Source organism: Watersipora subatra, chromosome 8 (genome assembly GCF_963576615.1).
Source record: "Watersipora subatra chromosome 8, tzWatSuba1.1, whole genome shotgun sequence".
Classification (NCBI taxonomy): Eukaryota; Metazoa; Bryozoa; class Gymnolaemata; order Cheilostomatida; family Watersiporidae; genus Watersipora; species Watersipora subatra.
The window spans coordinates 56814312-56958490 of NC_088715.1; the positions used below are offsets into that span (position 1 = coordinate 56814312).

The window sequence follows — 144179 nt, forward strand, 5'->3', positions numbered from 1 at the left end:
AGCCATTTTACTTGAACTGATCCTTAACGCTTGACGGAGAATACTTGTTTTGTGTTAGTAGCCGCCATATGAACATTGAAGATTCACTGGTAAAAAGAGATTCAGAGAATTGGTCCGTAACCACTCTCAGGATGTAATGCTGAGAATATTTAGCTTACAGATTTAATAATCCGTAACACTGGCCTCGCTGGTTGGATTATTTGCTATTGTTTGCGCATCGTATTATACAATTACATTGTCATGATATCCAATTACATTCATTGCCTAAGTGTGCAGTGGCTGGATAAGAGATAGTAGTAGAAATTATGGCAACATTACAAGCAGTTGAGACACTAGCACCAAATATTACTATTTACTCCGTTTCTTCAATGATATACAGCCCACCAAGGATAGCCAACGGCTCTCATATGGGCGGGGTTTAATGATGGAGCTCTGTTGGGATGAACGCGAACACGGCCTTCGTGATATTAATAGTCACAATCGTAAATAGCCCAAATTCGGTTTTATATTTAGATTTTGAGTATGAAAACTACACTGCACAGCTTTGCCTGCTGTCCCATCTTATTGGCCAGGTAAAACAATGTGACAACGATGAAAGACTTTGTCATTTTATATTAGGGGTGGCAAAATATTAATCAAAAACTAGGGAAAAAAGGCCGTTGTTTGGGTAATTTTGGGTAAATTATATTCAACTTTAAGCATATACCACGACCTTTACCAATTTCAAAATTAGTAAAAGTAGGTAATTTGAAATGTTTTATTTTGCATGGATCCATTATTTTGATTAGGTATTACCCCTACATTGTAGAAATTCAAGGTTTGCTATTGTGAACCGCGGGGTCTACTAACTGAATGAGCTGATGAAATGATAACAGCGAGTCGTGTTTTCCAAAACCTAACAAGGCAATGCGACCGCCCTGCGAGAGTTGTGTTAGCTCCGAAACCCAGGCTAGCACAATCCTAACATAGCTCCATCATTAAACTCCGCCCATATGAGAGCTGTCGGCTATCCTTGGGGGCTGTATATTATTAGTTTCTTTAAGCAGACGGACACCGCTCTCATTATAAAGAACACGTGAACAACTCTACAGCACGTTCAACAGCACAGTTTAATTATAAGGACAGAAAGATTGAACTCTGGGTCAATGCTAGAAAAACCAAAGTTATTCTTTAACTTCCAAATTTGAACTCAAGTCTTATGTAAATTCTTCGAAGAGTCAATCTGCATGTCTATGGTTGCATAGACAAAACAATGTTAAGATGTCAAAGGAGTGTGCTTAACAGCTATCAGAGTGAGAGTGTTGGCAACAAATTGTTATTTGATCATGCATTCAATCGTCAAAAGTAATGGAGATAATGTTTCCCCGGACATAATAGTAGCCTTGCAGAGCATCAATTTGTATGTCTCTTATGGAAGAAAAGGCATAATCTGTGAATCTATGAATAACTTGGAACATTTCAGATAATTGTGGTGGCTCAGTCCGCATGCTATAGTTCTTTTGGAAGAAGAAAATATTTGAACAGCACTCTTAACAAAATCATATTTTATAGGGTTTTGCGATCGTGAAGCAGAAATGTTTGGAAAAGTATACAGGAAAGCAAACTTGTAGGCTGTGTGTTCTATTGACTGATTGGCTAGCGAGCTACTGATGTTAGCATATGTTAACTGATGTTACATAATCAAGATGCTAATGCATCATGCATTAAAGAATGAAAAACCTCAAATAAAGATTCTGCAAATTGCTGGATTTTATTCCTAATAGCTAGAAGTTATCTTCTTTCGTAATGAGCTTCGTTCAGACTTGGAAATTCCAATTGTTTACTTCATTTACTCCCCACATGACCAAAGTAGCTCATTCAAACATTGAAACAAAAATGGCTGTGCGCAGAAAGGATTCTCATTTGATATTGACCAGCCAACACAATAAATACTGGTTCACGCTGTATGACCGTATGTAGGAGTTGTCCTCTCAACGATTATTCGTGGACTGTGTGTACTGTAAACTGATGACATCACCGAGGCAATGCGGGTACGTAGGGAAACATTGCAGCTGTCAAACTCTCCCGACATTTTGCCGAGCATCACTGAAGTCTGTGCAATATGTACAGACTTCAGTGATGTTGATTGGCAGGGATACATCGCTCAAGCGATTTCCCTTCATGTTATTTCCTGCAGGACTAGTACTTCATCGTTTTAGCCACCGCATTGTGTAATGAGATAGTTTGAATAGGGTTTGTGATAGTGTGAACAATGTTATCATAGATGATCATCAACGTATATTTGGGTTAATACTAACATACTAAGAGATAGTGTGAACCAGCCTTAAGACAACTCTTCACCTACGCTGACTTCACCTACGCTGACTCATGTTGAACTAATTTACGGTAACTGCTTCAACTAATGCCTATTTAGCTGATTTGTTTTGCTTGCTTGACATTATAAATGTCAGGCTAGTCTATTTCCAGTATTTTCAGATAACGTAAACCATACATTCTAAATCGTTGGTAAACCTCCAACAACAACATCAGATTCATTGGAAATTTAATAAAAAGAAGTTCAAGCGATCCGTTTGATACTCATGCCAAACAATGTCCAGCAAAAAAATGTTAAAAGCTATTAACTGTGTCATTATATGATTATAGTAATATGTTAGGTGAGAGTTATATGATTAGAATAGTACTGCTGCCTCGCCATGCCAACTCCAAACATAAAACAATATATATATATATATATATATATATATATATATACATATATATGTATATATATACATATATATGTATATATATACATATATATATATATATATATATGTATATATATATATGTATATATATATATCGCAAACAGTTGACTAAATTGACATACATGCAATATCTGCCATACTGCTGAAGTTGGACAAAACATTAGACAATCATGATCGATTTATATTTTCCATGTGTTCCCCAGTTCGGTTCCTTTCATTCTCGCCATCATATGTAAAACACTTAGTTGTCTCGCTAAACTGTTGAAAAACATCAATGGTTTGTTGAGGCGCCGTGTGCACTTGTTCACATAAGTCACACGGCCAGTGTCTATTTATGGTGAAAGTTAGGTAGTCAGCATCATACAGCTTTCTCCATTTGTGGTATTCATGAAATTGCTCTGAGTCTGAAGAAATCTCTCTCAAATAGTCGGCTAAATGCTCTGGAGTGAGGAAGGAGTCAGCGTGGATGTAGGAGTGTGGAGGAGCAAACTTTTTATAGTCTGCTCGAAGACCTCTAACAATCGGGATCATTCCAAGATGGAGGCTTCTCCAGAATTTTTCAGTAATATAATCTTCACAATCAGAATTCTCAAATGCAATGTAGAATTTGTAATGTTTAGCTATGTTTTTCATATATTGGTTGTAACCTAAGGCTACCTTTTTCCCGCAATCTCCAAAGACATCCACTTGGATGTATTTTTGTAATTGCTCAACATATTTCTCTCGTCTGCTGCTCGTTATACAATTACTAACCAACCAAATCACCATTTTGTTTCTACCTTTCATATAGTTTATTGACGGTCTCCGCTTATGATCTTTCGTTAGATTCCAATAGCCACCATAAGGAATAGAGATGTCTGCAGTAGATTGAAAGGTCATGGTCAAGTTGAACATATCGTTAAGGAGTTTTAACTGAGCAGGGTAGTAGAACGCAGGGGGCTCTCTTATCATCAGAATCCATTTCTGGTTGACATTCCTCCGAGCCGGTAACTCGCTGAGCACAAAATCTTTATTATCTAAGTTGTTATACAGATGAAACACTACGGCATCACTTTTGCTGTAGTCATTTTTGTTACTTGTCCATTTGCATTTGTACTTGCAGTTGCTGAAAGCTGATGGCACTTTGTGTCGCCGGCTAACTGATTGTCCAAATGTTATAAGAGAACCTCCATAAAACTTAGTGTATGCTAAAACTAATTTAGTGCTCTGGTTTCTTTGGTGTAGCTCTGGTATAGATTTCACGTCAAGTCTGTACTGGTGTATATTAGTCTCTGTTTCAGCAATCTGGCTGTATGGTAGGTCATTCGGTGTTGTTGGTGAGCTAAGTATGCTTTCCGCATTGGTTAGACTTTCATTCTTCGGCTGCATCTTTAGGTGCTGAACTTCAGGTATATATATCTTTGTAGTCCATGATTGATATTTGTTACTTTGGAACATTCTACTCAGAAATAGAAGCATCGTTAGTACTGCTACGATCGCGAGTGTTAAGTTTCTAGAGATAAAAGCCATAGTCGCTTCAGTTGTTTTAAATCTCTACTTTGAATGCAAGTCGATGAATGAACTAAAGAGCGTATACTAGTAACTATTAGCCTGCCCATTTCTCTGACGAGCCAATTGTTCATTCTAATCTATTGTTGTTAGTTATAAGCTACCATTGATTCTTGAAGGAACACTATTGCACAAATTGAATGATAGGTGGAGCCATTTTGGGTGTACATTAAACTAAATGATTAAAAGGCTCATTTACAAAAGACACTGTTTGCCATTAACAAACACCGCAATATCTCTCCCATTATGTTGAGTATTCCAGGCACCTGCTAGGCATTCAATCATTAATACAAATGGTTGCGGTTTACTTTGTTATTATTATTGTTATTATTGTTTATTGTTATCATCAAATCTCTGCAGAGATTTGACATTAGAGCTAATAAATATTTAATACTTTGGTTTTGTCTTCCCTTTTAGAATGCATTATCAACAGTTCAACACGCTGATCAGTACCATTTTCCGATAACATATTTTAGCCACTGGAAAAATTAGTCACCAAAATTAAAAGTTGATGTTTCTTGTGGTTGATCATCAGCTGGAGAAAAAACTTTGTACCACTCCAGGCCAAACCCTAAGAGTCTTTTCTATGTGGGTATCTCAATTATACTGTAGTTAATAGATCCGTAAAAGTCTTACATAACTCAGTTTAACTAGAGCTAGTCCACAATGCGCTTTGATGTATTTCTTTGACTTTTACCACATAACCGATAGCTGTTAGACCAAGATAAAAAGTTCCATACCTTGAACAGGTGCAGCGTGTATTTCTTGGTCATCAAAGCCAGAGATGTAAGCTATATTGTAGTACTATACATGCAACTACTGTTACCAGGAGGATATGTCATTGGGCTGTGGCTGAACATAATGTACACAACCCCCTAAAGAGTGGATAGCTTTAACTCTTAGCAAATAATTACTTCAGCAGTAAAATAGCAATATTGAAAAGGGCTAGGCATCATCCTGTCTAAATAAGAATAACATTTTAACCATTTTAAAGAAGTGAAAACGACGCGTAACACACTGATTGAGTTTGTGATATACATGTATATCTTTCTTCTGAATATATAAATCTGCGAGTTTTTGTGTCCGTCTTTCAGTATGTCCAGTTGTAGCTATCAAAATCTTAGAATGAAGAATCCGTATCGTGGAAGATTTGAATGTGGAACTTCCCATTTGCCAGGCCTATGCTTTACCGATTTAGCAACATACGACTGATGGATTCTTTGGGCGATATACGTCGCTATGTGGGTGAAACTGCGCCACTGCTCTCTGTTATGGTGCAACGTCATTCTATGTATTAGCAAGAGCCGTAGATAACTAGCTTACTTAAATTAGCCATTGGCAAGTGCGAGGCTAATGGCATTGTTTATACATGTAAACTGAGTTTATAACTGTGGCATTGCTATCACTGCTTATAAACTGATTTTTAATACCCTGGACATACCCCGTGCAACGTAGGACATTCCGCTAGTCTTACATTTAGAAGGATACCTTTTGTTTAAAGATCTTACCATACATGTATATGATAAATTTCATTTGTTACATCGAAAAGGTTCATTGTTTCATGAACATGTACATGTATGTGTTGTGATCTTGTTCCGCAGCTCCGTTGGGATTTGGAAGCGTTTAAAGCTGAATGCATGCTATTTATTGTGGGCTTGCAATGACAAGCCTATTATAAAGAGATATGCAGTTGTCACTAATACACCGCTGATGTGAACAGCTGAACACTAACCTTAGTAGCCATTTGGAATACTTCATAGTTGCAATATGATAACTTTTTATAGTTGCATGTTTGCAGAATGCATGAAAAAGGATATAAATCTCGCATCTGTGTGAAGAATATCAGTTTGACCCATGGGTGATTGCGCTATCATAAGGCTGTGAATAGATTTGGTTTTGAACTTCATGAAACTGCGTAGCTACTGATCAACAGGCACCAACAGACCGTGTTCAATAATAATATCATCAGTATTAGCAATATAGATAATTAATATTAATATATCAATATTAATACATATATATATTAATAATGAAAAATAATAAATTAGAATGATATACATATATTAATAATTAATTAATCACCTATTTTCTGAAGATTATACGACCTATTCATGAAAATAACTTTGTTCAAATAATTACTAGCAAAAGTTTGTTGATATTTAAAACTTTACAACGAGGTAATAAATAATCATTTAATACGGCCTTATTTCAATTGATTTCTAACAAACTTTTATTCATGAATGTGAACCCAATATTAATTCACTTATCATAAACCATTACTGTTGCAACAAAAACAAACTGTAATCCTGGCGTAATGCTATGCATTATAACCGAACGGTAGTAAAAGCCACAACAATGAAATGTAAAAGACTCCACCAGTCTGTACTTAATGATTTATTAAACATCTTTTTACTAAAGCCTGTCTATGTTCTCTATAGACTCTCCTGTTCTGTTTCTTCCAAACTGCTCATTATAAGTGAAACATTTCGTTGTTTCACTAAACTCTTGGAAAACATCAACAGTTTTTCTACTTGAAGTATGAACTTGTGTGCAAAGGTCACACATCCAATTCTTGTTGAAAGTAAACTGCTTGAAATCGGCATCATACAGCCTCCTCCATTCATGGTGCTTCTGAAACAGTTCTGGACTTTTGGAAACCTCCTTCAAGTACTCCGCTAAAGCTTTAGGAGTGATAAAGGAATCTGCATGAATGTATGAGTGCAGAGGAGCAAACATTTTGTAGTCAGCTCGATGTCCCCTTACAATTGGAATCATTCCAAGATGGAGGCTTTTCCAAAACTTCTCGGTTATGTAGTCTTCACAATCAGAGTTTTCAAATGCTATGTAGAACTTGTACTTTTTGGCGAATTCTGCCATCAAAGGCCTGTACTTACCGGTGATGGGCTTTCCACATGCGCCGAACACATCTATGTCTATATATTTCTGTAGATCTGTAACATACCTTTCTCGTCTGCTGCTAGTTATACAATTACTAACCAACCAAACCACCATTTTGTTTCTACCTTTTAAATAGTTCATTGGCGGTCTCCGCTTACGATCTTCGGTTAGATTCCAATAGCCACCGTAAGGAATAGAGATGTCTGCAGTAGATTGAAAGGTCATGGTCAAGTTGAACATATCGTTAAGGAGTTTCAACTGAGCAGGGTAGTAGAATGCAGGGGGCTCTCTTATCATCAGGACCCATTTCTGGTCGACATTCCTCCGAGTCGGTAACTCGCTGAGCACAAAATCTTTATTATCCAAGTTGTTATACAAATGAAACACTACGGCATCACTTTTGCTGTAGTCATTTTTGTTAGTAGTCCATTTGCATTTGTACTCGCAGTCGCGAAAACTTGCAGCAACTACTACTGATTTGTCATACTCACTTGAATATGTCGGAAGAACGCTTCCATAAAATTTTGTGTACGCCAAGAGCAACTTTACCTCAAGGTTGAGTTTTGTACTAGTTGGGAGAGCGTAAACTTCCTTGTCTTCCAGTCTTGAAACCTGGTTTGAGCTATCAGCTTTACTTTGTAGACTGCCTTGTGTTGTAGAACGATTGGTTAGATGATGGTCTGTTCGTATGTAAGAGACTAAACTGACTATCCTACTTTGGCCTGAGCCAGTGCTATAATGTGACATCTCCCAGATAAACAGAAAGATGGAAATCATCAAAACTAGTAATCCACTTCGATGCCTCATACTCATTGCGCCGTGTTGTATCTCAACGTCACTTTTCTTCTTATTCTTCTTCTTCTTCTTCTTCTTGCTCCAGTCACCAGCCTGGTAATCTTGTGTAAGAAACTTTGTCATGTAATACTCTTGAGGTCTGATCATTTACTTAGCTGCACGCATACTCATCCAGCATGAGTCGTTTGTCTTGTGTCATTCCACGAAACGAACGGCGACATCATGCACAATTAATCCATTGTTGTCTTTGTATTGGCTTTTGTCACCAGAATAGTCAGTTGTTGCCGAAAAGCAACCTTAGCTGATTTGCATGGCCACTTTACAACAGTGTAGATAAAGCTACTTATTCAAATTATGTGTGCTTTAAAAGTTAGTTAAACAAGAGGCTCACACATAAGGTAAAATCTAGAAAACTTTACCTACAGAGCCTGTAAAAAGCTGTTAGAAATGCCCAAACGAAGTTTTTCCCTTTTTGAAGGTTTTTATTAATAGAGTTGATGGCTGTATTGAAGAAACTTCGAACATTGAACATTTGAAGGAACATAGTTGACGTGAACACAGGTGGTCAGTGTCACAGATCGATGGGATCTCACTAGGGATTGAGTCCACAACTTGCAGAAGCATGTCATAAGTCTAGACCCTGAGATACCCATCATCTTACAGTCATGCTATTGTCATAAGATCTAAACTACATACATATGTACAAGCTGACCCAGAGCAGAAGGTAAGAGCCTACATTGACCTAAATTAAATGAATAAAACTAATTGTAATTATTATTTTCGGGTTTTAAATTTTTACTGTGTCGATCTGTTGTGAGATTTGTCAACAAATGGATAGCCAAGGTTTCTAAACCCTTACGAAGGAAACAGTTATACACTACTGATGGCTGATCACACTGTCTTATTAGCAAACTAGCTCTGCCACCCAGCGTTGCCCGGGTAATAAAACCGGGTCTTTGCACAGAAAATTGATTTTTATTTAAAATATAACAACATTTTCCATTCTAACTTTCTAACTACAGATCATGAGGAAAAGGTTTTGTGCAGGACAGCTAAATGAAAAATAAATAAAACAGCTGTAACGGTTTTCAAACAACTGTGCATTTAAATTTCATAACTTGAAAGAGGTGTTTCGTTGAAATAAATTAGAAAGAAGAATAAAAATATAAAGGTGTTTAAATGTAAATGTGAAATCGTTAGAGAGTAATTGCTAAATATATTCTATTTCACTATGATTACAATCAAAAATTATTTGATATAAGATTTTATGATTTCATTTAGTTTCAGTGATGGCATGCGAAAATTAGCATGCGAAAATATCATAGGCTATAGACGTACATAGAGTGGTAGAGATGCCCATAGTCATTATCTAATGCAATCACCTCCTGGTAAAAATCATCATCATTAAAAATAGTACCAAAATACTATGTTAACCTTAGTAACTATAGTACCTACAATGACTTTAGTGCATTTTGTGGTTATGATCTGCAAGATATAACATTACAATGTATTACCTGGAGAGTTCTTACCTTCGAGACAGATGTGTAACATAAACGCTGAATTTAACTTGAATGAATTTAGTTTACTAAACACGTACTTGAAGGAAGTTTTAGTATGTATTTTAGTAAACTTCAAACTTTTAACAGAAATTTTATCATTTACGTTAGCGAATGTGTTTATTATAACGGATACCGGATAACTCGCCATGGCGAGTTCAGTGACGCGTATCTTTTAATAACGTATATAATCGGTACACTAATTGCCAAATTTCAAGTTCGAGATAAATTATTGTTGATTTCGTGGGCTGAACAAATTTGCTCTCACGAGAAAAAACGAAAAAACATCGTGTTACATATACTTAAGTTCCAAAATATTTCAATATAATTGTCTATGCGAAAAGAATTGGCCTTGACCCCTGATATAGTAATTGACCCTTGAAAAAAAATTCTCAACAAGGGCATCGGTAAAACAATCAGCATGCGCTATAGCTATATCCATAGCCGGAATGCAGACTGACATACTATAAGAAATATATATATAGAAACAAAACTTCTGAAGAGAATTTTTACACACTAAATCGAGTCTACACATTTTTTCTGGGATTAATACTAAAGTTTAATGCTTACTTGCAATTTAGAGATTAATTAGGAATAAGCAGAGTAAGAGGACAACTCTTGACATACAGAGATTTCAGCAAAATACTCTAATGAAATACTTGTATGTCCTCCTCATTATACTCGCTTCAGGAGAAGTCAACTTGCTATATTCCTACATGTCTCACCTATCAAAATAATTAACATGGTGAAGCTGTTGAAGTTTGTTAAATTTCAAAAGAATTTTTGAACATAGCTAGCTCTAGATAACTAGTTCAAATTGTAAATCAGATGTTCCCAACCTTTTTCATTCAGTTCCCCCTTCGATGCCTTTTCATAAGTTTGATGTGAATGTTATGAGATTATTAGAATGGATTTGCTTTAAGTTATGTTAATTTCCTAGAACACTCTCTTATACAAAGTCATGTCTCATCAACATAGGTCTCACAGGCTTCAACACGCATCAACGGGTAGTACGCAAATAATCCGTTTTTGATTTTTAATGAAAATGTTGTACGCATTGCTTTATGATTTTGTACCGGTTAATGTATACAAAAGTGTATAAAATTACACTATGATACATGCAACAAATAATATATGTTTCAAACTGGCTAAGCGGTTAAGCGGTTCCCTCTGCCAGGTAGAAACATTCTTTATGATAATAACTGTAAATTTAATCCACCGAGTTTGTGTATGATACGCTAGACTTTGTCAATGATTTCAGTCCAATTTGTTCTCTCTTTGATATATGGCCAACTTTCAGCTCAGAATATCGCCTCTATCGGGTACTGAAACCAGCTGCTCAATATTATAAATCGGGCACTGCTTTTAAATAAAACTATATATATATATATATATTTATAAAACTATAGAGCATTTCTCAGGCTTCAATTATAAACCTGGATGCAACCTTGCAGGATGTCCCAGATTTCGCAGTTGTCATCGACCAACAACAGATTGGCCTATTTCAGGGTTCGATATAGTATTTATGTTGAAATAACAGTAATCCCTCCGACTCATCTAGTCATAATCTGATCACGTGAACCATATTTTCTTCCAAATGGCCCGAACAACTTCCGCAGCCTTTTTTGACCATCACAGATTACCAACAGCCTTCTCATGTTTATCAGAAGATGATATGCACCCCCTCGAGCAAAAATTAAAAATTAAACCAATTTTTTGGCTAGGTTTTGAGATATCAGTGTTCAGAGTGACATCATTACAATAATAATGAAATAGACGCGTAAGGACAATAGACATGGTTTTATTGAATGCGTGAAATTCATTTGTGAAAATATTTTGATGAATGAGGTTGCATGAATGTGTAAACAGAAGCACATTGTGTTCCACTACGTCGCATTTGAGCCGTTTTGGAGAGGGATTCCAACCTACATCGTTTTCGTGATGGCTGTGATTAACTGTTCGTTTTTGAACTTTTAAGAACTTGTAATCACATTTCCACATATTTTGTACCTACATGTACAACACAGCAGTGTAAGACATGTTGAACCTTTTGATACCAAATAACTGCAATGTGAATTTTGTTGCAAGTCAACTTTCAAGTGATGTAAATCTTGTTTATCTGAGGTACTCAATCGTTTGTTGTAGTTTGAAGATGTAAATATGGAAGCTCTTTTCTACTCTGCATGAGATGCTGTACTTCTCTCCTTCGGTTGTATACGCAATACTTTGATGTGTTGGATCAGAATAAGTATGTAAATACATGAATATACTATGGTGACATACAGTGATATGCAGCTTTCCTGTCCAATTAATATCTAACATGCTTTAGGTGGTCTAATATTTAGCGTTGAAAATAACTAATTAAATCTACTTTCTGCCAGCATTGTTATCATCCTAGGGCATAATAGGTCATAGATTCTTGCCAAATAGTCTAATAGGGCATGGTGTTCTATCAAAAACTGATATCCACCAATTATATACAGTTGCCATTAGTGGTTAGGGAGAAATCATGTTATACATACAATAATTAATCTTAATCCACACATATCAGTGTTTAATCTGCTCTGTCATTTTATTCTATTTTGACTATGTTTATAGTTTGTACACTTTTGCTTACATTCTGTGAACTAACTCGATTATTACTGGTTCAGCACTAGTGAGGTGTTAAGCCATTATGATCAGTACTGATATTTACCAGTAAAATATACTTCATTATTTTAAAAGTCCAACAATTAAAATAAACAACTAACAAAATTCGAAAGTAATAATACTAACTACAAAAGGTTAAAATAGCCGATGAATGTCACACTCATACACTTACACAAACCTTATGGCTGTGAGTCTCGACAACCAAACGCGAGTCTTGGCAGTCCATAGGTAAAGAAGATCAGCGGTTGAAGTACAAATAGCCTCAGCAGTTGGAAGAGAAAAAGGCTCAGGGGGTGGAGGAGAAAGAGCCTAAGCAAGAGGTGGAGAAAGAAGCCTAGTCATTGGAGCTGTTTCTGTTAGCCTGTGAGAATGTGTTTAGTTGCACAGGTTATGATATTTCTGTTGTAAAAGGATGGTATTTTAAAGAACTTGTCTTGGGTATGTCATAGAAGTAAACTGGTGGAAAATGATGACTAATTACTGTTATGTTGGTTGTGTCTGGTACAGGTCTAAGCTCATTTGATGGTTTTCAAGCAGGCGAATTGACACATATTCTCTGATGAACTACTTTCACTGAAGGTTTCTGATCTGCTTGGTGTAAAATGATTGCCTTTATTGAGGGCCCTTTGCTGGAACCGGTGACTTGGTTGTAATATTGCAGACATATCTCTTGTTGTTTAGGTGTTGTTTCCTTTATGCTAACTGCTTTTACCAATACTTCCAGACAAGAGCAATTACTGTGCTTGCAAAATAAGCATGTTTAAGATTTCTTGCTATAATTATGTAAACAAAATAACAGATAAATAATTGATTCTTATTTAGTTTAACCAGATCCTCATGCAGTGTAGTTTCCTAATTAAAAGGACAGCAAACTCGATTAATGATACTAAGAGTGAGACACAATTTGGTTATTTTTCGAAGTAACTAGAGTTGAGCATTCTAAATTTAAAACCATAACAATAAGTTTCTTTCAGCGTAAGCTAATGCACTATAAACCATATAAGACCATCGCAGTGTCGAAATTTGTAGAGAAGCTCGCAATACATGTGAGCGGAATAAAGTGTTCTGCAACTTTTTCTAACGAAAGCAAAATTCATGTATCTTTTGATTGGTCAAATTATTTCTTTGACCACATAAAAAACTTCAATTATTTGTTTATTTTGTTATAGACACTTTCAGACTAATGGTCCAACAAAAGAGAAATTTTTAAATAGGCAGAAAAAGGTTTTGCATTTGAAGGTGCCATAGACAATTGTGGCACCATGAGGACTCCTCGAACATTTTCATTTCCTGTCTGGTGCTTTATCTGAAAGATTACGCAACTCTGCATTGTCTATGCCATTAAATATGTGTTTTGTTTCTGATAATTTGCTGGAAGATTAATGATACACTACGTTTATTCAGGTAATACATTGTTTAAATCAATGTTCAGAAAATAATCAAACGCATAGTACAAATGTTTATGTTGGCAAAATATATCATTGCGATGTATCGTCTTCGTTTATATTGAAATATTTTCACCTGGTGTGTGAATTTACCAGAAGTGGATTAAATTCCCCATCGCATAATTTTACATAACATTAACTTATATTTTAGCTAACAATGGGTAAGTGTTTATCATCTAATCCCCAGATGCAATGCACTATAATCAATGAATAATCAAGCCTGTCTCTTCTCTTCCATAAACCTTATTTTCTCTCTTCGCTTGCCCTAACTAGTAATGGCAACACCATCACTCTGCGACATTGAGGATTATCTATAACCATTTAGACAACCTTTTAACCTTTCAAAACAATACATCTGATAGTAACACTCGCGGTACTCGCTCACATAACTAGCAATAAAATTTTAGGCAAATTGTGCAATATTACATATGGTTAAATGTGGAATTTCATTGGTAGGCAGATCTTTAAGCTCTTTATAATCCAAGATTAGTAGCTAGAAAAACGTGAAGTTATAGTAAGATAATGCAGAAGAGCCCCTTGTGTAGGCAGCAAAAGCTATTTGCTGCCAACTGCGATATTTGTTTAAGTTGCTTGTTCACACCCAGCCAATTGTTCAATGCCTCGAGCATTCTGATTTATAGCTCAAGATAAGGAGAAAATGCAGTGCTTGCTCAAGACAAGTGGGAGTAAAAGCAGAGGCTATATGAGTATCCATAGATGTGGGGAGCATCTACAAAACACCACAAAAGGCAGAATTATAGATGTAATTCAGACACCTGATGTTACTTTCATACCTGACAGTCCGGTGGGTGGTAATATTCAGTAACTCAGTTTTAAAATTAGAACCCCGTTGCACGATGCTTTCGGGCTACTTTAATCTAAGTGCTCAGGGTCTGAATTGGAGAGAGTTGTGCAAAGATGCTCCCAAATCTCTGATTCCAAATTTGTAAAGCATATCAAATCACTGGCATGCGATTTGCTCAAAATCAAATCACTTAAAAGAGTGACCGCTCAGCTTTCAAATAAAATGAAATTAAAACCATCATCCACGATGTAATTGATGGTTTTAATTTAATTTACAAGCTGGGTAGTCCATTTTCATGGTGCTTTGATGCCAATCTCATAATTGGTGATTTGATCTGATTTGCAAATCTCTAATCAGGATTTTGGAGCATCTCTGGAGTTGCTATCGATTCTTTGAGAAGTTGATAACAAGGTGCCACAACACCATCCGATTCGTAGACTGAGTACTTAGAATAATGTCGCTGTTGTCTTCTACAAGTCCATTCTTTAGGCTAAGTCGGTTGAGCAGTGTAGGATCAAAGAAGATATATGAAACCAGAATATAATCGTGAAATAATACTACTGTGAAAACAGTAATAAAGTCAGGAACTAGCTAGAGCAGACTTGCCCGGTACATTGACATCGCCAAATTGACTTCCTGCTAATGTAACTTTCCGATCTACTTCATAAAATTAACAAATAATATTCCTGTCAAAGTCAAAAATCGTCACAAATAATGCCACTTGGAAACTGCATTCACAGTACTTTACAAGTTCATGGAGATGTAAATACACGTGCTATGATTGTTTTTATTTTAGATCAAGGATCTCCAAAAGGAGTTTGCAGGGAGTAAAAAATGACAGAGCAAAAATGCTTCCTGAGGCTTTACAATACATGCAATATCTAGATAGCCATAGAACAAGCTTGTTCCTTAAAGCTGTGGGTGAACTGGCAATGATGGTAGGGCCCGCCAGAGGACACCTCTGGCGTGCCTTCCACCTCATTGCCAGTTTGTCTGCAGCCATGGAGAACAAACTTGTTCTAGATAGGAATACTTTTATATGCAAGTGTTCGCCATAAATATTAGCCAGAATCGAACTGTTGCAGCTTGGTGCTGTACTCAATTTTGAGTGAATTTATTGATCAAGTTAAAACATACCTGCATACATGCAAGATTCAGGATTTGCAACACTGATTTTTCTAAATGACCCAGACTAATATTCACATATTTTCACATATCTACATGTATACCTATATGTGGCCCTTTTCTACTGTGTTATTCTGTTCTCATTTGTGCTTGTTAAAGGCTCTTTATGGCTTTGGTGCTGACGTGGTACTAGTCAAGTTATGTGCAATATTTTCTTTTTATATCAAATAAAGCAAAATTATTCAACTTAACAATTTATCATGATAGATTCGTCTGATGACTGAAACAACCTACTTCCTATCATTGTTCCAGTGGTCTATCACCAGACATTTTGTCATTGCGCATCGACTTTTCAAACAATGCATGCTGTATAACGTTAGCGATGTCAATAGACATACATCCTGCTAAAGGTTTTGTGTGTGCTGCCATCTGATTTTCCAGAATTAGCTACACTGTGCTTGTGGATGTAGAGGGAGAACTGCTAACAATGATGCACAACAATTGCCACATGCATTATAACCACCTCGACAAAACAGCCTAGAAACTGATCGGGTTTTGAGCCACTGCCATTATACCTGACCTGGAAGGTCGAACTGAGAGACGTTGTGAAAATGTTTGTGGCGAATCGAATTTCGGCGTCTTTGCTATTTCGACATACGTAATAAGCACACCGACTGCCAAATTTGTATTCGGGCGAAAACTTTTTTGAAATCGTATGGTGAAATAAAAGTTCTATGGCGAGGTGAAAATCTCACCATGTTCAACTTTGTAAGGTAAAAAAATCGTATACCAAGGTAATTGTATCCTGAGGGTGCATTGTATAAATTTTATTTAAAACTTTACAATGAAGTAATAAAAATCATTTGGCACTGCTTGATTTCAATACTGATTTTTAACAAATCTTCATTCATTAATAAAAACACAATATTATTTCACAAACCATTAGCCATTAGTGTTACAATGAAAACAAACAGTAACCCTTTGACATATTGCTATACGTTATAACCAAACGGTAGTAAAAGCCACAACAATGAAATGTAATATACTCCACCAGTCTGTACTTAAACAGGGTTAAGTGAAAATATATTTATTAAATCATTATGTTCTCCAAACGTTCTCCTGTTCTGTTTCTTCCATACGGCTCATGATATGTGAAACATTTTGTTGTTTCACTAAACTCTTGAAAAACATCAACAGTCTTTCTACTTGAAGTATGAACTTGCGTGCAAAGGTCACACATCCAATTCTTGTTGAAAGTAAAGTGCTTGAAATCGGCATCATACAGCCTCCTCCATTCATGGTGCTTCTGAAACAGTTCTGGACTTTTGGAAACCGCCTTCAAGTACTCCGCTAAAGCTTTAGGAGTGATAAAGGAATCTGCATGAATGTATGAGTGCGGAGGAGCAAACTTTTTGTAGTCAACTCGATGTCCCCTTACAATTGGAATCATTCCATGATAGAGGCTTCTCCAAAACTTCTCGGTGATGTAGTCTTCACAGTCAGAGTTTTCAAATGCTATGTAGAACTTGTACTTGTTGGCGAATTCTGCCATCAAAGGACTGTACTTACCAGTGATGGGCTTTCCACATGCACCGAACACATCTATGTCTATATATTTCTGTAGATCTGTAACATACCTTTCTCGTCTGCTGCTCGTTATACAATTACTAACCAACCAAACCACCGTTTTGTTTTTACCTTTCAAATAATTTATTGGCGGTCTCCGCTTACGATCTTCGGTTAGATTCCAATAGCCACCATAAGGAATAAAGATGTCTGCAGTAGATTGAAAGGTCATGGTCAAGTTGAACATATCGTTAAGGAGTTTTAACTGAACAGGGTAGTAGAATGCAGGGGGCTCTCTTATTATTAAAACCCATTTCTGGTTGACATTCCTCCGAGTCGGTAACTCGCTGAGCACAAAATCTTTATTATCCAAGTTGTTATACAAATGAAACACTACGGCATCACTTTTGCTGTAGTCATTTTTGTTAGTAGTCCATTTGCATTTGTACTCGCAGTCGCTAAAACTTGCAGCAACTACTACTGATTTGTCATACTCACTTAAATATGTCGGGAGAACGCATCCGTAAAATTTTGTGTACGCCAAGAGCAACTTTACCTCAAGGTTGGGCTTTTTGCTAGTCGGGAGAGCGTAAACTTCCTTGTCTTCCAGTCTTGAAACCTGGTTTGAGCTATTAGCTTTACTTTGTAGACTGCCGTGTGTTGGAGAACTTTCATTGGTTAGATGATAGTCTTTTGGTATGTAAGAGACCAAACGATCTTCTGTAATTCGGCCTGAGCCAGTGCTATAATCTGACATCTCCCAGAACAAAACAGAAAAAAACAGAAGGGTGGAAATCATCAAAACTAGTAATCCACTTCGATGCCTCATACTCATAGCGCCGTGTTGTGCCTCAACGTTACTTTTCTTCTTAGCTTCAGTCACCAGCCTGGTAACCTTTAAACATTCTTTTGTAACACTGATATAACACAAATGTTCAGTTCTTATTTAACTAACGGTCGTACCTTTTCTATTATGTGCAGAACTGTGCGATATCCTGTGTCCTTGCGGTGAATATAGTTTGACAAATCTATGTCTCTCTTTGTGGCGAGTGTCTGTGTGGCTTGGAGGACCACTACTGCATATAGTTAATGTCCTTTTCTACAATAATAGTGGTTTCATGTGGCCAAGTGTCTGTCTTTCATAGAAGCTATCTTCTCCTAGCTCACCACTAGCTATCTCACTCTCCACTCCTTAACACTTCCCTCTATATAACTAGGGTAAATGCTAATATTAGATCAGTATACTATAGAATTACAAGTTTCTGGTTTTCGTTAACAGCAAGTAAAGGTATAATGTTATCTGATGTGTAGTCTGTTCAGTATCTCGGTATGACTGACTAAGAAAAATAAATGCACTTGCTATTATACTGTCTTTTCAAGTGTGAGTTGTCTGTCACTAGGCTAACTATATAATCATGTAACGACAACGCCAAATCTCAATAATTATGTGACAAGCAACCTGGCACCGATGGAAATAGTAACGGCTAAATGATATAAATTAGTCCACTCATATCATCTACCCCATAACTGAAAGATTCTACTCCTGGAGAACCACTATAAGAGGCTGGAAATCATACAATTGCTATTAACACTTAAATACAGTAATACGATTTTTTTTATACAAAATTTTGTAACATGGGCTGAGCAACAATAAGTAAAATATGAAAACTGTGTGCAGAATTCTAGGTTCTGCATGCCTAAGGATTTATAATGAAATTCTGTAGCCTGTGCCAGTGGGCTTTCTGCAACCTTTAAAAGTATGATTTATGCAATACTAGGAAGTGAGGACAAAGCCTTACTACTAATTAGATACATGTAATTAGAGATGCAGGTTGTTCTGGGCAGTCAGATAAACGCACTGCCTAGCAAGCAATTAATTATGTTAGAGTAAATAATTAATAGTTAGACATAGCTTAGAAATTTGCCTAGAACAGTCATCATAAATGCATGAGCACGGCAGTTCCAACAAACTGCATGCCCAGTGATAACATACATAAATCTGCAAAGAACATTTGTTATAAGGCAAAGGCGTGTTGTACAAGCTACGTAAGTGCCTACCATCTCCATGAAAGAGAATAAAAACTTGTTAGCATGCAAGTGTACTCAAAACAATACCCACTCCTTGTTGGCTTACGCTCATGCAACAGCGGTGCTGTGTTAAATGTCTGTGTGGCAAGTCTCAGCTCACGGTCATAAGTCCCTTCCACCACTCCTGAAATTATATTATCTCCTGAGAATTTCCATGAATACAACTATTGCCTGTATGACCAGTCAAAGCACTGGAAATGCTTAATGTACAAGCCTATTTAAAAAGACAAAAGTGGTGATTCGAAAAAGCTAAAATGAGTTGACAGTTATTTTGTTATGTCAGCGTTTATCATGAGATACTATCTTAATTTTCATTTCATTAAAAGGTCTACTTGTTTCACATTAAGGGGCAAGGCGGCTCATATCAATACGCTTGAGGTCTCGGTAATTTACTTAGACTTTAAGTGGTCTAATATTTAGCGTTGAAAATAACTAATTAAATCTACTTTCTGCGAGCATTGTTAAAATCATAGGGCATAATGGGTCATAGATTCTTGCCAAATAATCTAATAGGGCATGGTGTTCTATCAAAAACTGATATTCACCTATCATATCCAGTTGTCATGGGTGGTGAGAGAGAGAAAGAGAGGAGAGAGAAAAAAAGAGAGGGGAGAGAGAGGAAAAAGAGAGAAAGAGGGAGGAGAGAAAGGGAGGAGAGAGAGAAAGAGAGATGCTGAGTCGTTGGAGCTGATCTCTTTTATAGATGTCTCTGTTAGCCAATGAGAAGGTGTTTAGGTGCTCAGGTTCTGTTCTTTATGTTGCAGAGGATTAGCAATTGGGTGAACTTGTCCTAAGTCCGCCATGGGAGTGTAATGATTGAAAATGATGACTAACTCCAATTGTCTTGGTCATGGCTAGTACAGGTCTGATAGCTTTTAATAGTTTTTGGCATGTCATATGGTGTCTCTTTCCTCAAAGGGCTACTTTCACAGGAGGTTTCTGAGCTGCTTGTAGATGAGTATATGATGACTGTCTTTATTGCTGGTCTTCTAACGTATTAGGTGTCATGTTTATTGTAATATTGCGTATGTCTCCAGTCTTTAGGCGTTTCTCCATTAAACTATCTGCTTTGGCTAATACTTCGAGTACAACAATTGTTTTCGATTGCTGATATTTATGTTCAAAAACAAGTTGAAGTAGTAGCTACTTAATTTGTCACTGCATTCAACCTGAATAAAATTGCATGTATGGCAAAACTTTTATTGAATTGCCTGAATTGTATTTGGTTATGACTTATGAGAGAATTTTTAGGAATTTGCGTTTTAGGATTTGGAGAAATGAATCTTTTCTTTAAAGCATCTGGTATATACACTAATCACACGTACACTTTAGTAATAGTCATAATTTAATAACGCACAAAGCCATGCATTGTGATAAAATGGACATGCGCGCCAGTTTATAAACAAAAAGATAACCGGGGATAATCGGAAAGCGCGCGAACTTTTTTTCGATAGGAAATTTCCGCGATTTGTATATTGATAGAACTATGTTAAATGGAAGCATGATATTAGCGCAAGTACTTCACGTTTTCAAGGGGTGGGTGTTGTTCTGGAAGCAAAAGCTGAAAATGGCTCAAGCGTGCCTCCGGTCGCCAGTCGTACTTTCAGTTACATAACTTCGTAGAATGAAATCTTGTTAATACAAGTATTTTAGTGATGTGATTATTTGGCCACTGTTTTTTTATGAAACTATCGCGCTATGGGGGATCCTCGTAACAAAAAACGATTTGTTCGTGTACTGCCAGTCGTCTTGTTATTGACCGCTGGTGTTATATTATTAATTCTGGGCATCATTCTGATCCCCGTTTTCAACCTTATAGTTAAAGAGGAATTGAATACGGTAAGGATACGCTTAATTATGTGATAATAATTTATTTTAAACAGTCTAACATGTTTGTAGTGCGTGTTAGATGCTCTTGAATAGTTCAAAGTATGGAAAACATTACCTGTCAGTCCAAGAAACTGTTAAGTACGATCACTGTCTTTTGGACTATTAGTTACTGTTTTATGTCATATTATTGAACGCTTTTAATTTAACTAGCTTATGGGTTGTGTGAACAAAATTAGTTTTGCATAAGGTAATTTAGCGTACTTGAGAGTCTAATTTGCATGGAGGTGCTAGGAATATAGAATAGTAATCACTGTACCTAGACACTGTGGTCAACATTTTCTAAAGTATTTTCCAAGATCTAATCATCAGATCGTACATCAGTCTTACAGATACAATTATGACAAGCATTGTTAGCATTGAAAAAAGATATGAACAAGCCTGTCATGATTGGATCTGTAAGGCTGATTATATAGGCTAAATACGCTTTTGTTCCACAAAACTATTTGTGGAACTTTTTTCTTCATGATATATAAACTTTCTTTTCTTATGTTTCAGGCTTGCTAAAAATTTGCTCTCTTACTTATATTGCTACGATAGCCTCTTCACCTGATTTAATTAGTTTTGAGACATATTTTATATTTCAATTCTACCAGCAGAGTTGGGCTCATTTTCCACTTGTGTAGCTGATAGGCCTTGCATTAGCTGATCAAACTAGATTGCATTGCACACAGCTAATCCATTGCCAGAACTAGTTGCAGCTGGTGAGGCTGTCTCTTAGGCTCTGTCACCAACAACTGTTGATACCAACGCAATCGTCTCAAAGTTTTCTGTGGGTACAGCAATGCTTCAAAACAACTAAACTCTCACAAATGATCTTCAACTTGCTTGGCTTGCTGGAAAGTTATTTAGGAATTATGTACTTATGGAGCTCGGAATACAGCATCTCTGTAAACTTTTGGGTTATGCCCAAAAGTAGCATAGGTAATGGAATGCCAGAAAATGACAGCACTTAAATAACGAATTATACATAATGTACCAATTGTTTCTATTTGAATTCTTTACAAATTACAAATAAGAACAGATCAGTACAAAAAGAATCTGACATTTACAAATATTACTAGGATAATCAACACCTTATTCTATAACTTACCTTATTCTATAACTTACCTTATTCTATAACTTACCTTATTCTATAACTTACTTTATTCTATAACTTACCTTATTCTATAACTTACCTTATTCTATAACTCACCTGTGTAAATGTTTCTCGAAGGCTGGTGAGTTTTCAAGTAGTCTGAGAAAGATGCATGTAACCCTAATTAGTTGAGAAACACTGACTGTACATGGACACCTTGTGTTCAAGCGCTAATTGCTGAGGATCTGTTACCTTGATGGTAATCAATCAAGTTGTTTATAGGTTTTAGAGGAATCAATCCATTTTGATGTTATTTTTATTTCACCATTTGGTCATTGTTGATTTTTTACACCTTTATTTATACATCTCATTTTGTTATTGTGTACACTTGTTTGTGTCTGTGTTAGTCTGTGTAAATGCGATGTTTTCACATTTTTTGTGTAAATGCGATATGTTTTCACATTTTCTGTGTAAATGCGATATGTTATCACATTTTCTGTGTAAATGCGATATGTTTTCACATTTTCGGGGTAAATGCGATATGTTTTCACGTTTTTTGCCCATTTTCGTTCAGATTTCGCATTTATGTTCTCTATGCCTTCGTCCTGGTCAGCAAAATCTTTGGTTTCAAAACTGTTTGGTTCCTGAGAAACTTGCCTCTTAAACATCATTGTGATTAGAAATCCAAGAATGCCCCTTCCCTTGCCCCAAGAATGCCCCTTCCCATGCCCTTCCCCTTCCCATGCATTAAGGGAAACTCCCCTTAATGAACTCATTCATGGATTGTTGTCATGGAAAATTGTGCAACAGTTTACGTTAGCAATCTGAGCGTGTGCTGCGGGCTATCTGATTAAAAATAAATGAAATCCTTGGCAACACCCGACTAAATACTAGTAATATTATGAATTAAGATTGCGCAAGTTTCAAGTTCCATTATATTGAATTCGCCAATTGTAGTAAATCCTTCTAACTTGACCAATTCCAAAATCTATGTTTAAATGTGTCTGTACAAAGCGCAATTGTTGAAAGTCTACAAATACATAAACATGGAGTAATCTTTTATGTGACATTTTCATTGATGTAAGATCAACATACGGATTATTTTTATGATCACTCATAAACAGAGACACTACATTGAAAAGTTTTAGCATTCATTGAACATATTTCTTATATTGCAAGCGGCTAGTTGTTGTAATCATTTACCAAGTCTTGGCCCTCAGTTTTTAATGATGCTTCAAAAGTCTAGTGTTTATAGAGATGCATATGAGATCTTTCCAACATGGTCATCACATCCAATCATGTACACAAATCCTTGTAAAAATGTGTTAGTTATTCTACAATTGTGAGAGGGCAGCCATTTTGAATTCTCTTTCCACACGCGTAAAGATTCCAAAAGCCCCATCAATCAGGATGCCCAAGATTCTGTTTGAGACTCATATAGGCTAAATTACCTGCACAGCACCTGCTTTTCTAGATGATTCCAATGTCAAACACATCAAGCACTCTGTCGACATGGAAAGACCCTGGTGATAGTGTCAACATGAACATGAAGTTCTATTTCTTTGACTTGACTAATCCATCCGAAGTGGCCGAGGGAAAGAAGCCATATGTCATACAGAGAGGCCCATATACCTATAAGTAAGAACACAGAGCTTCTAGCGCACTCCTCGTGTTTTACTGCATCTAGAGCTTCAATTAGACTCTGTTAGCTTTTATATCTTCATTCTTATCTTCAGAAGCTTGCTTCTACATTCATTTTCTTACAAGGTGGATAATGTGTAATATTAGCTGAACGCCTGGCATTACACAAGCAATCAAATGAATGAATAAAATGAATACCTAATGAGTTTGAGTAACTTAAGCTAGTAACTTGAGTTAGTAACTCAAGCTAGTAATTTAAGCTAGTAACTTGAGTTAGTAACTTGAGTTAGTAACTTGAGCCAGTTTAAATCTTTACTATAATAAGAGCCGTGAAGCCAGCTTGACGTTACTAGTCAGTTATGCTAGTGTTTTGGCAAACGTTGCTTTAAGTATGTGCACATTTATAGGTTACTAGCGTCAATTGGACGCGTAGTGTAGTGGGCGGTACGCCTGTCTGGAGAAATAGAGGTTCCGGGGTTCAAATCCAATGTTAAGCGGATTTTCGTTCCTAAAACTTTATCACTTTAACTGGGCGACAAACACTGAGATTTATATATAAAATATTAGCTGATGTCACTCTAAAGCCTGGTTTCCATATGACAGCGCAATGATCGCGCGCGGCCCAGTGATTGTGCGCAATGCATTTCTTGGGCCGCGAGGCAGTGTTTCCATATCGCGCGTAAGCTTCATGCTTGCATTGGACAGGGTGGATATTTTCCTTACTTTTTTGTAGGAGAGACATATTTCTTCTGAAAAACAGACCTCCGTTGCGAAATTACGCTGTCATATAAAAATCAGGCTTATTCTTTCGTACGGGAGACCGATTTCTTCGGAACAAAGCCCTTTGCTGGAATTGTGGGATAGGTTGAAAAGGTCTAGCGGTGTATTGTGGGATACATAATCGCTCGCACCCATCGCAAGGATCCATTCTGTTGGATACTTGCGATCAGCGTACGCACGTCGCGCGACCGTCGTGCGTTGACGTTTCCATATCACAACTGGCCTACGCACGACGTCGTGCGCCTTGTTGCGCGCCTTGCGCTGTCATATGGAAACCAGGCTTAAAAGAAATATTTTATTGTACTTGCGACTCCCAACTCTTCAGTTATCCATCAGCCAATGCACTGACTAATAATAGCTCTAGTTGGACACATGCCCAACAACACTGTTGTTGACACCATTTGATAAGAAATATCAAAACAAAGAGTTGGGCTGGTACTGATGTCCCTTGGGATCATTTAGTGTTATCGTGCTAGCTGAGAGCAAAGTCTGATCAGCGAATGCTTAATGTCTCCAATGTTGAAATCTCAGGGCACTTTTGGATTCTCTACATGTACTCTAGATGGGTACTCGTGACTGCGTGTCAAAATAAAATCTATCATGGAATGGACCTACATCTAGGAAATCTGAAAGCTACCTTAGTTGGCTTGTCTCTCTAGTGTAGAGCAGATATCCAGTCCGAGTGCGTCGCTATCATTGTTTAGCAATTTATGAACTGGTCTTTAAAGGTTGACTTGCAGCAAAATTCATATTACAGTTATTTGATATCAAAAGATTCACCATGTCTTACTCTGCTGTGTGGTAGGTGCAAAATATGTGGAAATGTAATTACAAGCGCTTAAAAGCTCAAAAACGGACAGTTAATCGCCGCGATCACGAAACTTGTAGATTGGAATCAGTTTATTTCTCTGATGTAGACAATCCATTTGGTTATTGCTTTGACACGTGATGTTCTCACGCGAATTGAAAGGCCAATAAAAGGCTCAATGTAAAACTTCTCGTAACACTAGTTTATGACAAACACTTCGGGTTTTACCGAAGAGCCCGTATCAAATATAGATGTTCGCTACTTTACAGTTTTGTTTCGGTTTGGTCTAATCGGCTAGCCGTAATTTGATCATGTGACCCATACTTCCTGCCAAATGGCGCGAACAATTTCTGCAGCATTTTTTGACTATCACAGGTGACCAACAGGCTCGTCATGTTTATCAGAGGATGATATGCACTCCTTCGACATAAGGTTAAAAAATTAAACCGATTTTCACGGTAGGTTTTAAGCTATCAGCGCTCAAATTGACAGCATTACAATGATGAGGAAATAGACGCGTAAGGACAATAAACTGGGTTTTATTGAATGCGTGAAGTATATTTGTGAAAATATTTCGGCGAATGAGGTTGCATGAAAGTGTAAACAAAAGCCATCTTGTTCAATTATGTCCCATTGAAGCCGTTTTAGAATGGGATTCTAATCTACGCCAATTTCGTAATGGCAGCGATTAACTCTTTGTTTTTGAGCTTTGAAGAGCTTGTAATCACATTTCCACAAATTTTGCACTTACAACACAGCAGAGTAAGACATGGTGAATTTTTTGGTACCAAATAACTGTATGTGAATTTTGTTGCAAGTCAACCTTTAACCACGTTAACTGCTGAATTAGTTTACTTTTGTCTTTAGCACTTCATACCAAAAAGTGTTGATAATTTACTGCAGAAAGCACTAAACTCCTCAAAACTTTGGTTTATATGACTGTTTGGACAGTGAACGAATGTAGCTGATGTTGACAGAGTTTTAAAATTAATCGCAAGTACAACTGAACTATATTTAAACATCAAATTGGAAATTTTGAACAGTTAGTTGTTTGTTGCATTTATTCATCAGTAAAAGTTGAACATGTTCGTGACTTGCTCATGACTTTTATGCAAAATCAACTTTATCAATAAAACTTGTTACTTTAGCATCTGGATTGAACTCGGCAACTGATCATTTTAAAAACACTGTTGTCTTGCAAGACAGTTGGCAGCTCTGCAACACTTAGCTGGATAAATGCTAAGTGTCTAATGCCAATGCTTGCTCTGATAGATTTGTGATTTCTTTGAACTCCTGTGACATGTTAAGGCTTTTAATAGGCTTTGTCTTACGTAGGATTGCGGGTGGCTGAATGCATAGGATGTTGGAATCTCTAAGTAACTCTACACAGTTAAGTTAGACTTCCTGCGTTTATAGATTAATATAAATAAGCCTTTGAGATAAGAAAGTTATCAATAAGCAACTAACATCGTGTGGCTAATAGTTCAGATTTTCTCTTAGTTTACAGTGCTGTAAATGAAGCTTATACTAAATTCTCTAAATGATCATAATTGTTGTTTCAGTCTGCTCGCATACGTGGCCATGAAGGTTTGGGGTTGAACTTTTTCCAGCCACTTTTTCAGCCGCTGCATGTATTTTTTTGTCTCATGTTGGAAGAGATGAACAATTAGTTTCACATATGATCCTGAATCACTTTTAACTATCTACATACTGAGGAATATACTGTGCGAATGAATGTTATCACTGCGCTCTGCAAAGTATCTCACCAAACAAGTTACCTTATGAACCATTGTGTTATTTCTAGTTTATATTGCAGGTTTATAATACAGATTTATATTGCAGGTTTATATCGCAGGTTTATATTGCAGGTTTATATTGCAGGTACGGTAGTCCCTCCTACTTCACTGCTTTAACTACAGTGGCTTCGCTGTATCGTGGTTTGTCAGTGACCTTTATTTGTACAGTATATGTATATGCTCATACATGTCAGTCTTGTCTCTAAGGCATGAATGGAAGCATCCAGTCCATTTATTATATTATATTTATTACTGCTTTTTCGTGCTTCGAATGGGTTGGAAGTTGCTTCCACTCCGAATCGTAAAATCTGAATGTATATGATGCCATTTCGCTTCACTAAAATAATGCAGAAGGCATTTGCTATGAGAGTACTTTGACATCGTGAAAACACTTTCTGTTGGTAAATCCGAATCGATAATACTCAGCTGAGCTCTTCTTAGTGGATGTAAAAAAAATTCAGCCTACAACTAGCTCTGCTCTCTGCTACAAAAGCGTTCTACTGTTACTCAGTGCTGTTTCGCTTGACTTTTTGCCTTTACATGCCAAGGATGGGTCGGCCATAGGAGGATGACAAAATGATTACTTTTTAGTGCAACTATTTGACAACGCATTAATTGAAAAGTGACCATGACCTGAAAGCGAGCCTACTTTAAAAAGTTTGGTTTTTGAGGGATACATCGTGCATCTGGAAAAAATCTATAGTGTAACTGCCAATTATGACAACAGTAAGGTGCAAATTCATCGGTAGTAGGCAACTCCAAACCCATTAGAAGCATGGAAACGCATTGATTATGAAAGTCCACTAGCAATGATCTAGTCACCTAGTTCATGTCAATGATAAAAATAGAATATTTTACGAGAATAGCTCTTTTCAACTATTGAATAGATTTTGACAACTTGTCCTTCATCTACAGGGAATCATCATGAAGTACTTTCTACCTTTATGTTACCCTGATGCTGATTGGCTTAAGAATATTTAGCGATGAATTTACCTCTTTCATTCTTGCCCTGTCATGCCTCTCCGTTCACTTCTTGTTAATTTCTCAGGGATTTCAGTATCGTATATACAATATAAGCATGCCGCATGTAGAAGGACATATATGTGTACATACATACATAATACATGTACTTACCTGTATGTGTACTTACATGTATGTGTACTTACGTGTACTTACATGTACATGTACTTACATGTACGCATACTACACATGTGTGTGTACTTACATGTAGGCATACTTACATGTACATGTACTTACATTTACATGTACTTACATTTACATGTACTTACATGTACATGTACTTACATGTATAATAGTTGTGAAAGTTCAGAAAGCAATTTAAGTTTTTTGAATCATAAAAGGTTTGACTTGCAATAAAATTCACATTACAGTTATTTGACATCGAAAGATTCACCATGTCTTACTCTGCTCTGTTGTAGGTGCAAAATATGTGGAAATGTGATTACAAGCTCTTAAAAGCTCAAAAACGAACAGTTAATCGCAGCTATCACGAAATCTCTTTATTTTGATGACGTACTCAAACATTGTGGGTATTGTTTTACACGTGATGTTATCACTTAAAATGAAAGGCCAATAAAAAGGTTAATATAAAACGTCTCATAGCACTAGTTTATGACAAACACTTTCAGTTCAACCTGAAGCCTGTATCAAATATAGATGCTCGCTACTTTACAGTTTTGTTGCAGCTTGGTCTAATCATCTAGTCGTAATCTGATCATGTGGCCCATACTTCCTGCCAAATAACACACATTTTCTGCAGCATTGTTCGACTATCACAGATGACCAACGGGCTCGTCATGTTTATTTGCAGATGATATGTACTCCTTCGAGCTAAGGTTAGAAAATTGAAGGAATTTTTATGATAGGTTTTGAGATATCAGTGATCAAAGTGACAGCATTACAATGATGATGAAACAGACGCGTAAGGACAATAGGCATGGTTTTATTGATTGCGTTAAGTATATTTGTGAGAATATTTCGGCGAATGAGGTTGCATGAAAGTGTAAACAGAAGCCATCATGTTCAGCTACATCCCATTTGTGCTGTTTTGGAACGGGCTTCCAGTCTACAGTGTTTTCGTGATGGCTGCGATTAACTATTCGTTTTTGAGCTTTTAAGAGCTTGTAATCACATTTCCACATGTTTTGCACCTACAACACAGCAGAGTAAGACATGGTGAATCTTTTGATACCAATTAACCGTAATGTGAGTTTTGTTGCAAGTAAACCTTCAAAAATTTGGTTCATACTTCCAAAAAGTCTAGGTTTAAAAATTTTCAAAAAGTCTAGTTTCTGTTCCGTGTACGTTCCTATTTCATCGGTGGGACTGGGACATAACCCCCGGGAAGTAAGAAGGATTACTGTATAACTGATTTAATGTTTATGTTGTAGCTTTAGTTCTGGGCTACCCATTGTTGTCGAGGTGCTTGTGTAACTTCAGACTGTTGTTTGTTACGCTTAATTCAATGATCTCTTTTTTCAAGGGAAATAAAGGTTAAAAAGAATGTTACATTTGACACCGAGGCGCACACCGCTACTTACGTTGAGCCAAGAACTCTGGTATTTGATAGAAGTCTTTCAGTGGGTGATGAGAATGACACCTTCATAACAATTAACGTTCCTTTGGTGGTAGGTTATCATCTCAATTGTTTGATATTTGGTCAGCTTGTGTTAGGCAAAGACCTCAGTAGGTTGAATTCGCATTCATTTGTTGAGATTACCTAAAAGTTCTACAGTGATTCAAATTTGCAAAGATTGCTTGCATTGAACTACATATAATTTCATATTTGTGAAACGATATAGATAATTTTTTTGCCAAAAAATGAATATTTTTACATCGATATTAATGGAAATGTTATTCAGTCGTATATTGTTGCTTTAATATTAATGTAAATTCGATGAAATTATATTTTCTTATTCTCATGATTTCACGAATTTGTATATTGTTACCTTGATATTAATGTACATGCTATAAACTTACATACTATGATTTTGACATTAGCACAAATTCTGTGAAGTTACATAATATGACCTGTTTTTAAAGTACAAATATTGATATTATTGTAAATACTATAAAATTATATTTTGTTACTCCGATATTAACAAAAGATTTTGGGAAATTACATATTCTTATTTTCACACTAGCCAAATGCTCGGCGTTACACGGGTAATAGAATAGTTACATAATGAATTTGAGTAACTTACCCGGAAAGCTAGATCTTTACTAAAATCTATACTAAAACAATACTCGCATTTTGGGCCAGCTTAACAATCGTTACGTGTAACGGTCAACAGCGCTAATCATTAACTCTAAGCAAGTGCTTTAAGCATGAGTATCTTAACCAATGTAATGACTATTCGCCTAAAGATTCCATCGCATTTCGTGAAGCTTAATGGTTTAGTATGCCACCTCTAGATCTGGAGGTCCCGGGATCCAATCCAGTGCCGTGCAGATTTTTCATTGCTAGATTTTAATTGCTATAACTGGACACAGGATTGAACAAAAAACAAACACTAATATTTATATATATATATATCAGTGTAGATTAATGTAAATTCTATGAAATTATACTGCCATTATGCTGGAATAAAAGTCAATGCTATGAAATTGTATATTCTTATATTTAAGGTAAATACTATTTGATAAAGCAACATGCCGGTCTAACGCCATCAATTAATAAATAGGAATGTGTATTATTTAATCGGTATTACAGGCAGTGGTCACCATGATTCAGTCGATACCAGCCGCTGAGATGGTTCTCTCAGGATTGATAGATTTTGGCTTGATTAAGGATGAGCAGTTGTTTAAAAGACTCAGCGTCTATCAGCTCATCTGGGGTGCGTGCACAAAACCATTCATGTTTCTATTCACAAGTTTGGTTATGCTTTATTATTGCTACATTTGTATACGCTGTAGTAGATCCTAGCCAAACCTCTATTTCTGAATTATGTGATTTAGTGTCCTTCTTGTTTACCAGTTCTTTGTACCACTTTTAGTAACTTTACCACATCTTCATTTCATCACACGGTTTTTATTTCATTTACTGATCTCTAAAACTACACAAACCACAAATTACTTCAGTACTCTCACCAGGTTTGTAAAGGCCTACAGAAACATTTCTGACTAGGATGAGCTTCTCACCAACAGTAGCATTTCTGGGACACCACTAATGTTTGACAAATTGCTTTTCTGCCATCTCATAACTCCACATAAGCAGTCTTATCCCACCCATTTTTTCCCGCGATTTATTAAAGCTTTTTTACCGTTGTTCTTCCTTATTCACCGTTGTCTACTCTCATGTTGACTTAGTTTTCTCTCTCTTTCTCCTTGACCTAAAAACAAGTAGTGGCTGTGGTTTTACTTTCATCCATTTATCTCCTACTCTTTGGCCTTTTTCATGGCAGCAAACCCACACAGGAATCACTGATCAAGTAACTGTGCAAAATAGTGTGTTTCAGCTCCTTAAATTATTTGCAGATTCTGGCAAGATTAATTCAGGAATTCTTGACTAGTTTATGATCGACTAGCTTGTACTGCCAGGATAGATTGTACCAGCTCAGCAGTAACAAGAAGGTTTTTGTGGGACACATTCTTGTAATACCCTCTCTCACACTGTCAGCATATATACATGTATTTGCTCTGCATTGTTACCCTTTAGTCAACAGCATGGGCAAAACTTGCATTGGTTTAAATTGAGTGTCATGTGTCTCTTTCACACCGTTTCATCCTTGTTTGACCAAGGGATGAATGTGGATCACCATTCATATCATGAACAACAGTAAATAAGGAGAAGCTAATCTACAACCCGATGCAGTACTGATGACTCGACAAATTTTCTAATTCCTTCTAAAGCAAATCATCATCACATGTTTAAAAGGTTGACTGTTAGTCAGTGTTCAGTTCAGATCTCGTTATTCTAGCTAGGGCTACCTAATAGTGAGCTAGGGCTACCTAATAGTGAGCTAGGGCTACCTAAAAGTGAGGCTTTGTGCGTTTGCTTGCAGGCTACAAAGACCCTCTGATGGAACTTTTAGCTCCTTTGGTAAAGGCAGCTAATATTAGTCTTCCAGTGCCTATGGATGGTTACTTTGGCTTCCTCTACAAGGTACCTTTCTCTTACCTTGCGTGCCAATGTTACAGTTTGGCTAGTTAGTTTAGCTTGTATATAAGTATTTAGAGATTGCCATTATATATAAATACAGTCAAACATGAATTACTCAAACTTCGCGGGATCGAGTGAAAGTGTTCGAGTTATCAGAGCATTCAAATTATCAGAACACTGTCATAAGTTCATGTATTTATTAGTAGATACATTTACATATACAAACTATAATATAAATCAAAAGCAAAAATGGCTTGTTTCAAATTAAATGCTTCTAATGTAAAGTTTAAAAATGTTATCAGAAAGTATAGAGATTTTTCTATCACTTGAGATTTGTTTGTTGTTTTATTTGATGTGATTGCCAGGACGTGTTCAGATTAATATTGGCAAAACTTGATCGCTGTTGAAATGTTCCAAAGAAAAGACATCTTTTTCTTTTGAGTGTTTGAACCCTGTTTTAACCAATATCAATTTTGCCAACTTTTCTTGAACTTTCTGCGAAGGTTACATCGCTTTTTCTAGCCTTCGTAGGACCATCGCTAAGCGGATGCTTGGTAGAAATCAACTTTCACCAAACCTTTAGAAGTCGTTGACGAAAATATTTTGCCGATGATGGTAATAACGACGCCTACAAACTACTAAAAGTTGGGGTTTATCTCTATGGCTTGGAATAAAGTGATATTCTAAAGCGATAATAACCGTCTCGGTAGTCGTTGGGCAAAAAACTGTTCGAGTTAACGAAGTTGAGGTTGAGTTATCTGAAGCAATTTATCATTGCGTGGGAATGGACCAAACAGAACCGTTCGAGTTAACCATGTGTTTGAGCTATCCGAGGGCGAGCTATTCATGTTTGACTGTATATATATGGATACAGTCAAACATGGATAACTCGAACTTCACGGGACCGAGCGAAAGTGTTCGAATTATCAGAGTGTTCAAGTTATCAGAGCACTGTCACAAGTCCATGTATTTACTTATTTATTAGTAGATACATGTACATATACAAACTATAATATAAATCAAAAGCACAAATGGCTTGTTTCAAATTAAATGCTTTTAATGTAAAGTTTAAAACTTTTTTATCAAAAAGTGTAGAGATTTTTCTATCACTTGAGATTGTTTTGTTGTTTGAGGTGATGTTATGCCAGGACGTTTTTTAGATTAAAATTGGCAAAACTTGATCGTTGTTGAAATGCTCAGAAGAAAATACATCTTTTTTTGAGCGCTTTAATCAAGATCAATTTTGTCGATTTTTCTTGAAGTTTATGCGAAGGTCACCTCACTTTTCCTCACTTCCGAAGGGCCATCGCTAAGCGGATGTTTGGTTGAATCAAATTTCACCAAACCTTTAGAAAAGCCGTTGACAAAAATATTTTACCGATAGTAGTAATAATGACGCCTATGAATTACGAAAAGTTGAGGTTTTTCTCTATGGTTTGGAATAAAGTGATTTTCTAAAGCGATAACAACCGTCTCGGTTGGTGTTGGGCAAAAAACGGTTCGAGTTAACAGAGTTGAGGTCGAGTTATCTAAAGCAATTTATCATTACGTGGGAACGGACCGAAGAAACCGTTTGAGGTAACCATGTGTTCAAGCTATCCGAGGGCGAGTTATCCATGTTTCACTGTATATATATGGATATATATACATGTATATATCTGTAGTAGGCACTGCAGCCAGTACGGTATGAATTAAACAGAATAAACGCAGTAAACCTAAATAAACACAGTACACAGAAATAAGCAAAACACCTTCATTTAAAAGTTAGAATGCAAATGTTGTATATGGTGAGTAGAAATGAATTTTCTATGCAAAGAATTTTATCGCTAGTGTAATTCTGGTCATTCATTAGTATGAACTCATTTTGCTGTTGCGTAAAATGATGCAAGTAAAAAATACAGCCACTACTGAGCCATCATTCTGACTTTTTTTTTTGTCAAGGAGAAAGAGAGAAAACCATATTATATCCCAGAAAATTCATCCCATATATATATGAGACGAATTGTGTGTTCCCGGCACTTAGCCTCGTCTGGTACTCTCCGTAGGTGAACGTCTACCAAAGCATAATTTTGTAACTCATTCTATCGGCTCAGATAAAGCTGTCTGTCTCTCAGTGTCAAGAACCAGAGATTTCTATTAGTTTTAGTGGCAATCCATGTCCATGAATTGGCAGTGCGTGTTTTCAGAAAAATGAGACCGATGATGGAGTGTACACCGTAAACACAGGACAGGCTGGTCTAAACAGCTTCATGCAGGTGCAGGAGTGGAATCACAAGAGGTGAGGCTGCTCAAGATAACGCACCTAGGCATTGTTAGGAGTAGCAAATGTCTCAGATCACATGCTCACTAAGGCTACCAACTTTTCAATGCCACGTTGAAGGAATCGCTAATAAACATGTACATGCTATTTCTAAGGTTCAGGAGTTGTTCCACCTTGGAATGGGTTTGTGTCAGTATATAGGAGAGTAAGAAACTAATAGAGGTATTGTTATGCTCTCTTAGTTTGTTTGTTGTAAGCTTTTCATAAATTCTTACAAAGTGTTATTGGTTTGTAAATGCTTAAATATAGCTCATAGCTTTTTGTTGTACAGCGGAACCTTGGTTCTGGAACATAATCCGTTACAGAAAGCTGTTCGAAAACCGAGTTGTTCGAAATCTGAAACAATTATTCCCATTAGAATTAATGTATGCCAAGGTAACAACTTCGGTTAAGTAAGTTTTTAACATTTTACACCATAAACTGTACTGTATACTACACACTATAAATAAAAATGGGTAGATATAGATGGTGTTTATTTGTAATGAAAGATTTTCTATCTATGATGATGAAAACAGAAAACAAAATGTAAACATTTCTTATGTTTTGCTCTTAAAAAATCAAAAACATTCTAGGTTAAGATACAATACCAAAAACTGCAGAAATTGATAATGAAACAGCGAAAAATGCAACAGATCAGTTACATCAAAATCGTGTGAAAAAAGAAAATATAAACAGCAATGGCACGTTTACTTCACATCTTTGAAGGAGAATCCTCCTCCAAAACAATTTAGGATAACTCGACTAGATGAGTTATTTCCCTAGCAAATTTCTTTGGTAAAGGGACGTCATCCCAGATGGTTTCTTCTTGTAAAGAATTTATAAAGTGTAACTTGCTTCTTTCTTTGTTAACGAATGTATCCATGCTGTTTCCAGAGCTGTTCCGAATGTTTAATTCTAATGCGCATTCTCCAGTTTGGTCGAGAACCGAATTAGTTTTCGAGATCCAAGACGAACAAATCTCAATTCCTTTTGGTCGAAAACCGAATTGGTCGAGAACTGAAGCGTTCGAGAACCGAGGTTCCACTGTATATCGTAATACATCTACCCTTTATGATTTCTATTAATAATGCATAGCGGTAAACACTCTATGCGAATATGTAGTAATATTCTTTGTACTTTTCTGTTGAATATGAATTCTATTAAAGGCATTAAATCAAGTGACACGATAAGGCAGGTTCCCGCGTTGCTAGTCATTTGACTTGAAGAAGTATGTTTGCATGTGATCAAGGTCAAGTGTCATTGATATCCTTGATATGCGTATTACTAAGAATTATGGGTACTATATTGCAGTACACTGTCCTTCTGGAAGACCAAGTACTGCAACATGATCAATGGAACAGGTAGGGCAGTGAAACCACAGAACAGTATCATCATTTTTGTGAATTGCGGCTTACAGAATATCTTCTTTAGAGTTTTCTATTCTTGCAACTATGTGATTGTTGAGCGTTTAGTATATAATATTTAAATCTGTGAAATTACCATGAATGAAAAAAGTGTCTTTGTTTCAGACGGGACCATGTATCACCCTTTTATTGATGTCAAGGACAAATTATTCCTCTTTTCCTCTGATCTAGCAAGGTAAAGATCTCTCAGCTTATACTGCTCAACGTGTGATTATATACGAAATATTTTGGCATGATGGTTTGGTGAGACTCTTTACTGTCACACACTGTAGCACATTATATCTATATATACCGTATCGCAGTATGCCCGAGTTTTCTTCTCAGCGATTAATTGTACGATTATGTGCACCGTAGACCGATGGTAGCGCCCACGCAACGCAGGTGTGTTAGCAAACATTGCAGCTGTCACATTTAACCGATATTCCGCCAAGTATCCATGAAAGTCTGCGCAATGGGCACTACTTTGGGGATGGTGATTGGATGTCATGGATAACTTCATCTATATTTCCCTTCATGACAGTCGCTGCGGGACTAGTACGATATCATTTTAGTGACCGTATTGTATAACGAGAACTCTATGTCTATTCAGGGATCTAAAAGTGGACGTGTTGTGATAGCGTGAACATTGTTATCACAGACGATCACCTATGTAGTATGGGAGTACTTGACGAGAATCTAACAAAAAGCTACGAGCAATATGTAAGCATTTACCAACCGATGACACTTTGTAAGAATCTATGAAAAGCTTACAACAAACAAACTAAGAGAACATTAGCATAGCGATACCGCTATCCTTCGTTTTTTGACATTAATTCATCTGCACATGCGCTCGTTCACAGAAATGCCGCCATATTTGTAGACAAACAATCGTCATACTGCCTGTGATACAGCGTGTACCAGCCCTTACATTAAGCCTAAATAAGTCTTAGCTCACATCTATTCTGTTTGCTCACATAGTTGTACATTTATATCTACTTTGTGGACAGTAAATTCCTTCATTTTGTTAGATACATCCATGCGTGTTAAATCTATGACTTGATAGCTGAGCTTCAACTTCCTAGATGTGTTGCAGATCTATTGATGTTGTATTCTCGTCCAAGCACTACCTACACGATGTACCTCAGTATAGATTTAAACCACCTGCTGCACTGTTTGGTTATCCTCCAGATAACTATGACAACGCATGCTATTGTCTGGGCGATGAGTGTCCCCACAATGGTAGGTGCTCTTGCTGAAATATTTTGTTCCTATTTATGGTGCTATTGGATTCCCTACTCGTATCCTAGAGGAATACATAAAAAATGTCCAAAAAATATTTATCATTAAGCAATGTTTATGATAAGCATTAGTTTAGTCCTACGTATATCCATAAGTTTGGAGTTATCTTCTACGTGCTACAAAAGATGATATGCGACTGACCGAGTAAGTAAACACCATTGAAAACCTATGAACTAATTAAATGAAGACTTATTAGCATATACAAAATGTGTTTGTTACAAGGCAAGCATTTCTTATCGTAGTCTGAAAACATTAAAACAATTATATAGATTTTAGATTGTTTTAATGATGCATCTACTTATCTACTGTCAATAGACCTGACTCGGTTGTTGTCTACCATTGTGTATCCCGATATAGGCAAAAAATTACTGTATATCCCCTCAAATTCCGAAAGGTATTTAATTGGAATCCAAGCGTCTTACCTGTACCCAATTCTGTATCCCTACATGTAGTCGATACACAAAAGGAATACAAACACCTCACCTGTATCCAATCATGTATCCCCACATGTAGTCGATACACATAAGGAATACAAACACCTCACCTGTACCCAATCACGTATCCCCACATGTAGTCGATACACAAAAGGAATACAACCCCTCACCTGTATCCAATCACGTATCCCCACATGTAGTCGATACACATAAGGAATACAACCCCTCACCTGTATCTAATCCTGTATCCCTACATGTAGTTGATACACATAAGGAATACAACCCCTCACCTGTACCCAATCATGTATCCCCACATGTAGGCGATACACAAAAGGAATACAAACACCTCACCTGTACCCAATCATGTATCCCTACATGGAGTCGATACCCAAGGATCCCCAAAGTACCCTTACTAGCTTGTTAGGTTTGTAGAAAGGCATTAGTATATGCTACAATAACATGCATTGAGGATACATTGCATGGACTTGCACTGATAATAATCTACAGTTTCCAGCTAATATAGTATACAAAAGTTTGTATGCGTTTCATGTACTTTATTTTCTAATCACAGGTGTTCTGAACATCACAGCGGTACAAGGAGCCCCGGTATTTGTTTCACAACCCCATTTTTTGAATGGTAAGTACTATGAGGCGACTATTGGTGGCTTGCACCCTGATGAGGAACGCCACAACACCTTCATAGACGTAGAGCCGACTACTGGCATAGTTATGAAAGGGGCCAAGAGACTGCAGATGAATCTTTATGTCAAACAGAATGCTTTTGTCTGGTGAGCTATTCCTTTCCTGGTAGCCTAGCCTGTCTTGATAAACTGTTGTTTTTGCGGAGTTGTCCCCCGTCGAGCAGAGCGAGCAAACAACAGCTTGTCACAATAGGGGCCTATGCACTGCGCCTGATGCATCAGCTGCACTGAAAGGGAGTTGTTCTTTTCCGTCTATGCGGCTTGGCTGCGATGTTATGTCGGTCGCTCCATTGGTAATCATAACGGATTTAGCCCAAAAATTTATGTAGAAAAAATATATGATAAAAACATTTAACCAGAGACCAGTCTCTGCGGTAAACTTTAATAGAACTTAAGAATAAAATAAATTAAAAATGAAATCGATAAAAACAAATAAAACTGACTGATACAAAAATACAAATAAAACTGACTGAGCGCACAAATAACAACATGTTTAATTGCTGTTGTTGCCTAAGTTCTCAAGTCTTAATCTTTAGCCTTAATCTGGAGCTGACCCCTAGTCGGTTCTGTTGACCCTGTCTATACCTTGGGATTAGTTGTGAGCCTATGATGAGCCAAACCAATGCTGTGCCCCTTAGTATGTCACCCAGCTCTTACTAACTAATAAACTAACTTTTATTGGTTTACCACCCAGCTTTATTTAATTATGTTTTCCAGTCATGCATGTTATCAGATATTTTGTTTCTTTCGTACATTCTTGTCTCATTTTTTAGTCGATTTAGGTAACTTGTCTCATGAGATGACTCGTTTTAGGCGATTTGTCTCGTGAATGACTCGTCGTAGGCAATCTGTCTGATGAGATCAGTCGTTTTAGGCAATTTTTTTCTTGTGATAAGTCGATTTAGGCAATTGTCTCATGAGATGACTCATTTTAGGCGATTTGCCTCGTGAATGACTCGTTATAGGCAATCTGTCTGATGAGATGGGTCGTTTTATGCAATTTGTTTTGTGTGATAAGTCGATTTATGCAATTTGTTTTGTGTAATAAGTCGATTTAGGCAACTTGTCTCATGAGGTGACTCGTTTTAGCCAACTTGTTTCATGAGATGCGTTGTTTCATACAACTTGTCTCAAGGAATGAGTCCACTGCTTATCTCTGAGAATGCATTGTTTTCATGAGAATGTTTTGATAGCTCAAATTTTGATCTGATAAGACAAGTGAAGACCTCAACGGAAGAACGATCAATGTCACATTTTCTCCAAATTCTAGATTTATCTTCTCTTAATAGTTCTGGCCACAAAGTTTAGTCTCTGTGACAAAGTTTCAGCAAAAATGATCAAGGTCCAGAGATATTCCTGCTTAAAATAAACTAGCTCTTTGCAAAAACGATCAATGTCCAACGGCTACCCAGCAACAACAATCATTTTCCAGTCATGTGATTACTTTCAACCAATAGTAACGCATACATGTTTGAGAATTTCCAACTTATAACGATCGTCTTATAGAATTTCCAACCTGAAAACGAACATTTTTGTGTAAGTTTTTGTAAGTGCCGCCCGTGTTAGAAAACAGATAATTACGTATTTTGATGACATTCTTGTTAATTCAGATTCAGATTTTCGTGATTACACAAAAAATTCAAGTAGCAGCACTGACTTCATTGGTGGTGAAATTAATAGTTGTGTAGGAATAAAGAACATTGTTGAGTACTGCTTTAGCTTCGTAGCGATCGTAGCTTCACATAGCTTTAACAATGCACAAAGTGTGCACTAATTGTTAACAAGTGTGCAAAAATAAAATATACAATAAAAATGTTGTAGATATAGGTTCAAGTTGAAAAAAATTGTATACATATCATGAAGCAATCATGAATCCACAATTTTCGGCAAAATGGCTGGCAGTAGGACGATAGCTAAATTTGTACATGGATGGCAGTGAAAAGGTTAATAACTTGATACAATAGACAGAGGCAGTGGCAGTGAAGGGAAATATCTGAATAGTACCAAGAAGCAAAAAAGAAGTGTGTGCAAAAACGTGTAGTGTAATGCAAAACAAAATATTGCAGTTTTTCTAGGACACAGTAAAAACGTTGTTGTTGTAGTATTGTGACCTGTTTATTTTTGTTTGGTTGAAATTTGGATGTTAGAAATCTCTTATTTTACTGCAATATAGCGTTTAAAATAAGAATATTATAATATTGTAACATTATCCCCTAATAAAACATAATGCGTAGAGAGTTGTCAAGGATTTCCAAAGTAAATCGATCAATGTCCGCGTAGTCGTGTTAACTTAGGCCATGTTGTGCCACCACAAATTATGTCTACCGCTTCTTTGTTGATCACATTCCCAGGTAACATCTTTATTGATCCATAGCTAAAAAGTTTCTATGATAAAAGTTGTAATTCTCTCTAAAAGAGTTTGTAAACTTTAAAATGGCTATATCCCAATTTTGAACAATTGTGACATTGATCGTTCTTCCGTTGAGGTCTTCAAGTGTCTTTGAAGTTATGTTGCAATACAAATACGATAGCACTAAGGTTAGAATATATACATGTAGATAAATCAATGTTTGACCATCATGAGAAGGTTGCCTGCTTTCAAACAGAGGGTATGCTCTGCGAGATGACAGTTTACCTAGTCTAGTTATAGCGACAAATCTCTAGGCATGAAAAATCCACTGCGCACTTGGGATTTGAACTCAATACTTCCAGTTCTGTAGAGAGGTCATTTATCAAACACACAACGCTGTCCAGCTGACTACACTATGGAATAAATTGGGCACATACTTATTACTCATGCCAATCTTTCATGGCTTCACGCTTAATACTGCAGCTAGCGTTATTCGCAAAGCCAAACCAGAAGAAAAATGTGTGCCCTTACGTGAAGAAAAATACTTAAACTCACATGGTCATCGTGACTACTGCAATCAGTATAGATCTGTGGTAGATACTGCAGCCGGTACGGTATGAATTACACAGAAGTAAACACAGTTAACATAAATAGCACAGTACACAGAAATAAACAAATATCTTCATTTAAAAGTTAGAATGTAAATGTTGTATAAGTCTATGGCGAGTAAAAATGAATTTTCTATGCAAAAATTTTTTATCGCTAATGTAATTCCGGCATTCTTTTAGTATGAACTTTTTTTGCTGTTGTGTTGCTCGACGGTCTGTTCTCTGCTGGTGTTTTTTTCCAGGAGTTAATTTTTCAATATTAAGTCATATTGCCTTAGTGGACTTTGAAATTGTGATTTAGATCATGTGAGTAATCAACATTTATGTCACCCTCAGGGAGATGTCAAAGATGCGTACAATGCTGTACCCCCTCCTCTGGCTTGATGAGTCGGCTACTATAAATGACAAAGGTCTTTCCACCTTCAAAGACATGTTCTTCAACATTCAGCAGCTTATGTATACCATCAGTTACATACTGATTGCTGTCTCCGCTGCCATTATTCTGTTGACACTGCTTTTTATGCTCATCAAGTATCTTGGATACAGGAACAGTCAGGTGGGTTTGCTTCTACCACCCAATAGATTGCAAAAGCGTTGAGTGTATTACCACTGCCAGTATACAGATTCATAACTAGCGCAATACTCGGTAATGTGGTCAAAAAGTATCACCAATTTGTATTTGCTAGTACACGTGTGATCGTATATACATGTGTACATGCATATAGATTCTACCAGAAAGCAAAGAGACATGTACCATCATTGTTTAGCAACACTGCACCCACGATGGGCTGTCATACCCTGCAAATGCTTCGCTAAGATTTTTTGTGGGCCTTTTTCTATTGCTGCAATTTACTTTATCTGTTTCTCTTCGTCCCTGCTAATTTTCATATCTTTTTAATAACCTTAAGTACATAGGATTAATGTGGAATGCTGGCAAAAACGTAAAGAGAAAGTGCTATGCATAACAGCAGTTAAGGTATACATGTATAATTTTTCACTGCTTTAGTATGTACTATGAGTCAATTACATATTAGTTGGAACAGCCAATAAAATGTCTTCATTGAAAAAATTAAGTATGGTTGACTTTTTCAATACGCCTCAAGGTCGGTGTGTTTTGTATCAACTCCTTCTGTTTGCTTTGCACTAAACTTCCTTCACCTCAACTCCCTTTTCCTTTTTTGCCCTTCTTAGGTCTTATCTTTATCCCTACACTTTTTATCTTTTCTCTTCTCTAAGATTCTCTTTTTCTACTCCTCCACTAGCTTCTTTTAGACTCTACCATCCCCCAGTTGCTCCATACCATTCCTCATATTCTCTCAACCTACCATAGTTTTAACTATTGTGTTCAATCAGAAAGCTGAATTCAATTCAAATGTTCATATTGTAGAAAATTGACACGCCTTTTGTGGAAGACACAGCACCTCAGGTAATTGACAACATCAAGTCTGTCTCTTTCAACCCTCCTATCTTCCTATAATTCATAGCCTGGACAGACTGTCTGAAATGTGAACTTTAGTCATGTTCTGGTCACTGATTTATACTAGTCTAAACTTTCAACTGAAAAAACGAGGCAGTTGTTAAAAATGTTTCACTAATAGAACAGTTATATCATATTAAATATTTTTCATATACCGTAGTCATACCTCGACATACAAGTGTCTCAACATATGAGAAGTTTGAGATAATTATGAGGAAAATTTTGAGAGATTTTTTGCCTTGAGATACAAGCCAAATTTGTGATACGAGCATACGAGATGGTTTTTGATGCGGCTGCTAGGTGGCTGAGTATGCGACAGGTCACTTACGAGAACAGCCCGGTCTTTCTCGTTGGATCAGTTTGAAACTTTAAAAAAGCTTCAAAAACAGAATAAAATGATAAAAATAAAAATGAAGACGCAATTAAAATTAAGTCTAGTGTAAGATTAAAACTTTGTAGGCTTTGTAAGCTAAAGTCATTTCAGTTAAATTTATTAAAGTTATGTTAAATTTGTTGTTACGTAGCATCACAAAAATGTAGCGTACCAAATTTGTTGCCGTCAAGTCTCTCTCCCACATCGCCGTTAGCCGGCACCGTCTGACTAGAAGGTAAAAGCTTCAAACAGTATTATACATAATATTACATGTTATTGCCAATCATAATCGCTAGATATATATATATATATATATATATATATATATATATATATATATATATATGTGCTACTTTGTGAGTATAAGCAACGAATTAAAGCAATTAAAGAGACATTGTATATCTTGTTTTAAGGAGTTTTTTCAGAGGATAGGAACAGATTAATTTATATTTAGTTATCTTATATAAAAAAATTGATTTGAGACAAGAGAGAATTGACATGAAAGCTCGGTCCCAAAAAGCATTACGCTTGTATGTCGAGGTATGACTGTAATGAGCAGAAAAAAAGACAAGCGGTAAAACTAAGAAGCGCGCTAGAAAATGTCAATATATTTTATTGTTTTTTTAAAGATAAAAATAATGATAAGTTTTAAAACTAATGTCTCGTTTACTGGCTTGCGGTTCACACTGAATGCATATATTATATGATCCAATGTCTGTTTGTGAATCTAGATTATCTACCCTTTGTAACTCTCAGTTAGCCAAAAAGATATTGCAGCCATCATTACCAATACGTCTCTTCCTCAATCTGTACTAGTGCTGGGCACGGGTAGTAATACTCGTTGAACTCGCGGGTTTATCTTCTCTCGAGTATCGGGTAATAGAGATTTCGGGTATTCCGGTCCTTCGGGTTCGGGTTTTGACTTTCAAGTTCGGGTTTTGGTACACGGATCCGTCGGGTAGTGTTAACAAAAACTCGGTCTATTGCACCCTGTGCTTTTAGTCTGGGACCACAGGGCATTTCTGTGTCATTTTTGCTAAGGAGGCATGACAATGGGGTTTAACGAGTCTTTAATTTAATAGATGGAATAAAACATATCATACCTTATTTACTATACCTACTAGAAATATTGTAGTCAAGCAGTGATTACTTGTCATTAAAAGGTGAGAAGAAATACTTACGTCAAATTTTATTTGCGCAATTAGCCAAATCGGCTTCGTAAACAAGTCTATGCCTTTTTAATACGGCGCGTGTTCGCTATCACCGATAACACATATGTCCTTAGTCTGTTTCCGCTATCACCTTGTTAGAAACAGCCATCAGCGTTCGTAGTAGCAGTGAAAATCTAATAACTCTGTTTAAATTGATTACCACAGCTAGCTATTATGGATTACATAATTCATTATAACCAAGTTTTACTAAGCCAACAAGCCTTACTAACGGAAAATGCCGATAATGTAAAGTTTTTTATGAGATTTAGAGCGCCATCTACAGAAAGTCAGGGAGGTACATAGAACATGCTTAAGTATTAAGCTACCATAGACCCTATCTTCTGCCACCTGTTGACACGAAAATGCCCTGTAGCCCCAGACTATCTTGACTGTTTAACAATCCACCTGTTAACGCTGCGAGTACGAATGTCGGTCGATAAAAACTGTGAAAAATAATAAATTGAAAAGAAATCTAATTGCTTTGTAAATTTGAAGATATATCTGTTTAGAAAATTTAAATATAAAATCCATATCAACAAATCCGATACCCGAAAAATCCGTAGGCAAAGAAATACTCGAGCCTAGCACTACTAGCTACCCGATACTCGAAAAACCCGAACAGCAGGGGGCGGGTCTAAACCCGTTGACCAAGAAGTACTCGTGCCCAGCACTAATCTGTACCCATTTCCTTTCATGTTAGTAAAAGCTAAGATTATTGTGGCTGTCCATTTTCTAAGAAATCATTATTCATATTTACTTATTTAAAAAATATTTCTTTTGTTAATTAAAATTAAATGTCATAACTAATAAACTGAATTGTCTTTTTTTATTACAATTTTGTAATAAAAAAAGACTTACATGCTTGAAAGACTGGCCATGCTTGAAAAGTAAATGTTAAAGGTTAATTTATTGAAAGCAACCAGCTCTAATTTTTTACCACTACCTTTCTGATCTTCTCTCATTATGGTCATTGTCTATGAGTGCAAGCTCTGTACACTAGTCAGTAGTACAAGCTCTGTACACGAGTCGGTAATACAAGCTCTGTATACTAGTCAGTAGTACAAGCTCTGTACACGAGTCAGTAGTACAAGCTCTGTATACTAGTCAGTAGTACAAGCTCTGTGCACTAGTCAGTAGTACAAGCTCTCTACACTAGTCAGTAATACAAGCTCTGTATACTAGTCAGTAGTACAAGCTCTGTACACGAGTCAGTAGTACAAGCTCTGTACACTAGTCAGTAGTACAAGCTCTGTACACTAGTCAGTAATACAAGCTCTGTATACTAGTCAGTAGTACAAGCTCTGTACACGAGTCAGTAGTACAAGCTTTGTACACTAGTCAGTAGTACAAGCTCTGTACACTAGTCAGTAATACAAGCTCTGTACACTAGTCAGTAGTACAAGCTCTGTACACTAGTCAGTAATACAAGCTCTGTATACTAGTTAGTAGTACAAGCTCTGTACACTAGTCAGTAATACAAGCTCTGTATACTAGTCAGTAGTACAAGCTCTGTACACGAGTCAGTAATACAAGCTCTGTATACTAGTCAGTAGTACAAGCTCTGTACACTAGTCAGTAATACAAGCTCTGTACACTAGTCAGTGGTACAAGCTCTGTATACTAGTCAGTAGTACAAGCTCTGTGCACTAGTCAGTAGTACAAGCTCTGTACACTGGTCAGTAGTACAAGCTTTGTACACTGGTCAGTAGTACAAGCTCTGTACACTAGTCAGTAATACAAGCTCTGTATACTAGTCAGTAGTACAAGCTCTGTACACTAGTCAGTAGTACAAGCTCTGTGCAGTAGTCAGTAATACAAGCTCTGTATACTAGTCAGTAATACAAGCTCTGTATACTAGTCAGTAGTACAAGCTCTGTACACGAGTCCGTCGTACAAGCTCTGTATACTAGTCAGTAATACAAGCTTTGTACACTAGTCAGTAGTACAAGCTCTGTGCACTAGACAGTAGTACAAGCTTTGTACACTAGTCAGTAGTACAAGCTCTGTATACTAGTCAGTAGTACAAGCTCTGTATACTAGTCAGCAGTACAAGCTCTGTACACTAGTCAGTAGTACAAGCTCTGTACACTAGTCAGTAGTACAAGCTCTGTATACTAGTCAGCAGTACAAGCTCTGTACACTAGTCAGTAGTACAAGCTCTGTACACGAGTCAGTAGTACAAGCTCTGTACACGAGTTAGTAGTACAAGCTCTGTGCACTAGTCAGTAGTACAAGCTCTGTACACGAGTCAGTAGTACAAGCTCTGTATACTAGTCAGTAGTACAAGCTCTGTACACTAGTCAGTAGTACAAGCTCTGTGCACTAGTCAGTAGTACAAGCTCTGTACACGAGTCAGTAGTACAAGCTCTGTACACTAGTCAGTAGTACAAGCTCTGTATACGAGTCAGTAGTACAAGCTCTGTACACTAGTCAGTAGTACAAGCTCTGTGCACTAGTCAGTAGTACAAGCTCTGTACACGAGTCAGTAGTACAAGCTCTGTACACTAGTCAGTAGTACAAGCTCTGTATACTAGTCAGCAGTACAAGCTCTGTACACTAGTCAGTAATACAAGCTCTGTACACTAGTCAGTAGTACAAGCTCTGTACACTAGTCAGTAATACAAGCTCTGTATACTAGTCAGTAGTACAAGCTCTGTACACTAGTCAGTAATACAAGCTCTGTATACTAGTCAGTAGTACAAGCTCTGTACACGAGTCAGTAATACAAGCTCTGTATACTAGTCAGTAGTACAAGCTCTGTACACTAGTCAGTAATACAAGCTCTGTACACTAGTCAGTGGTACAAGCTCTGTATACTAGTCAGTAGTACAAGCTCTGTGCACTAGTCAGTAGTACAAGCTCTGTACACTGGTCAGTAGTACAAGCTTTGTACACTGGTCAGTAGTACAAGCTCTGTACACTAGTCAGTAATACAAGCTCTGTATACTAGTCAGTAGTACAAGCTCTGTACACTAGTCAGTAGTACAAGCTCTGTGCAGTAGTCAGTAATACAAGCTCTGTATACTAGTCAGTAATACAAGCTCTGTATACTAGTCAGTAGTACAAGCTCTGTACACGAGTCCGTCGTACAAGCTCTGTATACTAGTCAGTAATACAAGCTTTGTACACTAGTCAGTAGTACAAGCTCTGTGCACTAGTCAGTAGTACAAGCTCTGTACACGAGTTAGTAGTACAAGCTCTGTGCACTAGTCAGTAGTACAAGCTCTGTACACGAGTCAGTAGTACAAGCTCTGTATACTAGTCAGTAGTACAAGCTCTGTACACTAGTCAGTAGTACAAGCTCTGTGCACTAGTCAGTAGTACAAGCTCTGTACACGAGTCAGTAGTACAAGCTCTGTACACTAGTCAGTAGTACAAGCTCTGTATACGAGTCAGTAGTACAAGCTCTGTACACTAGTCAGTAGTACAAGCTCTGTGCACTAGTCAGTAGTACAAGCTCTGTACACGAGTCAGTAGTACAAGCTCTGTACACTAGTCAGTAGTACAAGCTCTGTATACTAGTCAGCAGTACAAGCTCTGTACACTAGTCAGTAGTACAAGCTCTGTACACGAGTCAGTAGTACAAGCTTTGTATACTAGTCAGTAGTACAAGCTCTGTATACTAGTCAGTAGTACAAGCTCTGTACACTAGTCAGTAGTACAAGCTCTGTACACGAGTCAGTAATACAAGCTCTGTATACTAGTCAGTAGTACAAGCTCTGTACACTAGTCAGTAGTACAAGCTCTGTACACGAGTCAGTAATACAAGCTCTGTATACTAGTCAGTAGTACAAGCTCTGTACACTAGTCAGTAGTACAAGCTCTGTACACGAGTCAGTAGTACAAGCTCTGTATACTAGTCAGTAGTACAAGCTCTGTACACTAGTCAGTAGTACAAGCTCTGTATACTAGTCAGTAGTACAAGCTTTGTACACTAGTCAGTAGTACAAGCTCTGTGCACTAGTCAGTAGTACAAGCTTTGTACACTAGTCAGTAGTACAAGCTCTGTATACTAGTCAGTAGTACAAGCTCTGTACACGAGTCCGTCGTACAAGCTCTGTGCACTAGTCAGTAGTACAAGCTCTGTACACGAGTCAGTAGTACAAGCTCTGTACACTAGTCAGTAGTACAAGCTCTGTACACTAGTCAGTAGTACAAGCTCTGTGCACTAGTCAGTAGTACAAGCTCTGTACACGAGTCAGTAGTACAAGCTCTGTACACTAGTCAGTAGTACAAGCTCTGTATACTAGTCAGCAGTACAAGCTCTGTACACTAGTCAGTAGTACAAGCTCTGTACACGAGTCAGTAGTACAAGCTTTGTATACTAGTCAGTAGTACAAGCTCTGTACACTAGTCAGTAGTACAAGCTCTGTATACTAGTCAGTAGTACAAGCTTTGTATACTAGTCAGTAGTACAAGCTCTGTACACTAGTCAGTAATACAAGCTCTGTATACTAGTCAGTAGTACAAGCTCTGTACACGAGTCAGTAGTACAAGCTCTGTGCACTAGTCAGTAGTACAAGCTCTGTATACTAGTCAGTAGTACAAGCTCTGTACACGAGTCAGTAGTACAAGCTCTGTGCACTAGTCAGTAGTACAAGCTCTGTACACGAGTCAGTAGTACAAGCTCTGTACACTAGTCAGTAGTACAAGCTCTGTATACTAGTCAGTAGTACAAGCTCTGTACACTAGTCAGTAGTACAAGCTCTGTACACTAGTCAGTAGTACAAGCTCTGTACACTAGTCATCTAATAGAAGTGTTAGCTCAGTTTGTATACCGACTGGGTTATTAAATTCAAATCACTCATATATGTTATACTGATTGCTGTATTTTTTAGACATCGGAAACAACCCCATTGCTGAACGGTGGACTTGAGCCACGTCGTGCCAGCAGCCCCATAAATACCTAAAGATATTTCTCATAGCCTTGAGTAAAGGTTATGAACAAAATGGTTTAAGTCAATAAGAGAGCATTATTGTTCCTATTTTTAGCCATATCTTTTCAAATGTACTATTTTATCCACAGTGAATATGGGAAGCCTAGTGTAATGCCAGCCTACCTCATGATTGACTCCTTGCTATACACAATGCTCAACAATCTGGTCAACAAATCCCAAAACAGATGCTTCTATGAAGATTTCCTATGTTATAGGTAATCCATGTTATCATTTTTATGCTAGAAACAAATCCAAATACAATCATTTAGTTGTACTCTATTGTTGGTGATTAACAATCAGGCATGTTGAGAATTTGACTGCATAATGTGAGGCAATTTGAATATTTTGTACAGAAGCATGGAATCAATAAAAAGATGTTGGATCACTTGTAAAAAACATTTTCTGTTTCATTGATGTTTTTTTCGGGTATTGTTATCGCATACCAAAAAGGCAGCTTTATGGAATGCATGTAGAGTGCTTCAGTTTAAGTCAGAAACTTGTTCTAGGAAGTGGATTATCGTAAGACTTGGAGTGACAGTTTCTTAGTTACAATGTCCATTTAATCCCCCAGAATTATTGGCTCCATGAAAGTCTGTTAAAGCATATAGTTCAGCATAGATTACATTTATTCTGTCTTACCATAGAAACTGGAAACCGATCATCTACATTATTATTGGCCACTTTTCTGTCATTAAGTACAGAGGATAAAGATAATGCTGAGGCTATGGAAGGCTGACAGAGGCAGCATTATTGGTCGGTGTCCGCCCATCTGTTTTCTTTTTTTGTCACTAAGCACAGAGGAGAAAGATAATGCCGAGGTTTGAAAGGAGGCTAACATCGCTGATTAGCTCAGCCTGGTCAAAGTGCAGTCTAATAAGCCGTATGTCACGGATTCGGTCCCACATTAGCCATCATCTTAGTCATTTCATTAATTGTTTGTGATTGTTTGAGAGTTGACACATTTATAACCCCTGCTACTGTAACAGCAAAATAAAGGCTTTCACGCCGCACTTCATAATTTCTGATTTTAAAGTCACATATTTATAATGACTGTGGGGCCTTTTAAAACAAGTATCAAGTCAAGTGTTTTCAGATAGCAAAAATTATAATGGAAACTTTAAACTGTTGGAGTTATGTCAGCCGATTTATTGCATCCAAAATGTTTAATTTTAATATCGCTCAATCGGAAAAAGGTGCAGAATATAGGCAACATTTACTTCGGCCGTAAAAGGGCTAAATTTTTCTTCTCAAAATTCTTACGAGCCATTTGAAAAATACAACGCCAGCTTTTATTTGAACATCACCTCCAATTGACCACCACTATTATAGAGGAAGGGTGAAAAAATAAAGCTCTGTGGCGTTCAATTAAGAAAGTTTACATAGATAAAACTACATAGAATAATCCATTCTATGAAATCCATTCTATATTCTTATAAACAAGCTGACTGGTAGAAGTGGCTGTCTGTCATCTTGTACATTATCACTTCTTATATCCACTGTGAAGATGATGGCCACTATTTGCTATAACACGCTACATATACATGAAGGGGAACACAACTTGTGAAATGGTTGGCCCTAAAAGGGTTGAGGGATGATACAGGAATTAATCATTTATACCAGAAAGCATGGAAGGAGCAACAGGCGTATTGATCGTGCTTAACTAAAAAGAAACTGCAGACGTACAGAGACTGTTTATTATATTCTATTTTAGCTGTAAATGTGTTACATCTAAGGTATCAAAGGTTTGTATAAATTTTGTAACTGTTATGAGTTTTTCTCCGTTTTGTAACATAGCATTTTACTATTTTGGTAAACATTTGGTTATAATATTATTTCGCAAACTTGCCATACGCATTAATAAGATTGCTAGAATTTGCGTACTAAAATTCGAACATATTAGCCTTTTATACCGATTAGTTAAAGTTGTATTCCCTCTTGTGGGCAAAAACTGTGAACTCGAAATCCTAAAACTGGTATGAGAACTGTGTATCAGCTCTCCCTCTTGTTTAGATTGGTGTGACTGCACAGCAAAAAACTTTGCGTACAGAAACACAAGAGAACATTACAAGTTCGACTAAATGTTGCTTAATGATGTATTTATGTTTAAAAGACTCAGTATTGTGAATACCGTTGTTACTTATATCTTAATGTTATAAACATTATAGATCGATCTCTGTAACCGCCTTGATCCGTGCTACCTCTGGATGTTTATTAACGATACAAACTATTAAACTCTCGGCATCACATTACACTCACTTGTTGGATATTACGGTGATAGTTGTTAATGTCCGTGTAGCAATGAATGTGTGACTTTTCATGTTTGAGCTATGTTTGTTAGACAGAATGTTACACATAAGCGTTAATATCTAGCAGGTTACATCAGCTGTTTGTTCATGTGATGAACTGGTCAGTGTTATTCTGACCAGATGACTTTTAAACCCACACAGAAGGCTTAATCCCAGCTCTACGTAGTAACTTGTTTACTTATGTATGTGTAGCTTTTATTGGCTTTGGTAAACATAAAAAAAATGATGCTTTTCATTACATGCAAAAAAAAAATGAACAGACCGATCTCAAGAAAAATTAAGTGAGTTGAAAAAGTGTGTTTTGAAAGTTGTTAATCTAATAGTATTGTGGAGGAGTCAGGATAGTGAAGAGCAGGTTGAAGTAACAGAAAGTTCATAAACTGAAACATACGATGGTGGATGTGATATTGTGGTGGACGCCGGGCCATGACGTTACATTTCTTATTTTATTGTATGTGTTGTCCTTTTTATTTTATCGTTGCTTTACTCGTTGTGCTGTCACTTGTCATAACTCATGTTGTTGTCTTACTTTATTGTATGTCATTTTTTTATTATATCGTTGTTTTACTCGTTATGCTATCACTTATCGTCACTTGTCATACCAACGCACTAGCGATCCTGTTTATTCACCTTGTTAGCCGGTATTCTTACCGTTTTCCATTAGCCGCAACGGGTGATGCTATTATATATAAAGGAGCGCGATCACTTAGCTGAGCAGAGCAAATGGCCGTACGCTCCTCGGCTAGTGAATTTCCTTCTCTAATAAAACATTGAACAAAATCACGCGCAACTTATTTCTGTATGAAATAGTCTAGATCGTGCCAAATAAAGGCAGGCAAATTCCTTTACAGTATGTTGTTTACTTGTTGTTTGTTGCCCAGTGAGCTAAAAATTGTTTCAAATGACTATGAATCAGCAAAAATCTTAAAACATTCTAGTGAATTCAATATACCCCAATGCATGCATAACAAATTAAATGCCATCTTTGCAGAGTGTAATGGGTACTGGCTTGGTTTCAGTGCCAAAATTGAACACATATTTACCTTAAAAAACTGAATACAAAACCTACAGGCTAGACTACAGACTGATATAAGGTGTCAAAATATAATATCATCCAGTCTAGAAGAAATATAGCATTGACTGAACTGAATACCAGATCTGCTGACCATTGGAAATGTTGTTAGTTTGAGAGATAATATATAGCAGCTGTTACAGGTAGATGATCTACATAAATTTTGTGATAACAAAAAAAAATGAATAGACTGATGGATTCCTGAGGTTGTGTGGTTTATAATGTGATCAGAGCGAGAAGTGAGCTGAAAGATAGGTGTATGTAAATAAAATTAGGAAAGGTCAGTAACTTATTACTAAAGAGCATAAACATAAATTTACTTTACAACAGTTATGTAGGCTAGCTCATTTAAAAAGGAGTTGCCTCTAAATAAAGAAACACAATCCATAGAGTGTGGAGCGAAATTGGTCACATGCTAGTCAGCTTAAATCCTATCAATCAATGCTACAGGTGTTATTTTATAAAGCAGAGCCAATGCACTACTACCGATGAACTGCATACTGGTTCTGTTAGACGTAGTTTACTATACGATGGCCAGTTTAATAATAAAAATATTATAAAAGTGTTAATCTCGTGTCCAACAAAATATTCAGAAAATGCTGTTCTGGTACAAAACTACTCTCAATTACTCTTACTCTCTAAATTACTCTCAACTAAACTACACATTCTGCTAAAAATATATATGATATTGTTGCTTAGAGAAATACGGTCTGAATTGGTCTTACGCTGATCACGGGTCTCATCAGTTTGAATGATTTTTGGTTTCTGAGACATTTTCATTGGCATATTTTAAATGTAACACAGATTAGCATTTATGTTTACACTCATATTTTTTGATAGTTTTAAACTGCTGATTCTGCATGAAATTTTTTCTTATGAGCATTTACTAGACTCTTTACTGGAAAACAATGGTACATTAGCAATTGCTGAGATTTATTTAGTCAACCCACTTTAAAATTAGGTATCGCATGAAAAATTGAGGTTGTTTTATTAGCTAACACAAAGTATTATTGTAAATGTACTTTTTATCAACTACATTCGATTTTGTAATTGTCCTAACATGCCTAGCTCAGTCGAGTAATCGGTTATCTAGGATATTACAGTTGTTGTTTTCTTTGTAGCGATGATTAGTTGACCTCGAATCTCGTGGCGCGCATGACTCATTATTTATTGCCTCAAATTTGGAAATTTTGATTAACAATAATATTTACGGGGAGTCAATAAGACTTTTCGCACAAAATTGTTTGCCCGTATACGTCTAGAAGCTATGAAAACCACGTGCGATGCCCTAGCCCGTTACTCGGACAACTAGCCCACATAAACGCAATTGGACAGATGGTTGCTTATACTTGTTTCTAATTGGTCAAATGTATGGGCACATCCAAAAGCGGATGTAAATCTAGGTCGATTAGTAGAAACAGAGTGCATACGACCAGTAAAAAAGCTCTGTAGTTACATAATTTGCACGGTTCGCATCATGAAGTTTAATGTAATAGCTGCTGGAGTATCTGGATTGATTATTCTTGCAGTTGGAATAGCTGTATTTCCTATTTTTAATGCAGTTCTGCACGTAGAACTAAAAAAGGTAAATATGAAAGATAAGTAGTAAATAAGATAAGAAAGATAAGATAAACAAATAAGAAAGTAAGTATGAAATTTTATTTTGAACCACACTTATTTTGAACCAATTTTTTCTATTAAGTCTTGTTTGCGTTGAGAAAAGACTAGGTTTGACTTTGCATATAGTTACAAACCTACCGCTCGCTCATCATCAGATGGTCGCAGTAGGACGACTTGCTTGTTGCAGACGATTCCTTTGGAAAATTCAACAAAAAAACTATCATCATGGGCTCATCCTATGAAGACTAGCGATGCTTGGATCAAGTTTTATATGTTTGATTTGGCCAACGCAGAGGAGGTGTTAAATGGAGGCACACCAGTTTTCTCAGAGAGAGGTCCATATGTTTATGAGTGAGTTTGTTAGTATATAATAGTTGTGAAATATTCTGTGAACAATGCATAATTTATATCAGAGGATTACTTTTGAGATATTGGCATCTATTGTAGTTTAGTTTTTGGCTTCAATATTTGATGACATAGAAGGCATAGTTTGCCAATAAGCATTCGAACAAGCTTTGCCTCTTGAGTGCAGAACTTGTGATAGGTTCAAAAGTAACTCTTTATTAAGATATCATTCACACTTTTTCTGTTTTTGTGATTATTGTAAAACCTTTCTTTGAATGCCATGACACTCTATTTTTGGCGTTCAAATAAAGGTGGCATTCAATTAGAGGTTTTAGGGTATGCTCATTTTACTATTACGACATCTGTTTTGTTGCTTCTCGTTTTTTAGATTGGCTAAGACATCGGATCCAGTAGCTTATATTATATGATTCGTAGTATACACTAAAAGCCAGTAAAAAAAGACATTAGTTATCAAACATATCACTATTTTGCAGGACTCTTTGGGTCCGCATTCTCTTTGTGCTTTTAATGTAAAGTTTTAACTTTTTCTCATGTGTGCTACAGCGCCGGAAAGGTAAAGGAGAATATAGTATTTCAGAAAAATGGAACCGTCTCATACCGGGCTCCTCGTACCATGATATTCAATGCTGCCATGTCAAGTGGCTCAGAGAATGATACATTTACCACCATCAATGTTCCACTCTATGTGAGTAACTCTCTTACACGATGTATGAGTAGTTCTATTGTGATGCGCGAGTAGCTCTCAAATATTGGTCTACAGCAGCAGTCATTAATTGTAATCAATAGTAACAGCTGTATGTTCTCTCTTTTCCTTATCATTCAAGTAACTTTATGACTGCACTCTAGGTAAGTCATTTATTATGAGCCTTCCATATGCTAGTAACGGTTCTTTTGTAGTTTGCTGTTTTGCTAGTGTATGAACAGTGTTCTTCTATCACCTTACCACAATGTAGGATTTAATATGAAAACAAAAGCGATGACATTTGGTATTCGTAGCCAGGCCTTGGTCGTACAATCACTGGCTGTGTGACTGTCTAGCCCGAAGTGCGTCTTTTCATCTCAGAATCTTTAATGCCTTTACTAACTCATCAGAACTTGTTACAATAACTATTACCAAGTCCGATTGCTCAGCAAATAATATAGCCTTTTACCTATAAGAGCAGATGAGGAAAGCATCGATTAATTAATGGATGTCTGATGAGTCAGTTCGACCCCTTGTTAGTTTGTCGCTTTATAATAACACTGAGAATAGATTTATCTCCCTCGTAAGGTTTTTTATTTGCTGTCCACTATGCACTTTTCTATCTGCCTACACATTCTTAAGATTTACTAAAAATCATATATTCTATGAGTTTTGTGTAGCATTTAAATAAAGTTAATTGAAAAATAATAAAACGCCATTTCGTTGTAAGTTTTGGTAGCTTTCCAAATACTCCGATATCAGTATGGAATGGCTCGCTGCAAAACCCAACCCTCCTGAATCATTTAACAATGGGCATCTAAAGAGTTCCAGGTTATTATGTTTTGTTTAGCATCGTACGTTCACAGCGTTACTATCAATAACAGCATTTTATAAATGTCAGCAAACTGGCACTCTCATTTCTGCCAAATTATTTAAAAAAGTTCTGCTGGTAAATTGTTTTAAAGGAAAAAATTTTCTTGTATTGTTTTTGCGAATGCAGAGGTGCGGCCGGCTGCTTTCATATTTCCTCTACAAAATTTAATTTAACTGCCAGCTGTCATATTGAGAGTGATGCCATAAGTTCAGTTCCCAGGTACCGCTATTCTTTTCCACAAATGGTGGATGTTCTGTCATGTTCTCTTATTAATCAGTTATTATTTTCTCAATTCTTTATACTCATGAAAAAAGGTTTCTCTGTTTCACCCAGGAAAGCGAGTAGTTCCTGTAGACCTGACAACTTGATTGTTCGCCCTGGCTCTAGAATATTATACAAACAAAGAGTAGGTTAACCTCGTTTATGACATGCCTTGTTCACAACTTATTTTCACTCTTCATTCTCAGACCATTTCATCATGAATGCTGTGTGTGTATGATTTCTATGAGGAATTTAATTTATAGGGTAGGCAGCGAATGAACCATTGATTTTTTTTCATGTTTTGGCATCTTCATTGCTGCAAAGGTTCCTCTTTGCTTGTTAGTATGCTACCTCAGTTACTGTAGTTGGTTGTATATTACCTCAGTGGTTGGTTGTATATTACCTCAGTGGTTGGTTGTATATTACCTCAGTGGTTGGTTGTATATTACCTCAGTGGTTGATTGTATATTACCTCAGTGGTTGGTTGTATATTACCTCAGTGGTTGGTTGTATATTACCTCAGTGGTTGATTGTATATTACCTCAGTGGTTGGTTGTATATTACCTCAGTGGTTGATTGTATATTACCTCAGTGGTTGGTTGTATATTACCTCAGTGGTTGATTGTATATTACCTCAGTGGTTGGTTGTATATTACCTCAGTGGTTGATTGTATATTACCTCAGTGGTTGATTGTATGTTACCTCAGTGGTATGGGTATATGTTACCCTATTGGTTTATTGGTTTGTTTATAAGCCTCCTATCTAGTTCACGGTTTTTGTCACTGAAGTAAAGTATCTCAAAGAGTCTTAAAACAACTGCAAGTGCCTCCCAACATTAGTTTACTTGTTTACAAATAACGTTTCTATCCATCGTTTTTTTTACGTCGTCAAGTCATTTGCACAGGCGCTCATTCACAAAAATACCGCCATATATGTAGAAAACGATCGTTATTCTTTTATTTATTAGCATTTTTTGTGTTGTTTTGATACTATAATAAAAGAATTGCAAACAAAAGCATCGTTTTCAAAAATTCGTTGCAAAAGCTTCGTGTTTTAACGATAAAAGTTGTCTATAAAGATGGCCGATAACGGTAAAATGACGTCACAAAAAAACGAAGGATTGCAAGAGTTGTGTGTGGAAGGTGTGGTTGTGTAATATCAGATGATATAGATTTGCCAGTTAATACATGTTAATACATCTATCTAAATGTTACATCACTGCATACTACTGTCCTTCTCAAGCAATCATCCTTCATTTGAACTGTTGGTATGAACTTGGAGTTTGTACAGGTCAGACCTGACTCAACAGGCAATCATGAGACAGAGTCATTTTGATGGTTTAACTCTGCTGTTTGATACAGTGAAGCATTTTCCACCATTGCAATTTGCGATGTTACAGCCACTAGCGGTGATCGTAAAGTGTGCATCTTGCCCGCTAACTAATTTACCGTCCACATATTTTAAGATGCATCCACTTGTGTCCTTAAAGCTTGGTTCCCATATACGCCGCAAGCATCGGCGACAGCACCGCAGTTCTATCATCGATGAAATGTGAGCCTACGCGCCGAGTACCACCGGTAGTTGGCGGCGGTCAAACCAAAAGTTCACCGCTGTTCAACTTTCTTGAAGAGCCGCAAGCAGAACTTTCCTGAAATGCACTGTACAGGTGATGGTCAGCATTTTCGAAACGGCATGGCGAGTGAAGATTTTTATGTAATTATTAGCGATGCAGCTTTATGTGAACAGAAGCCCCCCAGCTTAGCGTGCAAGTGTTGTGTTTTGCTACGCAAAACTAAACACTTGCACTTGGGGACTCGCAGCCGATATGGGAACCAGGCTTTAGCATTGAGTGTTGCATAAGCCATTTATGGCATGACAGGAATGCGGCTCTTGTACGGTATGACTCCGCTGGTTAGTAGGCCCTCTATAGCATATGCTTTGAGATCCAGAATGTTGATCATCCTGGTTTACACCATCTATTTAGTCCATAGATCAGTTTCTTGTCCCCATATTTTCTTCTGTCAACTTACAGTTCCTTTTTTAATCTTTTTGTCGCAACTTCTAGCTTGGTCTTAGCTTACTGTATATCTCCTCTTTTTTCGCACTGTTTCTATCAAGTTGCTGGAAAGGAGGTACATTACAGTAGGTCTAGTATAGCACTCTAGGTAGCAGTATTCTAAACCAAATGCTATGAACGTTGGTAATCTGCTGAACATTATATTAACACTACTAATGGGTACGTGTTCTCAGTGTCTTTTCTAACTAATAATATTTGATAGGTTGTTTGCAATTGCTGTCAATTTACAAGAATTGATTTGTTTAGTACTTGGGATATTGTAACATACCTTCTAGTTGCTTGCTTATTGGATTCAATTGGTTCTGCGATACGATTTGTGTTAATATTAGCCGTAAGCCTTTACATAATGGAATTTACATGCTTTTCATGTTTACATGTTCACTCGAGTCACACAACTGTGTGGAGGTTAGTTCATCATATCATGCTGATCTTGCCCGTCTCAGTATAAGAACAGCTCAGTGGTGAAATTCCTTGAACTATGCTCATGTATAAAGTTATTTCAATTGCCCATGCCTGCTTGAATACTTTGATTATGTTATTCCCTTTTTTATTTAGAGCTTTCTTAGAGATTATTTAAAAGGTTGATCAAACTTTAAAAGGTTTTAAAAGATTATTTAAACCTATTTAGAGATTTTTGTCTCTCAGCGATTATACTGTAAATGAAGCTATAAAGACAACGAAGATAATCTATAGGTCTCTTCTGAAAATTATTAAGCTGGTGTAGTAAGCTGAATTAGAATTGTGTCATGTACCTTCATTTCTCTCTTACAGACAATAATGAACATGCTCAAGACAAGTGCATTAGAAGCAAAAATTTTTAGTCTGTTGGTGCGGTTCATAAAAGATGCTACTATATTCAGACAGCTCACTGTGCATGAGATACTCTGGGGTGAGTAGAGTTCAGTTTATAAGTTGACTGTGTATGAGATACTCTGGGGCGAGTAGAGTTCAGTTTATAAGTTGACTGTGTATGAGATGCTCTGGGGTGAGTAGAGTTCAGTTTATAAGTTGACTGTGTATGAGATACTCTTGGGTGAGTAGAGTTGAGTTTATAAGTCGACTGTACATGAGATACTCTGGGGTGAGTAGAGTTCAGTTTATAAGTTGACTGTGTATGAGATACTCTGGGGTGAGTAGAGTTCAGTTTATAAGTTGACTGTGTATGAGATACTCTGGGGTGAGTAGAGTTCAGTTTATAAGTTGACTGTGCATGAGATACTCTGGGGTGAGTAGAGTTCAGTTTATAAGTTGACTGTGTATGAGATACTCTGGAGTGAGTAGAGTTGAGTTCTATAAGTTGACTGTGTATGAGATACTCTGGGGTGAGTAGAGTTCAGTTTATAAGTTGACTGTGTATGAGATACTCTGGAGTGAGTAGAGTTGAGTTTATAAGTTGACTGTGTATGAGATACTCTGGGGCGAGTAGAGTTCAGTTTATAAGTTGACTGTGTATGAGATACTCTGGAGTGAGTAGAGTTGAGTTTATAAGTTGACTGTGTATGAGATACTCTGGGGTGAGTAGAGTTCAGTTTATAAGTTGACTGTGTATGAGATGCTCTTGGGTGAGTAGAGTTGAGTTTATAAGTTGACTGTGCATGAGATACTCTGGGGTGAGTAGAGTTGAGTTTATAAGTTGACTGTGTATGAGATACTCTGGAGTGAGTAGAGTTGAGTTTATAAGTTGACTGTGTATGAGATACTCTGGGGCGAGTAGAGTTGAGTTTATAAGTCGACTGTACATGAGATACTCTGGGGTGAGTAGAGTTCAGTTTATAAGTTGACTGTGTATGAGATACTCTGGGGTGAGTAGAGTTCAGTTTATAAGTTGACTGTGTATGAGATACTCTGGGGTGAGTAGAGTTCAGTTTATAAGTTGACTGTGTATGAGATACTCTGGGGTGAGTAGAGTTCAGTTTATAAGTTGACTGTGCATGAGATACTCTGGGGTGAGTAGAGTTGAGTTTATAAGTTGACTGTGTATGAGATACTCTGGGGTGAGTAGAGTTCAGTTTATAAGTTGACTGTGTATGAGATACTCTGGGGTGAGTAGAGTTGAGTTTATAAGTTGACTGTGTATGAGATACTCTGGGGTGAGTAGAGTTCAGTTTATAAGTTGACTGTGTATGAGATACTCTTGGGCGAGTAGAGTTGAGTTTATAAGTTGACTGTGCATGAGATACTCTGGGGTGAGTAGAGTTGAGTTTATAAGTTGACTGTGCATGAGATACTCTGGGGTGAGTAGAGTTCAGTTTATAAGTTGACTGTGTATGAGATACTCTTGGGCGAGTAGAGTTGAGTTTATAAGTTGACTGTGCATGAGATACTCTGGGGTGAGTAGAGTTGAGTTTATAAGTTGACTGTGCATGAGATACTCTGGGGTGAGTAGAGTTGAGTTTATAAGTTGACTGTGCATGAGATACTCTGGGGTGAGTAGAGTTCAGTTTATAAGTTGACTGTGTATGAGATACTCTGGGGTGAGTAGAGTTGAGTTTATAAGTTGACTGTGTATGAGATACTCTGGGGTGAGTAGAGTTGAGTTTATAAGTTGACTGTGTATGAGATACTCTGGGGTGAGTAGAGTTGAGTTTATAAGTTGACTGTGTATGAGATACTCAGGGGTGAGTAGAGTTCAGTTTATAAGTTGACTGTGCATGAGATACTCTGGGGTGAGTAGAGTTGAGTTTATAAGTTGACTGTGTATGAGATACTCTGGGGTGAGTAGAGTTCAGTTTATAAGTTGACTGTGTATGAGATACTCTGGGGTGAGTAGAGTTCAGGTTTTTTGAGTTGACTGGTATAATGCATTGAACAACAATATAATACCCCCTGAAGTATGAAAGTCATTTTTTGAGGTTCATACATATTTTTATTTAATTCATTCATTTTTATCCATGATGGATAGGAGTATGGTTTGCTAGTGAAAAGGCCATTTCCCCTTTAGTTCAAAATTATCAAAATGATGAAATAAACCAAAAATCAAAAAGTTAATCAAAAAGATGAAATGGCTGACTATAAAATAGTTTGTCATGATGAATTTACCTTCACCCCTTTCTAGTAGTGGTCATAACATCAGACTTATTCATGACTTCTAAATCTATTTGCTCTCTTGACCCGTTTGCCACTGTTTTCTGTTCATTCGGTAAGAATTTATCTTTTTGTGGTTTCTCCTATCATAGATGTATGGTACAATGTCCACCTTATGCCTCCACTGTTTAACAATACTCCACGCTAATCCTACTTTTCATTCGCGCTCATGTCCTGATATTTGGCCGGCTGCCAACAACCATCCATTGCGCCAACTTTTTTTGACAGTGAGCCAAGTAGTTGCCTTAAAAGCTGCAGGTTTACACAATTTGACAATATAATGCCTTGCCTTGTATTTACTTTTACTCACTCGCATGAGTATGATCTGAGTAATATGATGAACAGCTGTGCCGGGTTTGTGTGCACCAAATCGACTTATAGCTTTATAGGGAGTGAAAGAGGAGAGAGAGAAATGGAAGTCTTCTCAGACTATGGCCTGTTGATTAGCGGCTAGAACTTGGTTTTTTTAGGGTTCCAGCAATTACTAAGCTAGCAATTGACTTACGGAATAATTTTAAATTTCTATCACACTTTGCCGTAAATTGTTTGTTGTGTTCGTTATCGGTCAGCCTACCTGTTGTGCATACCCAAAGCTTAAGGGAATCGTAGAAGTTAAATGAATAAGCTGAACTTAGTAATTACTAAATAACTTTGTTGTATGAGGTAATATCTGATCTTTTCTGTTCATAAGAGCAATTGTCTGTACACCTGTACAACTGATAAGACTGCATTTGGATCAAGGGATTTACCTGTTCAGGGAGCCACAAACTGCTCTCCTCTATTTCACATCGCATATTTTAGTGTATATACCTCTACACAATATTAGTAGAGTTTAGTGTTTGTACACTTTAGTGTATATTTCTCTACACATTTTATACTTCGGTGTATATATCTCTACACATTGTATATTTCAGTGTGTATGTTTCTACACATTGTATACTTCAGTGTATATATCTCTACACATTATATACTTTAGTGTATGTATCTCTACATGTTGTATACTTCAGTGTATATACCTCTACACATTATATACTTTAGTGTATATATCTCTACAAATTGTATACTTCAGTGTATATATCCCTACACATTGTATACTTCAGTGTATAGATCTCTACATGTTGTATACTTCAGTGTATATATCTCTACACATTGTATACTTTAGTGTGTATATTTCTACACATTGTATACTTTAGTGTGTATATCTCTATACATTAAATATTTGAGTGTACTTACCTACCCATAATATACTTAATACTGTACAATATCTACATATAATATACTTGATAGTATACAAGATCTAAACGCAATATATATGTTTGGAAGTGCACATGTCCACACATAATATATTTGATAGTGTGCAGTATCTACACATTATATATACTTAGGAGTGTACATTTCGAAACATAGTATATTTGGAAGTGTACATATTTCTATACACCAGGTTTGAGAGCGTATTTGGCTACACAGAATATATTTATGAGTGTACAGATCTATACCATATATTTAGGAGTATACATTTTAACACAATCTGTTTAAGAGTGTCCATTATACATGTATATTTGAGAGTGTACAATAATAATAAACAAGGTATGTTTTGTACCCATTCTTCACATTGTTGGCTCTTCTCAATTACATAACCTTTTGAGGCAGTCAGTCATACTCTGGTTTTATTCCCTTGGCCACTGCTTTCTTTACCATGGGTGTTGCTTCTCTTTCATTTCAGACTGGAATATTTCATAGTTTTTTTAATATGGTTTTTTAATATTTCAGGTTATGAAGACCCTCTGCTGGAAATTCTAGCCAAATTAGTTGATGAGTTACATATCAAACTACCTGTGAAACTAGATGGAAGCTGGGGATTTTTCTACAAGGTAAAGTTGAGTCACTCTAATTCAGTGACTGTCGGTTTATAGTCCTGTTTGCAGATCACTCTAAGGCAGCAGATCACTCTAGAGCAGCAGAAACTTACTTCCTGCTAAAGCTGTGAGTTGACATAAGCAAGGGCTGCAATATGCTGAAACTTCTACAAAAATGGAGTTGTCTTTCCTATAAAAGGCTTAAACTTTTGAAATTGAGATTCTTGATTCTCAATTGTTTGTAAGCAGAAGGCTATTAGATTTAATAAGTTCTATAAACAAAGACAATGTAGATTCTGATTTAAGATATGAACTAGTTTTGTGAACTGAACTAAATGGTTTTATAGCCAATGGAATGGTTGCTTCTTTTATCATCTAACCCAAGCGCCAACTCGTTATAGAAAAACAACTCAGACACCGGCCTGTTTAACGTCTACACTGGGGTTGATGACTTGGACAACTATATGTTCATCAACACGTGGAACAAGATGGATCATGTGCCCTTTTGGAAGACTGAGGAGTGTAATATGATCAATGGAACAGGTTAGATTTAACAGGATTTAGATTTAGGTTAGTTTAGATGGGTGATATTTATCCTAAAACAAGTATTGACAGGTGACACACTTGTTGTAACAGGTACCGATGGGTGATATTTATCCTAAAACAGGTGTATTGACAGGTGACGTACTTATTGTAACAGGTACCGATGGGTGATATTTATTCTAACACATTTGTTGATAGGTGAAGTACTTATTGTAACAGGTATTGATAGGTGATATTCATTCTAAAACGAGTATTGACAAGTGATGCATTTGTTGTGACAGATACTGATAAGTGAAATTTATCCTAAAATAGGTATTAACAGGTGACATATGTACTTATTGAAGCAGATATTTGTAATTATATTTAAGTGATAGACAACTCTAAAACTGAACAACCTACTTATTTTCGTTCATCAAAGCAAGTGACGCTTTGTCAACCTGACAAGCTATTTAAGCTTTCTTACAAAATGAAAAATATAAAAAGTGCAGACCAATTATAAATCAAACGAGAAAAGCATGGGGAAGAACAATGAGCAAATATCATTAATGATCTTACAGTAATGGTAGGTGACTTTCATCTCAAAACAGGTCTTTATGCTTCTTCCTGCACATGGGCAGAAGTTTTATAAGTTGTATATTAGTGAAGCTGAACACTTTTATTAATAAGCAGTGACCATCTGTGGAGTTATGTTCTCCTGAACATTAACCCGAAGCCATGCTGAGATTTGTCCTTTGTCTTGTCTGTGAAAATCATGCTGCCAGAAGCTAGATGTATTATCAACATTATCAACATTATTATTATTTGGTACACAGTCGATGACAAAGTACAAAGCGCGCTGCCATTTTGGAAACTACAGTTAATTTTTAAATTACAAACTGGACCTCTCATGGGAATAGTTTGGTCAACCATTTTATTGTCCACATTGTAAAGTTATTTAAAACTATTTCTTTCTTATTAATCGTGCATTACTCATGGTCTTCAAAAACATCCTAAACTGTTTCTAGATGGAGAAGTGTATCATCCATTCGTTGACCTTGATGCCAAAATGTACCTGTTTGTCGCTGACATTTGCAGGTAAGTAAACATAACTTATCACACTTTATTAATAGAATACCTCAGCACTGCTGCCTTGTTGCAGCCTGTGCGATGATTTTCAGGCATGTTCTGCTTTTTGGAAGGGTCGGGCACAAGCGTACCTGTATTAATCAGTTAATACTGAATATCAACTGAGCTATTAGCAACTGTACCTTGGTAGATTTAAGCAAATCATTTATCAGCCAATCATTATGCAGTCAAGGTTGATTGCAGGCTTGTAATGTCTGTCTTAGTTATTTCCATTAAGTTATCAGTAATTGTGATCGCTGCCTTATTGAACGCTGCCTTTTGTAGTGCTCCGAATTGTAATCTCTGCAATTTTGAAATTTGCCAGTTGTAGAGCACTTCATGGATACGCTTCTTAAACACAGGAGCATTTTTTGAATGAGCAGTTGTAAACTCCCTGTAATGATAAACGAGTAATGAATGTGGAGTTGTATACTCTCTGTACTAATAAACAAGTAATGAATGTGGAGTTGTATACTCTCTGTACTGATGAACAAGTAGTGAATTAGGAGTTGCATACTCTCTGCAGTTTAGTATAAGGTCCTTACACAATTCACTTACACTTCAGACAAATGGCTAAACTGGTTGTTTGAGCTATAGTTCTGTCCCATTGAGATCTAATTTGTGAAATGGCATTCTTATTGTCATTAATCCCTTGGAGAATTGTTAACATGGAGGGTCTAGTTTAACAGCTAAATTTGCAGCGGCGTGTGCCACCTCTCTTTCTTATCGTTTTTACAGTCAGCAATCTATATATATATTTCTCAAAGTATGTGTCATTCCGGCTATAGCGCACGTTGAATATTTTACCGACGCGGTCACACGTTACGATGTATCTGTCAAGAAATATTTTTCGTAAGGATAAATTCCTATATCTGGGGAAAGGCCAATTCTTCTCTCCGCGGACAATTATATTGTCTTCGTATCGTCGTATTCAAAGTTTTGATGGATAGCTTCTGGTGGAACAGTGACCTTTTTTATGCACACGCACTTCTATGCAATAATTGTTATTATTAATTTTACATATTCAGGATTTTTATTCTGTTTTCTCAGTTCGTATTAATTGTATAATTACCGAATCATCTTTTATTGTAATCGTAGCAAAACCGATTTAATTTAGCTATTAGTTGCTAATTATTTCACATTTATAGTCTATAAATGTCACTATAAACCTTTTTATAGTCATTTTATTTTTTTAAATTTATTTGACCTGCACGAAACATTTTCCTCATGATATGAAGGTTCAAAATTGTTTGACAAAGTTCGAAAACCTTTACAGTTGTTATTATTTTCTCAATTTATTTCAATTACCCAAAACAATTCTCGCATGATATGTAGTTTGAAAGTAGGAATAGCAAATTTTGTTATATGTTAAATACAAATAAAGTTTCTGTCCAAAAACTTTTTTATTATCCGGGCAATGCCGGGTAGCACAGCTAGTCTTTGCCATAATGAAAACTGTGTCCATCTGTTTGGGGTCAGGGTTGGAGATGGAAGTGTGCAGGATTTGAACTTGTGACTTCCAGCACGGTAGACTAACAATACCATCAATTAATTGCCTTCTCAATTTCCCAATAATCATGTGTGTAGCTATTACACCCAACGATATCTCAGAGACTCCCAGGGTGCTAGTAAATATAATGCTAGAAAGAGTTAGATAAGAGTCCTTTGTTTGTAGCCCGAGTGTTACTGTTGCAGGTCCATCTATCTTACATACGAGCAGCAGGTAGAATTGGAAGGCATTGATCTCTATAGATTCACGCCCCCTTCCACTCTCTGGATGTACACTGCTGATGGGCATCCTGAGAATGAGTGCTTCTGTGTTGGAGATGTTTGCCCTCACGCAGGTCTGCAACTTTCTCTTTTTAGTTATCTATTTTCTATACAAACTGGTTGTATACCCCATGGAGTGTCTTATGTGAGTGTCATAGTGAATAACTCTATGCCCCATAGAGTTATTCTTCTAATTTGATTCACAGTCAGCTCGCCGAGATGTTGGAAAGACAACTTTTATATATCTTAAAGATTCTAAATGATATCGAGTGCATAAAATTGCCCCGTTTATTATTTTTGTAACCATTGTTGCTATTGATAGAAGCTATCAGAATATCACAGAAAAATAAATAATTTGACCCCTTTGTGCACTTTACTGAAGTATTTTCGCCCAACGAATGCTTCACTCGACATGATAGGTTTTTGTTCTGTTCCAGCTGTCTATTCTATCACCTTGTCACTTGTGTTAAGGTACTAGCGTAGTTTAAAAAAAGTTGCCGATTTGGTTACCGAAGCTTAGCAGGTGTCATGCTTAGCAGGTGCTCTCATCATACTTAACAGGTGCTCTCGTCATTTTTAGCAGGTGCTCGTGTCTTGCTTAGCAGGTGTATATCTCTGCGCATTGTATACTTCAGTGTGTATATCTCTACACATTATATACTTCAGTGTATATATTTCTACACATTGTATACTTTAGTGTGTATATCTCTACACATTGTATACTTTAGTGTGTAAATCTCGCATACCTCACATTAAGCATGTGCTCTAGTGATACTTAGCAGGCACTTTTGTCATACTTAGCAGGTGTTCTCGTCATAACTAGCAGGTGCTCTCGTCATACTTTGCAATTACCCTGTACCATGCTTAACAGGTGCCCTCAATATCAGCTCTTGTCAAGGTGGAGCCCCTGTATTTGTTTCTATGCCACATTTCTTGGATGGGGAGTACTATCAAAACCTGGTGATAGGAATGACTCCTGATGCGTCCAAACACAGCACTTACATCGACGTAGAAAAGGTAATCTTATCTTGTGTATTCAGTCAAAAGAATGACTCAATTTTTTGTTACTAAATAACAATAGAACATGTACATTGAGGTTGGCAACACTATTATCTGCAAATGTCGATGTTTGTCTATTTTCAGACAACAGGAATAGTGATGGAAGGATCGAAAAGAGTTCAGTTAAATGTTGCTACTGCTCCTGTACATGAGATTCCGTAAGTGCTGTCTTCTCTACACCCACTGATCTGTTCTGGTCTGTTTTACAAAAGATATGGTCTGACTTACAACTTTAAAGATCGTCTTTTCAATATTTTTCTAGTTTTCCTTAGGCTTATGTTTGTCTTTTCTTCAATGGTGCATCGTCACGCATGCACTTATCTACTCTCAGTAGTCCTTACTGGCCTGCAATGGTTCATCGTCACGCATGCACTTATCTACTGTCAGTGGTCCTTACTGACCTGCAATGGTGCATCGTCACGCATGCACCTATCTACTGTCAGTGGTCCATACTGACCTGCAATGGTGCATCGTCATGCATGCACTTATCTACTGTCAGTGGTCCTTACTGACCTGCAATGGTGCATCGTCACGCATGCACTATCTACTGTCAGTGGTCCATACTGACCTGCAATGGTGCATCGTCACGCATTCGCTTTATCTACTGTCAGCAGACCTTACTGGCCTGCAATGGTGCATCGTCATGCATGCACTTATCTACTGTCAGTGGTCCTTACTGACCTGCAATACAACAAGCAAATGAACTGTGCAATATCAAAAAACTAATGGGAGCAGCTTGCTTACTTCAAAGAGCCTTTTTGATAAATCTACTTCTAGCTACAACTCGTTTAGCTTTTGAGTGGTGCTATGACATGAAGCTTGCTGTGTGTTTATATAAAGAAATGTATGATAATTGGTTTAATTTTTATGTTTTGTTATTTATTGTCAGCAATATTGAAATCAAATAATATTTTATTTGAGTCCACAAATCTCCAAAAATTTAAAATAAGATTTGCAGAGGTCAGACTTGTAGAGGTTGTCTGCTCTCAGTTTGTATTTCACTAAACACCTTCACTAATTTGCAAATAATATAAATTAATTCAATTTTTAAAAGCTTTCGTATCATACCACTATTAATGGCATGATTCTTCATGGCTTCTGATATATAATAGTTGCATTGATAGAAGTTTGCACCTCTATTGCGAGCTTCATTCCTTGCTCTACTTGGTAGTTTTGTTGGAAGGACAACTCCTCATGCTAATCATGTATTTCATGCAGGCAGACTAAAAACATTCCAGAGCTACTCTTCCCTGTAATATGGCTTGACCAGGCTGCAGCCATCAACGAAGCTGGAATATATCAGTTTAAGCACCAGTTCCTCTATATAAAAGAAGGCGTGTTCATCGCGGCCTACTGCTTGATAGCCTTAGGCGCAGTGCTGCTTCTTGTCTCAGTCATTATTCTCGCTCTTCGACTTGGTAAAGCTCAACGACTAAGAAAGGTAAGCTATTGCGTCTGGCTGCGCTGCACAATTGCTGATTTATGCCGTGATATTTTTAATAATAGAGTTAGAATTGTAGCTTCATATATTTTTGTGTATTATTTACTGTATTATTTATTGTATTATTGCGTATTATTTACTCAACTCGATGTCCAAGTTTCTCTTTAAACCAGGCTAATAATTTAACTGGTAATGAAAAGTTTTATGATGAAAAAGGTTTAGAATAGTACACCATGCGATATAATTGATTACCCATTTAAATGGAGATAAAGTGGATGCGCTAAATCACCACAGTTATCTTTCAATGAAAGTTCGCTAAACTGTAAACTTTGGTAATTGATAAGTTATTATGGACATGGGGAAGTATATAGTAGCCATAGGAATTGACTGGAATTTGTTGTTGACATGGCAGATGACTAGTAAGTAATCCCACAAGTTATTTTAATTATTGATGTTGTTGCTAATTGAAAGATATTTCCAAGTTGAAAATCTAATGTAGAAAGAGGTTTTTGTGATAAAGTATTTGAATGGCTAAACGCTCTGGTATTGTCTCTGTTGACTAGTACCAGCTGAGCTCTCAGTGGCCCGCTAATCAATCCACCAATAGACGCAGTTGATTCTGTATAACAGTAGACGATCCTACAACATAATAATTTGCTTAGAGAGTGTTTACGTTAAAAGAACAGTGACATACAGGTAAATCGTCTAATCCGTCCCAAGATCATCCCAAACTCACCCCTTTGGCCCTTCAAATAGGAAAAAATAGTATTTTAATTTAATAGCTATACAGTATTATTGTGTAATATTATTGGTTTGTATCGGCAGCTTTTCTTTTTTTATGACTTTCCATTGGTTCATGGTCCATGATTATGGTAATTGTATGTCAAGTTAGGGCAGCGCACCCCTTCAATGACAGCAAAACCCCTTAGACAGCAAAGTCTATGGTGAAAAGGAAAAAATAAAAAAATACTGTGTATGTCTAAAACAAAGTAAAACAATATATATTTACTATCATAAGAGCGGTGTCTGTTTGTCCATCCATTTTTCTGGAGTCGTGGTTAGAAGTCTAATCCCTGCATCAGTTGATTGTCTTTAAGTATTGTATAACTGAATAATTGTGCATATACTTATTCTTTGCATTTTATCGGCGCACCTGATGATCTCTCACAGTACGCTAGACTGCAAAAGTACTAGAGTATATATAATAGAGTTACCCCGATACGCCATTTTTTTCTCCCAAGTGCAAAAATTGCGAAGGAGAAGGCGATATTTTTTTAAAGGCTGACTCTCGTACTTCAATTCAAATTTGAGAACCTGCACCAACTTGACGCTTTACGCTATATGGAATTTCTTACGCAATACATAGCAAAAACTTTACATAAATCCTTCGCGTTACAGGAAGCTCGGCTTGTACTGTGTTTTTGTGCATATAGTAGTTAATGCTTCATCATAGGCAACTGCTTTTGTTATTCAATCAGTTATGGATATTTGGTAGTCATAAGGGAACCCTTCCCTGTTAGGTAGATGTAAGGGAACCCTTCTCTGTTAGGTAGATGTAAGGGAACCCTTTTCTGTTAGGTAGACATCAGGGAAACCTTCTCTGTTAGGTAGATGTAAGGGAACCCTTCTTTGTTAGGTAGATGTAAGTGAACCCTTCTCTGTTAGGTAGATGTAAGGGAACCCTTCTCTGTTAGGTAGATGTAAGAGAACCCTTTTCTGTTAGGTAGATATCAGGGAAACCTTCTCTGTTAGGTAGATGTAAGGGAACCCTTCTTTGTTAGGTAGATGTAAGTGAACCCTTTTCTGTTAGGTAGATATCAGGGAAACCTTCTCTGTTAGGTAGATGTAAGAGAACCCTTCTCTGTTAGGTAGATGTAAGGGAACCCTTCTCTGTTAGGTAGATGTAAGGGAACCCTTCTCTGTTAGGTAGATGTAAGGGAACCCTTCTTTGTTAGGTAGATGTAAGTGAACCCTTCTCTGTTAGGTAGATGTAAGGGAACCCTTCTCTGTTAGGTAGATGTAAGGGAACCCTTTTCTGTTAGGTAGATATCAGGGAAACCTTCTCTGTTAGGTAGATGTAAGGGAACCCTTCTCTGTTAGGTAGATGTAAGGGAACCCTTTCCTGTTAGGTAGATGTAAGGGAACCCTTCTCTGTTACGTAGACGTAAGGGAATCTTTCTTTGTTAGGTAGGTGTAAGGGAACCCTTCTCTGTTAGATAGATGTAAGGGAATCCTTCTCTGTTAGGTAAATGTAAGGGGACCCTTCTCTGTTAGGCAGATGTAAGGGAACCCTTCCTTGTTAGGAAGATGTAAGGAAACCCGTCCTTGTAGTCCCGATTTACGGATAATAAGACATAGTTGAATATTTTTGCAGAGCAAGTTAGTGGTGGATGAGAAGTCACCTTTAATAAATGGAGACGGCTCTTCTTCTAGCACTTCTGATGATACCGAGGACTCTCTAGGCTAGCCCTGGGTCTAATCCAACTTGGCTCTGTTATGCAATGCATATATTCTTCGACTACAATGCAACAAACAGCTCATTTTACCTTCACAGCTGGTTCCTTCATTTGAGTTGTACCACAGGCTAACACTTCTGAAAAAGGGCGTTCGCTTTAGCCTGCAATATTTTGTCCCAGCTTGTAGATCTACCAATGGTTTTATCGTGCATGGCTATTTATATAGCCACTGTAATCCGAGTTTCTCATTTATTTATCTTATTAGGAATTGTCTCACTAATGGAGAAGATAACTGATGCTTTTGCAATATTTGAAGTTCTGCATATTCATTTTTTGTAATGCAAGTATTTTTTTGAACATTTAAATTTTGATACTGTTATTGTTAATTGCGTTATTTCGAGTTCATGTAATGTACAGCAGGTAAGTGAAGAGTCTTTACATTCTTCATTGCAGATTCCTTTCTCAGAATTTTGATACTGTTATTGTTAATTGCGTTATTTCGAGTTCATGTAATGTTGTACAGCAGGTAAGTAAAGAGTCTTTACATTCTTCATTGCAGATTCCTTTCTCAGAATTTTGTAATATTAAAAGGCACATTCTGCTCCATTTTTACTTCCAAGGTTTATGCTGGCTATGTTTTTTACTAGGAAAATACATCATTGGGATTATTTTCAAAACTCTGCTGTTAGTAAGGTATTTAATAGCTGTTAAACTACACGAATTACTTGCTGAATTATCATGTACGGTATATACGAGTTATCATGTATGTCAGTTATTTCGATTTTGTGAAAGCCAAGGCAAGAAGGGTAACAGTAAGTTTCATGCTGTTTATACTGAGGCTTATGCTATGTCTATTAATAATATGATAACATTGTGTGGTATGAACATAAATCAACATATCATTGAGCTAAAAAACTACAAACAACCATGACCTCTACACGGCCTCTTGTTGGTATAGAACCACTTTGTTCAAAGACGACAATGAGAATAATAAATAAAAAGAGAATGATAATAAACAGCAGTGTGGCAGATGCTTTGGTAGTTGCTTGGAAATGCTTTGCAAGAGCAGCCTCGTAGTATGTCACCAAAAATATTACATTCCGATTGAATTTCATATGTTAACATTTAGAGCGTACAGTAGATTTAATTTGTGAAGAAATGAAACAATAAATAAATAATAAAACTGATTTGTTTGAGGTTTGAACCACCCAATCCCAAAAAATTCTACAAAATGTTAAAAAAGCTGCAGAAAACATTTAGAACCCGGCTGTGAGTACTTGTTGATGCATTGAAGAGTGAAGTTCCTGAGACTGACCTATATTTTCTCCAACTTGACCTATATTAGAAAGCTGATTGTCGCTAGTGTTTTGGCAGACATACCACTCTGACAAATTAGTGTCATGCATGGCTTGGTGATAGTCTTTGTAGCTTTTCTCTTGCACTGAAGGAAGAAAACCTGTGATCTGAGCGGGTTTAGCCTGGTCATAACCAAAGCGATTGTACGGGAAGGCAGGCTGCCGGTTGTGACTCCAATCTTGGTATGGGAGAATGGAAACATTAGACGGGTAGTATTGAGGCAAGTTGAATCCATTGGCAGCAGAGGCAGATTTGACAGCAGCGCATGAGCTGTACTGAAGGCAGGGTGATGGTGAACCAGCGGGTGGAGTTAACTGATCCACAGAAGGAGAACACGACTTCCTACTGTAGTCAGTAGAAAATTGGCATCTACTGGGGTCGTTTCCTGTATCAAATAAAATATAAATTTTGTCTAAGGACAAGAAAACAGTTTTATTTTAGCCATTATTAAATCTACACAGATTTGTAAACTGTTCAGTTTAACGCTTATGGCATGTTTTCAGTCTCCAAGTGTTATTATCACTAATAATTGTGAAAAAGAGTAATGAGTAATCATTATATGCATAATTAATTCATAAAAGTAGCAAGGCAGCCGAGTGGGGTAGTGGTTAGTTCACCGAAATGTAACTTTGAGCTCATAAGTACAATTCCTGAGCAGAACAATTGTTTTTCGTTAACGCCGTTAGCATGATTTCGGACAGATGAACGGACTCTGCTCCTTTTATAACAAAGATTAATGTTTGGATTGGTGAGCATTTTAACTTTGCCACTCTGTGACAGCAGAAGTTACAATAGATGACAACTGGCTTCAACACTGGCTGTTCTTGTCATCATCCCTGACACAGGATGTCTGTCATTTTTATGGTAGCATCAACTCTGGCTTTGAAACCAGCTGCATGAATTTCAACTAAAATTGAGTTAGAAAGAATACGCCTCATCTCAAACTTTATGATTTTTGTTTGGGTCATTTAAAACAATTTTTGAATGTTTTTCATTTATTAGAAGTTGTCTAGACCTTTCGACAAAGCCAAAAATTTTACTCTTCTTATCAGCTCTAGTAATGACCAAAATCTGACCTTTATGGCGAGAAGTGGAGTTAGGGGTAGTGCAAAGGAGATCATGCGCCTCTGTTGTCACTGGTTTACTCAGGCTGTCATACAGAATGGATGACTTGCTCTCTGTTCTGTTAGAATCCAGGCTACAGGAGGAAGGAGATAGAGGTTCATCTTCATGAGAACTGAGATCTCCATCACTGTCAGTGGCAGCCATTCCTGGAGGTAGTGGAGACTTGCAATGTACCTGTGAGAATGTGATAAACAGTTGGAGATTGGATTTGCATGTTAGCTGCAAAGTTAGTCTGCCACATATAGTAACAGTTTCAAAGACTATGTCTAGTTAAGACTTGGTCTACTTCAGCCAGAGGTGAAAAGGTCAATGTTGATTTATATAAAGACACGCTTATTAGTTCTTCGTCTACGTCAGATTAAATATAGAATTAGTGTTAAAAAGGAACATAATACAGCATTGAAAAATAATAAGAAGGAAATAGCCTTACTAAGCAAATATAATACAACATTGCTACCTAAAAGATATTTCCTGTTTTCTTAGAGAGGTACATAGTGAGCTCTATTATATTGAGCATCACTGTTTCTCTTCAAATTAATGCTCAGCATAAATTTACTAACAGATAAATAAAATCTAATAAAAAAATCTTTTTTTTTAATTAAAGCAAGTTGAAATATTTTTGTTAAAAAAGTTTTTTTTTAACCATTTTTGATATTATTGTTATCTTTTTATTGTTGTGAGATTTTTACAGTTTTATTAGTATTATCATTAATTTCATATTATCTATGATTTTATAATATAAAATGAATAATCATTTTTTTAAGATGGCCAGCACTTGAGATGAAATGAGACATTAAGCTCCAGAGGCAGACCATTTAAAACAATATGGTTAAGTTGATGTAATAAGTCAGATGGCAAGCACGAAATAGTAAGGAAAATATATGAATATTTTATTACATATATAGTAGGCTACAAACAGTGTTCACGCACGTGTTCATAGATTTAACACTTGGGTTATTTGTTCTGACAACTACTGGTTCGCAAGTGAATAAAAGCTCTACTGTACAAAACCTGTTTTCACAGCTATTTTTGCTACATTGGTTTATGCTACTCACCAAATTTATACCATACATTTATTTATGCAAACTAAGTCCAGAATATTTGTATTTATTCTTCAGCACAAATGAAAAACATCATCTTTTATTCCATGACACAAATGTACTTCATCCATCATCGTATGCTTTAGTTTATTATGAACTTTCTGTTACTACAACCTTTGATTCTGTTAGATTACCAATTTTGAAAACACTTTTGTTCAGCTCACTGATTTCTGTCTTGTTTTGTTTTTCCATTTAGCAAAAAGGCAGCAGTTGTTGACGATAACCGATGCAAATAAAAAGTTATAGGCCTGCATATACATACTACATACATGTACCTATACATACTACATACATGTACATATACATACTACATACTACATACTACATACATGTACATATACATACTACATACATGTACATGTACATATACATACTACATACATGTACATATACATACTACATACATGTACATATAGTGTATGTAAATTTTATAGCAAATCCATTTTGACAGCAAAAAGGTTTGACAAGTATTTAAGAATCTTTGTAAAAATTGAACAAAAATATGTAGGGAGTTATCTTACTTTCATGTGTTTCCTGAGAGAGCTTGGATGTGTATAGGACTTGTCACAGCCTATTATCTTGCAGTTGTATGGCTTGTCACTTGTGTGAACGTGTGAGTGCTTCTTCCTGTCTGAAGAATTGGCAAACCTTCTTTCACAGCCTGTGTGCTCACACTTGAAGGGTTTTTCACCTGCAAATCAAAGTTATACTATTAGAATAGAGTATACTCCTGTTGATTAGTTATTCATAGTTTTTAACCTGTGCAAGTTGTCATATGCATAAGAATCCATACATTACGCATAAGAATGTGAAAAGTGGAGAGCTCAGAATAAAAGTTTAGATCAAATGACAGTTGATTTGTGATAGTTACTATATTGACAGGACATAGAATGTAATCCTAGTTAGCGACAGTTGATATTTACACTTTTACAAAGAATCTAATTTGTCATGCAAAATGTCAAAGAAGCCTGCTGAGTGGTGAGAATTTGTGTACTTGAAATGCCACAAGACCCTCAGTTCCAGACTGTATATTTAGGTGTTGTTATTATATTTAAATATCGCTCTGCATGATTTTGCCATTTAACACATCATAGAGTTCTTCTTCGCCTTCCTCTAGTTTTATCCTAAGTACGATTTTAGTTGAAGCAAAATTTAATTGCGTTACAAGCGATGAAGACGCAATTCTGTGGTCAGAGATAAAATGTGTGTGGATAGACAATGAGAGAGGTATTGCTTTCACCTGCTTGCGCTAGAAAAACTCTGTGTTGTATAACACCTAAGAATCTGGAAAAACTAAGTTATGGTTTACCACAAATAACTTAGGCTTGAGGTTGGCCCTCCTGTTCATCCAACACTTTGTTTGTATAACACCTGTGTCCTGCACCAAATGGTATTGTTACTGAGCCTTTTACCAGTAGAAGCCGCATTTTTTTATTGCAATGCACATTATAATGAGAATGTCATGTCTTACAAAGAGGCCGCTCGGTTACGTTAAAGTTATAATAAGCAGCGGCTAAAGAAATAAATTGCTGCCTATAAATGTATAATAATCAGCTATGAAAGAAAAGCCTTTGAACTTTATCGCTGCCGTAAATTAAAGAATTGATGATTATCAGGCATATACAGACAGAGAAGGCTAGTGGCTGTCAGTAAACGTTGTCAAGAAACACGAGTGGTTCAGCCCTTTCTTTATTGTAGTCGCTATGAAAAGAGAGGAAATGTAATTGCAGTAGTTTAGCCTATAATTTCACGGCTAACTGTTCAACATAATTACAGCTGGATGAGAGATGAGATGGAAAGATAAGCTAGTATTTATTCCATAAGATAAACGATAGAAAAGGGCAGTTGAAATATTTACACTAGCATTAATTGTGCTAATAATAGCGTGTGTTTGTCTTCAAATATGCCGAGATGTTTACAAGTGACTGCAAAATACCAACTTCACTTACAATTGCTTCGGAATCAGTACCAGTGTACATGTAATACTTTGATGTTCTTTGTGATCTGCCATGGCAGCTAGTAAATTTTAGTGCGCCCACCTTCTACAAGCACTTTATAATTAACATGCTAGACCAATTTAAATGTTTTGATGAATTATTCACTACTTTTGAAAAAATTTAAAATAAATTTACTAAACACTAAATATTAATTTAAAGATTAGCTTTCAAATGATGTTCAGTTTAAAATGAACTGTGCTGTTCCGAGTGCGTTCACAGTCGATGGAAAGCTGTTAATACGGTATCGGATCGGGAATCTGATTGTATATACATGGTTTGGCTTCTAAGTGTTAAATAACTGATAAACTGAGCTCACGGATATTAAAAGTCAATATTTTAATTTTTACCTGTTATTAAAAACAAACTCACACAAACTTTTAAGAGGTTTTATCAAAAAGTATCGGAATTTTTTATCATTTGGGATTGTTTTTGATGTTTGAGGTGATCTGAGGGTCAGAACTTTTCTAGATTAAAATTGACAAAGCTGGTTGTCAACTTACTAGTTTTAATTGTATCGCGGTTAAAACTCTCGAATCAAGCGAGAGTGTGACTATAATGTCTAGAGTTGCAAAAAGACCGACAGAATAAAAACTCAGAACAATGCAACATGAACGCAATATCAACTGTCGCAACGATAACAACTAGTGACATCATTTTGCACGTCTTTTCGTTCTGAGCATTTTAACCAAGATTAAGTTGTTTTCAATTTTAATTGTGAACCATCCTGGCAGTCAGATCATCTCAAACATTAAAAACAGTTGCAAATGATTAGAAAATACCGATACTTTTACGATAAAATATTTTAAATTTTTGTTTAAGTTAATCGTGAAGTTACTTTTTCTTCTGAACCAACTATGCAGATCTGTCTCCAGTTGATACCATAATATAGAAGTTGCCTAAAGGTGCTAGGTTTATTTTAAAAATTTTAAATTTTACCGCTTGTTAAAGAGAATAGTGATTGAGAAAGCCAGGAGCAGATGTATCTGCGTTAGCATGTCAGCTCCGATGTTCTATTTTCTTAGCTAATTGTTTGCACTTGTTAATTAAAGCCTAAACTACTAGTTCTCAACTAAGTGGTAAGGGTTTCTTCACAAACCTCCCTAACAAGGCATGTATTCAGTAAAATGTAGTCTAATGCAGATGCAAGATATAGTATCAATTTGTGGTAGCTTTGAGCCGTGGCTTTCTAATTTGTAACATGCTTCCAATTTGTAGAGATATTAAGCCAATTAAAGGCTGGTTGGCTGTGGACTGGCATTAGCACCAGTAACACCTTATCCCATAGAAATAACATTTCTAAATGTAATTTGAGCAGGAGTAATTCCTACCTTTTAACAATATTAACAACCTTTTACCACCCCCTTGATTTGACACAGACCATCGACCTTGACACAGACCATCGACCTTGACACAGACCATCGATTTGTCTCGCTTTATTACAGGTTCTTTTGGCTGCCAACGAGTTTATAAAATACATATTTGTAGTTTTTTGTTGTTCACAACTTTATAGAATAAATATTCCTAGTTTTTTTGTTGTTCACGAGTTTATGAAAAAAATTTGTAGTTTTGCTAAAAGTCAGGTGCAATAAAATTTTTGTCATGGAGTTCGTTTGGCGGCAGGATTATTCTGACCGACAAACTTTTATGAGTGATACTGTGTGAAATATAAAGAATTGCCAGCAAAAACAATCACAGGAAATTTTGAGAGAGTTATCAAAGAAGACACGGAGCCACTGATTACATAAGAGACATTAACAAAGCAGGAAAGTTTTTCTACTACAGCCATTTAGTTGACTAACGCGCCTTTAATCAATCTGCACTACTGCTTCTAAATAGATTGCTTTGATGTCCTCCCAGAGATGATAATTTTATATTCGTAAGACTGTACAAATTGTTCATAATAACGTAACATATAAAACTGCTTCCTCTCACCACTTCTCACAGTTTCTGAGACGCTGTCGAGCACCTGGATGGCTGCTGAGAAGTGATTAAAACAGAATCAACATAATTATCTGTTGAAATGCATCACAATTAGCGATTAATTGTACAAGCGAATTCGGCTGGTTACATAACATGCTGACCTGAAGCTGTCGAGGCTGCGGCAGCAGGGGATGTACCATTTGTATTTAGTAACATAACAAGCTTTGATATAAATTTACATTTTTAGCTGTGAGTGAACTAGGCTTATTTGGAATATCTGTCGGAATAGGACAAGCTCAGGTAACCAAAAATGAAAATGCTGCGGCGTGGCAGCTTTTTGATAGCTCAGGAGTCACCGAGTCACATAGTTTATTATAATTGCTGTTTATTCCAATTCCAGCAGCAGTCACAATTAGTAATTTTTGCTGTCAATTTGTGACAATTTTTATTTGTGAGGTAGTCTAGACATAGGAGTATCTACTCCGCTGTCATTGTCAGGGCTGTTACTTTAAAGCATTAAAAAAAATTAAAAAAGCATTAAAAAAAATTAAAAAAGCATTTAAAAAAACGAAATAAATTTTATCCGTTTATCAAATAAATGTTATAATATAAAATTGGTTTTAATAAACAATTTATTTAATGTGAGTCGCAATCTTTAAATCAAATAAATTTTGATTACAAAATTTTTTTTGTAATCAAAACATTTTTGAGATCATGATCAATAGAAACCCGGCTTCAGCTTTGATAGTTCACCTTTAAAAAATAGGAACATCTACCTTAGCCATGGTATATATAGTAGTGACTAGCGTTTAGACGGAACACAGGCTAAATAACTGCTTCAACTATTTGGTGTTGCCAAACTCACTCTAACAAACCTAAAACAGCAAGTACATACGTGGGAGATAACAACTCTCAGACCTTATGTTAATCTACTATTTAGGCCAGTAAAACTTACCAGGAGACATTTTTAATCAAGCTGAATAATAATAATACAAATAGTAATAATAATAATAATGAATCAGGTTGAGGCTAATAGATTAACTACCTTATGGTTATTTATAGGCACTTTAGATGACTCATTACTACAATAAAATCATCGCTGTTCTTATGTGATTGGTTCCTACATTTCATTACTCATTATTAATAAATAAAACTTTATCATTGTGTGTGTCTGTTAATCCATGCATATGCTAGGCACTTTTACATTTTTTTATCTAAACTTCACATGCATATACTTCGTGCCTTCCGCCAGATCGATGAAAATATTTGGTTCCAAGACTTCATCTGGTTCCTGAGAACCAGCCCTGTAAACATCCACCTGCGGACTATATGGTCGTAAATGAAAGAAACCCAAAGCATCTCCAGGCTTACCGCTCGTATATATATATCAAACTTGATTTTCAACTTTACACTAGAAACCCTTAAAGTATCACATTTTAATTTGAGGTCTATGCTATAATCTATGCTATAATCTGCCTGCCAACTAGTCATAAAATCATAATAGTTTACTAACTTGATAAATTTGCATTTACAATAATTTTTGACTGGACTTGTTGCAAAGATAACATATTTTTAAAACTATTTACAAACGGGTGCAAAATAACAAGATAGCCATATCTCTTAGTTTATTAGATTTGCACCGGTTGTCTGCCTTAGATAGCTCCTACAGAGCACTGAGTGCAGAGTGCCAGGCCTATGAATGGATTCGAATGACTGAAGTCAGGCTTTCTAGGTTAGGATGAGTCATGCGGTGGGAGGATTGGTAGACCCCAACCACAGCCACACACAATGGAGTGTGAATTTTTCACTATATGCCTACCAATGATTTGTTGACAGGAAATTACACAACACAACCGAGCTCCAATTATAGTATGCACTTTTACATCCCCCAAGATACTTTTTATGTTTGAACAATACATTCTCTATATTTATAAACAGAATTCGTTGATACACTTTTATTTACAGAAACTGAAATAAATGCTGCCATATTTGACAGAGCAAGCCAAGGTCAGCTCAACTGATGTCGCACCATATTCTTATAACCAGTTCACTGGCATGCTCACAATACAATCCCTGACAGGTGTCATCCCCAAAGGTCTAAAGTCAACTTTACAGTAAATAAGCGATTATTGCCATATTTTTGAAAGAAAAGTAATTAAATATCAATTGAGAATTTCTGCAATGCATGTGATAAAAAGTTAAAAATCAAGTTTGAAAAAAAATCAAATTATTGCATTAAATTGAATAAGATGTATCGTATTGAATAAAATGAACTTTTATTTGCTCATAACAACTTTTATTAGCAAATGGAGGAGCCACATTGTAAACTCTTTATCACCTAGTCAGACACAAAATAACAGCATTAAGCTCTCTCTTTTACTGACAGCAGACTGAACCAACCTGTGCATGCTGTCACTGGTTACTAGCTGAACCAACCTGCGCATGCTGTCACTAGTTACCAACTGAACCAACTTGCACATACTGTCACTAGTTACTAACTGAACCAGCCTGCGCATGATGTCACTAGTTACTAACTGAACCAACTTGCACATACTGTCACTAGTTACTAACTAAACCAACCTGTGTGAGTTCTTTTGTGTATCTTTAGATTCTCACTTCTTGCGAAAACTTTTCCACAAGTAGGAAATGGACAAGGAAAAGGTTTTTCTCCCGTATGAACTCGAACATGGTTGACTAGCTGAAAATAGCGATATAAAATATATGCTTATGAACTGAACTCTTCGTACTGCTCTGGGAAGAAAGATGATAATGAAGACTAGATGATTAGATCAAACTGAAACGAAACTGTAAAGTAGCGAGCATCTATATTTGATACGGGCTTTCCGGTAGAACCCGAAGTGTTTGTCATAAACTAGTGCTTTGAGATGGTTTATATTGAGCCTTTTATTGTCCTTTTATTTCACCGTGATAACATCAAAGCAATAACTACAATGTTTGAAAACGACATCGAAATAAATATATTCCAAACTACGGAATTTTGCAATGGCTGCAATTAACTGTTCGTTTTTGAGCTTTTAAGAGCCTGTAATAACATTTCCACACATTTTGCACCTACAACACAGTATAGTAAGACATGGTGAATCTTTTGATACTAAATAACTGTAATGTGATTTTGTCAGTTTTGACATGAACCAGCCCTTAGGTTATATAATCAAGGTCTGAGTCCACCAGAGTTGAAAACATAACTTCGTACAACAGCAATCAGCAGCAGAAGAAAACCAGCTCATCAACCAATTGCTCTCACAACGATTCAACTATTGCCATTTCTGTTTTGACTCTATTCAATGGTTGCGAGATCATCCATAACTGAATTTGTGATGGTATTCATTCCAAAAGTTCTTCCTTCACAGTTTTCTGACTTATATTTTACCTTCAGGTTTTACTCTAGGCTCTGTGAAACTAGTTCCTACATCAACTTAATCATCAAAGGTGACTTCTCTTGAACACTCTCATAGCTGTCATCTAGTTGATTAAATTTAGCAATAAACACGTTAAAACTAGAAACAGATGCTATGATATAGAGCTGGTACCTATTTACTTCTATAGAGTGAATACGACAACAGCTACTAAATACTTCTCGATACTGGCTTAAAGAGCCTGACCTTGTACTTGGCCTTAAAGGGTTTGCCATCTCTCGCACAATTCTCCCAGTAACACGCGTGGTCAGTCTGTTCTGGACCTCCGATGTGGTCGACAGTGATGTGAGTTACTATGTCTTGCATGCTGTAGTATAGTTTTCCACATGGTTTGCAGTTTGGAATACTCTGCAAATAAAATATAACAATCTCAGGTCAAATAACAAAGGTTCTTATTTAATATCAATAAATAGGCCTAATCTAATCTTTAAACTTTGATCTAATTTAAATTCAAAAATTGTATCAGATTTTAAGGCAGCAATCACTAAGTTTCTGTTGAGAAAGTGTGTGTATGTGTGTGCGTGTTTGCGGGAGCAGTGTTTTATTGCATGTAAGTTATAGGTGAAACTTAAAAATTAACAAAAATACAAACAAAGATACAGGTGGGGGGACCACTGCCTGATTGTTTGATACTAGCAGCAGAACAGCCCGCTGACAGTTTGCAGAAGAACAGACGCAATTATAGCATCATACAGATGAGCGGTAGCACCAGTAGCATCGGTAGCACCCCCGTCATTGGCCACCCACAACCACTTCGCTGGCTTCACTTTTACAACACTAGAAGTCAAAACAAAAATTTCAAATAAGTATTTATTGAATAATTTAGCTGCACTGAACAACATAAATCTTTTACCTTCATCTTTAAAGTATTGTTTTAAAAGCATTGCTTTTCTTTACCTGTTACAGTAGCTGATTAATTAATATATTCTACGTAACAGGAGTAACTTAAAATATACTTTGTAACACATCTATGTCTATGTCCATTTGTTTTGTATTAAAGAAACAAAGTCTAATCTCTAGTGCGCTATGCCAAAAAACAGTGAGAGCAATAACTATAATAGCGTTACAGTAACAGTACCAAAGTAGTAACTGCGAAACACAATAGAGAGTGTACTCCAGCTTGTTTCACATCAGCCCTGATGTCTCTTAGACAAAATTCGCAAGTTAATCAGTCGCAACGGTCTCATTGCCATTTTTATAATTTAAGCAAAGTTCTTACATTGCTTAAGTGTGTAAATTTTCTACCAAAACAATCATGGCCGCTGCTTGTACTCAAAAAGTGCAACCATTAATCAAAGCATACACTAATATATTTTGGGACAAATACTATTTCAACAAATTTAGTGAGCTTTTGATATTGTTGTGATTATCAGTTTGAACTTAGAGAATAGGCATTAGCCGTACCTACTGTGTAGAAAATAGGCCTACTGCTGTGCAAAATTGGTTTGTTTACTATCAGGCATTTTTGTACAAGCAAGTGAAAAAAAGAATGATATTTAAATCTATATAAATTAAATTGTTTTTATCAAATTGTTGTTTTACACAACTTATGCTTTCCAGCTAATATAATAATTTTAAATATAATAATTTTTAATAATTTTTAATTTTAAATATAATAATTTTTAAAATATCAAATTAAACACGGAGACAATGACAAAGCCTTTTTTAATTCATTTAATATTGTAAAATTCTCATTAAATTATGGCATATTCAACCAGTTCCTGTTCTAAACAACATCTTGGGTTTAGTTTATAAGTTGACTAACAACTTATAAACTTTTATGCTTTTGTATTGTTTAAGTTTTTTCAATCTATTTGCAGTTTCCTTGAAATGATTTCTCTTTCCTACGAATGCTTGTAAGTAGTTTTTAAAATTCTTTAGCTGGTGGAAAGAGTATGTATCCTACAGAAGTGTTAAAAAGAATTTGGCATTTCCGCATTTCATGGACAAAAAACTTCAGCGCTGAGTGTGGGCCATGGAACTCTACTATTGCAAAGTTAAAGTCACGCAAAGTTAAAGTCACGCTACATATATATAGCTTGCTGATATATATATGGACATATATATCAGTATCTGACAAGCTCTCAGTAGGAAACCAATCTGGTTTTAGGCCAGTTCATTCTTTCTCTTTAAATTAACCTCATAGATATGTTTGTATGACCAATTAACACTCTTCTTACATGCGTAGAGATCATGGTGAGGTGGAGATCATGGTGAGATGCTTTGAAGCAAGACTTGATACTCATACATGGATACAGCCATTGTAAATGGTACAAAAGAGATACAGCGGAGCTTCGACACTAATATTTGTGTACATAATAATACGATATATTTACCTTTTGCTCATTTACTGTTAACAAAAACGGGTCCTTTTTCTTAATCTACTTTGTGTTCTTCTAGTCGAAGCACTAACCAACTGCCAAAGCACCAGCTACCCCAGTCCTGCCATAATTGTGTCAAGGTCGGTAATGTGGATTGCTAAACTTCGAAACAACGCATTTCCATTCTTTTTATCCATTTGTTAATTTTGCCACTTAAAAAAATATTTTTATGTATAAAATTTTTCACCACCATATTTCTTGCCAGAACTGACAAGACCACTTGTTGTCGAGTTTCATATCAATTTTTCATGTTTGAATTTATTTCAAAAGCAATATTTTCTCAACTGAACTGACCCTTAAAGTTTTTTCGCTTGAACTTTGCTGACCTATTGACCTACTGTGATATCAGCAGTGATATTTTTGTCTATCTACTAATGTATAAGTTTTTTGTTGCCAATGTTGGCAGCAACTTGGCTCTTTGTTACTGATTACTAGAAAATCTACTAACTAGAATTTTCAGTTAAGTCAGACACCTTTGCAGACATGTGTACTGATGCTAAAAAGTATTTTATTAATTTAATTTAAACCATCTGCGAACAAGTAAGTGAAAAATGGCCTTATCAAAAGCATAGCTAAGATAAGGTAGCGCTGCGTCATGGAAAAGAAATGCAAAGTTATTTTATTGTATAAGAACAGCGTTGCTTTGGTTGAAAAGTAATATGAAACAAAGATGTGAGTGCAGACAGCGATTATAACGCCGGCAGCCATACACCCTACCAATGGGACAGCCGAAAAACCTACCAAGGGGCTATTGGGTGAAAGTTTGCTAAATCTACCATTATCAATAGTCAAGCATCATAACCCTGTTCAGTTGTGCAATTGCCATTATCTAAATGAGCCCAGGAAGTGATTTGCTAGACAGGTGTTTTGCTTTACCCAGCGTGCCGAGGTCTGGCCCACTTTCTAGTGGTTACTTTCACTGCGCATAACAGTTCGAAGCATCAGCCGGACTTCATCAATTGTTACCAAAAATATTTTAATAGTCTTTTATTACTTTCGTGTTGACAAAACACTAAAGTAACAGAAGTCTACTTCCTGGGCTGAGCCAAAAATAACAGACATTATGTTGCTGAGTGTAGGCAGTTCTCAGCCCTCATGTTTGAGTGCTTCAGTGATTGAAATGAATGGAAATTCATTAATGACAAAACCAGGCTATTTCAGACCCACAGATCTTAGAAAGTATGAAAAGCTTCAGAGTAATGGTGAAATATGAACATACTGTCTTTCACTGAACAGTTTAGCACAATTTTTTATTGAAAAATAAAGTAAATACTACAATAAATATTGCCGCATGGTATATAACATTAATAACATAGCAATAGCATTATTGATTGCTACAAAAATAAACATGTTACCTGGTGGAATAGTTAATATTCATTAGATATCTTTTCCTTCATTAACTAACTCTAATATCTACTTGCCACTTTTTTACAGTGAATTTTCAAAAATATTTTTTGTGTATCAGTATGTGGTTTTAAGCTACTATAACAAAAAAATAGCATAACTTTTTATTGAAAGTTTTAAAAAGAGGCAGTAGGTTACCTTGTCTATCCAGAGACACGTGTGCTCCTGTTTCAATTGGGACTGGGACATGTACCTGAAAAATGAACTGGGCTGCCCTCCACCGTAACCAGGAGCTGACATCTGTTGGTAGAAGTCTCTGCCAGTAGCAGAACTGTCATACATCTGCGGAAAAGAAAGACAGCTGTTTGAAAGCTGATATTTAAACTACCAGCTACCTGTACATAAATTGCCTTCCATAGGGCTGTTTCTCACTATATCACAGTATGTTGGAGTTGTCCTATAGGCAATTATTGTGGGATCATGTGCACTGTAAACTGATGGCATCAGCAACGAGGATATCTCGGAAAAGATTGTGGCTGTCAAACTTTCAAGGGAGTTCGCTGAACATCAACGACAGCTTGTAGAATATGCGCCACTTTGGGGATGGTGATTGGCTGTCAGCTGGATAGCCTGATCCTATTTTTTCCATGACAGTTACTGCGAGACTAGTATTTTGTCGTTATGTCACGACAATGTTATGTCACGAGCTACTCGCTGATGTAAACTTGGAAGGTTTGTGATAATGTTAACATTGTAATCACAGACGATCTCCAATGTATTGTGGAGTTTATGCCAATATACAGCCATATAGTGTAAACCAGGCCTTAGTGAACAAGCCCAGAGATGAGGTAAGGAAGTACGGAATGATTTACTTCTGACAATACAGAGAATAAGTACTACACAGAAGATACGAGTTGCACATTATCGATGTTTACGGTCCTTCACTTCTATAGCAGTTACACTTGTAACATATTACTGTATGTTCACTTTTGCATGACTTGTTTAAAATTCAACTTCATTTGATTTTTATCATCGATACTATTTTCGTTTTCTACAATGTGATGCATTTAAAAGAGATTCTACATTTCTTATGCGACTGTTTTAATAGAGTGAGTCATTGACTTAGCTCGGAGATTTCAAGGTGTTTTAATACAAAAGAAAGATGACTGTATTCCTAATATAAGTGATTGAGTAAATGAGACAGAGTGAATATAGTTTACCGTAAGATTCAAAAGCACCTGTTACAACTTGTCACAGTTTGGCCATCCTAGAAATATGCAAGGGTTGTAGACCCTCACAGAAAAAGCAAAAAATTGCTTTGGCCAAGTATGTTCCAAACTAAGGTCGAAAACACAACGACTGACAGGGAATAAACTTATTTTTTTATTTTTAGTATTTCCTTTGACTACTACCTTGCAGACAAAGTGAACAACTCAACTTCATGCAAGTTCACAGCAAAAATAATCTTAATACGACTGTAAACACTTGAGGGTGCAATAATCATAAAACAATACAATGACTCTGCACCCTGCATTACTAACTCTACAGCGCCTGAAGCTGGTCAAGGCTGAAGTAAACCGTCCAATGTAACAAGAGGATAACAGGCAACTAACACCTGTCAAGCAAACCGCAATTTAGCCAGAAAAAACAACAACTTTTTATGTGTTGGTAAGTATAAAGCTATAATAATGCTGTATACACATTAATTGCTTTTACATTGTCATCAAGTGTTATCTGTTGGTCGTAACATAATCAAATGTGCCTTTGAATAGCTGATCGATACACATGGTCAGCCAAAGAAGGATTTATACAACTCATTGTATTTTTATATAAAGATTTGAGAATTATACTACATAAGGTGATAACTCATTGCAAAAAAATCCGATTTCACCAGCTTTGTTTGTAATCCACTAATAACTTAGAATGAATTGGAAGGCCGATGCTGAGCTGTACAACTGTGGTCTACAGTTTTCAGCAAGCCAGCAAAACTAGTCTCAGATTTACTAGTGTAGGGAAAATCATAAATAACATGAACAATTTCATATTAAGATTAAAAACAGTAGGCCACACGTAGACAAATATAGCCTCTGCTGTAATACGAAAGTTACATATTTCACTTAGAAAATGAAAATCGGGAAAGATATCTGACCAATTTGAGTATTAGATTCTGGCAGAGGTGCTGACCGTATCAACTGATCTGTAGTAATACAATAATATATAATATAACAATAATATATAATATAACAATTATATGAATGACTGTTTAAAGTTTCACAGGTTTTACCTTTATTACTTTGGATATAGCTATTGCATCATCAGCCTAATTAGTATGACTGCTAATATCGTTACTATTATTATTGTTACTACTCTTACTGTTCTCATTATTACGACTGTATTGTTATTATTAGATTTGCTTTGATTCAAACCAACAGAGTCATTTCTGATGCCGATCTGGGTCTTTTGCTACATATGGCAAATTTTTTTAATAGAAAGTATAATAAAATATACAATTATTTAATTGCTAGTATTTAAGAAAAAAAGTATTAAAATTTTGTTTAATTTTGTAATACTATTAATTAGGAATATTGCTATGATTGATAGCCATAGTCAACCAAACAATGAGCTTTGGAACCAAAATTGGTTGTAATCTTTTTCATTAATGTAAATGTGTATTATGACACATTCTGTTTACATTTCAACTAAAACAATAAAAGTGTAAGCTAAATTGCGCAGGTATAAATGAAATGAGAATTCATCAAATATTTATGAGGGAGTGGTCACATCGTTCAGTATATTGTATTTGTTACAGTGGTATGATTGATTGATATGATTACCAAAATCGACAATGGATTTGTAGAAATTATCTGAAATTTCAGAGATTTCTTTGAGAAAAAGTTGCTGATACCAACTTAAATACTCAACCTTCATATTGGGGCAAATATATGTATTTATTGCAGCTGCACCAATCTGCATTTATTGTAATGCTGCTCTACGAATGGGATATTTTCTTGACTGGAGTGCGTAAATAGTAGAGAAAACTAAATGAAGCCAATTGAGAAGTCTTGAGGCAGCAGATGGCGCAAGGCAGCAGATAAGTTACCTGATTATGAGGAGTTGAAGGGTAATAGAGTTTATCATGATAGCTAAAGAGCTCCGGAGAGTTGTTGCTATTGCCAGGGAACATCTCTTGCCGCCTGAAGGATTCCGCACCACAAGCAAACTGCGTGGGAGGTGTTGTGGCTGGGTAGCAGGGTGTTGCATACATAAGATTGTGGGTGGCAGCGCCTCCACCCGGATACTGAGAGTACATTTCAGAAGTGCCCATGCTGTAACAGTAGGTGATGCTTTGGTAATTTTGTTCTTGCTGTTACAGCTTGAAAAAATCTAAAATTTGAGAGTGATTGTTTTACATGTGATCCATTATCTAGAGGTTTAAACAAGAAACAAGACTTGCGGCTGACTCTGCTCGCTGTTACAATGCTTACTAAAACATTAAAGATATCTACAAGAACTTTTTGAAAATCAAAGTCCTCGTTGAACACTCAGCTATCCTTCAATTTAGTTATCACTATATTTTTCTAGAAAGATAAGCCACAATCAACTATTTGGTAAAATAGCAAGTTTTTAAATATCTGGTGAGAACAAGGCTGTTAAAAATAAAAAAATAAAACCACATATGAAGATGAAGAGGATTGTTAAAACTAAATATAAATATGGAGCAAAGGCTAGGATTCGTGCTGTAGATATGTCATACTGACTACTGAGGTCTTTAGTAACTCTAATATTATATTCTTTAACAGCTTTATTGTCTTTATTCGGGATTAAAATTATATTTTCCTGTAGAGATTAGGAAAGACTGACTTTGATAGATGATGATCAGTTATCCAACACGTAAAATTAGCGGAGCATCCATACAGACTCGGGTAAACAGCAGAGCACCCAAACAGACTGGTAAACACAGAAAAATAATGTTGCACTAAAATATTTCCTAAAAGCAAACCAATTTTCTTTGTGTTTTGGATGGCTGAAAATCTGGAAGATCAATCAGGCCCGCGGCAGAGAGAAGTGGCGTGTCAATTTACCTAGCATGCCTTTCCTAATAGGTGAATAATTGACAGATTCGTCATTCAATGTTCAGTGAATGTAATCAAATATTACTCACTCAATACACTCTGGCAGCTCGTCAGCATATAACAAGTTTTACGAAAGAAGACCAGAAAAAAGAGGGAAAGGTTGTACACATTGCCAAGCTGCTGTTTATATTTCATGTTTATTTCAAACTGCTTTTGACCAATTTAATCATTGGCATTTGTTTATGCGGGTGATAATCTAGCAGCTATGTCGCGGAGTGTGCGTTGAAGAATGGGTAGATGATGGTCATGATTGGGAAGACAACTGTGTTGAAGGAGAAAAGGGTTTGGTAGAAATGTTATGATATGAAAAGAGAGATAAATGGGCTCACCTGTGGTTCAGCGAACTAGAGAAGGATGTAGAGAGAGATAGATAAGTCACTCCTAACTTGCAGGGCACCACCTCGAGTCTGCTGGGCATATGCTGGGAATTTATCAGTAAAACCAGCAAGATATCCACTTTTAATCTCCATCGCTGCTTGGCACACTTCTCATCTCCTATTGGTCAATTAGTTCAGATGGCATTCGTTCTTAAATCTGATTGGTTGATTAGCTGACAGTAGCGAATCACTTGAATGTTTAACAATTAATTGCCGCTATGTACGAGTGTAATATCTCTCAGTGGTGTTGAAAAGATATTCAATACAATGATAAATGATGCCGCTGTTGTGCTGACTGAAGCTTGTTAGAAGCTTTGGCACTGACTGCATTTTATAGTCACGCCGCTGTCAGAGATAAAATGTATTTTAATTTTACACAAAAATACCCTGGAGTGAATGGAAATGTAGATTGAGCCAAAGGTATTAGAGCAGAAAAAACGATAGCATTTTAAAATTAAGATTTCTGCTTTAATGTTCTTTGCTAGTTATATATTTCTGCTTGGTGAAAAATGGTTTTAAAAAACGAATTTACAATATATCTAAATACATTTTACAGTTGCATACCATGATAACTAAGCGTTATTTAATAACTACCATCAAAGTAAACAACAACTACTACTAAAGTATTAAAATACCACACAGTAGATCAGCTAGACACTCACTAAAAGAAAAATTTAAAACACTCAAAGAGCCGACTATATTTATAGAAATGCATTAAATATAACTAAAGCCATTCGGTACATCAGCATTTCTAATTGCTTGCAGACGATGACCTCTCTTGTCCATTGAAGGCAGCGAAGTAAGATAACCATAAGATGTTCTACGCTGACGAGGAAGAGTCGAAGGAGAAGATTTCAATGCCCTCTCGCCACAGTTTTCTACCCGAGATATCAATTCTAGAGATAATAGAATTACTAAGCACTTAGCAAGGATTGAACACTTAACAGCAAATAAATGCGATATTAGGGGGCAATTTGCACCTTATTCATAAACATCCTCCCATAATGGCTGTGAGGTATCAGCCACTTCTTCCGTTTATTAGAATATTCTTTCAAATCAGTTGCAAGAGAAGCCTGATTATCAATGCAATGACAGTGAGAGGAGTAACTAGAAATATAGATTTAAAACATATATTTCTAGCAATTAAAAACAAACTTGCAAAAAATTTAGTAAATATTTCTGAAAGTATCGATATTTCTTATCATTTGCGACTGTTTTTGGTGTTTGAGGTGATCTGACTGCCAGAACTTTTATAAATTTAAATCGAAAAAACTTAATAGCGGTTAACAAGTTCAGATCAAGCGAAAGTGTGATTATGGTGTCTATAGTTGTAAAGAGACTGACAAAATAGAGACGCATAACGCTGTGACTTGAACACAATAGCCGATATCAACTTTAGCAACAGTAGCAACAATAGCAACAATAGCAACTATAGCAACAATAGCAACAATAGCAACTATAGCAACAATAGCAACTATAGCAACAATAGCAACTATAGCAACAATAGCAACAATAGCAACTATAGCAACTATAGCAACAATAGCAACTATAGCAACAATAGCAACTATAGCAACAATAGCAACTATAGCAACAATAGCAACAATAGCAACAATAGCAACTATAGCAACAATAGCAACTATAGCAACAATAGCAACTATAGCAACAATAGCAACAATAGCAACTATAGCAACTATAGCAACAATAGCAACTATAGCAACAATAGCAACTATAGCAACAATAGCAACTATAGCAACAATAGCAACAATAGCAACTATAGCAACAATAGCAACTATAGCAACTATAGCAACAATAGCAACTATAGCAACAATAGCAACTATAGCAACAATAGCAACTATAGCAACAATAGCAACTATAGCAACAATAGCAACAATAGCAACTATAGCAACTATAGCAACAATAGCAACTATAGCAACAATAGCAACAATAGCAACAATAGCAACTATAGCAACAATAGCAACTAGTGTGATCATCTCACACATATTTTTTTGCTGAGCTGTTTAACTGCGATCAAGTTTTGCTGACTTTAATAGTGAAATATCCCGGCAGTCAGATCCCCTAAAACATCAAAAATAATCGCAAATGGTATGAAAATACCGATACTTCGGTTGAAACCTACTAAAGTTTTGTATATGCTCATCTTTAATACTCGGTAATAAAAATAATTCTAGCAGAATTCGTCAGGATTTGTTTTAATATTTAGGTTGAATCTATAGCCCAGCTTGTGTCTCACAAATGTGAGCTCAGTGACTACACCTGAGCATTTCGGCTGAATCACTTGGGGTGCAAAGATATTTAATGCAGCATTGCATATTTTAGCTTATCATATTTTAGCTTACCATGTTTACACTGAAGCTAATTTCACTTTATCAGATGTTTCAACGTGTCTGTTGAGAGTTCCTTTACTAAGATATCCTAATAAATTTTGTTGCAGCCGTTAAGATGCTTTGCTCGTGGTTAGAGACTGTAAGGAAGGGGGTGTTTTAAACAGCAAGATGCTTAGCTGTAGTTATCACAGTTATATATAAAGCACCATCGGCAGCACCTTTAATCCTCAGGTTAAGCTTGTAGCAAAAACCAGTTATGTTGGTAATTTAGCTTGATGTTGCCAGAAGTCAAGTCGGTTGTTTGCTAAGTTCACACCATCAGCGGAGCCTCAAAATTGGAGAGAAAAAAACATGAAATTTTTTTTCCATGTAATCGTTTTATTGTGTCCGAGTGTAACATCCATGAGATGAAGAGCTGGCTAAAGGGCAAGTGACCGTAGTTTAGGTGCAAGAAGCGCTGTGGAAAGGCGTATTGTTCCTGCGTTGAACCTGACCACAGACGAGCAACCAGAACAACACGTCTAACAGATTGGCCGGGTGTTTGGTTACAGCAAATCTAATTATCCTTTTGTTCAAATTGATTAGAGCAGTCTGTGGCTAATCACATTTGTGTGAGGTGTAATACAGAAGGTGTAAAACACTATGTACACTCTCAGTAGTACAGACACAGGTGATGTAAGATGTATGGGTGACAGTGCTTGGTGACAGTCGCTTAAATTATATTAGCTAGAAGTGCTTGACTTTCTATCGGAGATAACGCCTGTTTAGTACAACCCATGCGTGTCCAACTTAAACAAGCGCATATAGATATACAGTATGTACTGTATATACTGTACATACATACATATACTGTATGTATAAGGTATGCATACAGGCCATATGCATTCCAACTATGGAAATGATAAGTGTATGCCGAAAGCTGCTAGTTGCTAGCAAATAATGCCTTTTCCAAACTTTATTTAAACCATATTATGTTCATTTACCGATGTCACCTGTTTTGTGTTTTGCAAGTAAATGGGTTTCATTAAATTTTTTATGAACAAAATTACATATAGCTGTAGTATCAAGTCTTATGAACAATATATATTAATATATGTCTGCCGCACTCGTAAAATATGAGCACTTTTAATATTTACGTAGACCTTTCAGCTGTTTCACTATGAAAGCAAATTTCACAATTCTTAAAAAGGGTTTTGGACACATGAATTGAATCAATCCTGTTTACTAATTTAGCATATTCTATGTTACAATTATCTATATTGCTAATAAGTCACACAATTTGGTATTGACTTATTTTAGGAAAACTTGTCGTCAAACGGATTAGTCACTGTGAGACTCCCGAATTCCTTGGCAACAAACTTCCAAATCGACATCTATTCAGTGTACAGAGCCACTACTTCTCAGCTAAGATCTGCCTGATACCAAACTCATTACTAGCAACTAATATTTGCCAAACAAGAGTTGAGATAATATCAAAACTAACTGTTAGCATTACCGTCATTGTATGGTTGTGTAGAATGGTCATCAAGTCAAGTGTCCTTCTCACCTGTCTCGGCCTGTCAGTCCTCGTGATGTAAGAAGCCAGATCTTGTAGCGCTTAATTACAGGTTTCTCTCGTCCAAAAACCCGAGTAAATAAGCACAATTGAATAAGCCCAGATTCTTTGTGTGACCAGCTGAAACGTTCCCTTACTTATGTAGTCGTTCCATGTTTCTAATGCAAATCAACGCAACGCTTCTGGCCTTGTTTGAGTTTGAGAACCATGGCATTGCGTGGTACCAGCTGGCAGTTGTCAACAGGTTTATTTTTGCATGAGACCTAGCTATGACATGTGTAGGTAACCAAAGGTTTATAGACTTGAGTGTAGGTAGTCAGTAGTCCATATCATATTATGTCCTATATTTAAAAAAATTACAATTGTATTGAATCTTAATATAGTGCTTTATGTTAATTTATATTATAGTATTATATTATACACAATATTTTACTACAATATATTATATAACAATATATATTGTTATATTATTCTATATTAGTTCAAACTATATTAGGCCTATGTTGTAATATATAATATTATGTCATATATTAAATATAGTATTGTTGTGCTATCATATATTATACTGTTTTGTATAATAATATATTATATATGATGTTATATATATTAAATTAACATAATATAGGCTATATTATATAATTAATATTATATTATGAAACAAAATGTTGCACTGTAATAGATTGTACTACAGTATATATATGTACTATATATTACATATATATGCTATATACTATATAATATATTGTACTATATTATATATATGCTGTGGTATATTGTGTCATATATTATATTTTATTATAAGGCTTTGTGCTATGTTATATGATGCCATATCTCATTATATTACATTGTTACTAAGGAGCAGCTGTGACCTTGTATTCCTGGTGTGTAGCTCTTGACCGAACGGGGAACAGCGCGTTATAGCTGAATTTCTGGAAAAGCCACTTGAGGTGACAGGGAGGGTACCCAACCTTAAGTTACTCCCTCTGCTGAAGCCGCTATGTAGATGACTCAAATTTGCTACATTTATATAATATTATCTCTTAAATAGTTATCACTATATCAGATTGTTTTGAACAAATAGGAAATAACTATTTGTGGCGATTTGTATTGTGTGCTTGCAAGTTTGTTACCAAATAAAGCAAAAAACTGACTCGCTACAAAAAACTTCAGAATGGTATAAAATAGGAAAATTTCAGTCGCATCACTGAAGATAGATTACAAGATAATTAGCGAATAAGATGATAGGTGAAGATAACAAGCCACTCAAGGAACATAATGGCAGCTATAGTCTAATGTAATGCCAGTCAAAAGGCAAACCATGGGAGGTGTAATTTACATGCATCCAGGAATCTAGCCTCAGCTGCTAGTTTTCTTCTAATCTTAAAGAAGTCACCGAGGGCCGTCCCATGTCTACAGATGAAACTCGTGTTTAAAAGCTGGACAAGTTCGCCAACTAATTGCTTAGAGAAGTGGATAGAACTTAATGAACTCGGATAAACTCTGTAATTTACGATCAGTCGTTACAATGGCAGTGATCGTTCTGAGCTGTGAGAACTTTGCTGATACATAGGAGAAGATTTGAAAAGAAACTTTTATTATTAAGTTTAAATTTCTATCAAAGAAGTATAATCAGTTATTAATTGTATAAATTGACACAAAATACAGACTACAGATATGTGACAGGAATTATGTGTTTTTAGATACTTATGGGCTAAAATACTCAGATCGTATCTTTGATCTGCGTGACCATCCATTACATCCCCACTTCCCTAAAACATCTACACTTTATACCAGACACCAACACGCTGTCAATTTACATTCTAGAACAGCGCTATGTAAAAAGATTTTTCTTTGAATACACATAATTTATTTTACATTACAATTTTTGTTTTTGTCTCATGGTATAATTTGTTCTAAACAGAATTAGCCGGTGTAAATAAAATAAATATTTATTCATTGTTTTCTTGTAGATTGTTAGAGATTCCTGCATTTAGGTAGGTTTAGCGCTGAATGCATAAAAAACTATCCATATTACTAGCTTCGTACTTTAGAAAAATAAGCAGTTTTTTAATAATAAATAATTTTACTAACAAAATGTTTCAGTAAAAAGTCAAATGGGTACTTCAAAGTTAATGAAACGTTTAAACGTAGAAGAGAGTGGCAACAACTTTTGAAACTGTGCTGATAACCCCAAATTAGTTCCACTGTGTTTATGTTCCAAATTATATACTATATATAAGTATATAATGATACCATGTTAAAAAAAGTATTATGGTAAATGTCACATTTGTTTGCTTGGCATATCACCTGCTGTGTCATTTCGCATCTTCCTGAACATCAATAATATACTTTCTTATATGAGAGTACCTTTTTCTATGGGATTAATATACTATAAACAACATAATAAATATGTTTCAATATTTTTGGAAAGCATCACCCTTTGCGACAAATACTTGGAACAAGTTGAAAAAAGTTTAGAAGGCACACAGACATATGCTTTGTCAGTTATAATATTGACACTGACATTTCTTCACACCAGAAGTCACTGTATAAAATCTTATGGCGTTTTATTATTTGAACAAACATGGTAAGAGATAGAAAGTGATTGCTGCTGTAAAACGCAACTGGTACATCGACTACCATCGAGTACACGATGAATCTGTAGATGTGGCGATGCAAGCATTATTAATTACTGTTTTAATAAGTAAAATGTTTGTTCTGATGTGTCGGCACACTAAAGAAAGTGCTTGGCAGATGATTAAAGCTCATTTGATGTCTATCAATAAATTATAGCTTGTTATTAGCTATAAGAGGTGACATCAAAGAAACAAAATAATGGTGACATTTGCTCGGAGAATAGAAATATTGTTGTGTAGAAATGCCGCTTAATTACAAGAAGGGGTGACAAACAGCCTCTTTCCCTCCTACTCTTTGATTGGCTGAGAACTTCTTTGCTTTGCTGAGTAAAGCGCAAATTTAGCATTTGAAGATGGAGGCTTGTCTTGTGCTGAGTATTCCAACATTATCTTCTGATCTTCAAAGATATTCTTACGTGTTTTTGGTTATCATAGAATCACACACATAGCATGATGTTCAACTTCAGTAATAATCTAAATGTATCACTGACACAGTTAAAGGATTTTTGCATATAAACTTTGCTCAAACATGGTAAATTTTTAACGGAATTCGAAAACTGTTATAAGTATGCAATGCTAATCCTAGCAAGATTCAGAAGAACTCATGCATGTATAAATGCAAGATATCATTCATAGAGATTTGCAGCACCATTCTTAGAGATACACTATTCATAAAGCTGCAAACACTATTCATAGAGGTATGAAACACTATTCATAGAGCTGCAAACACTGTTCATAGAGGTATGCAACACTATTCATAGAGCTGCAAAAATTATTCATAGAGGTATGAAACACTATTCATAGAGCTGCAAACACTATTCATAGAGGTATGAAACACTATTCATAGAGCTGCAAACACTATTCTTAGGGCTGCAAGCACTATTCATAGAGGTATGCAACACTATTCATAGAGCTGCATACACTTTTTGGTCTGTTTATGGCTTTCGATATGAGAGTATCAAAGACCTTTTTTGAAAGTTGTGTGTTCTGGCAGTGAAAAAAAGTTATGGTTGTTACATGGACCACTAGGGTGTGAGTCAGCATAGTGCAAGACACTAACTGTGCCATGTGAGTGAGGTATCACCCAGCCTCCTCCTCACCAGATGCACCGATAGAAGGCTGCTCCATGTTATCAAAAGCTGTCTTTAGCTTGTAAGGCAGTTTTTGTACGACTTAGTAGCCAAAGCATATATTAAAAACACAAAGTTTTATTGCAATATATTATAATATATTATAAACATATTATAACATATAATAGGTATAATAAGAACATGTTATAGCAATAGGAGACTTGCTAAGTAGTAGCAGCCCGCAATCCTTAATAATTACAATTAGAAAAGTTCTCTCTTTTACATGACTGACTACAAATATTTCAAAGGCTCACACTTTGCAAAGTTTTCCTAAGCATATAAAGTTCACAAGCAGGTTTCACCTGGAAGGTTTCACGATGTGAGCTTCATCTGAGATCACCTCACATGCCTTGTAAGACACTGCACCTCACAGGTCTGTACGTAACTCAAGTAAGAGCATTCACTAGATGAGACACGACTACTAGGCTGTTGCTATGAGAGACACATTTGTTCTTCCAGTGGACCGTGAGACACAAAGTCCTCTACAAAAACCGTTATAACTGAAAAACAAACCCTACTTCAAAATATCAAAATAATATTTAAAAATGATCTTTTAAACGCGGAACAATTTTAAGTGACAAAAAATATAAATATTTATGTGATCAGCATTACTAAGCATTTGACAAGAAACATGGCAGCATCCGGGAGGAGTGTTTATTGAATTTAGTCATAACTTTTAATGACACTGCTGCATAAAATTTTCATGCAGTATGCTAATGTTAATGCTGCCGTTTATGAAATGCATAGGCCTATATTTGAGAGCTGCCGTGGCCCAGTAGTCTAGAATACCGGCCTGAAACAACATGTTGGGGTGCAATTCTCAATAAAGGCCACTGGTGTGACAGGAATGACATCAAATCTTAACTTGCTCTTCGCAACTGGGCATGTCTCCAATCATCAAGGTTCCGTTGCCACTGGACTCAGACAGCCAAGATCCCACACAAGTATATTTGATATGTCAATAAATTCGGTGTAGATACAAATATCCTCATCGCTCCCTTACATGTATGAATTAAGCAATAACCAGATTGTTGTACTCGACAACTGAGGAAACCGGTACCAGTAAACATGCATCGAATTAAACAGGCGCGTTTAAATTTAATGAGGAGAGAACCATATGTCTTATATAAGGCACTTGTATTCTCATGTCATATCAGCCTGTATCACACTTGCCACTCTTTGTTTTCCTTTATACAGATACAGTGTCATTAATTATATATCTCTGGCTGTATGCCAAAGTATACAAAATGTGGAAAGAATAAAAACAGTCAAGATGTGATAATTTTTACCTCGTCTGCAGGTAAAAATTATAGTCCTGTCTCCTTGTCTTTAGCCAGTGCTGTAATGTTCATAAACGAAGGCTGGAGTTAGCAGAATTTAGCAGTCTTTAGTAAACTACTTACAACAAGCCTTAGAGAATTATATTATATCTAATATATATCTATATTATATCTTTACATTATATCTAAAACTTCTTATTTCCTTTTGCCAATCAACAATTTATAGGCAGCATATAGGCCAACGGCTAGTAGGGACTTTCATATTTTGTGTAACAAGTCAGCGATACTTTGTTTTTCTTCATTGGTTAAAGGTTCATTGTAATTTTGCATGCTGGTTCTGGTATCATTGTAACCAAAATTAAAAGTACTGAAATATCTTTAAAGATTCCTATAATGATAAAAGCTAACAATTAGCCAACATGCCTACGCGTGTGTACACAATCGGCTAATAACTTGCGCTTGTATTCATGGCTCTACACGCTTATTCTGTCTCATAACAAAAGACCTCTACTTTATTAAAATTTCGCATAGGTAGGCTGACCAAATCTACATTCAAAATAAAAATCGTTCAGTATTTTCAAGCTCGAGAGAGTCCAAAGAATATTAAAAAAATATTTTGATTAATTTTTCAAAGAGCTCTGAAACTCAATTTTGCTGATATGTCAATTTATAAACAATTTGTTTAAATGCTGACTACTGACCTCACTTTGACTTTTTTTGATTTTTGGCATGCGTTGCATATTCACGATGTTCATTTGGTAGATCCTTAAAATTCTTGCCAACCAAGATCAGTCTTGTGACTAAAATGGCGCAACTGAAATTACCAAAGAAAACCGTTGCGAACACAATGTTCATGGAGAATGCAGCAAGATTTGTTCAAGCTTTGCACACATTAATAAATAGTGACACATACCTCTATGACACTAGCATATGTATTTCATTAACTAGTGTGTGTCTGTGACTCTACGACTCGTATGAGCATCTCTATGGCTTGTGTCCGTATATCTAAGGCTAGTATGTGTATCTCTATGAATATTGTGTGTGTCTTAACGGCCAGTAGTGTATAACTCTATGAGTAATGTATGCAACTCTATGAATAATATTGCATATCTCTATGGCCGGCGTTGCGTGTCTCAACCAATAGTATTGTATAGCTCACGAAATGCTATTGCCTATCCTTACGAACTATGTCCCATATCTCTATCAGCATGCTTGCATACCTATATGGCTATTGCTGCATCTGTCTATGAATTGTGTTGCATATTTCTATTGCTGGTGCTGAGTATATCTATTGCTATGGTGTAATTTATCAAATAATGTTACATGTTTTTTTGAATATTGTCTTATATCTGCTTGAGAACTTCTGAATATTGCTAGAATTAGTAATGCATAGTTAAAATGTATATATGCATAAATATTGATAGGATTAGTGTTGCATAGTAACAGCATATATTTGCATGAATATTGCTGAGATTAGTAATGCATAGTTACAACAGGCTTCCAACTACGTCAAAAATAAGTTGTATTTACTATCCTCAGAAGCACTTTGTATGGCATTTTGAAGTATTTAAGCTTTTCATGGAATTTAATTTACAATCAGCATTAGATGTGAATTAAAGATTTTTTCTTAAATACTACAATTAAAAATTTATCACGACAGAACAAAGTCACATTTTGAATAAATATTTTTCTTCTGTCTATGCACTCATAAAATGTGTTTATCAAAAAGCTCAGTGAAACAGTGAAAATTAGTGTGGCATGTTTTTGCTTCGCCTAGAATAATGGTAAAGATTGTGACAACCCTGCAGTAGAGTATTGACTTGGAAATTCTTTTAGAGTAATGTACAACTAGACATTTCCCATAATTCCTTGAAAGTTGCACAGCTGGAGGTAGCAACACTTCTGTCTGCAGAACGAAAGGTTTAAGCTGAGATAGGTAAGTTTCGCTGACGTTACTAATGTTACAGCTTATAGCAGTTCCACGCTGCTTTTCTTTAATTAGACTCGTAGTGAAAGTCAAATCTCGAATACTAGAGGCCCAGGTGCTGCTCCACAGGGATTGTTTATTTTCCGTCTTTGGGTATGCTGCTATAAGAACGACAGCGTCCAAGTGACAATCAAGGCCTTATCAAATCTCAGCTGGTTTAAATTTATTTCAATCAACCAGGCGACAACTAACATCTACGAAGTAGTTAGCGATCGTAATCTAATTTACCAAATATTCTTTACAAAGTTAAACAATTAAGCAAAAATAAGGAATTCTCGGTAAACAAAAAATATTTTAAAGGGTTAAATAGATAGTCTCTTGTAACCGTCCATTAGCTTCTCCCGCTTCTCTAGCTGATGTTTTACACGGTTCTTCTCCATAAATAACACCGCTTATTTTAATATCTACAGTCGTGTGTAAAAGTAGGGAGCCACCTACTATAATTTAGTATTTCTGAAGTATATATAACTAGTTGTAATTCGTCTTAAAATAGAACAGGAATAAAAAAATTTGGTATCATTTTAATGCACAGAATCTCATCTATCTGTTTTTATTTACTCGTCTTTAAAATAATAATCCGGCTGTTACGCCGTTAAGCAGTGTTAGATGTAAATAGATTTTTTCACTAAATGTTATTTCAAGAAAGGAATGCTTAAACTGTCTAAAATTATTGAATTTATATTGCTCGGGAAGTAGAATTGTCAAACATTTAAAAAGACTTTAAAAATATTTAACCCAATTGTTTGTGAGAACGAACTAACACCAATTAACTTTTGCCAATGTTTTATTCATACAGAGCAGATCTCAGTGAAGAGAGTATTATGTAATTAGAGGAATTAAAATTTTAACTCACAAATAATACATTAATAATAATACAATAACACCACAAAAAGTGTGCATATTGAAGAGTAAAATGATGTATAACTTTCTTATATTTAAATTGATTATATGGGGTCCTAAAGTTGAAGTGTCGGAAAATTATGAAAATTATAAGGTGACAACATACTTTTGCACATGGCTGTAAGTTTCTGTCGCTTATCTCTGTTGATAGTGGTAAAATGATGTTTTGGAATATTTTGCATAAAAAGGTATCTCGAGTGACTTCAATACACACCTTGTGTACAATTATGGGTATGGCAATTAACAGTGTTGCGTACATCTATAAATAAAATTGTATACCTCTATGATTAGTGTCACACATTCTAATGAATGGAGTTGCATATTTGTTACTGGTACTAGATGTCTCTATGAATAATATTGCATAACTCAACGCCTAGTGTTGCACATCCCAATGAAAGATATTGCATATTTCTATTAACAGACTTGCATGTTGCTATAGACAGTGTTGCGTGTCCATTTTAGATATTTATTACATAACTGCGTGAATAGCACAACATATTTTTGCTATTATGTGATTAAATTGTAAAATTTGGTGATTCACACTATAAATGGTATTTTACATCCTTATCAGTGTAGTTTCAGAGAAAGTTACTCGTGTACTGGTGCTGCTCACAAACTGTTCATAAATGTTTTCAAATATCAGAAATGCATTTGTCTGTGTTAATTACTAAATACAATTTTCTAAACTGAAATGTGCTAATTATAGAAGTAATTCTCTGCAATAATTCATTTCTATTTTTACAAAAGGTTTTGCAGAGAAAGCTATGTTAAAACCTTTATTTGATTTGAATGACTAACTGTTTTTCTGTTTTATGATTCTTGTATGGCATAATTTGAAAATTCGATTTGAAATGAAATTATTGTCAATAAATTAATAAAAAAGAGCATCAGATAATTAAATTTTAAAACTTTCTTGAAGTCTGGTCTATATTTTTAACAGTCCTTTACTGTCTTGAGCTACTCAACTCCGGACTTGGAGCTTCATGTGCTGCTTGAAGCTAGAGTTATAATGTGCTGCTTCCTCAAAGGGTATAATTGCGAGTTGACATAGCATTACTTTTTAGCTCTTTGTAATTTTGACTCTGAAGTTTGGAAAAAGTTGTCATGCTAACAACAACCTTTTTTAAAAACATTTGTTAAAGTTGCTTTTACAAGTTATATCTGTGTCTGTATCGTGTTGTTAACTCAGTAGATAGGAAATATTGTAGGCAGTTTTCAGAATCGTGACTCCAACCCTACTAAAAGTGCTGCAAGATTCATTAACTTTTTTGTAAAAATCAGTTTTTGCTTTATATGTGAATCACAGACAGATAAACAAGAGTCAGCGAGTTCAAACCTTCAATAAGCGAGTGTACTCGCTTAATGTCAGACCTCCATTTGTTAAACCAGCATGTGTTTTACTGTCAAAACACACCTCCTGAAAAAACATAATACATCACCAGCATTGAGGTGACAACCAAATCTTTTTAAATTTCTTAACACCTTGATTTAAACCGTTATAAAGATGTAGCAAAGAGGAATTTAAAATAGAGACAGATTGATACAAACTCATGACAGACAACTGTACGCAATCGAGCTGATTGGAGATCTGCCATCGTATGTAATCCACAACTATAGACAGTCGTAGTCACCTCGACTGGCTGCAAAAGAGACCACCTTGATTACTTGGCTGGCTAATTATAACTTCTTTTGGAACTGAAGTTGCCTGCTCTATTAGCAGCAAAGTTAATAAAAAGAGAGGACAACTCATGCTGTGAATATGTTCTCACGGCTTGTTCCAAGTTATGTTAAAACAAATTTGGTATGCATAGCATACGTAGTGCAGCAAAACATAATCTATATTAATAAATCTCACTTTGTCATTGTGTGTCATCAGTCTGTGCAAAAGCAAACTTCTACATTTTTGGCAAATTTCATCCAAACTTCGCTCGCATTATGCTCCGCCCCTTTTGCCAGGTCATTGAAAATATTTGCTTTCAAAACTCTGTCTGTTCCTGAGAATCTGCCGACTATCTGCTGCTTATCTGACTCAAAATGAAAAAAATTCCTGATATCGCTGGACTTACTGCTAGTAATTATAACATTTCAGCTGTCGAATACGGATCGATCACGCAGTCATGGCCAACTAAAAACTTAATCATCTCTTTTATGTAACATTGATTATTATTTTTTTATAATTTCATTATTGAGATTTATTCCCTCTCTGCTACATGTGTGAAGATAGAATAGATGCTGATAGAATAGAGACGCATAACACTGCAACTTGAATGCAAGAGCCAATATTAAATATTGCAACAAAACCACTTACCGACATCATTTTACACATAATTTCCTTCTGATCATTTTAACGGCGGAAAAAGTTTTATAGATTTTAATATTGAAACATCCTGGAATTAGATCACTTCAAACGCCAAAACCAATCACAAATAATAGAACAATAGTGATCCTTTTTGATGAAACCTACAAAAATTTTGTGTAAATTCATTTTTAAGCTGTGCATAAAATTTACAATTTAGACAGCCTTTTTCCTGTCGACATAGCTTTTTCTGACTACCTTAAGCAACCACACAAATCGGAAATGACAAAAACTTTATGAATTACTTTGACAACCCAAAGGTTTACTAGTGAGAGAAATAGGATTGTTCACCCACTGACGATATTTTGATATCGCACATTAAAGCATAGCTTGATTACTTGCAAAGGAGTAAACAACAAGCAAACCCTTGAGATGTGGAACAGAAATGACTTGCTCGCCTGTCTACTTAACAGATGATCTTCTTCCTCACTGAATAACAACATTCTACAAATCTAAACTTCGTCAGATCTACGTGATATGAAACTATACTTATGTAGTTACTTACGGTAGTTATGAGAATATTGACTAGATAATCGTAAGAGAAGCAAACTAGGGTTGCTAACTGATAGCACTTTAACAAAAGGACAAACTAACCAAACCTACAATCACTGTAGTAAGCAGCAGTAACCTTGAGAAAGACATCACTGCCATGTCACCTATAGTGACTTGTGTTATAGTGTAGGTGTTGGTATCAAATCACAATAAAAGTTGATAAATTAATTTTGTGGAGCACTGACATGCTTTTATGTTACTTATTTAGCAGCCTATACTTGTCAAGAGTTGTCCTACTTTTAAATAACACAAGACAACTTCAACTTCCAATACAGCTAAATTCAGGCAATAATCAGTATTTGGACACTATCTGAAACATGCCAGTTATACAGAAGTTTGACTTTCTTGTACATGTCTATACACATTCCATCAGATACCAAAGTGTCATATTAGATCAAGTTGTCGAAATCAATGGCTGCCAAACTAATGTACCGCCTTTTTTACGCTTGTGGTTTTGTTTTTTCCATTTTAAAACCTCTGAGCACAATGACACAATGTGTCCAAGTGTTAACGAACAAAAAAAACCAGCCCAAGCATAGCCAGAGGTACTGTTTGAAAATGTAGTATCTATGGCTCAGATTACGGAAGGTAAGTTATTGCCATTGGCTGAAGTACCGCCCCGATAGCTTTACTTTCAGTCAGATCACACTGTAGATTATTATTATCATCAGCTTCTTATACACGTATATAGCTACACATATATAAACACACACACATATATACAGTGAAACTCGGATAACTCAAACTTCAAGGGACCGAGCAAAAGTGTTCGAATTATCAGAGCGTTCAAGTTATCAGAGCACTGTCACAAGTCCATGTATTTACTTATTTATTAGTAGATACATGTACGTATACAATCTATAATATAAATCAAAAGCACAAATGGCTTGTTTCAAATTAAATGCTGCTAATGTAAAGTTTAAAACGTTTTTATCAAAAAGTATAGATTTTTCTATCACTTGAGATTGGTTCGTTGTTTGAGGTGATGTTATTGCCAGGACGTTTTTTAGATTGACATGGGAAAAACTTGATCGTTGTTGAAATGCTCAAAAGAAAAGACATCTTTTTCTTTTGAGCGTTTTACCCACGATCAATTTTGCCGATTTTTCTTGAAGTTTATGCAAAGATTACCTCACTTTACCTCGCTTCCGAAGGGCGATCACTACGCGGATGTTTGGTATAAATCAAATTTCACCAAACCTTTAGAAAAGTCGTTGACAAAAATATTTTGCCGATGGTAGTAATAACGACGCTTATGAATTACGAAAAGTTGAGGTTTACCTCTATGGCTTGGAATAAAGTGATTTTCTAAAGCGATAGCAACCGTTTCGGTAGCCGTTGGGCAAAAAACAGTTCGAATTAACAGTGTTGAGTTCGAGTTATATAGAGCCATTTATCATTGCGTGGGAACGGACAAAGCAAACCCATTCGAGTTAACCATGTGTTCGCTATATCCGAAGGCAAGTTATCCATGTTTCACTGTATATATATATATATATATATATATATATATATATATATATATATATATACAGTGTACATATATATATGAGGTGTGGCACTATTAGCTTTCGTGCAAAGCTCATCACTTTTGTGATTTGAGCACTCTAGTGCCAGAACATTGACTTTCTTAGTCTGTGAGGCAACCTAGTTGATTCATGGCAAGAAGTCAACTCTCATTGGTAATGGGATTTGTGTCCCTTGCCTGAGCTCTCAGCTGCACTGATGAGGCTTCAACAGCCGAAACAGTACTCCCTGTAGCATGATTACATATATTTATAAATATATCTAGGCCTATATATATATACATTGCTAGAACCACAAGTTCAATAAAGAATAATAATGAACGAGCAATATATACACAGCTAAATACTTTTTACACTTTATATTATGATATAATATTTTGTATCATATTATTATATATCTTAGTATATAAATAACATACATATATTAAGATGATACTAAAACGCCCATGGATCTAACACCACGAATTTTCACCTGAAAAGTTAAACAGAATTAAAAACTAGCAGTAACATAAAACTAGACTTTAAAAAGTATACATCTATTGATTACACCAACATCTATTGCACTATTGATAAAAATAGACATACTACATGATGAACATAAAGAGTGACTAAACTTGACATATTTGGATTGGCCACAAAAAATATCTGATAAATAACAAAAATTTATGCTTGCACAAAAACATTTGACTAGAAAGTTCTACAATTGCCGTTTGAATTCCACCAATCAGCAATGCTATCAACCGCAGGAAGAACTGGTTTCTCATTAGCCAACTTACAGAGGTCACACGCAGCTATGTTTCTGTCAGTAGTGACCTCGTACTGGCGGCGCCACTGATGGTACTTGTTGTAGGCATCGTTATTCTCCATGAGTGACCTTAAATGCTGTCCAAGGTCATGTACAGAAGAGAAGTTATAGACATGAAGGAAGGAATCAAGAGGCGCGACGCTACTGTAATCCTCCAGCGTTAAGCCACCCATCGCTACTGGCACGAAGTGACTAGGGGACCATAAACGATCCCAAAATTTTTCAGTAATGTAATCTCTACAAAGGGAATTCTCAAAAGATAAATAGAAGCGATAGGGCTGGTGAGTTTGTGTCTCACATATAGGATTTCCACCTTTCCGTAATGGCGGGCAGGGCGAGTCATGGCCGAGGCATTTCCCAAACACATCAATAGGAATATACTTGCGGAGTTCTTTGATCATAGCCAGCCGATCATAATTCCTAGATTTGCAGTTAGATACATAGACAAAGGCACCTTTGGTTTTGTTTTGGGCAACATTTAGTATACTAGGAATCTTGTGTTGAACGGGCAGAACCTTCCCCCATGGGTAGTAAATAGTCGAATCGTGTCGATAAGTCATCGAACCATTGAACATACCATTGTAAGACGCTTTAAATTGGTTAAATGGATAAGCGGGTGATTCATAAGTAATGATAAGCCAGTGTTGGCTCTGACGTGTCTGCCAAGATAACTGGGGAAATCGTTGAATATAATCCAAAGCAAAGATAACAACGTCAGCCTTGTGCACATCTCTGAATGTAGATGAGTTGGCACTGATACAGTTGGAATATGGACACCCTGTAAAGTTCATTAAATCTTTCCATAGCTGGCCTTGCCAATAGTCTGTAGCGCCGTAGACTACTTTTAAACGGTCTGGCCGAGACAAATTCACAAAAGGAAAATATTCGGTATGATGCCCTGAAGTGAGGGAAGGAAGGATATTCTTATTGATGTAGAGAAGCCAAGTGGCTAAAGCAAGTGAAAGTACAAGGAGAAAGCGATAGGAATGAGTACGGGATAGCCCCATGGTCTGTGTTCTTTGCCGATGTCAACAACTTTCCTACAACCAAATATAGAAACCTTTAAAATCGATACGTATGTAATCTTGATGGAAGAGGCAAGGATGAATTATACAGATTCAGTAAAACTTGACAAGAACCAATTGACAAAAACTAAAATGATTCAAAACATCTGTTATTAATTTATTATTATTACCATTATTATTATTATTACTAGAAATTCCTCTGTCATACAGCCCACGACCTGATAATGGAATAAGTGATAATGGAAAAAAGAAATAGCAGTGCTGGTTGTTGAAAAAGTAGTTGTCAAAAAGTATGTTTTACAACAATAAATCACACTTAATCCCACAAAAAATCACGCATAATCTACTACTATCTCAAACCTATGTTTTACAACAATAAATCACACCGAATCACACAAAAAATCACACCTAATCTACTACTATCTCAAAGCTATGTTTTACAACAATGAATGTGACCCAGGCAGTCAGAATGTACAATCGTGCTAAAACAAAATTTTTGAGTTATTTACAGATTCAAAATCAGCAAATTCTGTGGATTTTAATGCAATTTAAATTTTTTAAATCGGATTATATATGCCCAGGTTATGCAAAATTTAGTAGAGAAGGTCTCACGATGAACTAAAATTGTTGTTTAGAGTTTAGGCAGGATAAGGTTGCCGATTCATGAATCGTAAATCATGTTATTTGTTTACAAATCAAAATGCCATAGCAACCAACCACTTAATCTCAACCTATATTGATGAAACCTGGCATTTTAAACATTAAAACCCTGAAAAAGAAGATGGTTACATTTTTATTCAAATTTGATTAACGGTTGACCTCCCAAAGGTCATGGTAAGGCCAGCAAAATATGTGGCTAAAAGCTCACCGTCTTGGAGATTTACATTAAAAGGGTATGCTTCAAACTGGGCACTTTTCATCAAGCTATATTGCTATGACTGCATATAAAATGACAATCCAACAACTTATCAAAATGTTGGAAGTGTATTCAGAATTGTCCACCTATACAGAAGGTCATGGTAAGGTCAACGAAAGGTGACCACAGAGGGCATCAGGATGCAGAAATATCAACCCAACTCATCAAGTGACCATTCAATCTAGAGCTTTTTTTATGTAGTGTAACACTCACACATTGTAGCACAGAGTACACTGCAGAGATTTATTTTAGCCCATTCAACGGGTTTGCTTGTTACATTAGTGGCAATTTGTCTCAACACAACCATATCAAATGTTTCCTTCGGTAATCCTTAATAGACAGTTCTAATGAGGCTTATTTATTCCGATGACATAAAACTAGCGCAGAATTCCCTACATTTGCATCCACTTATTAGTTTGATATCAACAGCTAGAATGGGAATGTTATCAGCAGTGATAGGCTGATCGTTCAGATCAGATCAGATTGTTCTCAATGAGCGCCTCTAAAGGAAAAAAGACGTGAAAACTCAGTTTCAAGAACCCTTTTTGTTTATTTTTTACTTTTACTTATTTTTATTATTTATTATATATTTATTTATTGACATATATACATGTACAAATCTCTCCAGTTAAATCAAAGAAACTAAAGATCTGCACACTCGACATCCCCTCAAAGATCCCTAGTTGTTTTTGGCCAAGAGGAGTGAAAATATTGCCTTGATTTTATAGATGGCATGTACAATTCCCTATTTTGTCTTGTATCGTGCGGGTTATTGGGAAAAGTAAGAGTGTTTTGAATAACACCAGAACTCAACACTTTGCAATATAGTTTTATTTGGGCATCTTTTCTACGTTCTTATAATGATTTTATGTTAGTGTTTTCCCTTAATTGTTTTCCCTTAAAGCTTACTGGTGATCTTATGCGGTAAACAAATTTCAGACATCTATTTTGGATTTTCTCGATCTTCTTGATATCTTTTTTTAAATGTGGGTCCCACACCTGGCAAGCATATTCAAGGCCTGATCATATCAGAGTCTTGTATGTCACTAATCTTGTCTTAGTGTCAGCTGTTTTAAGAACTCTATGTAACATTCCTACTAGTCTGTTAGCTTTTGATGTAATTTTGTCTGTGTTTTTCCCATTTTAATTTACTACTCAGCTCAACTCCTAAATATGGATTAGAGTCAACATTTGTTAACTTTACATTATGTAAATAGTAGTCTTGCTGAGATTTCAGTTCACCGATGGAAAAAACTGAACACTTTGAAGGATTAAAAGAAAGTTGCCAGATGTGGGACCATTCCTCAAGAGTCATTACACCTTCGTTTAAAACTGCACTCTCACTTCTTAAATTGCACACAAGGGCATCATCTGCAAACAGACAACATGTTATTTTGCCTGGCAAGTCATCCACATAAACAAAAAACAGAAACGGACCCAAAACCGATCCCTGAGGGACCCCAGAGAAAACATCGCAAAAATGTGATTCAACACCCTTCACTGAAACAAATTGCTTCCTACTAATTAAAAAATTTCTAATCCATGATATAAATATAGGGCGAATGCTAAGGCTTTCTAACTTAAATAGCAATTTCCGATGATTTACTGAATCAAAGGCTTTTGAAAAGTCCAGTATCAAAACATCTGTGATATGATGTTTCTCTTTATTTAAAGCTAAATCATTGAAAGTATGGATCAGTTGTGTCTCACATGATCTGTCTTTACGGAAACCATGCTGAGAGTCATACAATATTTTGTTTTTATCAAAAAATTGATGAATGTTGGAAGCTATTATGTGTTCCAGTAACTTGCAAGTAATACAAGTCAATGAGACAGGCCTGTAGTTGTTTGGTTGCTTTCTATCGCCCTTTTTAAAAATTGGTTTTACCTTGGCAAGCTTCCATATATCCGGAAAAGAGCTCGAGGTCAGAGAGTACTTAAATATTTCAGTTAATGCGTGAACAATACAAGCAGAAAAAGTCTTTAGAAGTATGCCGGTTAGATTGTCTGGACCACATGACTTAGCAACTTTAATGTCATTGAGAACTTTCAGAACACCTTCCTTTTTTATTTCAAAAACAGAATCATCTACATCATATTTCTCAAAGTCAGTTGGCAAAGGTTTATCGTCGCCAACAACAAACACTGACTGAAAAAAGCAGTTAAGCATATTAGCTTTTTCTGTTGATCACTTTGATGTACATCCATTTAGAGCAGTGGTTCTTAACCTTTTTCAGTGTATTTCCCACTTTGACAAACCACACTTCGAGATTTCCTCCTTTCTAACAGCCGAAAATTATGGTATTTTTGCCACTCTCAGATTGCAGAAGGAGGTTTTCGCAGATAGCATTTTGCCATACAGTCAAAATGAATCAATTATTAATTGAACTGTGATAGAAATCATATTTTATGGATAGTTTGTCATGATATACTTTTTATTTATGGAAAAATAAAGTTAAAGATAAACACAAGAATAAAGTAATTTAATGTCCAAAAAGCTGCTTGATGCATCACGAGGCTTGGTTTCCGTATTAATACAGTTTTACCCACAAAAAAAGCATGTATCTGCACCATTCTCAATCTGAGGTGGGAAATTCTCAATCTGAAGCTTGAGAATTTCCCACCTCAGATCCTCAAATTTCCCACTGGTGGGAAATTTCCCACTGGTTAAGAACCCCTGATTTAGAGTTAGGTTGAGTATAACATCACAACCGTTGCTCTTTGCTTTTTTAAGGTGTCTGTAAAATGCCTTGCTATTCCCTGACAGTAATGGTTTATAAAGGGTTTTAGATAGATATGTCTTTTTAGCTTGTAACACGACTTCACAAGCCTTTTGTTATATTTCCGTGTGTTTTTGTACCATGTAAAATTATAGTTAGTTTCATGAGTTTTCATTAAACGATAAAAAAGTTTCTGTTTTTTATAGCATTTGACAAGCGTTTTGGAAACCATGGTGGCTGTTGTGTGGTTTTTCTTGTTCTAACTGGCACACATGTTTGTTTTAATGCCTGCATACCTGCACAAAATATATTGTAAATCTTACTGATGGACTCACCAGCTTTAATACAACTAAATATATTTGTCTCACACTACGCAAAGACCTCAAAGCTTTTTACAAGATCAGCCTTGTTGTAGGAAAATACTTGAGTTTCCCTGAAAACCTCCTGATTTTGTTGTGTGAGATCAAGCCTAATATTTATCAAACTGTGGTCACTATATATGGGGGTAAAGACAATCCCATCCTGAACAAAAGATTTGTTGGCAAACACTAGATCCAACGTATTCCCTTTGTTATGGGTAGTTTGGAAGACGTGTCTTAGTGAAATAAGGAATTTGCCCTCTGAGCTACCTACCAGGATGCTTGTCAGCAGTTTATGTTTTTATAATCAGTGAAGCAATAATGAAATGTTTGTGCTCAGCTCATGTGGCCGGTAGGTAACCACTAGCAGAAGTAACTTGAACTATCTTTATTGGTTTTTGAGTAACTGAAATATGCCGCTAGACCAACGACAATCTAACCTGATGACCTTAGATGATGCTTTTACCTGACCTGTTCAGTCTCTCACTAATTTTCACACAGTCAACTACATAATGTAACTTTTCTTAGTAAAGTTGTAAACCTACTTATCCTGTATTATAGCTTGGATTGTTCAAAGAGGCACAGGTCAGTAAGTCTATCTTAAATAACTGTTTTGAACTATATATGTGTTTCGTTCTTTTTAACTGACTGATTGCACTTGGATAATTTACTTGAAGTATAAATTTCTTGTAGATATCACATGTATTGTCAATTATGAATTTATAACCAATGCTATTTTCACTTAATACAGACGGCTCCCTACTTACGAACATTCGAGTTACGAACAACGGTACATACGAACGTATGTGCCGTTGTTCGTAACTCGAATAACTTTTGAGTTATTTGTTTGAACTTTGTTTGAACTTTACATACGTATTTTAAAGGGATTTGCCGGCCTTTACTTGGCATGATCTAGACTAATAAATAAAGAGAAGAGAGTGCGTGTAATCTCATTCAGCTTTTAATTAGCGAAGGAAATTTCACTAGCCGAAGAGTGTACGGCTATCTGCTCTGCTCAACTAAATGAGCGCACTCGTTTATATACAATACTATCAACCGTTCCGGCTAACGGCAAACGGTAAGAACACCAGCTAACAAGGTGAATAAATAGGACCGCTAGCGCGTTGGTATGATAATAATATAAGTGACGATAAGTGATAGTGTTATGACGGTATATCAGATATAACAATAGCATAACGAGTGAAACAACGATATAATAAACGGACAACACATACAAAAAATAAGACAACAACGATAAGTCATAGCATAACGATTAAAACAACAATATAATAAAAAGGACAAGACATACAATAAATAAGAAATGCAGTGTCATGGCCCGGCGTCCACCAAAGTATTATCTCCATTTTATTAAATATTTTTTTCAGTACAAACCAATACAGGTTACTTATACAAGCCTTAAACATACTTATATAAACCTTCAATATACTTATATAGGCCTTAAACATAAATTATAATACAAAATATAGCACTGAAGCAGCTTGCAAACAAATTCACCTTACGCAAAATCGTTCGAAACGTAACTCGTTCGTAGGTTGGGAACCGTCTGTAATTGTCTGTAATTTCACAGGTTTCACGGTGTGAAGGCTTCAGCCCTATATGATTAACAATAAATATAATCAACATCAGTGATTCAAATTTCTCATTAACAATCCGAGTACAAATATGAGTTTGGAGTTTCTATAAAACTCTACAGTGAAACCTTATCCCAAAACTGAGAGAGAATGATCGACCTGCAAATGGAGCTCTAGCTATTCTAGAGAGAAATAAACTGCTACCAAACTGCAAAGGTGCTCTACCCATTCTAGAAAGAAACAAACTGCTACCAAACTGCAAAGGTGCTCTAGCCATTCTAGAGAGAAACAAACTGCTACCAAATTGCAAAGATGCTCTAGCCATTCTAGAGAGAAACAAACTGCTACCAAACTGCAAAGTTGTTCTAGCCATTCTAGAGAGCAACAAACTGCTACCAAACTGCAAAGGTGCTCTAGCCATTTTAGAGAGAAACAAACTGCTACCAAACTGCAAAGGTGCTCTAGCCATTCCATCTCTAGAAAGTTAACAGAACCAACTGAAGCCTATCAACAGAGTGATAAGTAACAAACAATAGTCTACTGCATGTGCATGTATAGATATTGAGTGCATTATTTTACTTGTTATAACTGAAACATTTATATTACTGGTATTAATTTTGAATCTAAACACTGTAAATCATCTAAGGTCATTAATAAGAGGTTGTCAGGTTAGCTTAAAATGGACAGCGATAAGGAGAGTTCGAGTTCGCTTCCGGCTGAGGGTGATATTCCGAGCACCGGAGCTACGAACGAACAAACATCATCAGGGATTACCTTAAGTGATCTCTATGACACATACGATACTGTTGACAATATAATGAAATGTATTATTAAACTATACGATGAACTTGTTGCCTTGTGTGATGATAATACAAATAAAATCCCAGAACAAACCAACCAGATGTATGCATTGTTTGTCTCAAGAGCCACCAGGTTCTGCTCATCAATGGAAAAGCAAATGGATGAGCAGGAGGCTGTAGAGCAGGAAATTCTGGAACATGAAAAACTAGATAGAGCAAGACAACTTGAAGAACAAAGAATATTCCAGGAATATCTAGAAAAAATCCACGACGAAGGACTCATAAAAATGCTGCAAGAAAACAGACACACACTGACTGAGGAAATGCTACCTGCTGCTCCAGCTAATGAGCCATCAGAATGACCTACTCCAGCTAACGAGCCCTCAGAACGGTCTTCTCCTACTAATGATTCTTCCCCTCTGGAGACAAAATCTGTGATAGTGCCAGCAAAGCAAATCAGATCTCTGACAGAAACTACAGTTCTCACTACTCTGCTAAAAGGGTTTACTGAAGCGTTAGCAGTGGGAAACAAAAAGTCGGTCGAGCCAGAAGTGTTTCAAGGCGAGGTACTCAAGTTCTCAGACTGGGAAGTAGACCTCGATGCGTACCTGCAGACTGAAAGAATAGTAGGAAACCACAAAATGCATCACATGAAGATATTTATAGATGGAGAAGCTCGCAGCTCTATTGAAGCTCATCTAGCCACCAACACAGAAACTGTCTATGAGGAGGCGAGAACTATTCTCAAAGAATGATATGGCAATGAACACACGATCGCCAGGAACTTCCACAAAAAGCTAAGCCAGTGGCCTCAAATTAGACCGAAAAATCCTAAAGGCTTGCGAGAGTTTAGTGACTATCTCTGTTACTTGCAAACAGCAATGAAGTCAATGCCTCAACTGGGGATTCTCAACAACTGCATCGAGAACGAAAGGATGACCACCAAACTACCTGACTGGTTAAGACGAAGATGGCTGAGAGTAGTGGGTCAAAAACGACAGACTGAGCAACGTTACCCAACATTTACAGAGTTCTCAGAGTTCGTCAAAGAAGAGGCATATATTGCTAACCTAGAGATCTCAACAGGCATGATTCAAGAAAAACCTCAAGAAAAGTGTCCAGAAAAGAGAAACCTTGGAACCTTCCAAACAACTGTAGAAACTAAATCTACACAGCAGTGTGCGTTTTGTAACCTAAGAAATCACCCTACTAGTGATTGCTACAAGCTACAGAAGGTAAACAAAGGAGAGACAGGATTATCAAGAGAAAGGACTATGCTTCCGATGCTTGAAGACAGGGCACAGATCTAAGGCATGTGTCGAAAAAAGGGAATGTTTGATCTGCAAGAAACTTCACGCAACTGCTAACCATGACAGTAACTGGTCACCCAAGTACCGGAGTGAAAAGAACACAGCATCTCAATAAAAGCCTGAAACGGGTGTTCAACCTCGAGAGGTTAACATGAATCAGACCAAACCAACAGCAGTCTAAAGAGCTTGGATGCAGAGCTACCAGGATACAGGGAAATATGACGAGTATGCTCGTGCCAGTCTATTTATCAGCGGGAACCGGAAGAGAAATTCTAGTATATGCTATGCTAGACAACATGTCAGATGCTTGCTACATGTCGGCAGAAGTTGCTAAGATGCTAAATGCCAATGCAGATGAGGTGGAAAATAATGTTGTGATCCACACCATCAACAGATCAGAACGTACTGACATCGAAAGGTATGACGATCTCATGCTAAGAGGATACAGCACTGACAATTACGCACAAATTAGTGCTTATAAGAAGGATCAAGTCTACTGCAAGAGAGATCAAATCCCAAACAGAGCAAGAAAACTAGCTCACCTGGAGACTATAGCAGATGCCATACCCCCACCACTTGACATACCCGTTGGGCTGCTCATTGATGGTGATCATCCGGAAGTCATTCAGCCCCTTGAAAGCAGACCGGCACCCAAAGGATCTGTAGGACTCCCATTCGGAGTAAGGACGCTCTTAGGATGGACCATGGGTGGCGGATCAAACAGCTGCTCGAGCATTAACAAACAGGTATACCAAACTGAAAAATCAACAGAGCTTATGAACATCTTGGAGCAAGACTTTAGAGATACAAACACCAACAACGTCCTAACCTCACAGGATGATCTCAAGTTCCAACAAATTATGAAGGCATACGCTGAACAAAATGCTGAGGGGAACTATGTGATGCCCTTGCCATTCAAAAAGCCAGATGAAGAAATAGGTCTACCTCTCAACAGAATCCAGGCTGAGAAACGACTTGCTGGAAATGTGAAAAAATTTCGAGCTGATCCGGCGTATCACAAGGAATACAGAAACTTCATAGAGGATCTCATCAAAAATGGTCATGCAGAAGAGGCTCCAGAGACAGGGGAACCTGGAAAAGTGTGGTACCTACCTCACTTCGGAGTTCACCACAAACAGAAGAGAAAGCTGAGAGTGGTAATTGATGCCAGTGCCAGTTTCAGTTGTGGGTTGATGAGAAACTAGAAAATGTAAAAGACTACAGAATGACTGTGCACCTTTTCGGTGCTACAAGCTCTCCAGCAGTAGCTACTCACGGCCTAAGAAAATCAACCGATGACTACGAAAGCATATCGAACAAAGCTGCAGAATTCCTAAGGAATGACTTCTACGTTGACGACGGAGTGACAAGCGTTGCATCAAAAGAAGATGCCAAGAACCTGATACAAGATGCTACAGAGATCTGTAAAAAGGGAAACATATGACTACATAAATTCCTATCTAATGATAAGGAGGTTCTGGATTCAGTTCCCAAATCAGAACGATCAGAGTCGATCAAAAGCCTAGATCTCTTCAAGGATCTGTTACCCCATGAACGTACCTTAGGTATGGAATGGTGTGTAGAGAATGATGTCTTCACATTCAGCACCCCAGACACAAGCAAAGCCCACACCAGAAGAGGTCTTCTCTCAACCTTAGCATAGGTGTACGACCCACTCGGTCTGGTATCACCTGTGATACTAAAAGGTAAACAGATTCCGCAGAAGGTTACATTTAAAGAAACCTCATGGGACCAACTTCTGTCTCCCGAGCAAAGCTCAGAGTGGACAGCATGGCTGAAAGACCTGAAAGATATTCACCAGATCTAAGTACCTAGATGTGTCAAACCAAATGAGAGTTGGAGGTCGGTAGAACTTCACCACTTCAGTGATGCGAGCCAGCAGGGATACGAGGCTTGCTCATATATCCGATACATAAAGGATGACGAACAATCAGAGAGCAAGCTTGTGCTAGCAAAATCTAAAGTAGCACCTATCAACAAAATTACTGCGATACCTAGGCTAGAGTTACAGGGAGCGGTAACCGCTACAAGGTTAGCCAGACTCCTACGTAAAGAGCTCAAGATGGAAATCAACAGTGAGTATTTCTGGACAGACTCCAGTATTGTTCTGGAATATATTCAGAATGAAGCCAAACGCTTCCACGTGTATGTAGCCAACAGAGTCTCAGAGATAAAACAGGTTACAACTTCCGAACAATGGAGGCACGTAGCATCAGAAGATAATCCAGCAGATATTGTCTCACGAGGATGTTCTGCCATGGAGATCATAGACAAAAATGAGATGTGGCTACAAGGACCAAAGTTCCTGAAAACAGCAAAACTATTGACCTACATGAGGCTAAACAAGACAAGTACTGATCTTGACCCGGAGGACCCAGAAGCTAAAAGAGTGACAACTAACACGACATCAATGTCAAGAAGCCTTTCCACTCGATTTGAAAGGTTTAGCTGTTGGCAGAAGCTCGTTAGGAGCGTTGCTATACTAAGAGCATGTATACCGCAGAAACATAAGACAGGAAGAACTTGGAGAACACCAACACTATCTGTAAAGCACCTCACACAGGCAGAAGAGTTCATTATAAGAACAACACAGGAAGCGGCCTACCCAGCTAAAGAACGTGAAACTAGATTGGCAAGTCTTAACCCAACTGTAGATAACAGCGGACTAGTCCGCCTTGGTGGGAGCTGAAAAGGCATCAAGCTGGCCTTATGAACAAAGACATTCGATAATCATACCCAAGCACTCACACATTGCTAAGCTTATTTTTAGAGCTCAACACGTGAAGATACATCATTTAGGCTACCGCTCGACCCTCTGTGCTGTGAGGGAAGCTGGCTACTGGATTGTGAATGGCGCTGGAACAGTCAAAGCCTGTCTGAAGGGCTGCATCCACTGCAAAAAATTGAGGGCCAAGCCAAGTGGGCAACAGATGGGCGAGCTTCCCAAGGAAAGACTGGAAAGGACGGCACCATTTACACATATAGGCATGGACGTATTCGGCCCATTTTATGTAAAAAATTGACGAACGGAAGCTAAAAGATGGGGCTTAGTATTGAGTTACCTCCACTCCAGAGCCATTCATATAGAGGTACTGGAGGAGATGACTACATACTGCTTACTTCTTGCCCTTCGCTGCTTTCTAGCCATAAGAGGGCCAGTCCAGACTATAATATGTGACAACGGAACAAACTTTGTGGGTATGGCCAATGAGATGGCGCGTCAACTAGATTTGGCAGAGCCCACTCTCGAGGACTACCTACTCAAGAACAAGATATATATGATGTTTAATCCGCCAAAGGCAAGTCATCAAGGGGGAGCCACAGAACGGATGATCCGGTCCATTAAAGCAGTCTTGAATGGTATGGACTTCAAACATAGAGTAGATACCAAAACACTACGAACTGTTTTCTACGAGATCGCTAACATAGTCAATAATAGACCGCTAATTGGAACCAACCTATCAAACCTTGAAGAACCAATTGCCACTCTAAACCGGCTTCTGACAATGAAGATCCCACTACTAGCTCCGCCTCCTGGACACTTCCCAGCAGATGATCTGTACTGCAACAAGCGCTGGAAAGTTTCACAGGTGATAGCAGATGAGTTTGGGAGAGCCTGGAGGACAGAGTACGTTGCTACTATGATAACCAGACAGAAATGGATTGATGTTAAGAGGCACGTAAAGGTTGGAGATATAGTTATGGTGATCGACGACAACGCAGCTAGATGTGACTGGAAGGTAGGGACTGTCTCGAGTGTGTTCCCAGGTAAAAATGGTTTAGTCCGACAGGTGGACATAACCTTGGGAAATAGACACTTGGACAGCAAAAGTAAACCTATGGAACCCCCCACTACACTGAAGAGACCAGTCCACAAAACCATTTTGCTGTTAGATTTCTAGATATATACAGTGCTTATTTAGTATGTAGTGCACACTTTAGTAGACCACTTAATATTAATATATTATAGCAAGAGTTATTATATTACTGTATGTATTATTATATGGTAAATAAACCCCAGATATACAAACCACAAAACATAGCTTAGTGAAGTATCGTAAGTCGTAACTGCATTAACCCAAAATAACTTGTAATCTCAAATGCCTGTGAAATAAATAAAAACGACGGTAAATTTTAAACTTAAAAGTTTAGGTGGGAGTGTAGTGAAATAAGGAATTTGCCCTCTGAGCTACCTACCAGAATGCTTGTCAGCAGTTTATGTTTTTATAATCAGGTAAGCAATAATGAAATGTTTGTGCTCAGCTCTTGTGGCCGGTAGGTAACTACCAGCAGAAGTAACTTGAACTATCTTTATTGGTTTTTGAGTAACTGAAATATGCCGCTAGACCAATGACAATCTAACCTGATGACCTTAGATGATGCTTTTACCTGACCTGTTCAGTCTCTTACCAATTTTCACACAGTCAACTACATAATGCAACCTTTCTTAGTAAAGTTGTAAACCTACTTATCCTGTATAATAGCTTGGATTGTTCAAAGAGGCACAGGTCAGTAAGTCTATCATAAATACCAGTTTTGAGCTATATATGTGTTGCGTTCTTTTTAACTGTCTGATTGCACTTAGATAATTTACTTGAAGTATAAATTTCTTGTAGATATCACATGTATTGTCAATTATGAATTTATAACCAATGCTAATTTCACTTAATAATTGTCTGTAATTTCACAGGTTTCATGGTGTGAAGACTTCAGCCCTATATGATTAACAATAAATATAATCAACATCAGTGATTCAAATCTCTCATTAACAATCCGAAAAGGACTATTGATATTATAGTCTTCATCTGCAACAAAATCTACCCAATCATTATTTGGCATGCTAAAGTCACCACAAATCAAGAGAGTTTGATTTCTAACCACACTATCAACTTCAGAAAGAAGTGATGAAATAAACATTGGATCTTGATTGCTTGGTGGCCTGTATACTATGAGCAAAAATATAGAAATTATGTTTGTCAAAGAGAATTTTATCAACAAGGATTCAGAAGAAGATTGGAGTGGAATAATATCTGAATGATAGTCATTACGAATATATGCAGCAACTCCTCCTCCATGTTGATTTCTATCATTTCTATGCAACTGAAAGTTTTTAATTTCTAGCTCTCCAGTATGAATATCTGATTCCAAATGGGTTTCAGTTAATCAAATTGCAAATATATTTGGTGACAGCTGGAGCTCCCATTCTAGAAAATGAACCTTGTTGCGGAGTGAACAAATATTTGTGTACAGAACATGCATGCTAATATCATCATTTCCCCTGACTATTTTTGCTGATGGCTCCTCATTTTGTTTATGTTATTGATTTATCTCAACCTCTCTTCCCTTACTGATTCCAACTTTTTCCCCTTTAACTCTTCGTTCTTTCACCTCCTGTCTAAGTTTGAACTGAACCTCACGCTCTGACTTGGTAAGATCAGGATTGACAAAAACATCTTTCAGTTCGTGATTAGAACCACTTATTCTTCTAGCCATTCCAATCAGAGCCCACTTTTCACTTTCATTTGTCATTGTTACAATAAAAAGTTGCTGTTTTGTCGGAGTGGTTATTTCAGTTATTTTAGTATGAGTCTTGAGATTGGCCTTTTCAATAAACTGATAAACATTATCTTTGTTATCTGTTCCACTGAACGCTACATTCATGGCGCGCTTCTCTCTTTTTTTCAGCTCATTTGCAATGTCAGAAACCAAAACAGTATTGTTTATAGGAAATTTAATTGGTAAGTTTGGTGCCTGCACACCATCACTACTGTGAAACTCTGGTCTACTAGAAACAAAAGATTCCAGTTTTGCAGTGAGACATTTGACAGCCTCTCCTACTTCATCCACTTTGTTTTCTATATCAGTGACTCTGCTGTCAACCCCTGATATCAGTTCAAACATTTTCTTAGAACTATTGTCACACGACCTGCAATACCAGTGGACTAAACTATTCTTCCCAGCAGGTGATGTAAGAAAATTTGTGGTAGCATCATCAGCTCCTGAACATTTCATATCAAACCATTGTTTGCAAAGACTACATTCTACAGACAAGCCTTTTATGACCGTTACAGCCCCCACAATTATCCATATTATTAATATGTTGAAAAAACAGAAAAGAGAAAAAGCAACAGAGAGGCACAAAAAGTAGGTATAAGTGTGTAGGCTAACTGCGAAAAAAGCCTGAAACCTAAAAGAAAAACAACACCAAATTATATTTAGCAACACAAAACAGCTCAACTCAACAACTATTAAGACAAAAGGTAAACAAGACAAATGAAACAATCGGCTACAATGTAATTCGGCAATGAGGAAAACAAATACAACTAGGCCTATTAAGACAAAAAAATCCAAACAACAGAAACAAAACCAGAAAAATCTCACAAAGTGGTGCCTAAAATGGCCGACCCACTCGAATTTCACACTATTATTATTGTGTTATTTCAGTTAGTGGTTATATAATGTAGACAGTTTTAGTTGGAGTTATATAATGTAGACAGAAAGATACATATAAGAAAGCAAGAGGTAGTAGTAGCAGTATCACAATCACAAGTAGTCAAAAATCTGTAGAAATTGGAGAGAGCAAAAAATTCACATCCTACTCGTTCGAAGCGAAACCGGAAACCTCTGTAATTCGTTATTCTCTGTAATTTGATTTAATTCATTAGGATGATCGTTATTACTCTCCTTATCGTTAGCAGCCACATATTGCATAACCAGCTGTATTTCTAAGGTTTCCCTATTATCACAAACCTCATCGCTCTCACTATAATCTGAGGCAGCTGACTCAGATTCTAAGTAGAGATACTCATCTACATTGTTAGCATCAACTAGCCGTAATTTTTGCGGCGGTTCTATTTTGTTTCAGCCTGAGGCGTTAAAACAGCAAATAGCCACATATACGCGCACACCCGCAATTAGAGCCTATACTTAAGATCTTGGGTTATGAAAAAATTCATAGCAACCACCGGTATGGGTAGAGTTAAAGGGCTATTCTGGCTTTATGATTGGTCAGACACAAACATAAACAAGACCATGTGAAAGAGCAGGGTTGAATGCACTATAAACCACTGTTGACTGAAATAGTGATGGGAGTACTATGATAGCGTATAGCGTAGCGCGCTATTGTGAACAATCCAATTACCGCACGATTGTACATTCTGACTGGCGGGGTCACAAATAACACCTAATCACACAAAAATCACACATAATCTACTACTATCTCAAACCTATGCTTTACAACAATAAAATAAATATTAATTAAAGCTGTAGGCCTAACCTACTGTAATGTATGTAATTTAACAACAACAATAAGGAAATATGTTTATTATAACTCTGAAATGCAAAACTAGAAGTAAAATGGCAAGCTACTGTGTACTATACACAGTTTAAAAGTTGGTTGTGTTGAATCTAGAATGGTTTTGATAGCAATCTTTAACAGAAAGCAAGTATGAGCGTTCACGCGTCTGAAAGTTTTCTGCAAACTGGAGCAAAATAAAAAAATGTTCTCGTCATAAAGGGGCATTGTAGTTCGGCCCTAGCTTGTACATAAGTTGTAAAGAATTTCAGCTAACGTTTACAATAATTTAATGAAACCTTCGGTAATTCGACAAAAAAATATAGGCTGATAAACTGTGTACCACAATGTCGTACCTGTAAATCGGTCTACGCCTCAAACGGTCTACGCCTCAAACGGTCTACGTTTATTACAGAAACCTTCGGATAAATTCGATTAATTATTCCTTTAATTAAATCTAACAAAAATATTAGAAACCTTAGCAAGTAAACAATGCCATAGACTGGTGAAATAAGCACGTTTTTCTCGTGAAATGCACACTGCTAAATAGTTCTACTATCTGTCGCACGGCTTTATTGGCGTATCGTAGGCCGGTCTTAACTATTATTAAACCAAGCTTTTCAAACATTTTGTGGTGATTTTTGGCCGAATTAATCTGTCTATTTATGTATAATCCGATCAGATGGGTAAGTTTTAAGATACTGTCGACACTTTTCAAAGACTTGGTAATATATTTAAATAGGTTTATATGTGTTTTGTATCGTTATTATACTTAAACGACTCTACAAAAAAATGGTTAAATTTGTTGATGAGATTTTGATACAAGGGTTTGCGACGTTGTTGATGAATAATTTTCGTAAGTTGTGTGCACATGCATTTATCATAAAAACTCTCAAACATTCGCTCCGCTCGTTTGGTCGTGGGATCAGAACCTTGGCAGTCCTGAGTGCCGTGAGAGATCGTCAGATGCAATAACTCACATACAATTACAGTCATACGTTGACAAGCAAGTGACCCAACATACAAGAAAACTTTGAGATAGGAGCCGATTCTCGATGCGGCGACTAAGTGGCCAAGTATGCAAGAGATCAACATCAGTCGGTCTATCGCATCGATAATTTGAAAAAGGCCAGCTAAAAGTTATAGTGAAAGTGTAGCAAATAGCGCCAAATTGGAAAACAATGATGAAAAATTAAAACGAAAACAAAATTAGAGTTAAGTTTAGCAAAAGATTAAAACTTAGCTTCAAGTGTGTGTTTAGTAAGCTCAATTCATTCAAGTTAAATTCAAGGTCTATGCTATGTTATGTATTATCACAAGTCTGGTGTAATCGAACCGGTTGCAGGCAAGTCTCTCCCACACCGCCGTTAGTCACTACGTCTGTCTTAAAGGTAAGAACTCCATACAGTATTGTAAATACTAATTTTATATTTTATTGCAGATCATAACCACTAAACAGATATTTGTGATTTAGTGAGCGTAAGTAGTGAATTGAAACAATCAAAAACACATTACATTGTAATATCTTGTTTTAGGTAGTCTTTTTATAGTATGAGAACGGATTAACTTGTATTTAGCTATTTCATATAGGAAATATTGCTTTGAGATACAAAATTAAGCCATTGAGATACGCATTAAGCTCTTATTTCGATGTATGACTGTATTCGAAAATCAAGTTGGTGGTCAAATGGCGTAGATGTTAATGCAACGGGTAGCAAAGCTAGATGTCCGGAGTCATACGAATTCCTGTAAGAATCCATATGAGTCCCAGAATTCCCGCACGATGCAGTGTTTAACCCAACCTCTAACAGTGAAGAGACTTTTATAACAGTACAGATTCTGCTATGCAGTAAAGGGTTTTTAGAGTTTAGGGTTTTTGCTTGCATATAGAAAGTCATTTAACAAGACTCTAGAGTAGTAAGTAAGTAGTAAGTGCCGTTTACAAAATCACTAAAAGGTTTTCTGTTTCAGTTTGCATTTAGAGCTCCGCATTGATTAGTCAGAATTACCCCAAAAGCTACCCAAACATTTTGACGTCATTTTGGATCCTCAATAAATTTTTTATATCACTGAGCATCATTTGCAACATGATGGTTCTCAATGGTAGCGAGTGAATGCAAACTTCAAGTTATGATAAAAAACTATAAAAGAAAACGTTACTTTGTAATATGGTAACTAAACACAGGCAAGGAAAGTGGCTGTAAGAATTGACCAATTACAACACAGACTACAATACAAGTTTCTATTGACCGTACCAAAGGATAGTAACAAAGAAATCCTTTCTACTGATTATTGTTGTAGTAATTTAGTGTTAACACGGTGGTTTTAGGCACCAGAACCAATAAAACTGAACAACCTGTATTCTTATTAGAAAATTGGCTTTAACATATGATGGCTTCAACAAGCGAAGCAAATATCAAAACAAATAACTTGTGTGTCAAGGTTTGACAGCAGCCTAATGAAACATTGTGAAGCTTATGAACAAGTCTAGATCTGATGTTGGTGAACTAATGCTTCTATTTAATCACAGACTTTGATAGGCTATTAAAATATTCGACGTCCAAATTTTAGATACAGAAAGGTGAAGCCAAGCTCACTTTCTCATCCTTCAATAAAGAACTCTGGTTAAAAGCCAAAAGGTTTATCACTCGCTAAGAGCATTGGTTCTTTATTGCACAACTAAAAGCATCCTAATGTAGTGAAAATGTTAAGTGAATGAAAGTAACTCTAGGAGCTACAACCACTCATGCCTGCTGCTAATTGATGTTTGTCCCACACCATTCATTTTACTGTATGCCACTATATCACACATGCACGGCAAGGGAATATGGCACACGATAGCTCTTATCACAAGCTATTTCTACTGAAGCTGAAACAATAGTTCTGTCTCACTAGTTATATCACTTGTTTATTTTGTGATAAAGAGAAGTGGCAGTTGAACAAACTACCTTTGATGGAGGTAACAGGCAAACCAAAATTCTTGCCACGCTTGTTATTCCACGGACTAAACTAATGGTAACCTTTTCTGAGAAACAGCACTTATCTGGGCTGCTGGGAGCTATCGAAATTTCCAAAGACCCAGAAAGCGTATAACTTCACTTTCTCAGTGTCATTGTATTACGCTATTGTATACTTTCTTGTGGCCAGCTATAGACTATTCTAATAGCAGGAGTGCCCACTCTGAAATGATGCAGGCCTACTGATATTTTAGTGCCACGTAAAGCTACTGCTAGTGTGAAAAAGAAACCTGAATCTCAGAATCTTTATTCTTTACCTAAAATGGAAAGACAGAGAACATGTGCCTCACCAGAGATTAGTAATGATAATTAGAAAAAATGCAAGCAATATTTTCACCTAGCACATTATTTACAACTCCAAAAACACCATTTCAGGAAAATTAGATACTCAGCAAGTATTAAAAAAGGTTTCATGCCAAACTTGGTTATTGACGTTACAGGTTTCAAAGCCCTGAGTAAACTATGCCCAGAATAATTGTATTTATCCTTCCGCGTGTGTAACAAACATCATTTTCTATTATTGGTGACACCAACATACTACATCCACCATTGTATACATATATTTCAGTTTATGAACTTTCTGTAACTACAACCTACATTTCACTATCCCAACTCCTCTGCAATACTATTAGATTATCAACATTTAAAATGCGTTTGTTCAACTCACTCAATAATTTCTGACATCTGTCATTTTTTTTCTTTTTTCTGGCATGCGATGGAAAAAATCGTTTTTGTATAATTACCAATGCCAATAAAAAACTATACATACATACATCCATACATACATACATCCATACATACATACATCCATACATACATACATCCATACATACATACATCCATACATACATACATCCATACATACATACATCCATACATACATACATCCATACATACATACATCCATACATACATACATCCATACATACATACATCCATACATACATACATCCATACATACATACATCCATACATACATACATCCATACATACATACATCCATACATACATACATCCATACATACATACATCCATACATACATACATACATACATACATACATACATACATACATACATACATACATACATACATACATACATACATACATACATACATACATACATACATACATACATACATACATACATACATACATACATACATACATACATACATACATACATACATACATACATACATACATACATACATACATACATACATACATACATACATACATACATACATACATACATACATACATACATACATACATACATACATACATACATACATACATACATACATACATACATACATACATACATACATACATACATACATACATACATACATACATACATACATACATACATACATACATACATACATACATACATACATACATACATACATACATACATACATACATACATACATACATACATACATACATACATACATACATACATACATACATACATACATACATACATACATACATACATACATACATACATACATACATACATACATACATACATACATACATACATACATACATACATACATACATACATACATACATACATACATACATACATACATACATACATACATACATACATACATACATACATACATACATACATACATACATACATACATACATACATACATACATACATACATACATACATACATACATACATACATACATACATACATACATACATACATACATACATACATACATACATACATACATACATACATACATACATACATACATACATACATACATACATACATACATACATACATACATACATACATACATACATACATACATACATACATACATACATACATACATACATACATACATACATACATACATACATACATACATACATACATACATACATACATACATACATACATACATACATACATACATACATACATACATACATACATACATACATACATACATACATACATACATACATACATACATACATACATACATACATACATACATACATACATACATACATACATACATACATACATACATACATACATACATACATACATACATACATACATACATACATACATACATACATACATACATACATACATACATACATACATACATACATACATACATACATACATACATACATACATACATACATACATACATACATACATACATACATACATACATACATACATACATACATACATACATACATACATACATACATACATACATACATACATACATACATACATACATACATACATACATACATACATACATACATACATACATACATACATACATACATACATACATACATACATACATACATACATACATACATACATACATACATACATACATACATACATACATACATACATACATACATACATACATACATACATACATACATACATACATACATACATACATACATACATACATACATACATACATACATACATACATACATACATACATACATACATACATACATACATACATACATACATACATACATACATACATACATACATACATACATACATACATACATACATACATACATACATACATACATACATACATACATACATACATACATACATACATACATACATACATACATACATACATACATACATACATACATACATACATACATACATACATACATACATACATACATACATACATACATGCACATTATTTTAAAACATATTATAAGGTAACATATAATATTTGTAAGTAAAGCATTTCAACTGATCATAACGGTATGCGACTAAAAGAGAGCTATTGGTGATCATAAAACCAAAGTTTAGCTGTAGACAGTTTGTCAGATTTGATCGGTAAATCTGTTGTCCAAGCTGTTGATGGCTGAAACATTGATTTATGTCCGCAAATGTTTTTATATAATGGCAGACGAGAAAATACGACTTTGCCACAATGTCAAGCAAAATAATTCCATGAAACACTGAGAAGTCAGTGACGAAGATCTCGAGAAAATAAGAATTATTTCAAATAGAAAGTTACACTTACTAATCAATGAAATTTGGTTTGCAGGAGCAGCTTACTAGGTAATATGTACAAATTCAAAATACAATGAACATACAGTGAATCCTAGATAGTAAGAACCATACCTATCATCCCGTTGTTTGTATGCCGTATGTTTGTATCCCATCCCATATTTGTATCTTTATCAACAGATGAATGTTTCAGCAATTGCAATAAGCGGCAACCAAAACTATCAATAATTTTTATCAACACAAATTGCATCCAAAAGACAGTTTACAATCAACTTTGCATAAAAATCTTTGGACAAATGACATAAAAATTGAGTACATGTCTTGACCTAGTAAGTAGTTTCTCCCATGGCAGTTCTCCATCACATAATTTGCTGCTATTTTTTAAAAACAATAATAGGCAGTGTTTCATACATTCCTTTTCTGGTTTTAAAATCATGGATCCCAAAATATTTACTGTGTATGATGGCAGTGAAAAAAAGGAAGGCAACCAAAGATGAAAAACGTGAAATAGCATCCTGTCTATTACAAGATACGACTATCTAGTAATAGGCTCTCTAATAGACACAAGAAGGAAAGGAAAGCAAAGAAAAACAAGAGCCAGAAATGTGTGAAGGCGGAGAGAAGGGCCATGATAATTAAAACAAAATTACAAAGAATACCCAATATACAGAAATTAACATATTATTATTTTATAAAGTCAAGGTAGAACAAACTAGATTACTGCATTTCTACCATGACCTCTCCACGCGTACCATTCATCTACTGCATCATTAACATTGCATTTCAATTTACTTGCCTTTAATCTTAAAAAAAATGTAGCAGTGATGGTTGTAACCTAAACTTCCAAAACTCGGAAGGTAGATTATCGTGTAATGAAAGCGCACGCATGTAACAACAAAATTGTGAAAGTGCCTTTTGGTTTCTGCTTCACTTATTCACAAATGACCCTGACACCATAACCTGACAAATGACCCTGACACCATAACCTGACAAATGACCCTGACACCGTGCAGCCTAAAAACAAAAACATCAATCAGTTGAACTAAAATTTCAAATACAACATGAGGATTAAAATAAAATGAGGGTTAAATGTATGAATCAAGGTTAAAAGTTAAAGTGAAACACAATAATAATTTAGTTAACAAAGATGCGCAAGAAACCAACCTTTGTCTCTTTAGACAATCTTCATAATAACCTTACATGTTTCATGTTAACTTAACATTAGCTCATGCACAACTCATTGCGCGAAGCCAAGGGAACGGGACCATTATGACTTAACTACCCCCTGAGCATCGGTGTCAGGTGTTATGAGTCAAGCAACAAGATCAACGGGCAAGCAGAGCATACAAAGGAAGCCCGACAATGACCCCGTCAACATGTGTGATAATGATTAGTTATGCCTGATGATACCTCGGTATCGTTAGGTGGAACTGATGATATCGAGTACTTGACGATAAGTGCACCAAGCCAAGTCAAAAAGCAGGCCATTAATGCAACTGACAATTCCAATTACATTCTAATGACAAAACAAACCTCTTCTTATTGTTTATTACTTTATTTATATAGTTTTTTATCTATAAATTAATTTTTAGCATTGGATTTTTTCAGTTTTATGTAATGCATTTGCTTAAATCCTATATGCAATTACCTGAAGTGTTTACCATCAAGTTTTTTGAACAAAACAATGTATTTTTATAAAAATCTTCACTCCAACGTTCAGTGGTTTCAACATGTGCAGCAAATATTAGAATAGATTAACTTTGTATGTCAGCATTTGACTGCATAAGGATTTGAAACATTGCTCTCACAAACTACAGATGTGAGAGAAATATTTATTGACCGAAATATATCAAGGTTCAATAATGGTGCTAAACAGCTCACAGTAAAAAAGGAATATTATGTTGCAATGCTAAAAACCTTTAGATTTTGGATGCACAATAAATAATTTAAACTGACTACCGGTATGTTATAAATAAATAGTTAAGTAAATAAAGCTGAAAAACATAATTTTACATCAATTAAAGGTTTCAAAATCTTTAAAGATTAATGTCCTCATTTTTACTTAACAGTTACAAATTTTCAAGTCATTTTAACTTATGTGATGTGAACAAACTGCATACAACATCTAAAAATTATTTCGAAAATATTATTGCTAGCTGCTTTGACAACCTAATAGCTGTTCTCTTGGTAGAGAAAGGTATTTTAAATGCTATATGTCAAATTATTTATTTGATTAACTAACTGCTCTTAGTTTTCTTTCTTTTCGTCTTATGATCATTGTATGGTATAATTTGGAAAAAGATTTCTGTTTAAAATGACATTAATGTCAATAAAATAATATATATATATATATATATACAGTAAATGCTCCTATAACATAAATAATCCATTCCAGGAACGTTTAGGTTATAAAGAATTTACGTTATAAAAACCGTAAAATACATGTAAATTGCCTAATCCGTTCCAAGATCTTTCCTAACTCACCCCTTTGGCCATGCAAAAAAGAAAAACTTTACTCAACTCTATTAATTTGTGAGCTGTACCGTAACTGCAAAACTATTGGTTGGCATCAACAACTTTTTTTCTTTTTAAGATCAATCTCCCTGGTTTTATAAACCATGACTGCAGTAAATTTACAACAAGTTGAAAGGGACTGCAAATTTTTCGATGTTCATTTACAACGATTTGCTTAATTTTCTAAACAGTAAAATTTATCCTGCAAAGTAAAGCTAATAACAAATATTTTGTACGTCTACAATAAGGCAAAACAACAAAATCTTACTATAAAAGGCAGTTCTACCTGTTCGTCGTCTATCACCATCCAGGGTTCAAGGTTAGAATAAAGATAATTTTTTAGTAGACCGACGCTGTAACACCTGCACCAATCGATCGCCTTTGTATTTATCAACAATTGCGCAGCTATCCTATTTGCCTTTTTGTCGACACATTTAACGATTTATTTAATGAACTAGAATGTCGCTAAAGTTATATAAAATAGATATAAACGCAAAATAAACTAACATTCAAATCGATTTTGAAAACTTGCCCGACTTAACACTTTACGTTATATGGAATCTTTTACGGAGTGGGAAGCAAAAACTTCACATAATTTTTTTACGTTATCTGGAATTTACGCTATAGGAGGTTTACGTTATAGGAGCGTCTACTGTATACACACTAGCTGTACTACCCAGCATTGCCTGGGTAATAAAAAGTCTTTAGACAGAAAATTTTGGTTGTGACATCTCCCAGAGCACTCTGAGAGATGCCAACCTTGTTTTAGTTCATTTCGATGTTATGCCTAGTTTATAGCAATAAACTGGAGGCCTGAAAGCCGAGAACTCTAATCTTAAGCTAGGTGGAGGCATGGGCTACCAAGACCGACATCCCCTTTTTAAAAGGAATTTCAATTCAGTAGTAGTAAAAGTGACATATTTTAGGGAGCAGACTTTGTGGCATTTGATGTGATGGTGAGCAAAGACGAAGTGCCAGTAACTTGGCATGATTTCAAAGTCTAGACTTCTTTATTTCAAAGTCTAGACTTTGAAATAAAAAAGCTTGGCAGTAAATAAGTCTTTGGACAATAAATTAATGTGTATTTACATATAACAACCTTTGCCATTTTAACTTTCAAACTACATATCATGAGAAAAATGTTTTGTGTGGTTAAAAGAAATTAAGAGAGGAAATAAAAACAACTGAAAGTTTTCAAACTTTGTCAAACAACTGTAACTTTCAAATTTCATATCACGAGGAAAATGTTTTGTGCAAGCCAAATAAAATAAAAGAACAACTATAAAAGGGTTTAAATGTAAATGTGAAATAATTAGCAAGTAATAGCTAAAATAAGTCTGTTTTGCTACAATTAAAATAAAATATGATTCGGTAATGATACAATTATATCGAACTGAAAAAACAAAATAAAAATCCTGAATATGTTGAATTATTAATAAAAATTTCTGCATAAAAGTGTGTGTGTATAAAAAAGGTTACTGTTTCACCAGAAGCTATCCATCAAAACTTTGAATACGATGATACTGGTACGTCTCGATACTGGTACAAATGTAAAAATGAGATATCGCACTGTTTTTGCCTGACTTAATAGAGAGAGAATGTTGGGGCTCTTCCTACCAAGAAAATACAATTATCTGCATGGAAAAAACTGGTCTTGACCGCGATTTTTAGCAATTGAACTTTACATCAAAGCATCGTGTTTCATCGAGTCAATATAATTCATTAAGTTTCAAATAACACATCATTTAGCGTGTGCATACGTTATACGGTATATGAAAACATCTTTAATCAATTTGCCTTGTCTAGCTCAGTGGTAGAGCCCATGGATTTAACACATGCAGTTGCAATCTCTGTGAGTTCAAATCAATCAAAATGTGAAATTTTAATTCAAAGATTTTAATAGCTATAGTTGAACATACCGAAAGACAGATGACCATTGAGAAATATATGTATATATGAAGACTATAAGAAATGGTCAACACCATTAGCTTTCGGGGTGTATTCATAGAAAAGCTCAAAAAAGTTCAATACTGAAACATTGCAAAATGCGACCTAAAAATAAAGATGAACCATGAAGTACCGAATCAAAAGTTCATATTAAGGAGACTCAAAACTAGAGTACATGCCAGGTTGTTTAGAATTGAAAACACTAAATAAATTTATACAAACTTTCAACATTATTCAAATAAGCATTTTTCACTTCATGAAACTTTTTTACAAGTTCCCAAATGCATTTGGATGCTACGCAAGAGCCACTGCAATTAAAAATGAAATGATTACAAAAATTGGATGAACATTTTTCCCATTATAAGCTTTTCCTTTACAAATCTATACACCTTCATGTCGCGCAAAGAAAAATTTCCAGGTTGTATGTATAAAAAACTAACCAAGACCAAAATAATAAAAAACAAAATAAACCAATAGTTTATAATTTTGTAAGTCAATAGTACGTGCGGGCATTTCTCAATACAGACCTTGATTCCCTATGCATGACCCTCTGTACGTTTTGAGAATACAAATCAGTATTACAAATGAGAAAATTGAAAGTGTTTTAATGTGTTGCGAAGTTCAAAACTAGGGTCAAGTAATTTTTAGCAAAAGTTAAGCAAACAGTTTCGAGTGTCCTTGTAAAACGTAAAATCTGTTTTGTTATCTTTCATGAGTGATCAATACTACTCTACTTTCAAGGTCTTCAGTTGTAACGTGGGGACCTTGTTCACGAGATCAAACCTTTAGAATGTTTAAAAGGTGAGAGTTAATTGCAAAGAAATCGTCTATCACAGCACGTTACTGTTGAATAGACATTGACATACTACCGAACTAACCATCGCGTAGCTGAAGTGCATGCAAATTTCACCATTTTAATACTAAAACGTCTCATAAGCAGTGCCAATCAAACAGAATAATAAACAAAAACATCATTTGTAACTAACCGTATGCTATTAGCGTGTAGATTTTATATCGACCAATGCATTGAACATGAAAACAACAAAAAATTGAAGCTTCTTACAATATCATCCGTGTTCTACAGTCATGATTGTCAAAAGCATTACCGCATAGAAATCGTCCTTGATACTAGCTGATATTCATGAGAATAATGTAATAGTATTTTCGCTACTGTACCAATCGCTTCTCCGGCGAGTCAACTCGAAGCCTGAGTAGAACATAGAAAAATATAGACAATAATGTAAACATTGTTTTATATAAAGCCTTACTTTCGGTGGCGGTGGTGTTCAGAAAATTTGCATACACTTGCATTGAGCTGAATTTTCTTACACTTTTTGAAGCTTAGAGCCAGTACTAAAAATAAATGTTACTGAAAATTTTTTATATTAATCTAAACTAACAAAAAAGTTTAAATTCTAATAACAGTTAAAAAAATAATTATTATTCAAAAAATGGATTTTACCCTTCATTTGATATACAGTACAATTTTAGGTTTTTTTAAACACTTAGAAAGGAAAACTTCTAATATATAAAAATTGCCAACAAAATAAAAACGAAAAATTAGAATTGTTGTAGTTAGGGAATCCTAGCTACTTTTTGAAGTAGGTTTTTGGAAAGTGAAAGTTAGTGTCTCAGTAATACCGTATGTTATCAATTGGAGGCGTGGCATTTCTGCCGCCACGGCTAACCAGCTATGACGTCAGCGTCTAAACTTTTATCAGCTTGAAGTGGAAAATGTTTCAAGGTCAAAATAACCTTTGTTCTTTTTTACTGTAGATCATAGCAATATAGAGTGCTAACTGAACAAAAAGCATTTAGCTAACAAATACCCACTTCTTTTTGTTGGACACTGAGTGGAAGAATGAAAGTGGATGCATCAGACAACTTCCGGTGGAGCACTGGCGGCGGATATGTAGGTAAACCATTAGTTAGTTAATCTTTATTGAAATAATATTAATATAAAATATTATTTGCATCTTTATTTGCAGGCAAAAACAAATATAATCTATAATTATATTTCATGAGAAAGAAACTCCCCATCTGTAGGTGAGATTGTCAGATGTAAATAACGAAACAGTTATGGCAGTTATGTAAAGAGGGTAATTACAAGTAGCAAAATAAAATAATACTGGCAGAAAACAGAAATTGCTCTCCGGCAAGACTTATATACAGTGTGTATATACTAGAGGTGGAACGAGACAGGTTTTTTAAGTTCGAGACGAGACTCGAGACACTGTCTGTGCTATATTCGTGTTATGTTACACTGCATTGTATAATACTAGGAGTTGTGTACCTCCGGGTTTTGTGTTAAAGGACGTCAAATAAATATAGAGAGTTGCGCTCGTTACAACGGTAATGGCTACTTCTTTATTATCAGTGTTCACGTGCAGAATAAATAATCTCCTACCATCTAACTAGTAACAACTACACACTGTCTTGTAAAAATTCAAAACTCGAGACACGAGACAGTAAAATAATGAGCATTTGGTGATGATTTCACTACACAAGTACTAGCTACTTGGTATATATAAAATTAATAAAACTATTATTAGATTGAATTTTCACCTAGTGTAAACGATTTAAATACAACATTTTAATAGTGATATGCATGTAGTTTTTGTAAACAAAAGTGTCACAAACAGCTTTAAAATACCGAAGTTATATATTCTAAGAATTTTGAGCTTGATTGATCATAATTATTATAAACATATTGCTTTGTAAATGTATATTTTTATCATCTATTGAATAGTTCTTACTTTTTAATGTAATGAAACCGATAGCTGTCGCTCTACAAAGAAATACCGCAACTAAAAGAACACGATAATACTTTCATTCTTATCGTTTCATTAATGTTAAGTGTTGTTTGTGTATTAACTGTAGTATGTGAATTATATTTAAATTGTACTCATGAAATTATATTAATTACTGTATACATGCACATGTATATTCTTATATTGAGCTAACAAAACGTCATTGTTAACCGAACACGGACGAACACGGCCTTTCGTTCGTTTCTCCGTGTCCGGGCAAGTGTTACCCGCGATTGGTAGTATATACGTAAAGAGGCCCGAATTTTATTAAGGGCAGTTGGTGTTTACAGACATAAATACAGACATTTTACCCGCAAAAGTCTTATTTATTAAATTGGATTATCCGAAGAGCAATTAGATACGACCCGGTATCTGTTTTAAGGACACAGAACCGAACTAAAATATAACAGGGCCGTTGTCCGGACTACATGATTAGACTCAGTGGCCAACATAATCAATAGCAACAGGTAGTAACGGACCGGGTATAACTTTAAAGGCAGTTGCCCGCAATCCATTACAACATATGGAGTTGTCGCTACCGTAAGAAGCCATGTTTTAACAACCGTGCGCAGGCGCTTTAGTTCTATTTCCTGTCTCGAGTTTGGCAATAGTTAAGTCGAGACGAGACCGATACGAGACAGGTCGATACTCGAGACGTCTCGTGTCTCGTTCCACCTCTAGTATATACAAGGCAATACAGAATGCAATAATGAGGATGCAATAAAGAAAATATCTTGAGTCCACAATGCCAGAGGTGGACCCAATCCACCCAGCCCCGGCAGCACGGCGGCGCAGGCCCCGCCAACCAAGGCTAGACGAGGTCAGGGGCCAAGAGGAACAAAATTTCAGAGCAAACTGTGTTGAGGTGGAACGAGACACGAGACGTCTCGAGTATCGACCTGTCTCGTATCGGTCTCGTCTCGACTTAACTATTGCCAAACTCGAGACAGGAAATAGAACTAAAGCGCCTGCGCACGGTTGTTAAAACATGGCTTCTTACGGTAGCGACAACTCCATATGTTGTAATGGATTGCGGGCAACTGCCTTTAAAGTTATACCCGGTCCGTTACTACCTGTTGCTATTGATTATGTTGGCCACTGAGTCTAATCATGTAGTCCGGACAACGGCCCTGTTATATTTTAGTTCGGTTCTGTGTCCTTAAAACAGATACCGGGTCGTATCTAATTACTCTTCGGATAATCCAATTTAATAAATAAGACTTTTGCGGGTAAAATGTCTGTATTTATGTCTGTAAACACCAACTGCCCTTAATAAAATTCGGGCCTCTTTTACGTATGTACATGTACTACCAATCGCGGGTAAAACTTGCCCGGACACGGAGAAACGAACGAAAGGCCGTGTCGACCATAGTCCGTGTTTGGTTAACAATGACGTTTTGTTAGCTCAATATAAGAATATACATGTGCATGTATACAGTAATTAATATAATTTCATGAGTACAGTTTAAATATAATTCACATACTACAGTTAATACACAAACAACACTTAACATTAATGAAACGATAAGAATGAAAGTATTATCGTGTTCTTTTAGTTGCGGTATTTCTTTGTAGAGCGACGGCTATCGGTTTCATTACATTAAAAAGTAAGAACTATTCAATAGATGGTGAAAATATACATGTACAAAGCAATATGTTTATAATAATTATGATCAATCAAGCTCAAAATTCTTAGAATATATAACTTCGGTATTTTAGAGCTGTTTGTGTCACTTTTGTTTACAAAAACTACATGCATATCACTCTTAAAATGTTGTATTTAAATCGTTTACACCAGGCGAAAATTCAATTTAAAAATAGTTTTATTAATTTTATATATACCAAGTAGCTAGTACTTGTGTAGTGAAATCATCACCAAATGCTCATTATTTTACTGTCTCGAGTCTCGTCTCGAACTTAAAAAACCTGTCTCGTTCCACCTCTTAAACTGTGTGCCTGGATGTCTTGCACATGCTGAAATAACAGCTGATAAGGTCCCCTTTGCACATCCGTGCGAGCGCAAAAGCTCGGTATAGTACTTGAGTTTATATTTACTTGACGCATATGCTATTCATGAAAGTATTTCAGAAGTTAGTTTGACTAAATATACTATGCATGCGCACATATATATCTATCAGGTTGCTTGTGTTCGTAACTCAAGATTTTAGGTATTAGGGCCTGGGGAGGGCAACTCCACTAAAATGGAGGCATAAATAATGTTGTTACTGGTAAAAGTGCTCCCCCAACCCCGGAACCCCATCCAGACCCCGCCGACGGGCACCAACACCAACCGCACCACACCGTGGCTGACATAGACAGGGAGCCGTGCTCCGGCACTATAGACTCCGGCACTATAGACTCAATATCTCAAGCATATTTAAAGGGAATATGTAATAAAACAAAAATAAAATGTATGAGTAGTATGCTAACTGCAGCAACAATTGAATAGCTTAAATAGATGATAAATAAATGTTAGCATCATCTGATGAGAAATTTGCAATATGCTAAAGAGCTTGACGACAATTCCTGCCATAACCAAAGTCATAAAGTGTATATGAGTTAGCATCCGTCTTGACAATCTACAGACACACTTGTTGTCCCCGATGGCTCTACATAGAGCCACCGTGGACAACTAGACAAGAGCATAGGTTAACAATGCAATATGACAGCGGTCTAGAAGATAAGTGAGATGAAAACTTCAGGTATCATAGTAAGTAGGCTTACTTAGTAATGCTTACGTTAAGCGACTAGATTTTTCTATATATCTAATCACGCTGAACCAGTCACCTAGCTGTGGTGTGAAAGATTTCCTGATAACGTTGTACAAATGACATTTAAACAAGAAGTGGTAGGGAGATTCGTATTCTGACAAGCATACACAAGTCGGGGAGTAAGTTAAACCGAGTTTATACATGTGAATTTATAGCCTGCAGTACGCTGTAAGAAGGAAACAAAGATTTCCAATAAAGGTTGGTGGTAGGTGCAGTGGGATTCTTGACTCCTGCAATAGCGTTGTTGGGTTGGTTAACAAAGGTATGAGACCGTCTGAACTCTGTCTCAACTTCCAATGAGTTTTCCAACGGTCTTTCCACCTCTGTTGTGTGAGCTTTAATATCATATTTCGTTTCAAAGCTATCATCAAAATATCTGAGTTTGCATCTAAAGTTCTAAGGCCTAGGAGTTTAGGACATTCTGAATTTACCTGCTGGCTTAATCTACTTTTGGTAGGTTACACCTATACAAGAACAGTTTGTCTTTGCTATTGTTTAAAACAATTTGTTTCACAAGGCCCAGCCTAAGGTCTATGTATTGAATGGGTAGAGGTTTTATATTCGCAAAAACATGAAGTTCCTCTGCAGGTGGGTGGAATGGTACATGTATCATGTCTTTCTATAGAGCGTATAATGAAATTCTGAACATGCTGTCCCATAAATTAAACCATTAGAGTAATATGAATTGTTGTGATTTTGGCCTCTAAAATATCAAACTCCTTGGAAGCAAAGGCTCTAACAGGAGTAACCAATGAAAAGCCCAGAATGTGCACCATGTTATGGATTTGCTAAACTCAGCTATTTCTAATAGACACATGCATCAAGCTATCCTGAGATTAGCGTAGTAATATGCAAGCCAGCTTTCATGGAAAGCCAATTGACTATTACATAAAACTGTATATAAGGATATGTAAGCCAGTGTAGAACAGGATGGGTAAGAATATGTAACAAAGGAAGATACCCTAGTGAGGCAGAAAAAAGAGCACAGAGCGTGTGATACTGTCTACCAGCAACGAGACTATATATGGAGATTGGTGGAGTACTATATATGGACATTTGTGGAGTACTATATATGGACATTTGTGGGTTATTTGAACATTAATTCATCTCTGTGCAGCTTTAGCTTGCATAATAAAGAGCCATACTCATTCACCAGTCATCTTGCTTGCAACAATTACAGTTGTGCATGAGAGCTAATACTCATCCAGTATAAGACAACTTGTAACCAGAACCCACTTGCAAGCAGGCCTGCCAACTCTCACGCATTTTGGGCGGGAGACTCACGCAATCACACCAAAGAAAAAACCAAAATTAGTGAGAAATGCGTGAGATTTTTTGCCCGATTTCCACAATTTTATATATACTATCATTGATACATCAATTGCCCCAAAACCAAATCTCAAGCATTGTCCCACTCTTGGGTTGGCGGGCCTGCTTGCAAGTGGACAGTCAGTGCTGACTTCCACAACACCTATTCACTCATATATCTTTCTCCAGAAAATCACTCACCAGAATGTATACGTGAGTGCCCAATTCCCCTCATATTATGTTATACATTAAACAGGTTACATGGCATAATTCACATGGTATATGATATCATTTTACCGAGTACGCAATTAATGGGTGTATGTAAATATGTACATAAAAAATATCTATATTCCAAATGTGTAGCCAGAAGGAGTTTAATCTCAAAATAACAAACCTGTATGTATAGTAGTAGATGGAAGTTTAATCAAATCACATAATATATTTTGTGATTGACTAGAAGTAGAATTCTTTTTTGATGATTATTAAATATAATTGCAGTCAGAAATAAGATTGCATAATATAGTTGATTTCATAGGTATGTATTGTTTTTATATGATTTGTTGTTATAGTTTAAAATATTTAATTTCAATATCATAGTCCTACATATATTTAAGTTCAATATTTATTAATTTAATAACATAATATGATACACAATTGACAATAAAATATAATTTAATATAAACATAGTAAATGAAAATTTAATTAGATAAATTATTAAGTAAATATTAAATAAATCATTAGATTTACCTGCTATATTGACTATTGTACTTTCAATAGACTCCACAGGTATTGAATTTTTGCTGAATATACCTCAAACTATGACTAGCCAGGGAGTGGCATAATTTATTAGAAAAAACAAGTTCAGTTCCATGGTGAACTCAATAAAATATGCTGTTTTTCGCCGCCAGTTCTAGGAGCTCAACGCAAATAGCCTTGAACTGAGTTGCATCCACTCTCATTCTTCCACTCAGGTTGGACGTATGTTTTAGCTGACGATCGCTATGGTAATCAATGTGCATGAAACAACAACGACAAAATGCCAGAAAATTAAATAGGCATAACCATCTTTTTCTGGGTATTTAGAGAACTCGAACCAAACTATCCTAACCCATGATTTTTTATGAACCAAAAAGAGGCTTTAGTTTAATTGTTGTATATCATATTTTATTTTAATAATAAAGAGTTCATCATCTTGATTTTTTATTATAATCCAAACATGAGAAGGCAACTCTCAAACATTGACCAAACCGAATTATTGCAAAGCACTCCCTATGATGACAAATGATGGATAGTGTTTACTTTACCATACCTATGCTTCTTAAGATGGTTTACATTTCTGAATAGTTGTGTATATAACATGCTAAGCAACACTTAAAGAATGAAAAATACTGTATATTGCCACAATCGTCATAATGCACATGCGAGAGAGTATATGAACATAGTGCAGTTCACAAAACTAAATTAATGAAATGAAGACTGAACAAAAATACTACTATTAGTAAATCTAAACAAAAATACTATGTAATATTTATTATCACTAAAACACTAGTTTTGTAAAGCATAATAAAGATAAATCCCTTAATACACTATGGGCAGTGGGAATTAAGGTCTTCTATAATATTCTATAATATAATTATAGAATATTACATCATTATGAAAACTAATATTTTATAATTATATTATGGAATATTACATCATTATAGAAACGAATATTCTATAACTATATTATAGAATATTGTATCATTATAGAAACTAATATTCTATAATTATATTATAGCATATTATATTATTATAAAAACTAATATTCTGGAGGTCTCGTGTGCCGTGAAATGTTGATAAAGCACAGAGAGTCACTATCTGATCAATTCATCTGAATATGGTGATTGATTGGTGTTGGACACTGCAGGTGTTAGAGCGTAGTATACCAAGCAAAAGGTTACACATTCAGATCGTGTTTAAAACAATCCTTTATTTCAATTTTCAACTGTAGCTTTTATTTGATGGACATGGCTCTTATTAAAGTAGTTTGCTGCTTGACCTGAAAAGACAACTCCCCACAACTTCAAAAGAATGTGTTCATTTTGTTGATATTGCAAATCCATGTTGGTTCTTTATGTCATTTAGTCTTAATAAAACGGGTAACTTCTGTAAAGTAAACGGGTACGTGCTGAGCAATACCTAGAGTGCAATACCTGTCAGTGCTTAAAAAGGGCTGGCTTATTTAGACAGCGGATTGTCTAAATTCTGTTTTGGCTGATTTACTTTTCACATATATCTACACCAGTACACTAGCAGTCACATGCGTTGTGAGATCTCTTTATGGGTTATAACTATGTGCATAGTTAATCTTAGATGTGGCAAGGTGGTTGTGTGGCACAGTAATCCATCAATCTAAATATCCATGTGCAATTGGTGTGCGATGCAATTTTTTCCCAACGCGTTAACGGTGGCT

General features: G+C 36.0%; 7 protein-coding genes and 2 pseudogenes across 13 annotated transcripts; 4 read left to right on the forward strand and 5 right to left on the reverse strand.

Moving 5' to 3' along the window:
* Window positions 1-2915: 2915 nt before the first annotated feature.
* LOC137402771 (4-galactosyl-N-acetylglucosaminide 3-alpha-L-fucosyltransferase FUT6-like) lies at window positions 2916-4229 on the reverse strand. Its single transcript, XM_068089279.1, has one exon. The coding sequence runs from the start codon at window positions 4203-4205 to the stop codon at window positions 2916-2918; it is 1290 nt and encodes a 429-aa protein (XP_067945380.1). The 5' UTR covers window positions 4206-4229.
* Window positions 4230-6516: 2287 nt separating this feature from the next.
* LOC137401791 (4-galactosyl-N-acetylglucosaminide 3-alpha-L-fucosyltransferase FUT6-like) lies at window positions 6517-8022 on the reverse strand. The gene has a single exon (XM_068088277.1). The coding sequence runs from the start codon at window positions 8004-8006 to the stop codon at window positions 6708-6710; it is 1299 nt and encodes a 432-aa protein (XP_067944378.1). The 5' UTR covers window positions 8007-8022; the 3' UTR covers window positions 6517-6707.
* Window positions 8023-16449: 8427 nt separating this feature from the next.
* Window positions 16450-23690, reverse strand: LOC137402879 (4-galactosyl-N-acetylglucosaminide 3-alpha-L-fucosyltransferase FUT6-like). Its single transcript, XM_068089390.1, has 3 exons — window positions 23639-23690; window positions 19254-19346; window positions 16450-18233 (listed from the first exon to the last, which is right to left on the reverse strand). Exon 3 carries the CDS (start codon window positions 17967-17969, stop codon window positions 16659-16661), a length of 1311 nt encoding a protein of 436 aa, XP_067945491.1. The 5' UTR covers window positions 17970-18233; window positions 19254-19346; window positions 23639-23690; the 3' UTR covers window positions 16450-16658.
* On the forward strand, window positions 20844-49815 carry LOC137402875 (lysosome membrane protein 2-like). Of its 3 annotated transcripts, none has more exons than XM_068089382.1 (13): window positions 20844-21061; window positions 23662-23825; window positions 29716-29860; window positions 30946-31069; window positions 32237-32337; window positions 34521-34612; window positions 35945-35994; window positions 36163-36232; window positions 37130-37275; window positions 38341-38557; window positions 41765-41984; window positions 42816-42854; window positions 49328-49815. In XM_068089382.1, the coding sequence occupies exons 1-13, from the start codon at window positions 20921-20923 to the stop codon at window positions 49397-49399; spliced, it is 1581 nt and encodes a 526-aa protein (XP_067945483.1). In that variant the 5' UTR covers window positions 20844-20920; the 3' UTR covers window positions 49400-49815. The 3 variants fall into 3 exon arrangements, with proteins under 3 accessions (XP_067945483.1, XP_067945485.1, XP_067945484.1); XM_068089384.1 differs by having other exon boundaries at window positions 29716-29791; XM_068089383.1 differs by lacking the exon at window positions 42816-42854.
* Window positions 49816-54228: 4413 nt separating this feature from the next.
* Window positions 54229-72809, forward strand: LOC137402876 (lysosome membrane protein 2-like). 4 transcript variants are annotated; one of them, XR_010979499.1, is made up of 13 exons: window positions 54230-54389; window positions 54612-54775; window positions 55334-55475; window positions 59456-59573; window positions 63539-63639; window positions 64026-64167; window positions 65172-65241; window positions 66967-67115; window positions 67913-68058; window positions 68185-68258; window positions 69319-69541; window positions 71916-72417; window positions 72521-72809. XR_010979499.1 is itself a non-coding variant. In XM_068089387.1 (12 exons), the coding sequence occupies exons 1-12, from the start codon at window positions 54282-54284 to the stop codon at window positions 72006-72008; spliced, it is 1542 nt and encodes a 513-aa protein (XP_067945488.1). In that variant the 5' UTR covers window positions 54229-54281; the 3' UTR covers window positions 72009-72464. The 4 variants fall into 4 exon arrangements, 2 of the variants coding, with proteins under 2 accessions (XP_067945488.1, XP_067945487.1); XR_010979498.1 differs by having other exon boundaries at window positions 72524-72809; XM_068089387.1 differs by lacking the exon at window positions 72521-72809 and having other exon boundaries at window positions 54229-54389; window positions 69319-69553; window positions 71916-72464.
* Window positions 72810-72978: 169 nt separating this feature from the next.
* Window positions 72979-91188, reverse strand: LOC137402878 (zinc finger protein ZIC 1-like). Of its 2 annotated transcripts, none has more exons than XM_068089389.1 (8): window positions 91120-91188; window positions 89758-89983; window positions 86856-86999; window positions 83119-83280; window positions 82076-82193; window positions 76100-76269; window positions 74430-74652; window positions 72979-73738 (listed from the first exon to the last, which is right to left on the reverse strand). In XM_068089389.1, exons 2-8 carry the CDS (start codon window positions 89980-89982, stop codon window positions 73254-73256), a joined length of 1527 nt encoding a protein of 508 aa, XP_067945490.1. In that variant the 5' UTR covers window position 89983; window positions 91120-91188; the 3' UTR covers window positions 72979-73253. The 2 variants fall into 2 exon arrangements, with proteins under 2 accessions (XP_067945490.1, XP_067945489.1); XM_068089388.1 differs by having other exon boundaries at window positions 89758-90041; window positions 91120-91185.
* A 16497-nt stretch (window positions 91189-107685) lies between these two features.
* Window positions 107686-135954, reverse strand: LOC137401639 (alpha-(1,3)-fucosyltransferase fut-5-like). Its single transcript, XM_068088088.1, has 3 exons — window positions 135825-135954; window positions 114775-114872; window positions 107686-109279 (listed from the first exon to the last, which is right to left on the reverse strand). The coding sequence occupies exon 3, from the start codon at window positions 109244-109246 to the stop codon at window positions 108122-108124; it is 1125 nt and encodes a 374-aa protein (XP_067944189.1). The 5' UTR covers window positions 109247-109279; window positions 114775-114872; window positions 135825-135954; the 3' UTR covers window positions 107686-108121.
* Window positions 115531-118166, forward strand: LOC137402772 (uncharacterized; annotated as a pseudogene).
* LOC137402773 (uncharacterized) lies at window positions 118187-120884 on the forward strand (annotated as a pseudogene).
* Window positions 135955-144179: the final 8225 nt, after the last annotated feature.

Coding starts and splice junctions, on each gene's coding strand:
- LOC137402771 (XM_068089279.1), bottom strand. CDS start 4,205: ATGCTTCTATTTCTGAGTAGAATGTTCCAAAGTAACAAATATCAATCA.
- LOC137401791 (XM_068088277.1), bottom strand. CDS start 8,006: ATGAGTATGAGGCATCGAAGTGGATTACTAGTTTTGATGATTTCCATC.
- LOC137402879 (XM_068089390.1), bottom strand. CDS start 17,969: ATGAGTATGAGGCATCGAAGTGGATTACTAGTTTTGATGATTTCCACC.
- LOC137402875 (XM_068089382.1), top strand. CDS start 20,921: ATGGGGGATCCTCGTAACAAAAAACGATTTGTTCGTGTACTGCCAGTC. Junction 31,070..32,236: donor CGTCTATCAGCTCATCTGGG/GTGCGTGCACAA, acceptor GTTTGCTTGCAG/GCTACAAAGACCCTCTGATG. Junction 35,995..36,162: donor CAACATGATCAATGGAACAG/GTAGGGCAGTGA, acceptor TCTTTGTTTCAG/ACGGGACCATGTATCACCCT.
- LOC137402876 (XM_068089387.1), top strand. CDS start 54,282: ATGAAGTTTAATGTAATAGCTGCTGGAGTATCTGGATTGATTATTCTT. Junction 54,390..54,611: donor TGCACGTAGAACTAAAAAAG/GTAAATATGAAA, acceptor TGCTTGTTGCAG/ACGATTCCTTTGGAAAATTC. Junction 69,554..71,915: donor TAAGAAAGGTAAGCTATTGC/GTCTGGCTGCGC, acceptor ATATTTTTGCAG/AGCAAGTTAGTGGTGGATGA.
- LOC137402878 (XM_068089389.1), bottom strand. CDS start 89,982: ATGGGCACTTCTGAAATGTACTCTCAGTATCCGGGTGGAGGCGCTGCC. Junction 82,194..83,118: donor CCTTTAAGGCCAAGTACAAG/GTCAGGCTCTTT, acceptor CGCTATTTTCAG/CTAGTCAACCATGTTCGAGT. Junction 73,739..74,429: donor CTCCACTTCTCGCCATAAAG/GTCAGATTTTGG, acceptor TATTTGATACAG/GAAACGACCCCAGTAGATGC.
- LOC137401639 (XM_068088088.1), bottom strand. CDS start 109,246: ATGGGGCTATCCCGTACTCATTCCTATCGCTTTCTCCTTGTACTTTCA.